This window comes from Geotrypetes seraphini, chromosome 10 (assembly GCF_902459505.1).
Source record: "Geotrypetes seraphini chromosome 10, aGeoSer1.1, whole genome shotgun sequence".
Taxonomy (NCBI): domain Eukaryota; kingdom Metazoa; phylum Chordata; class Amphibia; order Gymnophiona; family Dermophiidae; genus Geotrypetes; species Geotrypetes seraphini.
This window is the reverse complement of record NC_047093.1, coordinates 119,670,486-119,813,381: the sequence shown is the minus strand read 5'-3', so window position 1 is coordinate 119,813,381 and position 142,896 is coordinate 119,670,486. Positions and strand designations below refer to the sequence as shown.

Below are 142,896 nucleotides of genomic sequence, written 5' to 3'. Positions count from 1 at the left end.
GTTTTTCTGAACATGGCTTTGCAAGATAAATATTAATTTGAAAGAAGTGGTTTGTGAAGAGTATAATAATACCAGAAGGGGAATTGTGCACTTGATTTATGATACACAGAAAATAAATAAATTAGAAAATGCATTTCAATGATTAGAATATAACAGATAGTCAACCCCCTGAAGGCCATGACAGGACTCACTGTATATAGAATAATATTTTCTATCTTAGAGCTGAATTTATCAGTTGTTTCATTATGAAAATACTGAATTTTGAGGGCAATCTTGTGGATTTGTTCACAGGTGAATGGTTCTTTAGTCATATACAAATACGCATGGCAAAAAACCACTTTCCTATCTGTGTTATGGTCCTTGACACCAATAAAGCCTTTATGTTGAATGGACGTTATGTATTTGAGGCATTGCACTGGTATCATCTAGGCTCCAATTTTATTAATAAGGTCAATGTATTGCACTATTGCCCATTGGCCCACATTTTTCTTGATGGTTGTATCACAGAGGCCTTTGAGTTATCCAGGGGAACCAATCAAGGATGCCCAAATCAAGGATGCTCTTCAATTTAGATTTAGATCCATTATTGCACACAATTCAGTCACATCTCACAATCTTTGAAATTCCCATGAGTTATCAAGTTAAGGAAGAAGTCCAGCACATGGCCTTCATAGATGATGTTCTCTTCTACTTAATGCATCCAGAAAAGTCTATCCCAGCATTACTAGCCCTGCTTAAGCATTTTGGATCTCTATCTGGATATACTGTAAACTGGGAGAAAACTGAAGTTATGCCACTTAATATACACTATACAAAAACTATGCTAGCTTCCTTTCTGCTTCAATGGTGCTCCTCTGGGCTTAAGTATCTTGGTATAAAATTTTCACCCCCTACATACACAGTATCTCATGCTAATTCAGTAGGAGATATAGTAGTATATAAGCATTAGACAACAACGGGTCTACTCAAAAGAGCATCTTTTAGTCAGTTTTTCAAGATTTTTCCAATGAATATGCATGAGATTATTTGAATGTACTGCTTCCATTGTATGCAATAGATCTCACGCATGTTTATTGAGAGAAATCCTATAAATCTGACTTGGTGAGGGCTGAGGTTGGACACCTCTGGTTTAGGTTTTCTTCTATACCCCTTCTTTAAATGTCAACACATACCACTGGAAGCTAGGGTTCCTCAGCATGGAAGAGAGACGGATGAGGGGAAATATGATAGAGGTCTGTAAAATACCATGAGAAGTGGAACGGGTTGACATGAATCCTTTGTTTATTCTTTTCAAAATTAATAAGACTAGGAGACATGCAATGTAGTTACTAAATAGTAAATTTAAAACAAGCTGGATGAAAAATGTCTTCATTCAACATGTATTTAAACTTTGGAGTTCATTGCCAGATGGGGCAGGAGTGGAAAGAGACCATTCCTCCCCATTCCACTAGACTGCTAGGGATCACCTTTGCATAATTCCCATAGTAATGAAGAGCCTGGCCATGGGGGCAGGTCTGAGATTTGGGGGAGGGACTGGGGAGTTAGAATGGTGTGGGGTGGGGAAGGTAAGTGAAGGGGACTATAGATGGGAGATTAGAACCATGGAGGAATATGTGGAGAGATCAGACCAAAGGGGAGATTTGAGGGAGATAATATCCAAGGAATTAAAAATCTGCATGGTCTATGCAGTTTTCAATCTGTGCAGAGTGAACACTGGCATTACAATCACAGCTCCTAGCAATATGTTACCACGCCTATAACATATAGGCAGTTCTAGATGATGCACAAAATCATACCAGCAGATCACTAGAGAAACATAACAGCCACTCTAGGGTTGTTCAAAAATCTAAAGTGTGAATTGAAGTCTACAATGGTGTTCAACTCCTTGCAACTAGGCCTCAGTTTAACACCTCGCTCAGCTGTGTTATTTTAAGTTCAATATGTTTATTTATTTTCAATTTAATAGCAAATCAATACATGACCGATTCATATATAATGATAACAAGACAAAATAAAGAAAAGAAGAAAAGACAGTCAAAAGTGTAGAAACATCATTCGATAGTACAAGATGTTAATAGTACAAGTAATCAGACCTTGAGCAAGTGTAGCACAAAATACCAGTAACAACAATATCACACTTCAGTGTAGTTGAGTTAAAGAGTCGCAATAAGAAGACAATAAATGCCAAAAAGCATCATGAGAACGTGAAGTACCTCTTTTTTCACTGTGTTGAGAAACCATTCATCAGAATGCAAGTTTGGATCTTCAGACCATCTGTCCACTGGCTTTGCTAAACATTCATAGTAACAGTAAATGATGGCAGATAAAGAACTTAACGGTCCATCCAGTTTATCCATTAGTTATTCCCATTAAAAATACATGATTAAGTTGACTTGTTTCTTTTTTGATATTTCTGGGCCATAGACTAAAGCCCACCTGGTATTTTCCTAGGTTTCAACTGGCGAAGTTGCTGTCCAAGCTCACTCTAGCCTATCCAACCATACCATTGTTTCAAGTTAGTGGAGTTCTCATTGATGCCCTTCCCCATCCAATCCTACACCAAAACACCATATAAGGGATACAAGCCAGGCTTTGAGTGACCCCAGGATGGGTTTTATGTTTTTACAAATATTTTCTGATCAAGCACAATCAAATTCATGAAAAAACTTCAGTTTGAATGGTTTTTCCAAGTTTAAGTTTTTCTGGACAAACATACAGCCACACATATAGCAGATGATATAAATGCCATATAAAATATGCTTATTTAATCCTGACCTGTCTTTGCCAATTTTGGCACACAAAGAAAACAGAGACGATGACATGTGGTGCTTAATATATAAATTGAAGTCAAGACTCGACACGTATGTGTTTCGGCCGTAAGGTAATCAACCATATGGATTCTGCGTGTAGGCCTGTTAAAATGGTCTAGAAAAAAATGAGAGACCAGGTACTCAGGAGCCATACCAAATATTGATTTAAAACAGATACAGGTAGATTTAAACAAAACTCTTGCCTCCATCGGTAACCAATGTAGTTTTTGATAATAGGGAATAATATGTTCCCATTTTTTCAATCCAAAAATCAGCCGAACTGCTGAATTTTGAATAACTTGAAGCCTTATCAGTGTTTTCTTATATGTACCCAAATAAATAATATTGCCAAACAGTGCTTTATGTGGCAGGCAAATTAATCTCGTGAGTAAGATCTTGGTCCCCCTCCCTTCCTTAAATCAAGAATGTTACTTAAGCTAGGAGTTTGGCTTTACTTTGGATCAGTTCTTTTTAGTCAACAAGCCGTCAGACACTCCATGCATTTTTAAAATCATTGGTCTGGAGAGAAAGTTTCCAGTCCAGAACGCCTTTTAATTCAAATGTCCATTTTAAGCTGCCCTCCCAATACTTCATCAAAGTAAAGCAGAAAAGAGACTACAATTCTCTACACTCATTCCATTTTCTGTATAGCATTCGAGGGGATGCTGAAAAGTTCTCAGACCACTTGAAACTGCCACAATTTTCATTCACATATTTCAATCAAAGATCTGAAACAAGGTCAACATACTTCATTATAATTTGCAGAATCATAACAAAATGCATTGACATAGTTTCAGATCATTGATTGAATCTTGTCAGTGAAAACTGTGGAAGTTTCAAGTGGGCTGAGAAATTTTCAACACCAACTCATAGTTGTTTCTTGCAGTTTTAGTCCAACAAAATATAATTTTCTAAACAGAAAATCCATGTTACAAGTCTATACCATCATACTAATATGTGCTAAAATAAAATCTTAATTGTGTTTTCACATGGTATTTTCCGGTGCGCTATGTCATATTTAAGGGACAGTATTTTCTTTTATTGTTGTTGTTTCAAGACAAATGCTAATTTTAGATTTAGTGCTTAGGACTTGCAAAAATTAAGGTAGGAACACTTAACACCTCCTGTTTAGGAAGTCCTAAGTTCTTTGTTAAGTCCACATTATCCAGTTTTCATTTGATCATCTTAATGTGCAAGTAGGAGAACACTGGAATGCCCATGCCCTTTCTATGACCCACCACCTTCGATTAGTACATGCTGACTGGCAAATTAATACAAAAAGCTTTAATGCACTTTCTGATTAATCATTTTCCCGTATTAAGTGTGTGATAGCATTTAATGCAGTTTAGTAAAAGAGCACCTATATTTTTCTTAGGTCCTTCTTGTTGTTCCTTTCAGGCCTCAGCAGAATAATATAGCATTTAGGGATAAAGATACAGCACAACAGTCCAGCACTGGAGGCCAGAATAGCAAATATCTCCACTGCCACCATGTACTTGCCCTTGGAGGTCAGGTATGTTGGGATGAAGGAGATCCAGATGCTGCAGACAACCAGAAGACTGAAGGTGATATTCTTGGCCTCATTGAAACTGTCAGGTAGATTTCTTGCTAGGAAAGCTATAATGAAGCTTATACCAGCCAGAAATCCCAGATAACCCAGAACACAGTAAAATGCAATTACTGACCCTTCATTACATTCAATTAATATTGTTCCAATTTCTGATCTCCTATTAAGAAATGCAAATGGGGGAGCAGTGCACAACCAGACAAGGCATAAAACTGTTTGAATAAGTGAACAGGAAAAGACTATAGAATTAGAGACCCTGGAACCCATCCATTTATGGAGTTTGCTTCCTGGTTTGGTAGCTTGGAAGGCTGTGACCACAGTGATGGTTTTTGCCAGTATAGAGGAGAGAGCGATGGAGAAAGTGATCCCAAATGTAGTCTGTCTGAGAATGCAGGTGACATCCTCAGGATGCCCAATGAATAACAATGAACAGAGGAAGCAGAGTATGAGGGAAATGAGGAGAATATAGCTGATGTGTCGGTTGTTGGCTCTCACTATGGGAGTGTCTCTGTAATAAATAAAGATTCCCAAGATGACATTAGTGATGAGAAAGAAGAACATGCTGAAGAAAGTTAAAGCAATCCCTAGAGGCTCTTCAAAAGACAGGAAAGTTATCACTTTTGGGATGCAGGCATCTCTTTTCTGATTTGACCATTGATCATCCGGGCATGTTGTACAGGTGTCCATATCTGAGAAAGAAGATTATCATATCATTATCTCACATCTATCATGAGGTCTATTTACTAAAGTGCAATTAAATATCATGAGTCCTATAATCTTCACAGCTCAGCCAAGAAAGAGCAGTTTAATTCACATTAACTGCATGGAGAGTGAAGGACTGTGAACTGCATTTTGAGTTAGCACCTGGTACTTTAACTCTAATGTCTGCAAATGTCTGCATGTAAGAGCAGGTAGTATATGCACTCATGCTACTACAAGCAGATACCATAGACCATTGCACAAAAAAATGCAACCATTCCCCCCAATATGAATCCTGAACCCCTCCATTCTACTGGAGAAGACCTAACCCTTCTCTCGCTCATACGGATCACCCAGCCTTTAATGGTGGTGTCCCTGGGGTTTAGGCAGGGGGCATGAGCAATCCTCAGACATTTTTGTTGCTTTTCAAGCTCAAATTGAAAATAGTGGCTCTGATCCATAGTACTACAGTGTACCAAATAAGTAAGATACAACTTTGAGTTAGTTCTGAAAGGCTGATAAAGCAATATGAGGAAAGAGGAATCATTATTACCCCACTTGTAATGCATGAGAGATACCCATAAAAAGTGCTGGGGGTGTGATTTCAGGCTTGGGTCTCTGGCCCTATATCAAGGAGTTATGGGTCAAAGATATTAAGAGAAACAAATGTCACAAACTTTATTGGAATGGTAGGTAGGGTGGACAGGTGAGTAGTATGGAAATCTAGAATCCTGTCAGGGGTGTGAATTCAAAACAGCACATTGCACTCTTCATACAGCTATCTTCAGACATTCAGTTTTTCCTTGGAACTTATTCTCAATAGTTCATCACCTTAATCCAAGACAGGGCCAAACAACTTTAAGCTGTGCACAATTCAGTCTTGCAGCCATCCCTGTGGGTTTTAAATAATTATTTTTTCTTTTTTATATAGTTTCATAAGAACATAAGAATTGCCACCTGCTGGGTCAGACCTGTGGTCCATCGTTAAATAGTCTGTTTCCGCGGTGGCCCTTAGGTCAAAGACCAGTTTCCCAACCGAGAACAGCCCTACCTGCGTAAGCTCCAGTTCTCTTATTGTAAACCATTTAGATATCTTTGATGGATATAAATCAAGAAATTAATAAACCTGAAACTTATGGAAAGTGTATTCAAGCAGCCTGGTATAATTCTGCAAGCAGAGAATCAGTTTAGACAAGCCCACAACTCTCAGGAGGAGCCAAGTGATTAAAGAACAGCCTACACTTGTTGCAAGTTTCCACAAGCCTAGCAATGGAAGGCAAAGAGGTGGAACGGAGAGCAGCAGCACTGAGAAGACACAGGTAATGAAGCCAAAAGCCCAGCCACACTTGGAGTGGAGAAGCAGAGTCCCCCAATGAAACCAGGTCATACATCTACATCCCCACCCGCACCCTCCGCTCAGAAACGGAGATACGCCCATGCATTTCCCCCGGAAGGTCCCTCCTCTCAGAAACCGCCTGCAAACGCTCCTACAGCCACTTCATTCCCCAACTCAGGAACCAACTCCCCCCTCAACTCAGACTACAGAACTCACTAATGACATTCTGGAAAATGGTAAAGACCCTCCTCTTCAACTAAAGGTCACCCACAGTCTACACCCAACCCTCTTAAACCCCACCTCTACCCTTCTTTCTCCATTCTAATCTTCTGCCTAAATTTCTGTATAGTCCACTCTCAGCCTATACTCAAATAACTTGTATCTAAACTAAACTACTTATATTTAAACTACTATTCTTAATTTGCTGTATAGTCCCTATGTCTAAACTGCTGCACAGTCTCATATGTCCAAGTATTTAAATCTACTGTATAATCTTGTGTGTCCAATACACTCCATTGTGAATGTTTACTTGTAAACCGTTCTGAGCTACTGGGAGGACGGGATAAAAATCTAAATAAATAAATTAAATTAATTTTGTATTTGAATTCTGTGAAAATAAAATGAAGGAAGGGGTTCTCAGGGAAGACAAGGCCATAGTCAAAAGATTAAATTAATGTTTTGCATTTGTCTACAATGAGGAAGATAAGGGGCAGATACCAGTATCAGAAATGGTAGTCAATGCTGATAAATCATAGAAACTGAAACAGATCTCTGAAATACTGGAAGATATAGAGGTCCTTTTATCAAGCAGCGGTAGGGGTTTAACCACCTGCCACTCTAGCTGCTAATGCCTGCATTGAGCAGGTGTTAGTTTTTTAGCCGGCCGTGGGGGTTAGCCGCTAGCGCGGCTTGATATAAGGACCCCTTAATGTATTTTGAAGATTTAAATTACTTAATTATATTATTGTAATCACATCATATGTATTATTGTATTAATAATTGAGATGAGTATGGGAGAAAATATTTGTTTTATGTATTATTTGTGTAGTTTATAGTGCGTTTTATGCAGTATTTTATGTTCAATTAATTATATTGCACTATCAAAGATTGAAAATCAATAAAGATTAAAAAAAAGGCATGCTAATTTTAAGGCTTCAATGGCTGGGAGGGTTTAGATAGGCTAGAATAGGTAGTAACGGAGATTTCAGCAGTTGGAACCCAAGCACAGTACCGGGTAGAGCTTTGGATTCTTGCCCAGAAATAGCTAAGAAGAAAAAATTTAAAAAAATTTAAATTGAATCAGGTTAGGCAGACTGGATGGACCATTTAGGTTTTTAGCTGACGTCATCTACTATGTTATCTCACTTTTTTAAACAGCCACCTCACCTCAATAATTTTGTAATAATTCATCTTACTTTTATAAACATGTCCCCATCAGTTTTACAGCAATGGGAGAAAATCTTTAGATTATAAGCCCTTTTGGGACACTTCAAGTTTTATTTCATTTTATTAAAAATGAATAAACCACTCTGTTCCAAAGAGATATACAGTACCTACAATGTCTAAAAAATCTGAATGTAAGTCATCCTTCAGCTATAAATACAGAAGTTCACGTGTTTTACGCATTATCTTAAAAATTCTATAATATATATATTTTTTATATTTTGGTGATGGTGTGGTTCTATATAATTTTCATAAGACAAGATTGATGCATTTTTTTTTTAATTTCATGGTATCTCTGTGCTTAGGCTACGCTGAGGACCTGAGTTTTCATAGAAAGATAGAAACATGACAGCAGTTAAAGGTCTAATGGCCCATCCAGTTTGCCCTTCCCCACCATCCATTATCTTCTCTTCTCCATAAGAGATCCCACATGCCTGTTCCATGCTATATTAAATTCAGATACAGTCTTCATCTCCACCACTTCCACTGGGAGGCCATTTCACATTTCTACCTCCCTTTCTATAAAGAAGCATTTTCTTAAATTACTCCTGAGACTATCACCACTTAGCTTCATCCTATGCCTTCTTCGTCTGGTATCCTACCCTATGGTGTTTTGTTTTTAAAGAGACAAGGGCTAGTTCCTGAATTATCACCATGACTGCGTGGCCAGCTGGTAGGAAGAGAGGAATCTTAAAGAGTTTCCTTTTTAAAGATGCGTTTGATGTGTGAGCTTAATTAAGGATTATTATCAATTTTTTTCTTTTTTTACCTTTTTATTTCTCCGTTTTCTCCCCTACCTGTTGCATTTTTACCATTTATGTTTTCTTTAATATATACGATTGTAGTTCTACCCTTTCTTTCCTTATGTGTCTGTTAGTTGGAATGACTTTATTTATTAATTTGTATGATAATGTGTTAAATTTATGTATCCTTTTATAATTAATCTGATGTATCTATTTTTTATCTGTAAATCGCTTAGCAAATTAAATTAAGCGATTCAATAAGTCAAAAATAAACTTGAAACTTGAAACTTGAATCTTATCAAGTATTTTCCCCCTTCTGTAAAGGAAAAAAATAGTCCCAGCCAGCCTGTTTTCTCCCTTATTTGTATCTCTATCCTATCAATCATTGAATTTCCAGCACCTTATCATATGTATGAAATTAAATGTCTTTGTCTGATAAGCAGTATACAAATTTTTTAATAAACTTGAAACTTGAAAATGAATTACACTTTTTGGAGACCTACAGCCCTTCTTAATTTCAAGAACAGGGACCATAATAGATACCCTATATTTATTTGTATCCCATGTTTTCCATGATGTCACCCACCAGTTTGGTTGGAGATCTCTCCCTCTGCACACGGAATACAGTCATAGCAGCAGATGGGTTTTCCTTCCTTGGTTAATTTCCTGTAACCAGGATGGCAACTTGGACTGCATCTGAACTGCGGAGGTTTCTGAAGATTGAGAAAGCATGTTAGAAACATAGAAACATAGAAAGATGACGGCAGAAAAGGGCTACAGCCCACCAAGTCTGCCCACTCTACTGACCCACCTCATTAAGTCTGAGTGCTAATGACCTAGTTCCTTAACTCAACCCTCGTAGGGATCCCACATGAATGTCCCATTTATTCTTAAAGTCGAGCACGCTGGTGGCCTTGATCACCTGCACCGGAAGTTTGTTCCAGTGATCCACCACCCTTTCCGTGAAGAAATACTTCCTGGTGTCGCCACTAAATTTCCCTCCTTTGAGTTTGAGCGGGTGCCCCCTTGTGACCGAGGGTCCCTTGGGAAAGAATATGTCATTTTCCACCTCGACACGACCTGTGACGTACTTAAATGTCTCAATCATGTCACCCCTTTCCCTGTGCTCCTCTAGAGTATAGAGCTGCAGTTTGCCCAGTCTTTCTTCGTATGAGAGATCCTTATATGTAACTTCATTTGATACTGGATGGTTGTTTCTGAACTGGAATGTTTCTTTTATTTATTTTTAAATTGTCATCGTGTGTAACAGCATATTTCATGCTTAGGAAGGTACTTGTAAAAATACCCAAAAAGTGTTGATTCTTGTCAGTGCATAGACAGATTAGACCAGCCTCAGATCAGATGTGATCACTTTAATGAAAATAGATTTATATAGACTAATTAAGTTATATAATAATATATAGAGCTTACTAACCTAAGGATAGATTATAGTAATCAATAATTGAATATTCATAATACATCACATTAAAAACAATAACAGTGAAATGGAAAAAAAACCTGTTAAAAAAATGCAGAACAGCCAACAAATTTCAAAATAGAAAAAAACAGCATCATGCCTCCTCACATTCTATTTGCTTCCTGAAAAAGAACACCTTCTCCTTTCTAAGTGGGGGAGTGGCCAAGTGGTTCAAGCAGCTGCCTCAGCACCCTGAGGTTGTGAGTTCAATTCCCACAGCAGCTCCTTGTGACTCTGGGAAAGTTGTTTAATACTTTTGGAACTTTACCTGTTCTAGCAATTTTTAAAGACTCGTTATTTAACTTTGATAGAAACTGTAAATAAATGATTTGTGACTACAGGATGGATTTGACATCTCCAGTGTATCTTTTTGTTGATTTTGCTTTGCGTCGAGGCTTGGTACCTTCTTTCCCTTTCCCTATAATACTTTATTGTACCAGGTCTAAATTAAGTACCTGTCTAAAACATGTAAAACACTTTGTAATCACAGAAAAAAGCAATATATCAAACCCCATCCCCTTTCTTTCTGTTTCAAATGAGTCAGGAGTTTGTTCCAAGTAAGTAGGCAGACATGCCTGTAACAGTTAATTAGTGTCAATTAACTCCAATTGACTAATTACTATGGGCTAGATTCACTAACCTTCCGATCCGTGTCCAATCCATGGGCGATTGGAGGCAGGCCGACTGATTCACCAACCATCTTCTTGCAAATGGGGGTGATCATAGGCATGCCACCAACTGACCACAGATCATTAGAGCCCTGACAGTAGTGACAGGAGAAGCAGCCTCTTGTCACTGCTGTCAGGGCTTTTGCCGGCTTTTAACAGTTTTTTAATCGGGCAGATATTTTGCGTGTTTTATACACACAAAATAGCAGCTTGGGACTTCCTTAGGTACTCACTAAAGAAGTCCCTGATTGGTTGAGGCACCTCAGGCCCCTTCCAAGTGCTGAGCCCAAGGCACCTGAGCCAATCAGGCCCTTAGGCCCCATCCCTCCTGCTATAGGCTACAACAGCAGCGGGCAGAGGCAATGGTGGGATCATCGGGGGGCATCGTCATGGGGGGGGGGAATGGCATGCGGGTTAAAGATTTTTGCAGAATGTATAAAAAAGGGGAAGTGCAAGAGAGTCGGGGCTGAGAGCAGGAGATTGGGGCAGAGAGCAGGAGATTGGGGCAGAGAGCAGGAGATTGGGGTAGAGAGCAGGAGATTGGGGCAGAGAGCAGGGTTTTTGTACAAGTGACTAGTCCTCACCAGTCGCTTGTTTTTGGATTGGCCAGCAAGTCAGTGTGCCCTAAAAATGTTTAGTGAATCATGTCTTTCCCGTTTCCCCTCATTTGCATGCATGGATCAGAATCGGATCGGAAGAGAGGTTAGTGAATTGGGTCGGAGGAAAATCAGGTCGTAAAGGGGTCACAAACTGATCGGTACACGATCGGTTTGCTTAGTGAATCTAGCCCTATATGTACTCATCTGGGATCAGCACTCCAATTGAAGTGACCTTTACAGAATCTGGAAGCTAACGTTTTGCCCAGAAAGCCAAAATACAACATTCTATTGACCATTTTATGACAAGTTTCATGATACCTGTTTGGATCAGCACCTCTGATAGTTTAAATCTGACCTGAGTGAAAGAATTCTCCCAGATGATCGCCTTCTCATCAATGGTGAAATCCTGCCCTGGGGGAGCATGGGGGTTATAACGTCCAACAACTTTATATTCCAATGTTATATTAGGAAGAAAGTTCAAATTCAAAATATTGTATCCAGAGGTGAGGTCTCCATTCTCATCCAGGTACATCTCTTCCTCTAGGCCATTCTTAAAATGGAGGCGCCTCATATAACGATGGAGCTAAGTGAGGGGTGCATTTTAAGTAATGTCAGGTTAGAGAGATAATTTCAAGCATACATAAACATTTGTTTATAACTGTGAGAAGAAGTAATTTTAAAGCGCTCTTTATCTCCTCCTACTTACAGATAGACACAACCTTAAAGTACGGACCAAATCCCTGAAGAAGCTTAGGAAAATTATTTTATAACAGCCATATAAACTTCTCTGATTCCATTCTAGAAGTGCAGTAACCCCCTCAAATATAAATGATAATTTACATTTTCTAAGCGTAGTGTGCTTCGTAGTTTTTAAAAATTTTATGGTTACCATTATGAATTAATAAGATAGTATGTGTACATAAAAAATGAATGGAAGAAATTAGGGGCAGAATTGGGGGTGGGACTAGGGCGGGATTGGGGTAGGGCTATGGTGGGATTTGGGGCGGGACTGACAATTAATAGATGTTCCCTTTTGATGAAAAAATAAATGGTCACCTTAGTCATGCCTGCAGCAACAAGTTTCAGTTAGCGTTCATAAGAACATAAGAGCTGCTGCTGCTGCTGCTGGGTCAGACCACTGGTCCATCTTGCCCAGCAGCCCGCTTACACGGCGGCCTTCTGGTCAAACTGAGACTAGCCCTACCGGTGAGTGGCTTAACATGAAGAATTTTATTTATGGATTGATTTTTGGATTTATTTATGGATTTATTTATGGATTTATGGATTTATTTATGGATTGATTTTTATGATTGATATGCAACAAGTACAGGTTTTTTTTTCATATGTAAAGTTTTATACAAAATAGTTTTTTTGAGGACTGATAATAGTAGAGTCACTAATGCGATTTTCATTTTGGCTTTGCAGCATTCTACTCTAAAAGCTCACCCAAGCCCTGAAGAAAGGGTTGAAACGGATATTCCGTTGGAGAAGTGTTGCTGCTAAGCAAGCTAAGTACACGTTCGATAAATTAGAGTGCATTTAGTAGGTTTTTTAAACTTTATTTTATTCAAATTTTTCATCATAAAAAGTACAAAAACTTGAAAGGATTTGGAAATAATCCAATAAGGTAAATATAATTGAATTAACATCAAACAATAGATTAATTAATTATTTAGTCCACAATCTTTGGCTCCAAGAACAAAGAAAATTAAAATAAAGCAAAACAAATACTTAACCTATTAGACAGAATCAGGGACACAGGCCAGGATTCACTAAACCTCCAAACTGTGCATGATCCGTTTCCGTTTGCAAGCAGGCCGACTGATTCAGTAAAGGCCTACATGCAAATGGGGATGATCGTTAGCAAGCCCCCCTACCCACGTCCAGAGCAATCCCGACTCATGCGCACACAGGAGAAGCAGCCTCCTGTCATTGCTGTCAGAGCTCAGCCCATCTGAGATCTCTCTTGCCTGCTCCCGGACTCTCCTGCTCTCTGCCGCCATTCCTTGTAGTGCAAGCCCGTGGTTTTAAAGCGGGCTTGTACTGCATGGTTAAAGGCGGTAGAAAGCAGGAGATTCCGGGAGCAGGCAAGAGAGATCGGCCTGACACCCCCCCCAGGCCCCGATCTCTCCTGCCTGCCCTGCTCTGCCACACCTCCCCCCCCCCGAGAAATAAGCAGGAGGGATACCAACTCCCTTCTGCCATCAGCGGTAAAAAAAAAATGCTGCATGCATGCAGCACGGCCCTCCCTCACCCTCGCCCCCTCCCGGCACGGCCCCAACCCCCCAGCACCAAAAAGTTGGGAGCAGGAGGGGTGCTCAATCCCTCCTGCTCCTAGGCCAACCACCTCCGGCCCACCTCTGGTTGACCCATGCGGTTGGGCCCGGCCCACCTACCCGGTACCTGTAAAAGAGTTGGGAGGGGTGCCCGGTCCCTCCCAATCCTTGGACAAGGCTCCCCAACATCTTTGGAAACAGGAGGGGTGCCCGAACCCTCCTCCTGCTCCTTTGCACTGCCAAAATCTTCGGGAGCAGGAGGAAAGTCCTCCTGCTCCTACTCTTCAATTGGTCGTCATCTGATGCATGGGGAGAGGCCTAAGGCCCTGATTGGTTGAGGCGCCTCGGAATCCTCCCTATGGAGGGGCCTGGGGCACCTCAGCCAATCAGAGATTTCCTTAGGTAGGAGTCTAAGGAAGTCCCTGATTGGCCAAAACAGAGGAATACATAAAAAAGAGGAATACATTAAAAACAAACAAACAGAGGAATATAAAAAAACAGAGGAATACATAAATTTAAATTAGTATTCCTTTCCACTAGGGGTATAGAAACCTTAGATAAGCTTTCTCAATCTATGGCATTTGCTTTGGTAAAAATCTGGAAAGATCTTCCTTCAGAAATTAGACTCCTCTCTTCTTTGACATTTCATAGAAAGACTTTGAAGACGTATCTTTTTAAGAAATTCTTAAATGATAAATAAGGGATTGTAATAGATTAATTTTGTCGTATCATTGCCTCCTTTGCCTTTTTGGTTAATTTTGTAAACCGTATCGAGTCCCTTTCTGAGAATGACCCGGTATATAAGACAAAGGCCTGGATCGATTGGTATTGGTTATACACATTCAGTGAATATTTAATTACAGTGGAGCTCATTGCAATTCAAACAAAGGACTAGATCTGTTGGCTACTACTGCATGATCAAAGGGAGAGGAAGTATAAAATTTGATAATGGAAGAGCAGAGTCAGGAGCTGTTTAACCTGTGCTACTGGGGTTATTGCTGAGCATGTGACAAACCCTCCCCAAAAAACTTATATATACTGTATATACTCGAGTATAAGTTGATCTGAATATAAGTCGAGACCCTCATTTTCCCCCCCAAAAGGAAGAAAAATGGTTGACTCGAATATGTCGGGAGGCTTAATATTCAAGTATCCTGTCATGCCAGGTTCTGCATTCAGCCCCCCTCCCTGCCAAGTTGTGCACCCAGCCCCCTTCCCTCCCTGCCCTGCACTCAGTCCCATTCCTTACCAGGCTGTGAACCAAGCCCCCCTCCCTGCCAAGTTTTGAATATTGTCCCCCCTCCCTGCCAGGCAATGAACAATGTCCCACCTTCCTTCCTTGTACCCTCTTCCCCCTAAAAAGAGCCAACCTCATCAGTGATGTCACAATGGCTTGATTGTCCCATACTCTCCTTTAACCCAGCCAGTAGATTAACCCTTTCCCTTAACTTAAACCACCTAATGGTAGGCTGGGACAGAAGGGATCCCTCCTGTCTCCTGCCCTGGCTGACACTAATAATTACCATCCTCCCTCCTTCCCTCCCTTGTGTACCTGTTCCCTGGAAGTCCAGCATGTATCCCGAACTGAAATCCTCCTTTGTAAAGGTAGTAGCCAGCAGCGCACCCGGTCTGGCACGTAGGAGCGAGCTTTTCGTGCTGCCGGCCCGCCCTGTACCGCTCGTTGATAGGCTGCTGCGAGAACCGCAAATCCTGTGAGAACTTACGGCAGCTTATCATGGAGCAGTGCTGGGCCGGCCGGCAGCACGAAAAGCTTGCTCCTGCGTGCTGGCCCTGTTGTGCTGCTGGCTACTACATTTACAATCTTCGAGAGGATTTCAGGTGGGATACACGCTGGACCACTAATTTTGAAAAGGCGCTGAGGGGGGAGTCCCTGACCGAGTCTCAGCTCCTTTCACTCTCTCTCCTGCCTCTAATCTCAGAGCCCCCAGGGCCTGCAGCGTGTGAAGGAGCAGGGACCCTTTCTCTCTGGCTTCGGGGGGAGGAGATGGAGGACCATGCTATGGAGGTATTGGACTCCTCGCTGAAGGAGAGGGGTTTACAATTGCCAGGGGAGAGAGGCGAGGGCTCTCAGAGCATTGGTCTTCAGTGCTGGCTGCTTTTGCTGTAGGAGGAATCCTGATCAGCTCCTCAGTATGCAGGTCTCAGTGCAGCTCCTCACACCATCAATGGGTGGAGGGGAGGGATTAGGGGGAGGAGGGGGAAGGCCAGAGCAAACAGCATTAAGGTAAGTCCCAGAGAGAGAGGGCAGCGGAGGAAGAAAGGAGGGGGCGGTACAGAGAGAGAACGGGGTTAGGACTAGATAGAGATGGGGAGGGGAGGAGATGGAGGGAGAGAGAAGAAAGAAAGAGTATGTGGGTTGGGGATAGATTGAAAAAGGAAGAGGGAGAGGTGAGGGCCAGAGATGAACAGGGGGTGAGGCTGGTGAACAATTCCAAAATAAAGGGAGAGTAAAGAAAATGTGAGAGTGAAGGGGGTGACATGATAGAGAACAGAAAGAGGGGAAGGTCCATCCATTGATAGGAAAGAAGGGCAAGAACTGCAGCTTATATCCTGTTCCCAGAGGAAGACGCAAGAGTAAGTCCAAGTTCAGAAGGGAAGATAGCGGGGCCCCATACAGGCATTAGGGAGGGGGGAAGGAGGTGTAGACGGGCAGTGCCGCAAAGAGGGTGGCATGGAGCCTTTGGACTGCGTAAGCATAGAAGTGAGGAAAGAAAATGGACGGGGAGCTTTGTACGAGCACCAGAGCTGGAGGAAGTGGCAAAGTAGGATTCAAGCCCCGCTTTAACTTAGTGAGCACACGGCAGACAAAGGAATGAAATCAATGAAGCTTCCACTGAATGCAGGCACTGCTTCATCTTTCCAAGAAATTTAAGGATATTGGAGTCCCACTGGCTTGGCACTGTTGGATTGGCTACTTCTAGGAAACAGGATAGTAGGCTTGAGTCCTTTGGTCTGACCTAGTATGTGACCCAATTGGGGAGTGAGAGGGAAGAAGGGAGAAGGAAGACCAGAGAAGGGAGAGGAAAACAAAGAGAGATGCCAAGACCTTGGGGCACTCCTGGACAACAGACCCTCTTATTAGACAGATGTTTGCGGCTTCTGAGATAAGTCCTTGTAGATGGTAGTTTACGTTTGTTGTACATATGTAATTTCCTGCTTTCAAAAGGCTCATCAAGTAGTGATTTTTGCACTTTTCTTTGCTTTTTGAAATTCTGGAAAGTTGTCATTTTGCTCTTGACACTTTTGGCTTTTTATTATAACTATTACCAATTTTTGCACTTCTGAATTCATATTTATTAGATTTTTATATATATACAAAAAAAGCTTATTGAATTAGAGCTAGAGGATGGTGTTATATGATGTTTGTAGGTAACCTTGCAATTTTCACTCTAGAGTGCTGTATGCTTTTTGTCAGAGTGCCCAGTGGACCTGTGTGCCTAGGGGCCCTCGATGAATTAATTCTGTCCTGAATTCAGGTCCTTACCTTCCATGGCAAAGAGTCCAAAACGTCCATATTTTCTCTGGTCCATGTAATGCCATTTCTTGAGCCAGACATGATCATGTTATGCAGTGCGTGTGCCACGGCATACACAGCATTATACACACTGTAGCTGCTCCCAAGGAATGTGCCGAGACAGTGAGCTACGACAACTTTCTTAAGTGTAGAGTTGCAGTCTCTTCTGATCTTCTTTGGGCATCTGCTGTCACACAGGACCTTCCACCAATGTTTACTATTGACATCACTTGCCAGCCTGACAGGTATCATCTCACGGATAAATTTATAAAAATTTGGCATAGCTTTCTTATATGGTTTGAATATAAAAAACTTGTTCCTTATGTTAAAATGTTTTAGATTGTCTTTTTTTTCTACCTCAGCTATAGTGATGAAAACCAGGCCACTTTTCACATTTGCTTGAAGATTCCATAGATCATGTAGAAAAAATGCACCATTTTTTTTAAAGTAGTAAATGTTCACAGCAGATGATTGTTTAATTGCTCTAAAAAATTTCTGTAATTCTAAAACTGAGCAAATGCTCTGGTGAGGACAGCTTTGATGTAATGCGATGCAGCCACCATTCCGTTCAATCCCTTCTTTCATGATCTCGATAGCTCTCACACTGCTTTCGTCATCGGTTGATAAGATATTGACCCATTTCCAGCCAAAATACTTCAGTAGCTTGCCTATCGCAGCACAGAGATGCAACTCATTGGGGATAGTCCGGTAAAAATAAGGATACTTAACAGGGTCACTCATATAAAGATTCTGTGAGATATAACTGACCTATCAGGACAATATAAAATAATGAATATATAATCCTTTTTCATAACTCTGAGAGAACAGTTTATATCACATAGGACATAGGATTTAATAGCACATAGTTTGCAGGAGGGTGCTTGTGTCTAGGCTCCTGTTAGTCTCTCTTTTATAAAATTGCTCTCCATGAGTGTAATTTTATAAAGGAATATATAATATACCTGATATTGCATGCTCCCCCTTTGGGGATATTTAGTCATTGATACATAGACAGCCTCACATTAGGCCAACTCTCTTCCTCCCACCCTCCCTCACAAATCCAAGGAGGTACATAAATGTATTTGAATCTAGAATGATTTTAGTGCAGTATTGTTTTGCAAGTTAATCAAGGCAACATCGACGGCTTCTTTTACAAAGCCGTGTTAGCGGCTGCCCTGCACTAATGGCCACAAAGCCCATAGAGATTTAAAGGGATTTTGGGCTGTTGCCGCATGGCTTTGTAAAAGAGGCAGTAAATGGTATTGGGTTTTCTTTGGAGCCTCTGGAAGAATACAGACAAAGTGGGGAACAGTCAGTAAATTTTTCAAGCTGTAAATATTCTGCAATCCAGTCACTAAAAAGCATGTATATTTGTTTTAGAGCAGTGATCTCAAACTAGCGGCCTGGAGGTCATATACAGCCTACCAGGTACTATTTTTGCGGCCAGCGGTCTGTACTAGTGCAGACCGCTCTTTGCAGCATCCTCTGGTTTCCCCCCAGCCTCCTGCTCTTACCTTCAGATCCGCCTGAAGAGCGGATTGCCAGTGATGTAGTGATCCTTGCAGGCTTCCATTGATATCAGCAGCACGTTTCCTGTGCCGCGATCCTGCCATCACAGGAGGGGCAGGACCGCAGCAGAGGGAATGTGCTGTGGAGGCCGATGGCAGCCTGCAAGGAACGCTACAGCACCAGCGATCCTCTCTGCAGGCTGCAGTAATTAGCTGAAACTAAGACCGGGAGGCCAGGAGGAAGCTGGAGGATACTGCAAAGAAGGAGGAAACATGCAGGCCTTCAGGGGGAGGGAAGATTAATAAATTATAAAGAGCTTTACCTCATGCAAAATTGTCATTTCTTTAATAAGACATTAACGCATGTATTGTTTGGCCATTCCCCCCAATAAAGTGGTCTAAGAAGGGAATTAAGATGGATTGATATTGTAAGATTGATTTTCAATGCTTTGATTTGATTTTCCTCCCTGTGTTTAATGGAGCAAGATGTATTCTTGTAAAGTTTGATGTATAATTAAAAATAAATAAATTAAAAAAATAAGACATTAACTATTTTTTTCTGAGGCCCTCCAAGTACCTACAAATCCAAAATGCGGTCCTGCAAAAGGTTTGAATTTGAGACCACTGTTTTAGAGTGAATGCATATGAAGTAAAGGGAAATAGGGACATTTCAAGGGGAAACAGTAAGCAGGAAGATGGGCTATTTCTTCCTTCTGGTTGCAACTTTTGGTTTAATTTTCAAGGCTCCTTTCTCTTGAGAACACAGATTAGTGCACGGGTAGATGAGGTTAAATATGATCAAGTGCAGGGTTCCATGTTAGAAGTCACCACCCATGGAAAGGATCTAGATGTCATCACTGAGGATACATTGAAATCCAGAGCTCAGTGTGTGGTGGCAGCTAAGAAATCAAATCAGATTTTAGAAATGGGAAAAAAAGATGCAGAACCATCTGAGACTCATTCAACCAGATCACAGAGGAAGCTGTTGAAATAGAGTCATAGAATCATAGAGTATGACGACAGAAAAGGGCCATTGGCCCAACAAGTCTGCCCACTCCAAGAGCCCTCCCCTTAAAAGAACCTACCCCATAAAAGAACCCTCCCCCTAAGCATTTCCCCGGAGTGAACCCACATGTTTATCCCATTGTCTCTTGAAGTCGAGCACATTGCCGGCCTCATCTACCTGACGTGGATGACCATTCCAACAATCAACCACCCTTTCAGTGAAGAAGTACTTCCTGATGTCACCATGAAGTCTCCCACCCTTGAGTTTGAGTGGATGCCCTCTTGTTGCTGTGGGACCTGTAAGGAAAAAGATATCTTCCTCTACCTCAGTAAGGCCTGTAAGATGTTTGAACGTCTCCCCTCTCTCTGCGTTCTTCGAGAGAATATAACTGCAGTCTGCTTAGACGGTCTTCATATGGGAGATCCTTGAGTCCTTGAGGCCTACAACCTGCCCTTTCTCCAGCAAAAATAGTACAAGTGAGTATTGGCCTCGTTGAAGGGGGCCAATTAAATTGTTCACTCCTTGTTTGGAGAAGGGCAGCAGACAACAACACAAAAAAAGACCTGTGGTACACCTCCTGTTGATAAAGAGCTCCCTTGATGAGGACAAGCTCAAAAACTACCAACTAGTCCCTAACATGCGTTTCCTGACAAAACATAGAATGGACAGTTTGCATTCAACTCAATAACCAGTTAATTGAATGTAAATATCTAGACCAGGATGTCAATATGGCTTCAGACCTGGGTATAGAACAAAGATAGTTATTGTGTCCCTTCTTGATAATCTGCACAGGGATCATTACAGGACATTAGCCTTTAACACTGAATCATAATATCATTCTTACAAGACTGGCAAAAAAAGGTATTTGTAGCACAGTACTTACAGTACATGGCTCAAAACCTATTTGTCAAAGAGACAACAATGAGTTTTGTTCAGCAACAATACATCATTACCTTGGACAGTGAACTGTGGGGTACCACAGGGGTCCATACTCTCTTCCATCTGATTTAATATCCACCTTAAGCCTTTGGCTGAACTGCTTCAGTCAATGGACTCAAAATTCTATATCCATACCAATAACATGCAACTTCTCTTACCCATTGAATGAGATCTACCCATAGCTTTGAGTAAACTGACTGCCTGTTGTGACCGGGCATGGCCAAGCTGGGCTCAGCAAGTGACCTAACCCATGCACACAAACCTCGGCCGAGCGGTTTGCGAGGTTGTTTTGGTATCAAAATAAAAGAGTTCAAAACTTTGGGTGCAATTTTTTTGGGTACTATTTATTGTTTCACCAGCATAAACAAGTGTCAAATAAAATGCTCAGGTTTGTGTCATCTTGTGCTTAAGTCCAGCATTCACAAAACAAAACAAAACAATTGCTGTCCAAAAATATAACAGAATATAAAAGCCTTATTCCAACAAAATAAAAGCTTTTCTTCTGAGGAAGGGCACTTTGTCCCTCAAGGGCCCTCCGTCACATATGAAGTGGAACTCTTATTAACTAACTGATGTCAAGACTCTATATGCAGGTCTGCCCTACATTTCATTTTCAACCTTCTTAAATTTCATTTATTAAAAAAGCAAGCTGAAGCCCTGCAGGACACCAAGCTTTTCTGGAAGAACACAAACTTGTCATGTCTTTGAACATGAATCATGTGAGCAAGAAGTTAAGAACATAAGAAGTGCCTCTGCTGGGTCAGACCAGAGGTCCATTGTGCCCAGCAGTCCGCTCGTGTGGCGGCCTAACAGGTCCAGAACCTGTGTAGTAGTCCTCTATCTATACCCCTCTATCCCCTTTTTCTTCAGAAAATTGTCCAATCCCTTCTTGAACCCTAATACCGTACTCTGTCCTATCACGTCCTCTGGAAGCGCATTCCATGTGTCCACCACCCATTGGGGGAAGAAGAACTTCCTAGCATTGGTTTTGAATCTGTCCCCTTTCAGCTTTTCCGAATGCCCTCTCGTTCTTGTAGTTTTTGAAAGTTTGAAGAATCTGTCCCTCTCCACTTTCTCTATGCCCTTCATGATCTTGTAAGTCTCTATCTTATCCCCTCTAAATCTCCTCTTCTCCAGGGAAAAGAGCCCCAGTTTCTCCAGTCTCTCAGTGTTTGAAAGATATATGGTCCCTGTTCCAGAGAAGCACAAGCAAAACAACTGGTTGTAAAGATATAGTCGTCAGGCCTTAGGAATGTACTAAACTTTTTACCTATGCTGGACCTGACCCCAAATAACACAAAAAACAACAATTTTAAATTTCCGAATAAGGAAAAGACAGAACTATAGAAAAAACTGTGGACTTGTGTATGGATTAGTCATTTATAGATAAGCGCAACTATGGTTTCCAGGAAATTGAGCTATCACGATCAAATAAGTTCACTGTTTAGGAACTGCCTCTATAGGCTAAGGCTGATTAGATCACTATCCACATTCCTGGATGAAGCATCTCTAAACATCTTAATGCACTACCTAATCATATCAAAAATTGACTATTGTAATGCTTTGTATAAGGGAATAACTCTTAAAGAAATACGCAGACTACAAATCATACAAAATACGGCAATAAAAATAATCCCTAAAAGGAAAAAAATTTGACCACGTGACTCCCCTACTGAAGAAAAAACACTGGTTACCTGTTAACCATAGAATCACATACAAAATAGCATTACTTTCACATAAAATTTTAATGAACAAAGCTCCTGCTTTTTTAGAAAAATACTTAATCCCTTATACTCCGATAAGATCTTTAAGATCAGAAGAGAAATCACTCCTCCTAGTCCCCTCATTAAGAGTCATCTACTCTAGGAGTGACACGATCTTTTCCTTCACAGCTCCCCAAATCTGGACTTCTCTCCCAACTAATATAATGGAAGAAAAACTATTTGGCAAGTTTAAAAATCTCCTGAAAAGCTGGCTTTTTAAAGATGCTTTTAACTGAGTTATGTGTATTTTTATATATTGTTCTACTAAGGGTTCTGAGATTCTGGAACATTTGATATTGGACTTATGTTCCAACATTCTGATCCTAAACGCTCTAGTTGTCATTCCTACATACAATTTATTACAGGGGCAACAAATGACATACACTACAAAAGTGGATTTACAGTTCAAAAAACGAGTGATTTTATATTCCTTATTGTTATTAGGATTTTGCCACAACTTAGTTTGTACACACATCTTACAAATATTGCAAGAAAGGCATTTAAAGAAACCTACAGGGGCACACTTTTGTTTCTGCATACACTTATTTTCGCCTGTTTTTAGTATCTCTTTTAAATTTTTACCTCTAGAATATGCTATTCTGAGCTTAAGATTTTTCAATGCTGGGTGAATGGTAATAATATCCCAATATTTATGTAAAGAATTGGATATTGAACCACTCAATCTATTCTGTCTAATGACACAGGTTACTGTATCTTCTTCGATGGACTCTTTATTGGTTTTCAGTAATAACCAATCTCTATTGCAGTATCTAGCCCTTTTAAATGCCTTTCTTATAATTTTCTTTGGATAGCCCCTGACCAATAATTTCCTTTCTAAAATCTTACCCTGTGCTTTGAATTTATGAACATCTGAACAGTTTCTTCTCAATCTGATGAACTGAGAATATGGAAGACTATTCTTTAACTTGACTGAGTGATTGCTATCATAAGATAGCAACGTATTTCTGTCAGTCTCCTTGATGTAAACATCAGTATTGAACATTGACTGATCTTGTTGAATCTCTAGGTCTAGAAAGTTCAGTTTAGTTTCAGAATATGTCATGGTAAACACTAAATTCTCATCACATGAATTCAACTACAATACAAAGTTCTGTAAAGCATCCACTGAACCCTTCCACAGCATAATCACATCATCAATAAATCTACGCCATAAATAGATATATTGATAGATATATTTGTATATACCCAGGATACTCGTTAAAGTAATAGCAAGATCTATAAGCAAAAATTGAGCGGGTAATCTTTCCCCCATCCTTTTGTTTCACTACCTTGCCCTGTTTGATTTGATTTACAAATAGTATTTAATCCTTTTTTATTTCTCCCTATTGTGTTTGTCTGGTTCAAAGGTGTGTGAATTATCTTGATTGAGCTATGTGTTTTTTCATTTTGTTACCCCAATTTTACTAGTTCTTGTAAATCACATTAAATTAAGATTTTGCTATCAAAATCAAAACTTTATTAAACTTGAAACTTAAACTTGATAGGATATGATAGATAGGAGCAAATTTGCAATATGAGTTTTGATTGGCATAAGAGTAAAGGGTGTAGCCATGAGAGAAGGTTATAAAAATCGATGCATGCCTTTGTGTAAGCTAGGGATGATTACTTACAGCTAGATATTTTCTTGCCTTGACATCTACCTGTACCAATCCCTCCAATGTATACCAAATGAGACAATATCCTTTGTTAAATACATTTTGTGCTGTTACATTTTCATATTCTGCTTAAATAAAATATTGGGTAATATTGCTTTTGGGTAATACATTGCCCGGTTATGTCAATTATTGAGGAGCTTGGCAGTGGCTTCTCACTTCTTCCAGGCAAAACTCCCTTGGGGTTAGGCTTAATGCCCCAAGGATGGGATCCTCTCCAAATAATATTCCCTCTATGGATCAGCTTGGAAAGATCCCCTTCCCAGATCCCAACAAAATAGCTGCCTGTGGCTTGTATTTAAAGTTCAAAACAAAACCTCAACATTTTCAATAAACTTGGGCAGACTTTACTTTTCCCTCCAGCTCCTTTATTAGCAATGGCTCTCAGCCTATGTCCATACCTTCAAAGCTGAGCAAATCAGAACATTCTATTTCCATATCATAGGTAATATCATTATCTGCCATTTCACTATCCTGTACAAACCCAGAATTAACCTTATCATTAGCCTCTTCATCACAAATCTCTGCCTGAGTTTGTTGACATGAGGTGGACTGTTGCTTTCTGGTTCTCTGTGGCTGTAGTCTCCTGCTTTCTTTTTGCTGTGTGGCTCTGGCTTGCTGAGTCTGGAGCAGATGTGCGCTCTGAGGCTGGTCCTGAAACTGTCTGTGTGAAAACTAAACCCTTTTCTTTCATTGCAGGGAGCTGATTAGTCCTCCATGCAGGTGTGTTAGGGTAGCCTGCCCTCAGAGAATTTCTCACCAGGCCTAAACCAGTTTGAGCTTGTTTGGGTGTGGTGAGTATGCCATTCCTGCTCTTTTCTTTTTCTGGCCCTATGGCTGCTGGGAGATGTAGCCTTTCCCTCTGTTTTCCCACAACTGGCTTAGGTAAAGCTAATCCGGATCTGCCTGCTTTAGGCAGGGCTTTAGGAGGTTTCTTTACTGGAAGGCTTGGCTTGTGAGTATTCCTAGGGACTACTTTGGGACTCTCCTTAGCAGGCTTAGGAATACTTTCAAGGGATTTAACCTCATTTTCTTCTTCCAGCAAGGCTTCCTCACTAGGAACAGGGTCCGCCCTGTGACACTGTCTAACAGCAAATCAGGAATGAGAAAACAACAACAAACTCCATCTGAACCCCAACAAAACAGAGATTCCATGGGTTCCTAACACAATGGGACAAATACCTGACTTCAAAATTTATTTCAAGTTTCAAGTTTCAAGTTTATTTACATTTGATATATCGCTTATAAAAAATATCTAAGCGATGTACAATTAAAAACCAGCAGATTGTGGCAATACATGTAATTTCACTAAGTTAGACAATTGACAAAACAATGTGGACAAACATGATTGGGTAGGAAGGAAGGGGAAAGTTACAATTGCATTATTTGTTAGAATTTACATAGAATGGGTAATACAATAGGTATGATTAGAATGAAGCAAGAGAAAAAAAAAAATTTGGGTACGTATGAACACTGAAATGACCAAGTCCCAATTTGTATTAGCATCGTTCTGCTGTCCTCACTACAGATGCATCCAGGGACACCTCTGTAGAAAGAAAATCACACATACCCAAACACACATGCAAATAGGCAAAAAAATGTCTCTCTTTTATTCAGAGTACTGCATACACCTTTATAGCATTTCACATTGGTCAGTTTTTTTAGCATATGACTTTAGGAAAGACCATATATGGTAACAGGATACATAAAAGCAACTAGAAAAAGGTAGCAAACATAAGGAATGGGGGGTAACTATGGCATATAAGGTCTTGTCTAAGGTCCAGCAATGCTTCTTATCTAAGTCCTGATGCATAGCACAGCAAAGGGTGTGCACAAGATGTGGGGGTAAACTTGGCGAAACTAATCAGCTATAGAACAGAAAAAGAAAAGACCTTGTGGCCTCTTGACAAACAAGAACTGTTTCAGCAGTTTTTGTATATGTTACACAAGCAGGAATAGAATAGACTTACAAGAAGTATATGCGCCTTCAATCCCCTCTTACGTCATGAAAATGATGTCATAAGTGCACAGCATGAGCTTGGAGGGAGAGATATTCCGGATATGTCCTATGATATATATTTCAATAAGAAGGTGTTTAACCCCTCTTGGGACACCAAGAGCAGCAATATAGACATGGGGGTCAAAGCTTCTGGAAAGGTCGGGGGTCTGTGGTAGGGACCGGTAGGTACTAGTCAGGGCTGCAGTAGAGCAATGAACAGCAGAGTTGACTATATCATGGAATCACAGGGACCAGGCAAGGCAGGCAGCCAAGAGCGAAAGAGTCAGTCAGCAGAGAGGCCACGACAGGTTCGGAGAGGAACATGAGACAGTTTGGTGATGTGGTCCACATCTTCCTCGAGCACGGTACCATCATCATCAAGATCAAGGCAGCAGTTAGAGAGGTGGAACTTGCCACAGACGCCACCTTCCGCAGACAGCAAGTAGTCTAGGGACAGTCGATTCTGGTACATGGCACTGTAAAAGTTCAAGAAGAGCCTGCAAGTGAAGTATGCAGTTGAGCAGGTAGATTGGGGTCCAACAACCCCAGGAGCCATCTTTGGCCCATGTAGCAGGTCCATAAGCAGCAATGATCCATTCAACAGGCTAGTTGCCACCCTATTTTCCAATCTGTATGGGGTGGAGAATGCTAACCGCTTTTAGCGACCCCTAGTGTCGAACACAGGGGCTCCCAGGTGTTCGCTGTCGGCCAGCAGTAGCATAAAGGAGCTGGGACGGATCCAAGTACACATGTACCAGTCCGGTGAGTAGGCAGCCAAGGGTAAGCAAACAGGCCACAGAGCCAATATCAACCATCAGGAGCTGGCCATCGGGCATAGGAAGTTCCATGGAGCAGGTGCTGAAGAGGAGGTCCTGGTAAATTGATGATGCAATAATGGAAGTAAGCAAGGCCCACAGTGGAAATCATGGGGATGACGTGAAAGAGAGGTTCTGTGAAGGCAGGTCTAGCATATCCAGCTGTGCTCATGGCCACTGTTCTCCCATACCGGTCCCAACACAGAAAAAACAATTGCTGACATTAAGAGTCTGGTCTATAGATTCAGCAAACTGTCCTAGTTGTGACAGGAAAAACAAAATCTACTTTCATATGTGCAGAAAAATGGGGGAAACATAACAGAAAATAGCACACGAGACACATTCCCATAAAGGACAGGCTCCTCCATGAGTGAAGGTATCCTCATAGGGGCATTGCTTGAAATACATTTGAGATAATAATGCTGCCAATCGAGGAACAGTACCATGACCATAAGCAACATCAAATAACATGCATGTATCAAAATACAAAGGCACTGGGCGAGGAGGGTAATGAGGGGGCCCCCAACACCTACTAAAGGCACTAGGTGGGGGTTGCGATAAACCACAAGCTGCCAGTTACACTCAAACACTTGTAAACAGTTCCTGTCTAAGAAATTAAAAGGTCAGGATGTGGCGTTGCAGGGGTATAAGTTTCTTTAAACTGGTAAGGTCCATACTCGGAGAGAAAGGTGTCTGCACAGACAGGGAGGGATACACCAGCTTGAAAGGAGTTCAGGTATCATCCAGCAGCTAAAGCCCAGGGAGGTGAGTCAAAGGAGGACATTTACTTGGTATAAGTACGGAAATGAGAGACAATAGGCAGATACACAATGTTCATAAGGGTGATAAGTTGGTGTGGGTTGCGCACAACTAGTAAGGCATTCAAGAGAGACCATAAAGTGTTTGTTTTTCCTGTCACATCAAAATCTAATCTAAATAAAAACATACATTACGGTGCACAGTATTTCTGCCACATTAAATTGGTGCTAGCAAAAGTCACACACCCACAATTTTATAAAAGAATTCTAATGTCTCCTAAAGCCAAAAGATATCCTAAAACTATTAATTCATAAATTGTTTATGTAGATCAGAAAACTAGTTCTTGGCTCCTACAACCACAGGTCTACCTAGCTAAGTTATCACACAGTGTTGGGTTTTGTTTACTTTTATTATTATTAGTATTCAAACTCAGTTAACATTGATTCTCCATAATTACCCAAGCAGTGTTTGCTAATAATTCCCTGTTCCTTTCTGCTAAGCACAACACAAACAAAAAAATGACAATCTCCTTTCAAATATGCAAAAAGAGTCCTAAGCACTAGTAAAAATTATTGAATTCCAAAGCAAACACTTTCTTCCTTGCTTTAGGAAATTTTGTTCGTATTAGCTCAACTACTAAAGCTCTCTTTCTTCCTGAGTCTTATCTATTTCAGCTTACTGCTCCCCCTTCCTATTCTGAATTTGAGAAAGTTTAATAAGTTTCAACTCTAGTCAGAAGTTCAGTATAGATTCCGACTTTTAACATCCAAACGAGGAAATGTTTTCTCTCACCCTGACTCGTTCAGCTCCTCCCATCTCTGTTTAAGGCACCATCTGAAATTATTTTCTCCTAACATCCCCTCTCCTCCGAGGGTTTTACAGGGAGGAGATAAATAGTTTAAAGGGTATCATGGGCAGATTTTATACCTCTTTGCAATCCACTTTGTTTTTGTTGTTTTTTTTCAACAGGAAACATTTCTAGCTTCCTTAGTGTTGCTTGCAATTTTCCTACTAATGTAGAATTTGACATAGCCAATTTTTCCTCCGCACTAAACTTTGGCCAGAAGCTAGGTGGAATATCAATACTTAACATTTGCTTCTTATCTTGCCTCTTAATACTGGACACACTGTCATTATCACTGCAGGATCCTCTCTAAGGGCTTTTCCAGAGGATTGCTGGCTGGGGAGGTCTCTCACTTCGGCTTTACTCCCCATTCTGGCCCCTTGAGCCACCTCACATTCAACAGAAATCTTTTGCTTCATCCGTCTCTGGCCACGCCCTTCGCAGGACAATGGAAACGCAAATAAGGACTCCCTCTCGCTTCGTGCCCCTGGCATGTCTCACACAATTGCAGGGTGCTCACAGAAGAAACTCAAGCCAGATCTGGACTCAACCCTATTCTTTCCCCTAATATAGATATATACAGTATATATACAAATGTACAACGTCAACTTTCTTTCCCTATTACAAAACACAGCGTGGTAATACACAAATATTACTTACCTGACCTTATAAACAAGACACCGTAATATACAATGCGATAGAAATATAAAGCACATGCAAGAAAGTTTTCCCAGAACAGCAGAACAGGCGAGTCTGTACAGATTTGAATTAGGTAGGTCAGTCCTTCCCAAAAGGACAGGTAATCTATGGGGTTGCCAAAACCACAACTATGGACTTCACAAAAGCCCAATATAAACTCACAAAGGGTCAAAAGCCTCAAGAGACTTGCCAAAAGCCTCAATAATCAAATAAGGGCGTGGAAGAGGGCAGAGTCCAGTGAGCACTAGAAAACAGATACTCTCTAGACCGGCACCATTCTCCACTCCCGGGCAAGCAACCAGCTGAAACGACCAGGTCCCAATTTGTATTAGCTTCGTTCTGCTGTCCTCACTACAGATGCATCCGGGGACACCTCTGTAGAAAGAAAATCACACACACAAACGCACATGCAAATAGACAAAAAAAATGTCTCTCTTTTATTCAGAGTACTGCATACACCTTTATAGCATTTCACATGGGTCAGTTTTTTTAGCATATGACTAGGAAAGACCATATATGGTAACAGGATACATAAAAGCAACTAGAAAAAGGTAGCAAACATAAGGGGGGGGGGTAACTATGACATATAATACTGTCTTCTCTAAGGTCCAGCAATGCTTCTTATCTAAGTCCTGATGCACAGAACAGCACAGGATGTGCACAAGATGTGGGGGTAACCTTGGCAAAACTAATCAGCTATAGAACAGAAAAAGAAAAGACCTTGTGGCCTCTGTTTCAGCAGTTTTTGTATATGTTACACAAGCAGGAATAGAATAGACTTACAAGAAGTATATGCCCCTTCAAACACCCCCTAAAATGACAGAAAAGGAATCTTGGGATACTGTTAGACTCATCGTTTACTCTGATCCTGCAAATTCAAACAACCTTTAAAAATAGTCTGTATCATCTTTGGCAGCTATGAAATATCTTTCCATATATTGAAAATACAAGTCTAAACAGAGTTGTCTATATCATGATAGCATCATGACTAGACTACTGCAATGCTCCATGCATAGTCTAAACAAAAAGAGTTTGAATCAGATGCAATTAATTCAGAATTCAGAATGAAAGCAGCATGACCACATTTCTATCTTATTGAAAAAGCTACATTGTCTACCAGTACCTTACAAGGAGAAATTTAAAACTTTATTTTGATCTTCACTAGAACTTATGGATATACAATGAAGCTACTAAGTAGTACAATTAAAGCAAAGTGGCTAAAACATTTCCTTACTCAACATGTAATTAAAATTTGGAATTTGCTGCCTTTGCATGAGGTGAAGCAGTTATCTTAGCAGGGTTTTAAAAAGTTTGAATAATTTCATAAAATAAAAGTCCATTAGCCGTTATAAAGATGGACGGGGAATTACACTGGTTATTCCTAGGATTAGCAGCATAAAATCTATTTTACTCTTTTTGAATCTCTCCAAATACTTGTGACCTGGGTTGACTACTACAGGATACTAAGCTTGGTGGACCTCCACTCTCTCCCAGTGTTGCAACTGTTTTGTTCTTATGATGTTATGGTACTATAGCTCTGATGATTGAAAAATAAGATTGAAAGAATATGAGAGTGATAAAGCTTTCAAAAGAGGGTTCACCATACAATATAAGCAGTTTATATTGACTTGAGTACATGTGTACAAGGTCTGTTCAATTTGGGGATGTATTGTGTTGCAGCAAAATTTGTTCTACGGTTGATGACCGATGACTAGAAGAACAACTACAAATTGTGCACAAAAATCACAATGACAGCTCTTCCCAACGTACCTTAATTTCCTGACTTGGCGCCAGCTGACTTCTTGTCTTCTAAACTTAAATCCATATTGAAAGGAAAGTGATTTGACACCATTGAAGTCATAAAGCAAAATTTGATGAAGCAACTTTTGTCAATTCCTGAAGATCTATTTAATGACTGTTTCCAGAAGTGGAAATGACATTGGGAAAAGTGCATATGTAAGGAAGGGGAGAACCTTGAAGATGACCCAATGGAATAAGTTGTAGGATTGTTTAATATATTTTTATAAAATCGGTCCTGGAATTTTTAACAGACCTCTTATGTTACCATGAGCTTATCCTATATTATACTTTCTCTGGCCAAGAATCAAGATCCAGTCTCCATATGACCAGACCCTTCTCCTTATCTCACACTGTTCCTATAATGAGCAGTTGTTGGTCAGACTTACATACCTCTGTTTGGTTCATTTAGCATGTGAACATGTCTCTATCTTTTTGCTATATAACAACAGGGGACAGCTTTTGCCCAGACTCACAATACATTTGCTAATTCTTCTCCTTCCTCTCCTTCCATAGTTCATAGATATTCCAGTGAGCTCCTGGTGGGATTTCCCACTTGTGGCTGATCTACATATTTCTTGCTGGACCAGCTCCAAGAAGAAAAGGACATGGCTTCCCTAACTTGGAATATTTTACTTCCCTCCATAAAGTCCAAGCTCAAATCTAGTTGGGCCACTTCCTCAGCACAGACCTCTTTCTATTCATATTTGATTCACACATTTTGGGAGCAGGAGTCTCAAATGTTCTTACTGCAACTACAAAGGAAAGAGCATTTTGGCAGCTTGATACAGATGAATTCATTTGAAGAGGATTTATATATGCAAGAATGGACTATATAGGGTAAGGGGTACAATGTAAAGTAAGATTAAGAATCTCTCTGACCTGTGGGTAGTGATATATCTGGAACATGTTGTAGAATGCATATGTTTCCTCATTTGTAAAGCCTTCAATGATGGCAGCCACTGTGCGAAATGAATTACACTTGAAATTTACGATTGTGCTCTGTCCTGCCAAAATTTGCAAGGCTGATTCAATTATTTTCCTTGTATAACTATAAGAATCTTTAATATGGAGCCCCAGTGTGATGGTGGGTAAGAGCTCTGAGTTGTTGTTAATTTCCTCCACCGCAAAAACAAAGGCCAAGAAGTTATAATTAATATAATTAAAATATCTGTAATGACATTAAGATCATAATTTCATAACAGTGTACCTGAAATATTTGCAAAAATGCACATATTTATGCGTATTTATTGTTTTAATAAAATATCAGAATGCAAAACAAAACAAAACTATATCTCTTTTACCATGCAGTGTGAAAAAGAAACCTGGTGTGCTGAAGCCACTTGTAATGCTGCCAGGAACATGCAGCTTTTTCTATTTTTTTTATAGTGGCCATGAGCTAATTTCCCCACTAAAGCAAGGCCATTAGATTGTGAGCCTTCCAGCACCTCTTTTGCACATACTATGAGCTCACACACTATTCCTGAGCTAATCAGTTAGCAATGGATTTGCATAGCTTTGTCTACCCTCTATTCCCTACAAGTATATCTTATCTTCTATAATATAAACCTTAAATACGCATGTGCTGTTGAAACAGTGTGATCCCTGCCCCGTGATGTCTGCTTCTGTGCCGAATTCGATTTCAGGCGCGTGGGGAAGCTTGCGACGGCTTGCGGCGTGTGCAACGATTTGAGCAGCGGTGGTGGTTTGACACCTGGGCTGCCACTGCCTGGATGCCTCTTCTCACCCCCGGACCAGCAAATGCAGCAGCCGCGGGGCATTTGCTAGGCCGGCCCACTTCAATAATGCGAGCTGGGCAGGCCTAGCAAAAGCCCCAAGACTGCCCGGGCTAGCAGATGCTGGACAGTGGGAGCAGGGAAAGGAGAAGGCCCACTGCTGGACAGGGGGATCAGGCAAGAGGTGCTGCTGGGCAGGGGGAGGTACAACGAAGCGAGAAGGGCTGCTGCTAGACAGGGGGAGCAGGGAAGGGCTGCTGCTGGACAAGGGAGAGGTAAAAGGAAGGGAGAAGGGCTGCTGCTGGACAGGGATAGCATACAAGGGGTGGTGGACAGCCAAGGAAAGAGAGAGACAGAAAGAAAGAAAGACAGACAGACAGAAAGCGGCCAAGAAGAGAGAGAGAGAAAGAAAAAAAGAAAGACAGACACACACATCTATTCTAGCACCCATTAATGTAATGGGCTTAAAGACTAGTAGAACATAAGAACAACCATAATGGGTCAGACCAATGCTCTCCTGTTTCTAAAATTAGCCAATCCAGGTCACAAGTATGTTATGTTAGGATATGTTAATCAGGTTCTTTGTACCCTCTCTACCTATTCAGTTCAAGGTCAGATTACATTACAAGAGGTTGATTCAGTTACCCAGGAAGTTACAATGGACCATTTGACACAGACATTCAACAGAGTTGGATGTTCAGGTAGATCAGTACGACTATTAATACAATTATGTTGTAGTTACAAATATATAATTACAAGTTACAAGTCAAAAGGAGCCTGAGAAGTTTCACTTCATGTACACCATCGAGAGTACTTCATGTACTGTGGTGTCTTGCCCATTAATATAGGTGGGTAAAACATGAAGGCTTTTAAAAATGAGGCTTATTGAGCATTGAATTCACCTCCAAAAACAGGTCAAGAACTCACCTGTAGCTGCACATTGTTTGATTTCCACCATTCTTTTAATAACTTATGATTCACATTAGAATAGTCTGACGGGAAGTGGCTTTCATAGACTCTTGATACAGAAGGAGGGGCACTGGATTTTTTTTATTTAGCCAGTGTGTTTCCAAATGGCTAAAATCATGCGTGTGGCATTGGAGCCCCCATTTTGCATTCTAGGCATTAACTTCCAGCTTAGAGAGTATTTTGGAAACAAAGAGGAGAAGTGCATGCCATTCCTAGTGTTAGGCAAGTTGAGTGTTGTAAGGGTGTTTATAGTTCTTTAGAGTGATTTAGAGTGTATATGAAGGGGGTTTTGTGATCTTGCATGTTTCTGATGGTGTGTTTTTGTGGGGATGGAAGCAGCTTTAAAGTGGTTTTATTGATATTCAATGCTACTGATGTTTGGTGGAGTCATTATATAATGATCAAATTCTCTAATATATTCTTCCATTAAACCCTGGTTACTTAACATGCCATCACCAGATTACACACAAGCGGGTGCTGTAAATTATCAAGGGCTGTGGACTTTCCTTGAGTCAGGAATCTTCCTAAACCAGAAATTATTGTGAGCTAGCTGTAGTAGAGTAAGTTTTGATTGAAGTAATTTTATTCTTGTTAGATGTTGGTGTAGGTGGTTAGATATTTAATCATGTTATGTATTTCTCTAGGGCAGAGGTAGGCAATTCCAGTCTTCAAGAGCCGGAGCCAGGTCAGGTTTTCAGGATATCCACAATAAATATGCATAAGCTAGATTTGCATCTCAAGGAGGCAGTGCATGCAAATCCATCTCATACATATTCATTGTGGATATCCTGAAAACCTGACCTGGCTCCGGCTCTTGAAGACTGGAATTGCCTACCTCTGCCCTAGAGAAATACACAACATGATTAAATATCTAACCAGAATTGCCTACCCCTGCTCTAGTTTGTCAGCAGCATAAATGTCCTGAAACAAGTTGTCTTAAATTATGTACCAATGTCTGGAGGTGAAAAGGGCATATATTGTTTGAACTATTTTTGAATTTTCTGGGCTTTCTGCATTTACAAGTTGGTGGTGACTGCTAACAACAGAAGTAAATAGGAAAAGAGAGTCACTTGATTAAAGGCTTACATCATAAGATCAGGACCTGGAATAACTGCGTTATAGAAGGTCATATGATCCAGGTTTCATAAGCAACTCTGATACCTCTCTTCCAATTAATAGAAAGCAGTTTTTTCAACAATTTGTTTTGACGTTAATTTCAAATCTAGAGAGTGATAGTAATTTATCTATTCACCTATCCCCCTTTTTCTTTTGACTTGTTGAGGCCATGTGGGACAGTGTGTGAGAGACCCAAATAGAAGCAACATTTCATGCTACTGATCCCATGGCAAGCTGTGGCTTTCCTCAATGTCCATCTCAAAAAACAGGCTACGAGCTTTTCCTCCAGGAACTTGTCCAAACCTTTTTAAAACCCGGCTATGCTGACCACTGTTACCACATCCTCTGTCAATGAAATCCTGAGCATAAATATTCTATGAACTTTTCCTCTTTGAATAAAAAAAACTATTTCCTCCTATTTGATTAAAAAGTATCTCCTTGTAACTACATCGACTGTCCCCTAGTCTTTCTTTTCAAAGTATTCCCTGGTAATTTAATTTAAAGTCCCCTGGTTTTTGTTCTCTTTGAAAGTGTGAAAAATTGACTCTCTCTCTTACTCTTACAGGGTATAAATTTATCCTTCACTGATAAGTCTCTTACTGTAAAATTTGGTGAGTTCAGAAAAGCAAAATATAGTTTCACAAACTCTTCACTCTTTCTATCCAAAAGAACATTTTATTTGGGAATCAGTGTTTCCCATTCAATACAAGAACATAACACCTTTGAAATTAAAATGATGAAATATTTTGACTCCTACCAGACAGCACTTAAAGATCTGGGCTTTATTTCATACTCCAAAGAAATTTAAAACTTCTTAGCCACCTCTCTTTCTTCTGTCCAGCCACCCACTCCTCCCTCTTCCTGTGATACTATCACTGAAATGCTTATATGTTTCCCTTATATATACTATTTGTCACCATTTGCATCATAAAATGCTTTGAGTTACCTTTTTTCCTTTTTTGTTTTATTTCTTTTACCTTGAAAAGTGGGCCAACACAGCCACCAACCATTTCAACACATAAATAAAGTCTTACTCAGCAACTCAGTGGCATAGTCATGGTAAGAGGTATCCCCTCCCCTTCTGCACACCCACACTCCTCCCATGCCCCTATCAAACATTTGTCTACTTTTCTTCACATATCTCTTTAACTCTTTGCCAGCACAAACAGCTCCTACAACCTCCTGCCCACACTGGTATTGGTCACCGCATCTTAAGAAGGATATGGCAATACTTGAGAGGGTCCAGAGAAGAGCGACACGAATGATTAAGGGCATGGAAAACCTTTCATACACTGAAAGATTGGAGAAGCTGGAGCTCTTCTCCCTGGAAAAGCGGAGACTCAGAGGAGACATGATAGAGACCTACAAGATCATGAAGGGCATGGAGAAAGTGGAGAGAGACAGATTCTTCAAACTTTCAAAACATAAAAGAACAAGAGGGCATTCGGAAAAATTAGAAGGGGATAGATTCAAAACAAATGCTAGGAAGTTTTTCATTACTCAGCGGGTGGTGGACACCTGGAATGCGCTTCCAGAGGATGTAATAGGGCAGAGTACGGTACTGGGGTTTAAGAAAGGATTGGACAATTTCCTGTTGGAAAAGGGGATAGAGGGGTATAGATAGAGGATTATTACGCAGGTTCTGGACCTGTTGGGCCGCCGCGTGAGCGGACTGCTGGGCACGATGGACCTCAGGTCTGACCCGGCAGAGGCATTGCTTATGTGCTTATGTGCTCTGTTTATCAGCATTACCCCACACCATCTTACATCTGATCAGCTAGTGATGCTTCAGTTGCACTGCATTTTCAGTGGCATTAACCAGTCCAGTAGTGCTGAAAATCCAGGAGTAGCCAGCTCATCAGGAATTAACTAGGCAAGAGACTCTCATGATGTTTAATTTCTTATCTAGAATTCCCTCCTAAATGGTCTTCATTTTGTAATGTATATGCTTTAAATGTGACTGCACCTGCTATTTTGAGTGGTTGATTGAAAAGGGGAAATGCCCTGCCTTCTTGTGAAAATGTCATGTACATTCTCTGCTTTTCTCATCTTTTCAAAGCACCCCTCGGAGAAAACCTTCATACTGGCTGCCTAAAGGTGGAAGAAGAAATGTACTTTTCATTGGGCAGGGGACATTTTCAAACAGGACTATCAAGGCATGTTCATTTGTTTTAAGATTGACAAAAGTGCAAATATATTAAACTTCAGTTTAAAAAAATGATAACATATTAGCAGTGTATGGAAGATTATTGCTTGGCTAGTAAAAATTCACTTGCTACAGGTTATCATGAGTTTATGTGTTCAATGATAAATAAAAATATTCATAGACAGAATGAGGACACCAAAAACAGATGTACCGTATTTTCACGCATATAACGCGCATTCGTGTATAACATGCATACGCGTATAACGCGCGGGTCCAAACCATTTGTGTAAAAAGATTTTTATATAGCACGCACACGCGTATACTGCGCATGCTGCTATAACCTTCTCCCGCCACTCCCGCTTACCCCCTCTTCTGGCCTGCGAACCGGCATCCTCCCCCCCACTCGCGTCACCCCCCTCCCCCACGATCCTACATCCCCCCCAGCACCGCAAAGACATCGGTCGCTTACCCGATTGGGCACCGGCACCAGCACCAATGCACAGGACTTGCCAGTGCCAGTGCCCGAAGATCCTCCCTCGGGCTGGGCTGGGCTGGGCTTGGCAGTGCAAGGGAGATCCTCCCTCTTCCCTGTGCCGGGCTGGATTGGACTTTGAGCATTTGCGCATGCTCAAAGCCTTCTGGTCTCGCTCTCTGAGAATCTCGTAGAGAGCGAGACCAGAAGGCTTTGAGCATGCGCAAATGCTCAACGCCCAGTCCAGCCCGGCACAGGGAAGAGGGAGGATTTCCCTCGCACCGCCCAGCCCAGCCCAGCCCAGCCCAATGAGGGAGGATCTTCAGGCACTGGCACTGGCACGTCCTATGCATTGGTGCTGGTGCCGGTGCCCAATCGGGTAAGCGACCGATGTCTTTGCGGTGCTGGGGGGGATGTAGGATTGCGGGAGAGGGGGGGGTGACGCGAGCGGGGGGAGGAAGCCGGTTCGCAGGGGGGATGCCGGATCGCACTGAAAAAAAAATTTGTATAACGCGCTCACACATATAACGCGCATGGTTATACTCAGTTTGTAAAATCGTGTATAACGCACGCGTTATATGTGTGAAAATACGGTAATTATAAATGTAGTAATATCATATAAAAAAGAAGGAAAATGTAAACTCCTTATAAAACATAGACTACAAAACATCCTTCATACAAGTACAAGTTATATTTCCAACAGCTAGTCACAGAGCAACTCACAAACACTTCTGAAATGGGAGGTAATGCACAATGCTACTTACCCTGAGTAATTAAAAGATATGGTGTTGCTAAAGGATTTAGTTAACTTAACTGTATACTGTTGAACAAATCCCCCAATTATAATGTCCCCATCCATGTAGTAGCCATCTTCTGAAAAGTTCATGTACAGCTTTGGACATTGGCTCTCAATAGTCTTCCAGAGATCAGTGTAAAATATGAATAAAAACAACAGGGGATGAGCTGCCATATTTCAAGGTGAGGAACAACTGCTCTTCCTGCTCTGTCACTTTGGGAAATTTCTAGTAGTAGATTCTGCACATCATGGTAAACCCCTCCTTTTAAAATCTATGTATTATGCAAGAAGTTTGAAACTCACACTGAGAAGACCTTTTGATGGACACAGATCACATTATGACTGGACCAGAGAACTTCTCCTGATGTTGATGTGAACGCTGATCTGAGCGAGTATCCTGCAGCTGTGTGGGCATAGTGTGAACTTTATAGGTCTCTGCTCCTGAAAGGTTCAGCCTCAGGGGATTTCATCCACTGACTTGTGCATTTGATATTAAATATAGATTGTTTTTATAAACTTGTTTTTCTGAACATGCAAGATAAATATTAATTTGAAAGGAGTGCTTTGTGAAGAGTATAACAATACCAGCAGGGGAATTGTGCACTTGATTTATAATACAAAGAAAATAAATAAATTATAAAATGCATTTCGATGATTAGAATATAACAGATAGTCAACCCCCTGAAGACCATGACAGGACTCACTGTATATTGTGGCCACCATTACAGCCTAAATCAGGGCTCTGGAACCATCCTGAAAGTAGCCCCAAACAAAGTACTAGCGTGTGACCCGACAGAGAGTCACCCTGCAGGACTGAACTTTTAAAAACATTCACAATTATTTTCAAACAAAAATAAAGTCCCCACAACAGGTAGTAGATTAGAAAAATAAGTCAATTTTACTCATTCACTGAATCAGGTAAGTAAATCCTCAAACTTTGTCACATTAGTCAGGATGCCATACATCATTAAAGCAGAAAGAGGGAAAAAAAACCTGCCAAAAGGCCTGAACACAAAACAGTTCATAAACAAAATCAAACTTTCTTCTTCTGCTTATTAATTCCCAATTGTCCTTGATATCACAGTTAAATACAGAGCTTGTTCAGCCTGCTCCAAAGCAGGTATTTCTTTAACTCAGTAATAAAGTTCAGCATTCAGAATTCCTCAATTCTCAATCAAAACAAAATAAAAGAAAGCCTCTGGCAACAATCCAGGTCTGCCAGGATCAGGAGAGTGTAATAGGTTTTGCAAAAATAAAGGCCCTAAAATAGGCTTTCATAAATTCCCTCCCAAGGTGGAAGCAAGACCTCTCCCCACATACACTCCTAGCTTTCACAAAACCCACATTCCATGAAAAGAAAAAAAAACACACAGCACACAAACAGTCCAAAAGAAAACACACTCACTGTTTGTGGCTGGAAGCCATGTCTACCTGCATAAGCTCAGGAAAATTTGATTCACTGCCAGAACAGGCTTCTTGAAAATCCATAGGTTCTTCCCCCAGGAGGGACAAGTGTTCAGCTTGTTCAGCCTCGATCAGCTCCATGGGTTGTGGCCTGTTGTTCCTGTTTGGCTCAGGAGGATCCCTAGGGAGGCAAGGCTTAAACTTCCTCCCTAACCGGCTTCCTTGCTTGAATGCCACTGCTGGCTTATGTACTCTAGGGGCGTGCCTTATTCTGGGAGTGTCAGCAGAAGTCCAGGGCCTCTAGAGCTTCCCTGGTGGTCAGTGGCATTATTTCTCAAACTAACATCCTGAAAAATCCTGAAATTTTCATTCCTGGGTTTTACTTTTACTTTTTTTCTTGGTTTGATTGGGACCTTGGCAGGCCTTGCGTCTGACTGGTCACAATATAGAATCATGTTTTCTATCTTAGAGCTGAATTTATCAGTTGTTTAATTATGAAAATACTGAATTTTGAGGGCAATCTTGTGGATTAGTTCACAGGTGAATGGTTCTTTAGTCATATACAAATACGGATGGCAAAAAACCACTCTCCTATCTGTTTTATGGTCCTTGACACCAATAAAGCCTTTATTTTGAATGGACGTTATTTATTTGAGGCATTGCACTAGTATCATCTAGGCTCCAATTTTATTAATAAGGTCAATGTATTGTACTATCGCCCATTGGCCTGCATTTTTCTTGATGGTTGTGTCACAGAGGTCTTTGAGTTATCCAGGGGAGCCAATCAAGGATGCCCCTGATCACCGTTGCACTTCAATTTAGCTTTAGATCCATTATTGCACAAAATTCAGTCGCATCTCACAATCTTTGGAATTCCCATGAGTAATCAAGTTAAGGAAGAAGTCCAGCATATGGCCTTCATAGATGATGTTCTCTTCTACTTAATGCATCCAGAAAATTATTTCCCAGCATTATTAGCCCTGCTTAAGCATTTTGGATCTCTATCTGGATATACTGTAAACTGGGAGAAAACTGAAGTTATGCTAGCTTCCTTTCCGCTTCAGTAGTGCTCATCTGGGCCTAAGTATCATGGTATAAAATTTTCATCCCCTACATACTCAGTATCTCATGCTAATCCAGTAGGAGATATAGTAGTATATAAGCATTAGACAACAACGGGTCTACTCAAATGAGCATCTTTTAGTCAGTTTTTCAAGATTTTTCCAATGAATATGCATGAGATTATTTGAATGTATTGCTTCCATTGTATGCAATAGATCTCACACATATTTATTGAGAGAAATCCTGAAAATATGATTTGGTGAGGGCTGAGGTTGGTTACCTCTGGTTTAGGTTTTCTACTGTACCCCTTCTGTAAATGTCAACACATGCCACTGGAAGCTAGTGTTCCTTAGCTTGGAAGAGAGATGGCTGAGGGGAGATATGATAGAGGTCTATAAAATACTGAGAGAAGTGGAACGGGTTGACATGAATCCTTTGTTATTCTTTTCAAAAATACTAAGACTGGGAGACATGCAATCTAGTTATTACATAGTAAATTTAAAAAAGCTGGATGAAAAATGTCTTCACTCAACATGCATTTAAACTTTGGAGTTCATTGCCAGATGGGGCAGGAGTAGAAAGAGACAGCGCTAGCAGATGGTAGGGTGATTGCTGAACTCCTCACATACAAGGCTATATTTAAGATTTATTTCAGTTCATCGCTAAAAATATTATTCAAACTTGGACTTTTTTCACTCATTAATGTCATTAATGTCGTCTAGTAAACAAATTACTATGGAAATGGCATTTTCAGTGGGAGGAAAATCAAAAAAGGCAAAAGCAGGAACCACAGACACCTTCTAAAGCTCCTCTGCCTCCTGATTTAATGGAAAAATTGGATATTGGGAATGCATTAAAGCAAATTAGACTATTGCTCCAAGGAAATGCTGATAAATTGGAGGAACTGAGTAATATGTTGTGCAACTTGACTTCTCAGCTGGAGATTTCTAACTGCAGATTGGAAAATGTTGAAACCCGAGTGGGAAGAACTGAAGCAGTTCAAGTTCAATGCCAGCAGGACCATGTGGTAATTCAAAATCTATCTAAGCAAATTGAAGATTTTGAGAACAGAAATAGAAGATGTAACGTGAGAATTTTGGGTTTGGGGAGGGGGCTGAAGGATCTGACATGCCTTTTTAGAACAGCTGTTACCAAGCCTGCTTCCTCTTTCAAAAAAATACCCTTTAGAAATTGAAAGGGCACACCGTATACCTGCAAAAAGAGTAAATAATCAGTCTTACCCAAGACCTGTCTTTTTAAAATTCTTACGATTCCAGCACGCAATTGAAATTTTGCATTTAGCAAAAGAAAGGAAGAGGTTGAAATATAGATATTCTAGGCTAGTGTTCATCCCTGACTTCGCAAAGAAGACGGCTGAAGTATGGAAGCAATTCCAAGCTTTACGAGCAAAGCTCAGGGAACTTGGAGCACAATATGGGCTTTTATACCCAGCGATCATGCGTATAACACATGCAAACAAGACTTCACAACTTGATGACCCAGAGAAATTGCGAAACTATATTGCCTTGCAATCAGAACCAATAGTTTAAAGAAGAGAGGTGAAATTCAAGGGGAAAGGAGACATATCGCTGAGTTTGGGATTGTTATTTTATTGTTTTAAATCTGATTTATTTGATGACAATATCAAAAGTGATTCAAATAGAAGATTCAATATTACAACAATTTGAATACATAAGGACAAGAGGAGTCTCGTGATTATTTATAACGTCAGTTTAACTGTCAACTTTAAAAGAGTCATCTGAACTGTGATTGGAGGAATACAACTGACAGAGGTAATGTGTCTACAAATTAAAATGGCCTTTCACAAAAGAGATAAAGAAGGCAGGACATATGAAGAATTGATGACGTTTCCTCAATCAGGAACCAGAGGGTATGCAATGCGTTCAACATTTTCGGTTGAAAGGTCAGCGGAGTTAATTATTCATCAACATCGCTTGTTTAAAAAAATCCCAAAACAGGAGATCATTGAAATTAGAACGAACAGAAAAGGATGAGAGCATATGACATGGTAATATATTGTGAAATCCTGAAAAGGTATCACCCGCTTGCAGAGGATTATATATATCTTTAAACAAAGAAAGTGTTTTAAGATCAAGGTTGTTGCAATTGCTTGCGTGGAAAGGCCTAATTAGTACTATATCTGTAACTATGCCTTCATCGTGTGCAAGAATACGAGAAAGAGGAAAATGGAATGAAAAGGAAGGTGTAATCAGATTTTCTACTAAAGACTGCTGTTGGATAAAAAAAAAAAAAAGGATGGACTATTCTAAACAGGAAACGGGGGCTAAGATATATGAAGATGACCCTTGTTGGACTTATAAGTATTTATTAGAATATTAGAATATTGAAAGAATCACGATCTGATATTAAGTGCTAACTAACTTAATTTGATAGAGTTAACTAGCTATAATAGATGGATTTGTTTTGAAGGATAAAAATTATTAAATTGTGAACATAAGAATAGATTGATTTGATAAATTATAGCTTCAGTGTTTCATGTAAGGTTCTGTGAATTAAATGAATCTTACAAAGAAATGAAATGTTATGATTTTTAACAAAATAGTTATTTGCTCCAGTAATATATATCTAGATTTTCTAGAATAAAAAGATTACATATATTATTTGATACATAAATGTTATGAAATTTTAAATAACAGTTCTATTAGAATATATATATACTAGTCTTTTAGCCCGTTACATTAACGGGTGCTAGAATATATGTCTGTCTGTCTGTCTTTCTTTCTTTCTGTCTATCTCTCTCTCTGGCCCCCTTTCTTTGTCTGTCTTTCTGTGTCTTTCCCTGCCCCCTGTGCAGCAGCATTTCCCCCACCCCCTCTTCTCTTCCCACGGTCTGGCCTTCAGCCCCCCTTCCCTTCTCGCGGTCTGGCCTGCTCCATTATTGCCTTGTTCCTCCCCTTCCTCCTGCCTCCTCCTGACCCCCCACCCATCTTTTGTAGTCTACACATCTATCTCTTATCCTCTCCACTGGATCAGCATTTCTCCCTCTCTTCACTCTCCCCTTATGCTCCAGGTTTCTCTCTCTTTCCCTTTCCTCAGCTCCTCCAACCTTAGGCCTAGCATTTCTCCCCCACTCCTGGGTCCAGTGTGTCTCTCCATCCTCCCCCTCCGTCTCCCTGTGCTTGGGTCCAGTATTTGTTGTGCACCCTTCCCCAGGTCCAAACGCTGTGGTGGATCTCAGTAGAGACAGAGCTGAAAGCTGCTCTATCCATCAGAGTCTTTCCTCTGCTGTGAGCAGATAGACAGATGGTCGCTAGGGGTCTACCGTCCACCTACCGGCCTCCCGCGCTCGGCCCTGCCCAAACAGAGAAAATCCCCCGAACTTCGCCGCAGTCTCTGTCTCTGCGTTCCGATTGGCGGGTCCGCAATCGGCCCTTGACCTCTGTCTTTATTTTTGATTGGCTGTCTCAGCATTTTACGGCTCTTCTATTGGCTAGTCGGTCCGCGGGACTCAAAACCGAAACGAATTATGGCAGAGACAGGAGGGCTCAAAATCTGACCTGGCTAGCGGCGAACTTCGACCGCGTCTGGAAAAAAGGGCCTGGGGAGACTGGAGGAGCGGCGCGGGCTTGTGGAGGTGACTGGCGCCGCCTCTGTCCTGGCGGCCTCCGAGCGGCAGCGCTGGGTGCGTGAGAGGAGCTTGCTGCCCGAAGAGGAGGAGCGGCGGGGTCTGAAGAGGCTGAGCTGCGGCTCCCTGAGCTGAGATTTCTGCCATTGGCTTCTTCGGTCCCAGCTGTCTCTTTCACCATGTTCCGCCTGTTGTGTGGTGACGTATTAAGCGCGCATGCACAGCGCGGGCACAGCGCAACATATCAGATCTCAGGAAACACGCGGCGAGTGTGCACATGCGCGGCTAGCATATTATTATTATAGATATATATTATTTACTAATTATACAAAATAAAATAAAAAAAGAAAAAGGGAAGTAGAAAATATAAGGGATGGAAGGAATTATTTTAAGATAATTAAATAAATAAATGAGAGTTTATTAGTAAAATAGCATAGGACGAAATAATTTATTGTTAGCTAGTAATTCAGAATGAATGAACACATAAGGATAGAATACATAAATTTCATAATAAGGGTATTTGTTTGTTCAAGGAATAAAAGTTATAAATGATTTAATTAGAAGATATAAATATATGTTAAATTTGAGTTTCAATTTTTTAATATATATGTACAACAATAATTATTATTATTAATGAGTGTTATAGGATGAAACATATTTAATAAATAAAATTTCTTAGGGGTCAAGGACCAATTTATAGATAAGCCTTGGGGGTGCTTACAGTTACTTTCTCTATGTGGGCGTTTTCAAGCTTGCATATGATTTTAATGGTGGGGGGTTATAAAGAGGTGGGTAATGGATGTGTAGGGATAGAGATAATTTAAAAAATCAGATATTTAAAGGTTTTTATTATAAAGTTCAAGATAATTATGATTAATAATGTCTGTTAAAATTTTATCTTTAAATGTCAATGGGTTAAATCATCCAATTAAAAGAAAAAAGACTCTTAATTATCTAAAACAACAAAATGCAGATATTTGTTTTATTCAAGAGACACACCTGATGGAATTAGAATAAAAAAAACCTGGAAATAGATTAGGTAAAGCAATGTTTTTATGCTCCGGCTGTGGGGATAAATGCAGGGGTAGCGATTTTAGTTCATAGGAAATGTATGGCGGTTTTCAAGTTCATGGCTGCAGATTCTGCAGCAAAATGGGTACATGTGGAAATGAGATTGGGGAATAATTCTGTGGCACTTTTGAATAACTATGCCCCTAATTCTAATCAGGTGGAATTTTTTAAGTCTGTGCAGAAAATAATACTCCCACTGCTGCTTCTAAAATAGTAGTGATGGGGGATTTTAATGCTGTCATGGACCCATTGATGAATAAAAGACCTAGCAGAATAATAAAATCAATGGGGTTAGATAATATGAATCAATCTTGTGGCTTAAAGGATATTTGGAGGATCCTGCATTTTGATGCTCGGGCATTTTCATTTTGCTCTCATGTACATAAATCTTTTTCAAGAATTTATTATATTTTTGTTTCTGATTTATTAGTGCAAAGTGAGAAGCTGCTTGAGTTTTCACGGCTGCAACAAGCATTTGGTATTTTAAATTCTCAACATTATAGATCGTTGCAGTTGAAGCAGGCTATTCAGAGTGAGTTCCCTGAATGGAAAAATTTAAAAACTTATTATAGCTTAAAGATCCTTTGCTATCAGACAGATTTAGTAGGATATCAAGCCGCTCAGTGGTATAAATTAATTTTGGAATTTTTAAATAAAAAGCCAAAAAATAGTCTTAGAGACATTTGGAGTATTGAGATAAAACAGTATATTTCTGCATCTCGATGGCCACAAATTTGGTCTTGGAGATTAAGATGTACAGTGTCAGCATCTATGAGACAAACATGGTTATTTTTGTTGCACAGGATTTTTTGGACCCCAGTTCGATTACAAAACATTGCTAATTCAAAATCTAATAGATGCTGGCATTGTCATATTAATATTGGGACATTAGATCATGTGTTATATTTTTGTACAATGATACTTAGTTTCTGGAGGTCAATATAGGGACAGATCAATCTTATATTAGAATCATCAATTCCTTTATCGTATGAAGTCATAATTTGTGGCTCATTGTTGCAGGTAAAGCCAGGGTTAGATAAATATAAAAGCCGTCTTTTATTCATTTTGACAGCAATAGCCATTCAAATGATCACAATAAATTGGAAATGTCATGACAGACTTAATTACTCATTCTGGTGGGCAAGTGTGTGCAATACATATAAATATGAAAGAATGAACGCGGAATGCTTAGGTTTGAGTAATGCATTTAATAAAATATGGAGCCCATTGACTGCATTTGTTAACAAACAATAAGGATAATGTAATTTTGTGTTTTTTTCACAGGTTTCCGTACACATTCAGGGTGGGGGGGAGGGGGGAGAGGAGGGAGGGATATTTTGAGGGGTTAAAATATATGAGTATATTATCATAATAAAAATATGATTTAATGTATTAATAATTGGATGATGGGGGGGAATGGTTGTTTCATTTATATTTTGTGTATTAAGGTGCTTTTTATGCAAGCTTTTAATGTTATATCATCTGTAATACACTGCCAATGTCTGAAAATTCAATAAAGTTAAAAAAAGTAGTAGAAAGAGACCATTCCTCCCCATTCCACTATACTGCTAGAGATCAACTTTGCATAATTCCCAAGGTAGTGAAGAGCCCGGCCATGGTGGCAGGTGTGAGATTTGGGGGAGGGACAGGGAAGTCAGAATGGTGAAGGGGGGGAAGGTAAGTGAAGGGGACTATAGATGGGAGATTAGAACTATGGAGGAATATGTGGAGAGATCAGACCAAAGGTGAGATTTGAGGGGGATAAGATACAGGGAGTTTAAAATCTGCATGGTCTATGCAGTCTTCCAGTATGTGCATATTGAACACTGGTATCACAATCAGGGTTACTGGCAATATGTTACCACGCCTATAACATATAGACAGTTCTAAATGGTGCACAAAATCACACCAGCAGATCACTAGAGAAACATAACAGCCACACTAAGGTTGTCCAAAAAACTAAAGTGTGAATTGAAATCTGCAATGGTGTTCAATTCCTTGCAACAAGGCATCACACTGCACTGAGTCTGTGGTAAAATGAATAGCAAAGTCAGTTATCAGTTTAACACCTCGCTCAGCTGTGTTATTAACCACTTTCACTGGGTCCTAAGTTCTTTGTTAAGTCTACATTATCCAGTTTTCATTTGATCATCTTAATGTGCTAGCAGGAGAACACTGCAATGCCCATGCCCTTTCTATGACCCACCACCTTCGATTAGACCATGCTGACTGGCAAATTACTACAATAAACTTTAATGCACTTTCTGATTACTCACTTTCCCCATATTAAGTGTGTGATAGCATTTAATGCAGCTTAATAAAAGGGCACCTATATTTTTCTTAGGTCCTTCTTGTTGTTCCTTTCAGGCCTCAGCAGAATAATATAGCATTTAGGGATAAAGATACATCCCAAAAGTCCAGCTGTGGAGGCCAGAATAGCAAATATCTCCACTGCCACCATGCACTTGCCCTTGGAGCTCAGGTATGTCGGGATGAAGGAGATCCAGACGCTGCAGACAATCAGCAGGCTGAAGGTGATATTCTTGGCCTCATTGAAACTGTCAGGTAGATTTCTTGCTAGGAAAGCTATGATGAAGCTGATGCCAGCCAGAAATCCCAGATAACCCAGAACACAGTAAAATGCAATTACTGACCCTTCATTACATTCAATTAGTATTGTTCCAATTTCTGATCTCATATTAAGATATGCAAATGGGGGAGCAGTGCACAACCAGATAAGACACAAAACTGTTTGAATAAGTGAACAGGAAAGGACTATAAAATTAGAAACCCTTGAACCCATCCATTTATGGAGTTTGCTTCCAGGTTTGGTAGCTTGGAAGGCTGTGACCACAGTGATGGTTTTTGCCAGTATAGAGGAGAGAGCGATGGAGAAAGTGATCCCAAATGTAGTCTGTCTGAGAATGCAGGTGACATCCTCAGGATGCCCAATGAATAACAATGAACAGAGGAAGCAGAGTATGAGGGAAATGAGGAGAATATAGCTGATGTGTCGGTTGTTGGCTCTCACTATGGGAGTGTCTCTGTAATAAATAAAGATTCCCAAGATGGCAGTAGTGATGAGAAAGAAGAACATGCTGATGGAAGTTAAAGCAATCCCTAGAGGCTCTTCAAAAGACAGAAAAGTTATCACTTTTGGGATGCAGGCATCTCTTTTCTGGTTTGACCATTGATCATCCGGGCATGTTGTACAGGTGTCCATATCTGAGAAAGAAGATTATCATATCATTATCTCACATCTATCATGAGGTCTATTTACTAAAGTGCATTTAAATATCATGAGTCCTATAATCTTCACAGCTCAGCCAAGAAAGAGCAGTTTAATTCACATTAACTGCATGGAGAGTGAAGGACTGTGAACTGCATTTTGAGTTAGCACCTGGTACTTTAACTCTAATGTCTGCAAATTACACGGCTGCATGTAAGAGCAGGCAGTACATCCCTCCTTAATTTCAAGAACAGAGACCATAATAGATACCCTATATTTATTTGTATCCCATGTTTTCCATGATGTCACCCACCAGTTTGGTTGGAGATCTCTCCCTCTGCACACGGAATACAGTCATAGCAGCAGATGAGTTTTCCTTCCTTGGTTAATTTCCTGTAACCAGGATGGCAACTTGGACTGCATCTGAACTGCGGAGGTTTCTGAAGATTGAGAAAGCATGTTAGAAACATAGAAACATAGAAAGATGACGGCAGAAAAGGGCTACAGCCCACCAAGTCTGCCCACTCTACTGACCCACCTCATTAAGTCTGAGTGCTAATGACCTAGTTCCTTAACTCGACCCTCGTAGGGATCCCACGTGAATGTCCCATTTATTCATTTGATATTGAATGGTTGTTTCTAAACTGGAATGTTTCTTTTATTTATTTTTAAATTGTCATCGTGTGTAACAGCATATTTCATGCTTAGGAAGGTACTTGTAAAAATACCCAAAAAGTGTTGATTCTTGTCAGTGCATAGCCAGATTAGACCAGCCTCAGATCAGATGTGATCACTTTAATGGAAATAGATTTATAAAGACTAATTAAGTTATATAATAATATTTAGAGCTTACTAACCTAAGGATAGGTTATAGTAATCAATAATTGAACATTCATAATACTTCACATTAAAAATAAAAACTGAAATGAAAAAAAATCTATTAAAAAAATGCAGAACAGCCAACAAATTTCAAAATAGAAAAAAACGTGCCTCCTCACATCCCATTTGCTTCCTGAAAAAGAACACCTTCTCCTTTCTAAGTGGGGAAATGGCCAAATGGTTCATGCAGCTGCCTCAGCACCCTGAGGTTGTGAGTTCAATTCCCACAGCAGCTCCTTGTGACTCTGGGAAAGTTGTTTAATACTTTTTCTTTTGGAACTTTGCCTGTTCTAGCAATTTTTAAAGACTCGTTATTAAACTTTAATACAAACTGTAAATAAAGGATTTGTGACTACAGGATGGACTTGACATCTCCAGTGCTTCTCTTTGTTGCCTCAAGGCTTGGTACCTTCTTTCCCTTTCCTTATAATACTTTATTTTACCAGGTCCAAATTAAGTACCTGTCTAAAACATGTAAAACACTTTGTATTCACTGAAAAAAGCAAAATATCAAGCCCCATCCCCTTTCCTTTCCATTTCAAATGAGTCAGGGGTAAGTAGGCAGAAGTGCCTGTAACAGTTAATTAGTGTCAATTAACCCCAATTGACTAATTACTATGGGCTAGATTCACTAACCTTCCAATCCGTGTCTGATCCATGGGCGATTGGAGGCAGGCTGACCGATTCACCAACCATCTTCATACATAGTAACATAGTAGATGACGGGAGATAAAGACCCCAATGGTCCATCCAGTCTGCCCAACCTGATTCAATTTAAATTTTTTTAAATTTTTGCTTCTTAGCTATTTCTGGGCAAGAATCCAAAACTCTATCTGGTACTGTGCTTGGGTTCCAACTGCCGAAATCTCCGTTAAAACCTACTCTTGCCCATCTAAACCCTCCCAGCCATTGAAGCCCTCTCCAGCCCATCCTCCCCCAAAACGGCCATATACAGACACAGACCGTGCAAGTCTACCCAGTACTGGCCTTAGTTCAATATTTAATATTATTTTCTGGTTCTAGATCTGTGTTCATCCCGCACTTTTTTGAACTCAGTCACCGTTTTGCTCTCCACCACGTCTCTCGGGAGCGCATTCCAGGCATCTACCACCCTCTCCGTAAAGTAGAATTTCCTAACATTGCTCTTGAATCTACCACCCCTCATCCTCAAATTATGTTCTCTGGTTTTACAATTTTACTTTCTCTGGAAAAGATTTTGTTCTATGTTAATACCCTTCAAGTATTTGAACGTCTGAATCATATCTCCCCTGTCCTTCCTTTCCTCTAGGGCACGGATCTCAAAGTCCCTCCTTGAGGACCGCAATCCATTCAGGTTTTCAGGATTTAACAATATATATGTATTGAAAGCAGTGCATGCACATAGATCTCATGCATATTCATTGGGGAAATCCTGAAAACCCGACTGGATTGCGGCCCTCCAGGAGGGACTTTGAGACCCCTGCTCTAGGGTATACATATTCACGGCATCCAGTCTCTCCTCATACGTCTTCTGGCGCAAGCCTCCTATCATTTTCGTCGCCGTCCTCTGGACCGCTTCAAGTCTTCTTATGTCCTTTGCCAGATAGGGTGTCCAAAACTGAACACAATACTCCAAGTGGGGCCTTACCAATGACCTGTACAGGGGCATCAACACCTTTTTCCTTCTACTGGCTATGCCTCTCTTTGTACAGCCCAGCATCCTTCTGGTTGCAGCCACCGCCTTGTCACTCTGTTTTTTCGCCTTTAGATCTTCGGACACTATCACCCCAAGGTCCCTCTCCCCGTCCCTGCATATCAGCTTCTCAGCTTTTCACTCATATACCGCGCACCCGTGTAAAACGTGCACACGGGTATACCGCGCGGGGAACACAAATTTATGTAATAAAATGTTAATATAGCGTGCACACGCGTATACCGCGCATGCTAAAACCTCCTCCTGCCTACTCCGAACCGGCATCCTCCCCCCCGCTCGCATCACCCCCCCTCCCCCTCTGATCTGAGATAATCTGATCCGGCATTCCCCCTGCGAACCGGCATCCTCCCCCCCCCCCCGCTCGTCACCCCCACTCCCCCGCGATCCTACATCCACCCCCAGCATCGCTAATACAACTCTTACCCGATTGGGCACCGGCACCAGCACCAGCACTAACGCACAGCATGTGCCAGTGCCCGAAGATCCTCCCTCGTTGGTTTGGGCTGGGCTGGGCTAGGCTGGGCGGTGCGAGAGAGATCCTCCTTCTTCCTCTGCCGCAAATGCTCAAAGCCTAGTCCAGCCCAGCAGAAGAAGAAGGAGGATCTCTCTCGCACCGCCCGGCCCAGCCCAGCCCAGCCCAAACCAAGGAGGGAGGATCTTCGGGCACTGGCACTGGCACATGCTGTGCATTGGTGCTGGTGCCGGTGCCCAATCGGGTAAGAGTTGTATTTGCGGTGCTGGGGGGGATGTAGGATAGCGGGGGAGGGGGGTGACGCGAGCGGGGGGGAGGATGCCGGTTCGCAGGGGGAATGCCGGATCAGAATGTAAAAAAAAATTGTAAAACGCGCTCACACGTATAACGCGCATGGTTATGCACGGTTTGTAAAATCGTGTATAATGCGCGCGTTATATGTGTGAAAATACGGTGAAAAGGATAAGGCCCGATTATGGCCGTACACACTCTGTCATTTAACAAGCAGATGCATCCGGGGACAATATCTAAGAGAAAACAGACGCCTATTATCTCCTAAACATGTCCGCTTTATTGAATATTCTGTACCTCTTTTTATATCATTTTACATGGGTAAGGGTCGTCAGCATATGACGTAAATGCAAACCATATATGGACACAGATCACATGCAACTTTAAAAGAAATAACAAACCCTTTACTACCTAAGACCAAGGTCTAGAAGTGCTTTGGTCAGAGCCTCTTATCTAAATTTTCTTACAAATACAGCTAAGAAAACAATTGAATTCGCTTCACAACAGAATAAGAAAACACATCTCTCAAACATACAATGGCCTTGTAATATATCAGCAAGAGAAGGCAAACAGTCTGGGTTTACAACTTCAAACATAACTTAAGGAAAACTACATAATAAAATAGCCTTGCAGGATTTCAGCAAGAGAAGGCAAACAATGTCTGGATTAAACATAGCATAAGAACACACATCTTTTCAAACATAAAATAGCCTTGTAATATTTCAGCAAGAGAAGGTAAACAATGTCTGGATTTACAACTTCAAACAAAGTTGGAAGAAAACTGCAAGACACATGAAAAGTATCCCTTCATACGGTACTCCATTTTATCGTGTAACTTTGCCAGAAAATCTCGGTCCTTCTCCAGGATTTTCTTCTGTGAACACAGAACAGAAGTATTTGTTTAGCACATTTGCTTTTTCCTCATCACACACCACATATCGGTTCCTAGCATCTTTTAGTTTAGAAATTCCATTTTTCATTTCCTCCTTTCACTAATATATCAGAAAAAATTTTTGTTTCCCTTATTTACATCTTTAGCCATTTGTCCTTCCGCCTCTGCTTTTGCCACAGAAGGCATGCCACCAACCGACTACACGGATCGCTAGAGCCCTGACAGTAGTAACAGGAGAACCAGCCTCTTGTCACTGCTGTCAGGGCTTCTGCCCGCTTTTAATTTTTCTTTTTTATTGGGCAAATATTTTGCGTGTTTTCCACACACAAAATATTAGTTTATTAAAAAAAAAAATGATCCCCCTCCCTCTCTTGAGAAGTGCCCCATCCCCCCTTCCCCGAATCCTCCCTAAAATGTGCCCAGCCACTGCCGCCCTTTAAAATTACGGCAGGAGGGTTCTCACTCCCTCCTGCCATTGGTCCCACCCCTGACTTCACCCCCACAAAAAAACATATGGCAGGAGGGAGGCTGACTCCCTCCTGCCACCCACCGGATGCCCCCTTCCCATTCCCAGTCCCCTCCCCGTACCTTTAACAGATAAGGAGGGATGCTCAATCCCTCCTGCTCTAATGCCTCTCTTGATGAGTTTGATGTAGAGAATGACCCGCGGCTACTGTGTTTAGCCGCGGTTAACCCGCCAAAACGGGGAATGAAAAATATCAGCCTATGCGGGGACGGGGACAAGACCATTCACCGCCCCGTGGAGCGGTGAATGGTCTTGTCACCGCAATGAGGCATCAAGGATCGCGCGGTCCCCGTATCACCCACCTGCACACCAGCTCGATCGTTTAACCAGCTTCCTCTCTCTACCTCACCTTAGTTTGCTGGCTTTCTTTTTCGGTGACCGGCACGCTTTCAAAGAGCCGTGCATGCGCGGCTGCTCAGTATTCAATCTTCTGCTCTGACCCAACTGGAAACAGGAAGTTGCAGCAGAGCAGAAGATTGAACTTTGAGCAGCCACGCATGCGCAGCTCTTTGAAAGTGTGCCGGTCGCCGAAAAAGAAAGCCGGCAAACTAAGGTGAGGTGGAGAGAGGAAGCTGGTTAAATGATCGAGCTGGCGTGCGGGTGGGCCGGTGGGGGCTGCGGGGACCGCGTGTTCCCGGCTCACACAATGAAGGAGGGAGTGAAAGGGAAAAAGTTTCTCTTCCTTGGAAATAGATTCTGAAGTGACCTCATCAAAGAAGACCAGCACCAAATGTGCAAGAAATCCCTTAAACAATGTCTAAAGAGCCCAAAAGAGAAAACTGCTACTGCCGTGAGACTCCATTATTGAAGGAATCAACTTGAAATCACAGTTCAAGAGACAGGAAAAGGTTAAATGCCTCAAGGAATCCTCAGCCACAACACAAACCAAATTGTGAATGAAATCAGAGCAGACAGTAAGAATTACAAAATCGATGTCATTATCCATCTGGAAAAAAAGGCGTACTAGAAATAATGCCTCAGCAATACAATTTTCAGAAGTTCTATTTGCTCATGGTAAGGGAGAAGAGAGACTGCTAGTGATGGTGGGGGGACTGATAGAAGATATGAAAGAAGGGTGGTAGAAAGGAACAGATAGTAAAGGAGGGAGGGAAGGGTGGTGGAAAGGAATAGAACAGACATTGAAAGAGGGTAGAGAGGAACAGACCCTGAAGGGAAATGTGGAAGGCAGAGTGGGGAGAAGACGCTGGAAGGGAAGAAGACAGATGCCAGACTATGGGGGAGCGGAGGGAAGAAGATGGGTGCTAGACCAATTGTGGGAGAGGGTGAAGGGAGAGGCACAGTAACAGCAAATGGAAGACGCAGAGAGAAGACACACAGTGGATGGAAGGAATTGAATGAGAAGTTGTGGAAAGCAGAAACCAGACAACAAATGTAGAAAAAAAAAATTCTATTTATTTATTTATTTTTTGCTTTAGGATAAAGTAGTATATTAGTTGTGTTGATAAAAAGTTATAAACAAAGCCCTGCCAGCTGAACATCTCTTTCTCTAGTTCAGCAGCCAGAACTTTGATTTATAAGAAAGGAATAAGCTAAATATTGCAGTAATAAGGCTTATATGGATGCTGCGGGGACGGTGATGGGGCTGTGAATGGGATGGCAGTGGCGGTGACGGGGCGGTGAAAGGGATGGCGGTGACGGTGACGGGACGGTGAAGGGAACGGCGGTGACGGGGTGGTGCAGAGGATGGTGGGCCGGGGACGATGCAGTGACGGGGACAGATTTTTTTCCCCATGTCATTCTCTAGTCTGATGCATGGGGTGGGGCCTTAAGCTCTGATTGCATCAAGCGCCTTGGGCTCCTCTCTTGGAAAGGTCCTGAAAGTGCCTCAGCCAATCAGGGACTTCCTTAGTGAGTACTTAGGTACTTAGGTAATCACTAAGGAGGGCCCTGATTGGCTGAGGTGCCTCAGGCCCCTTCCAAGGGAGGAGCCTGAGGTGCCTGATGCATGGGGTGCATGCATGAGCCCATGCATGCACGGCCCATGAGCCCATGAGCCCATGCATGAGCCAACAAGGGCCGTGCATCAGACTCATCGAGAGAGGCATTACTTACTAAGGAAGTCCCTGATTAGCTGAGGTGCCACAGGCCCCTCCCAAGGGTGGAGACTGAGGAACCTGAGCCAATCAGGGCCTTAGGCCCTGCCCTTGCTGCCATAGGCTGTGACAGCAGTGGACAAAGGCACACGGGGGTATCATTGGGGGGCATCGTCATGGGGGGGGGGAAGGCATGCGGGTTTTTGCAGAATATATAAAAAAGGAAGATTTTTTATATATTCTGCATAAGTGCATTGCCGGCCCATGGTTTTAAAGGCACGTTAAAATAATGGGCTTGCACTGCAGGGAAGGGTAGGAGAGTTGGGGCTAAGAGCAGGAGATTGGGGCTGAGAGCAGGAGATCAGGGCAGAGAGCAGGAGATTGGGGCAGAGAGCAGGGTTTTAGTACAAGTGACTGGTCCTCACCAGTCACTTGTTTTTGGATTGGTCAGTCAGTTGGTGTGCCTGAAAAATGTTTAGTGAATTGTGTCCGTCCTACTTTGCATGCTGTTTCCCTTCATTTGCATGCATGGATCAGAATCGGAATGGAGGAGAGGTTAGTGAATCGGATCAGAGGAAAATCAGGTCGCAAAGGGTTCACAAACTGATCGGTACATGATCTGTTTGCTTAGTGAATCTAGCCCTATAGGTACACACATAGGATAAGCACTCCAATTTAAGTGATCTATACAGAATCTGGAAGCTAACGTTTTGCCCAGAAAGCCAAAATACACCATTCTATTGACCATTTTATGACAAGTTTCATGATACCTGTTTGGATCAGCACCTCTGATCGCTTAAATCTGACCTGAGTGAAAGAACTCTCCCAGACGATCGCCTTCTCATCAATGGTGAAATCCTGCCCTGGGGGAGCATGGGGGTTATAACGTCCAACAGCTTTATATTCCAATGTTGTATTAGGAAGATAGTTCAAATTAAAAATATCGTATCCAATGGCGAGTTCTCCATTTTCATCCAGGTTCATCTCTTCCCCTAGACCATTCTTAAAATGGAGGTTCCTCAGATAACGATGAAGCTAAGAAATGTAATTGGAAAAATGGGAATAGATTGAACTACAGTTTTTGGTGGAATTCAGTATGTCATATTTATAAAATAGAAAGATCATTAGCTATTCAGAAAGGGAATTTTAATAAATTTCAAGATGTGTGGAGGCCATTAACAAATTATTGTAATGAAGAGTTATCATTTTCCCTGATTTGTACAAATGAAAAAATTGGGTGGGGGGAGGGGGACAGTATTATATGATATGAGATATTAAAGGGATGGGAGGGAAAGGGATAAATTTTATTTAATATGAAAAATTGTAGAATTCAGGTGATATATTAAGTTAAAATGTGGATATTTTTTGATGCACTTGATGTAAGTTATTAAAATGAATAAAGAATTTAAAAAAAAAGAAATGAGGTTTGCATTTTAAGTAATATCAGGTTAGACAGGTAATTTCAAGCATACAAAAAGATTTGTTTATAACTATAAGAACTACACTTCTCCCTCCCCATTCGCGGTTTCGACACTTGCGATTTCACAAATTCGCAATTTTTTTGTTTAGCACATTTCTGCCTCTCTCCAGCCTTCCTCCCGGCATCCCGGCCTTACCTGGTAGTCTAGCGGGCTTTTGGAGAAGGAGCGATCTTCCTACGCTCCTATTGGTGATCTGCATGGGGCAGGAGCGTAGGAAGATCGCTCCTGCCCCGAAAGCCTGCTAGACCACCACATAAGGCCAAGATTCTGGGGAAGGCGGGAAGGAGGCGGGGGTGGGTCAGAACCAGATGAGAAGATATTTGCGGTTTTTCTCAATTCACTGTCTCAATTCAATTCTCTGCCTTTATCCCCCGTGAATACCGAGGGAGAAGTGTAATTTTAAAGCCATTTCTGGAGGTAAATCACTCTCTATCTCCTCTCACTTACAAATGGACACAGCCTTAAAGTATGGACCAACTCCCTAAAGAAGCTTAGGAAAATTATTTTATAACAGCCATATAAACTTCTCTGATTCCATTCTAGAAGTGCAGTATACAGTAAGAAAAATCCAGTAAATAATGTAACTAGCCAGTGAATGGGGAGAAGGAAGGCACAAAGAAAAGAAATATACATTATCTTTTCAATTCATTCTTCCATCTTCAATGACAGATCTATAGGAAGTTGGGACTGTAAGAGCAAAGACCATTGCACTCATCTTTAAAACAGAAAAATGATTTGAAAGTGGCACCAAATGGCAGATATTTTTTCTTGCATAAACATCAAAGTCTTGATTTTTGAATCTGAAACTTGAGTTGTTTTATGATACAGATTGTATAAATGGGCTGAAAATGGCTTAGAAGCAGGCCGGAGCAACTTGTGAGGCCTGCCATAAAAGGGGGGCCTCACGAGTCAAAGCACGCAGGGAGGAAGCTTAGGAGCCAATGGGAGGGAGAAAGGAGTGGAGCAAGACAAGCGGCAGGCATTTTAAATTAGGTCCTTCCTGGGACAGCCATCTTTTCAGCGGCACACAAGGAGGAAGAGAATACTCCGCTGCCCAGTGGCCCTGCCTTTGTGAGGGGAAGCCTCCGTTCAGGAGTGAAGCTCCAGTTTTGGGACACAGGGCAGCATGAGATAGTGCCATGGGGGCAGCAGGGAAAAGAGTGTGTTGCTCTATGAATGTGGAGGACCAATTGTGCTTTTTTTTTAAAAGGGTTGCAGGGCTGTGTTTTTGTTTTTAAGCCTTGGGTTGAAAAAAATTCATTCTTTGTAGCACTGTAAACACTATCCCCTTGTCTACCTGCTTGCCTCGGGATGGGTGGCCCTGCCTGCCTGTCACTAGGCCGGCCTGTCTAACACTAGGCCTGCCTGCCCTGTGCCCTGTCCCTACCTGCCCTGTCCTGGCCTACCACTAGACTGCCAGAGGGGGCACAGGGTACAGGGCTTAGCAGGGAGAATTTGGTTTAGAATGTTTTTTTCTTGTTTTCCTCCTCTAAATCTATGGAGCGTCTTATGGAGCGAAAAATATGCTAATCCAAACTGTTTTTCTTCCTTGATTATGCAAAGGCAACAGCTGCTATGAGGAAGAAATTTTTGGCACTTCGCCCAAATCTGAAGCAAATGGACCCCTGTTCATTTGTAGAAATAAAGATAGTTCTAAGTCAAATAGATGCTGGCTCTGTCATCTCGATATAGGGACACTGGATCATCAATTGTTCTATTGTCCTTTGATACTCAGTTTTTGGAGATCTATATGGGGATATATTACTCTAATTCTAGAGACTGTGGTTCCGATGTCATATGAAGCGGTATTATGTGGGAAGCTGATATATTCTATCTCCAGCAGATAGGCATAAAAACAGGTTATTGGGTATAATGATTGGGGTAGCCATACAAATGAGTATGAAAACCTGGAAGAATTGTGACCGCTTAAATTTCACTTTTTGGTAGAATTCGATATGCTTGTGTTATCGTTACGAGAAAATGATGTCTGAACAAAGGGGTAAGTGGTTTAATCTGACGTGGGGTTCATAGACCAATTTTATTGATTCTAATTGGTTGGTTTTTCCCTTTACTTTTGGTTATATATTTTACATCCAGGGAAAGGGGGTGGGTGTGAGGGAGAAGAATAATGTATAGGGACTGATTTATTTATGAGTTGTTAGTACTATTGTATGAATATCTTGAATATATTGAAATCAGGGGGAGGGGGCTGAAAATTATTCTTATGTATTTCACTGATAGATAAGTGGTGTTTTTTCAGGTAACTTGTTATGCAATGTTTGTATGTACTGTTTTTAGAATGAAAATGAATAGATAGATTACTTGCAGTCAGATAATTAAGATGGATTTTTGAAGCAAATACAATAGCCCCTGCAGGCCGGTAAATCCGGAAAAAAATAAAAGACATACTTCTAACTAAAAGTCAAAATTAACAGCACAGGAACTTGCAGATTTTTTCTGCAAAAAGATAACTTTAATAAAACAAAAACTTTCAAATAATAATTCAACCTCATCAGGATTAGAAAACTCAACCACAAACAATTTAATTCCAACAGCCAAATGCACATTCTTTAAAACCCCAACTTTAAATGATATCGAAAGACATCTCAAGTCAATTAATTTAAAAGGTTCCCCTACAGAAATTATCCCGCCGTTATATCTAAAAAAATTCCTTCCTTACTTTGGCCCTTTCATTCTATCACTTATACATCATAGTTTTTCCTCAGCTACCGTCCCTACTGCCTGGAAAACTTCTATAGTCACACCAATAATTAAAAATTTCAAATACAGCCATGATGATCCAATCAATTATCGTCCGATTTCTAATCTACCATTCTTAATGAAACTAACTGAAAAATTTGTTTTTGAACAATTGTCGGAATTCATCGAATCATCGAATGCGTTACACCCGAATCAAACCGGTTTCCGAAAATATCATAGCACTGAATATTCTATGATAGGTCTCGTTACGAACATACATTACTTTCTCGACCATCACAAATCGGTAGCACTCTTTTCTTTAGACCTTTCTGCAGCTTTCGATACGGTAGATCATGAACTACTTCTTAATCGACTGCACTCATTAGGAATAGAAGGCCAAGTCCTAAAATGGCTAACATCTTACTTAACAGACCGTACTTCAAGAGTAAAATTTAACGAAACCTATTCTGAAAACTTTTCTACAGCACTAGGCGTCCCACAAGGTTCTATACTATCTCCTCTTCTATTTAACATTTTCCTATCCCCGCTTATCACAATTTCACAGTCATTAGGTTTCACATCATTTTCATACGCTGATGATATTCAACTCATGCATCCTCTTAACCCAGAAAATACAGAAGAAATAAAAATAATTAATGATAAATTAGAACTAATAAAAAACTGGTTAAATAATAACAAATTGGTTTTAAACGCCCAAAAAACCAAAACAATGCTTTTCACTTGGAAAGGAGACATAGTACAAAAACTTCCATTCATTCTCGACAATACACCTATAGAAACGGTTTCTAAGCTTAAAATTCTGGGTGTAACAATTGATGCTGATCTCTCATTTCATAATCATATTAGCGAATTAGTTAAAACATGTTTTTATAGACTACGGCTTTTACGTTCCATTTCAACTTTTCTAGACTCTAAATCTCTCAATATATTAGTTCATTCTCTTATAATTTCTAAATTGGATTACTGCAATTCTCTTCTAATTAACATAACACAAAAAGAAAATAGACGTCTCCAAATCATCCAAAACACATCAATCAAGTTAATTCATAACGCAAAAAAATTCGACCATGTCACTCCTTTACTTATTAAATCACACTGGCTTCCCATAACTCATAGAATAACCTTTAAAATTCTGTTTTTGGTGTACAAAACATTATGCTTCAATGAACCCCAATTTATAGCAAAAATGATCATCCCTCACAGACCTTCTCGATCCTTAAGATCCTCTTCTTCACAACTGCTTTCAATCCCTTCGCTTAGAATAATAGGCACACGACGCAATGATATGTTCTCTGTTAAAGCCCCTGCATTATGGAACTCTCTTCCAAATTTTATTAAAAATGAAAAAGACCTTGCCTCTTTTAAGAAAATTTTAAAGACTTATTTATTTCAAGATGCTTTCGATGCATAAAAATTAATACTTCAGGTTTCCATATTCTTCTTCTTTTTAAAACCCGTTACTACCCAATGTTTTTTCCCATTGATGTTAAATTCTTAACTTAAAATTGTAACTTTCCACCTTCTATCCCACCTCTCATGTTTGTCCAATGTTATGTATAATTTGTTGAAAATTTTTTGTTACTTTAATTGTATAACCACACTCTGATGGTTTTTATATTGTTAATCGCTTAGATATTGTTATAAGCGATCCATCAAATGAATATTAAACTTGAAACTTGAAACTTGAAACAATGGTTGACAGTAGCAGATTAGCGCAGTGCACCACTACGTTTGTGAACTCTATCAGCTGTGAGTACGCGGTCATGTACAAAGTGGGTGGAGCCTCTCATAAGACATGCAGGAGATATGCCGTGGCCATCTTTATTAATCAGTCATGCCTGCAGCAACAAGTTTCAGTTAGCGTTCATCCAGTGAGTGGTGTAACATGAAGAATTTGATTTTTATGGATTGATTTTTATGATTGATATGCAACAAGTACAGGGTTTTTTTTCATATGTAAAGTTGTATACAAAATAATTTTTTTGAGGGCTGTTAATAGTAAGGTCAGTAATGCGATTTTCATTTTGGCTTTGCAGCATTCTACTCTAAAAGCTCACCTACGCCCTGAAGAAAGGGTTGAAATGGATATTCCGTCAGAGAGGTGTTGCTGCTAAGCAAGCTAAGTACACGTTCGATAAATTAGAGTGTATTTAGTATGTTTTTTTTAAACTTTATTTTTATTCAAATATTTCATCATAATAACAAGTACAAAAACTTGAAAGGATTTGGAAATAATCCAATAAGGTAAATATAATTGAATTAACATCAAATAGATTAATTATTTAGTCCACAATCTTTGGATCCAAGAATAAAGAAAATTAAAATAAAGCAAAACAAATACTTAACCTATTAGACAGAATCAGGGACATAGTTAACCCCCAGACAGCTGGTTCGCTACACTGTGGGTGGTTTAATTGAACCAATAGTGACTGTAATAAACTCACATAATTGTTTTGGATCAAAAATTAAGAAATTCTACCCTTCTAAAAAAATACAACATTTTGCAGGAATTTTTATAAGAAACTGAGCATCCAGAGCCAAAACTCTGGTTCTATAACTAAGAAAATCTTTTCTTCTCTTTTGTGTTTCTTTAGACAAATCAGGAAAAACATGTATAGTGGAAACAAAAAACTTATCATTCAAGTGCCTAAAGTATGTCCATAGAATTAAGTCCCTATCAAACTCTAGGGCAAAAGTCAAAATGAGAGTGGTTCTCTTCATTATTATTTCAAGTGAGTCCTCAAATGAATTGAATAAGGTATATTTATAAAAGAAAGAATCATGAGAAAAAAATAAGCACAAAGAAGAAAGGATAAATGAATTGAAATAGTATTTAAACACTTATAAGGGCAAGAAAATACACCGGGACTAATGAGGAACCCATCCAGTTATAGTCCTTTGACCCAATTGGCCTTCTGACGTCCCTGAGGTTGAACACTAGCAAGTCTTAGATTCTTTATTTTTGATATACTGTCTACAAAAATACATGTCTAGACGGTGTACATTATAAAAAAATTATAAAAACAATTAAAGGAAGCAAATAAAAACAGTAGTTTATGAAATGTTAAAAATACTGGACAAGTTTAAATTAACATACATGAGACGAAAGGATAGTAGGGGAGGGAGAGGTAGTTTAAAATACACCGAAGTAAAGTTAATAAAAAAGGACAATAAATGGGGAGTGGTAAAAACAATATAAGAACATAAGAACATAAGCATCGCCTCTGCCGAGACAGACCACAGGTCCATCGTGCCCAGCAGTCCGCTCTCGCGGTGGCCCCCCAGGTCAGTGACCTGTAAGTGATCCTCTACTGAAGACATTTTGTCCTGTATAGTATCCCCTCTATCTATATCCCTCAATCCCCTTTTCCTTCAGGAACCTGTCCAACCTCTTCTTGAAACCCAAAATCGTACTCTGCTCTACCACCTCCTCTGGAAGTGCATTCCAGGCATCCACCACCCTCTGAGTGAAGAAGAACTTCCTAGCATTCGTTCTGAATCTGTCTCCCTTCAATTTTCTTGAGTGCCCTCTTGTTCTTGTTTCCCCGGCCAGTCTAAAGAATCTGTCCCTCTCTACCCTCTCTATACCTTTTATGATCTTGTAAGTTTCTATCATGTCCCCTCTAAGTCTTCGTTTTTCCAGGGAAAAGAGCCCCAGTTCCTCCAGCCTCTTGGCATATGGAAGGTTTTCCTTTATCATTTTCGTTGCTCTTCTTTGGACTCTCTCGAGTGTCGCCATATCCTTCTTAAGGTACGGCGACCAGTATTGAACACAGTATTCCAGATGCGGGCGCACCATCACCCGATATAGCGGCAAGATAACCTCTTTGGTTCTGGTAGTGATTCCTTTTTCGATAATGCCCAGCATTCTGTTCGCCTTCTTTGAGGCCGCTGCGCATTGTGCCCCCGGCTTCATTGTTTGGTCCACCAGAACCCCCAAGTCCTTTTCTAGGTTGCTTTTCCCCCAATACCATCCCCCTTATGCTATAGTTGTACATCGGGTTTCCTTTCCCTATGTGCAAGACTTTGCATTTCTCTACATTGAAGCACATTTGCCATTTTTTCGCCCATTCACTCAGTTTGTTCAGGTCCCTGTGTAGCTCTTCACATTCCTCAACAGTTCTAACCCTGCTGGAGAATTTTGTGTCGTCCGCAAATTTTATAACCTCGCACTTCGTCCCTGCTTCTAGGTCATTAATGAATATATTGAACAGCAGTGGTCCCAGCACTGACCCCTGCAGGACACCACTCGTAACTGCTTCCCATTCCGAGTAGTGTCCCTTTACTCTCACTCTCTGCCTCCTGTCCTCCAGCCAATTACAGATCCATCTGTTCACGTCTCCTTCCACTCCGTGGTTTCACAGTTTTCTTAGCAGGCGCTCATGGGGTACTTTGTTGAAGGCTTTTTGGAAGTCCAGATATATGATGTCTATGGGGTCACCATGGTCCAATTGTTTGTTTATCCCCTCGAAGAAGTACAGTAGGTTTGTTTGGCAAGATCTTCCTTTACAGAAACCATGCTGGCTGGTTCTCATCAGATTATTTCTCTCTATATGCTCATTGATGCTGTCTTTGATTAATGATTCAGCCATCTTCCCCGGAACTGAGGTTAAGCTCACTGGTCTGTAGTTCCCCGAGTCACTTCAGAGGAAGTGTTAGATATTTCAAAACTATATATGAATCAGGAAGTTAGAAAGTGAAGGCTGATGTTAGAGAATGTAAGCATCTTTAAAGAGGAAAGTTTTAAGTTTAGTTTTAAACTTTTCGAGGGAGTTCTCTAATCGAATGTCGAGTGGATGGGCATTCCACAAAGAGGGGGAGGTAACTGAGAAGATGGATTTGCGAGTGGTGTCATGAAACAATTCCCGTATTGACGGTATAGAAAGTAAATTTTGATTATTTGATTGGAGGACCCTTGATGATGAGTATGGGATCAAAAGTTTATCTATAAATGCCAGTTGATTAGAATTTTTTGTTTTGAAGGTGAGGAGAAGTATTTTAAAGGAAAGAGGATGAGAAAAGGGCAGCCAATGTGCTTTACAGAGAAGAGGGGTGACATAATCAACCCTTTTAGTATGATAGATTAATTTAACAGCAGTATTTTGTAATAATTGTAAACGATGGATTTCTTTCTGGGTTATGCCTTCATAGAGGGCATTATAATAATCAATGGTTGAAATTACTAGGGAGTGAATCAAGATATTAGTAGAAGAATGGTCGAGAAAAGAGGAAATAGAATAGATGAACCTGAGCTTATGAAAACATTTCTGCATGACTGCAGTGGCGTACCTAGCATATGTAACACCCGGGGCCCATCATTTTTTTGGCACCCTCCCATCTATATGAAAAACATGATTTTTAGTAACAAGCCACATGTCACACATGTGTACCTAGGAAAAGGCAGCATCCTACATACTGCAATACAACATTGTAAAACTAAACAAGCCAGACTAGTACAGATTAATCCTACACCGTCAATCCTAACAGAAAACCATGTCTTTCGAAAACACAGAACACAGAAAACACCTTCGCTTAGTATGAAATGTCATCACAAACTAACCCCTTCCCCTTTTACAAAATTTAAGTGTAGATTTTAGCCACGGTGGTAACAGCTCTGACGTTCATGGAATTCTGAGCATCAGAGCTGCTACCACCACGGCTGGCGCTAAAAAACGCTCCACAGTTTTATAAAAGGGGGGATAAAATAGAAATACATAGACAAAGGTTAAATCGAACCAGCAAGAAGCTGGACTTTGCAAACAATGCAACACCACAGAAGCAGTGACACATGTCTCCTAAAGCAATAAATAAATAGAAAATTTTTGTTCTACCTTTGTCTTCTCTGGTTTCTGCTTTCCTCATCTTCTTGTTAATCTCTTCCTTCCATCCACTGTCTGTCATCTCTCTGCCCCTATATGGCATCTTCTCTCCTTCTATGCCCCTTCCAGAAACTGTATGCCTTCCCCTTCCATTTCTCCTTTCACCCCATTGGTCTGGCATCTCTCTCCTCTCCCACTCTTCTCTTCTGAGATCCCTTTCTTCCCTCATTTTCCTTTTCAATTTATTTTCTGCATCCATCTAGATTACGTTCTTACTACCCTTTCATCAATTTCCTTTTTTACTGTCTACCTAAAGCTCGCCACCTCTTTCCCTCAACTCTTCCAGTATCTAACTCTATCCTCTTCCCTCAATCCAGCATGTACCTTTTTTTCTTTCTCCTCCCCACTTCCTTCCAGCGTCTGCTACCCCTCTCCCTCCACTTCCATTCAGTCTGCCCCCTTCTCACCCACACTTTCATTCAGTGTCTGTCCCTCCTCTCCCCCCACTTCCATTCAGTGTTTGTCCCTCCTCTCCTCCATACTTCCATTCAGCATCTGTCCCCCTATTCCCCACACTTCCATTCAGCGTCTGTCCCTCCTCTCCCCCACACTTCCATTCAGTGTCTGTCCCCCTCTCTCTACCCCTTCCATCTACTGTTCACCTTCTGTCTCACCCCTTCCATTCTCTGCCCTTTCTGCCCTTTCCATCCAGTGTCCCTGCCCACTCTCTCTTCCATATGGTAACTACCCTCTTTCTATGCTCCTTCCATAAACTGTCTCCTTTGTACATGATTCATTTCAGCTTCACCCCCTCTCCATTTTTCTGTCTCCTTATGCTCTGGAATCTCTCTCTTCTCCTTTCCTTCCTTCCCACTCCACCCCATGGTCTGGCATCTCTATCTCCTTCCCTCCCCCATGCCCTGGCATCTCTTCCTCTCCATGCTCTGGTACCTCTTCTCCCTCTGGTCTGGCATTTGTTTCCTGTCTCTCCCCCATGCCCTGGCATATTTCTCCTCTCCTTCCAACTCCCCCTCCCCCTCATTATCTGGCATCTCCTCTCCTTCTTTTCTCTCCCTCCCTCCTTCCTTCCTTTCCCATGGTTTGGCATCTGTCTCCTTCCCCACTCCCCATGCCCTGGCATCTCTCCCTCCCCCTCCATGGTCTGGTATCTCCTTTCCTTTCCTTCCCTCCCATGGACTTGGCATCTCTTGTTCCTCTCCCTTTTCCTTCTCCCTCCTTCTGTGTCAGCATTCCCCCCTATCTACCTACTACTCTAATATCCAGAACCTCCTTTTCTTCTTATTGCATCCACCCTGTGTCTAGCATCTCCCACCTGTCTTGCTACTCAAATCATGTCTGTTTTTTCCCTTCACTCTACAACCTCCATGTCCAGCATCTTCCTGTGTTCCTTTTTTTCTTCCTTATCTGATTTAGCAGATTTCTTCACTTTCCTGTGCCAGCCAACCCACCATCTTCACACATCTCATTTCAGTACCTCCTCTCTTTTCCCCAACTTAATAGGCCTGAATGGTATAGAAGTCCTTCAGAGTGTTCCAGTGCTGCTGCAAGACTGGAGGCGATTCTTAGCTGCCATCAGCCCTGCCTTTGGCTGTGCCGGTAATCGGCGATTGCTTCCCCTCCCGTGCTAAAGCCTGCCTCCCTCCTTCCTTCCCTACACCACTGAAATGGTCAGGGGGGCTGCCAGGTCCGGAATCACCCTCCTTATTCTCAGGGCCGGCATTAGGGGATGGCACGGAGGCCCCGCGATCCAGGCTTCTCTCTTAGCTGCCATCAGCCCTGCCTTCGGCTGCGCCGGTAAAGCTAAACTGGACGGTAAAAGCAAAGAGAGATGCCACGGGATTTTCCCACTTGCCTGCATCCCTCGAAGTTCTGCCACTCTCGATCCCGCCCCTCAAAAACAGGAAGTCACTTCAGAGAAGGCGGGATCGAGAGCGATGCAGACAAGTGGAAAAGTCCCGCGGTGTCTCTCTTTGCTTTTACCGTCCAATTTAGCTTTACCGGTGCAGCCGAAGGCAGGTCTGATGGCAGCTAAGAGAGCTGCCTGGATTGCAGGGCTCCCTTGCCATCCCCTAATGCCGGCCCTGAGAATAGGGAGGGTGATTCCGGACCTGATGGCCCCCCCTGACCATTTCAGCGCTATAGGGAGGGAAGGAGGGAGGCAGGTTTTGCATGGGAGGGGAAGCAATTGCCGATCCCTTGTCAGGGATGCTGTCCCTGACAACAGGACATTTTGGTATCCCGAAGCGGTGGGTAGGGACAACGGGACAGTCGGTCACCTTAAGTAAGAAGGGCGGCAGTAAGGAGGGAGGGAGCGCGATAGGGACTGGGCCGGCTGTGCACCCCCCTAAGGCTGCACCCGGGGCGGACCGCCTCCCCACCCTTGGTATGCCACTGCATGTCTGCTCTAATTTGTTGATGGAAAGTAAGATCCCTGTCTAGAATGACTTTGTTATCCATTTGAATTGGGGAGGAGTCAATACTGACATAGATGGTCAACTGGGGAAATTGAGAAAAGAACACTAGTAGTTTTAAGAATGTTCAATGATAGTTTGTTATGCCGAAGCCAAAGGCTGATTTTATTGAGTTTTTGATTAATTTCTGTTATGACTTCAGGGGATGTAGGATTTATGGGATGAAGTAATTGAATATCATCAGCATAAGTATATACATTAAAACCTATAGATTGGGCTAGGGTGAGTAGTGGAGCTAGGAATATATTAAAGAGAAGGGGAGAAAGAATTGAACCTTGGGGCACTCATAGTTTTGGTAGATAATGGATCTTTCTTTGAATTCTCAACAACCCCTTTCATCTAGAGCAGGGTTCTCAAAGTCCCTCCTCAAGGGCTGCAATCTAGTTGGGTTTTCAGGATTTCCCCAATGAATATGCATGAGATCTATGTGCATGCACTGCTTTCAATGCATATTCATAGGGGAAATCCTGAAAACCCGACTGGATTGCGGCCCTCAAGAAGGGACATTGAGATCCCTGATCTAGATGAAAGGGGTTGTTGAGAATTCAAAGAAAGATCCACTATCTACCAAAACTATGAGTGCCCCAAGGTTCAATTCTTTCTCCCCTTCTCTTTAATATATTCCTAGCTCCACTACTCACCCTTGCCCAATCTAATACATAAATTTAAATTAGTATTCCCTTCCACTAGGGTATACAAACCTTAGGTAGGCTCACACTCTATGGCATTTGATTTGGTAAAAATCTGGAATGATCTTCCTTCAGAAATTAGACTTCTCTCTTCTTTGACACTTTTTAGAATGAGTTTGAAGATGTATCTTTTTAAGAAATTCTTAAATGATAAATAAGGGATTGTAATAGATTAATTTTGTCCTATCATTGTCTCCTTTACCTCTTTGGTTAATTTTGTGAACCGGATCGAGTCCCTTTCTGGGAATGACCCGGTATATAAGACAAAGAATTGGATCGATTGGTATTAGTTAAACACATTCAATGAATATCTAATTACAGTGGTGCTCATTGCATTCAAACAAATAACTAAAGGGATAGATCTGTTGGCTACTACTGCATGATCAAAGGGTGAGGAAGTATATAATTTGATAGGGCAAGAGCAGAGTCAGGAGCTGTTTAACCTGTGCTACTGGGGTTATTGCTGGGCATGTGACAAAAAAAGAAACAAAACCTATATATCGTAAATACTGAAATATAAGTTGATCCGAATATAAGTTGAGATACCCATTTTCCCCCCAAAAAGGAGGAAAAATGGTTGACTCGAATATAAGTCAGGTGGCTTAATATTCAAGTGTCCTGCCCTGCTAGGTTCTGCACTCAGCCCCCCTCCCTCCCTGCCGTGCACTCAGTCCCATTCCCTACCAGGCTGTGAACCAAGCCCCCCTACCTGCAAGGCTCTGAACACTGTCCCACCTTCCTCCTTTGTACCCTCTTCCCCCTAAAAAGAGCCAACTCATCAGTGATGTCACAATGGCTTGATTGTCCCTTCTTACCCAGCCAGCAGATTAACCCTTCCCCTTAACTTAAACTACCTAATGGTAGGCCGGGACAGGAGAGATCCCTCCCGTCTCCTGCCCCAGCCAACACTAATAATTACTACCCTCCCTCCTTCCCTCCCTCGTGTACCTGTTCCCTGGTGGTCCAGGGAAATCCTCCTTTGTAAAGGTAGTAGCCAGCAGCACACCCAGGCCGGCATGCAGGAGCGAGCTTTCGTGCTGCCAGCCTGCTCTGCACCACTCCTTGATAGGCTGCCGCGAGAACTGCAAATCCTGTGAGAACTTGCGGCAGCCTATCAAGGAACAGTGGAGGGCTGGCTGGCAGCAATAAAAACTCATTCCTGCATGCCGGCCCGGGTGTGCCGCTGGCTACAACATTTACAATCTTCAGGAGGATTTCAGCGCGGGATACACGCTGGACCACTAATTTTGAAAAGGCGATGAGGGGGGCCCCGATAGAGTCTTAGCTCCTTTCACTCTCTTTCCTGCCTCTAATCTCAGAGATGGGGGCCCTGGGCTCAGAGAGCCTGTAGCATGTGAATGAGGAGGGACCCTTTGGGGGGAGGAGAGGAAGGGCCATGCTAGGAAGGTGTTGGATTCCTCGCTGAAGGAGAGGAGCTTCCAATTGCCAGGGGAGAGAGGATGTTTGCAGCTTCTGAGATAAGTCCTTGTAGATGGTAGTTTATGTTTGTTGACTAAGTCACACTGAATTTAGTAGTGGGTGTGTGTTGTCGTAGCTTAAAGGGCAAAGAAGTGAAAGTAATACTGTGTAACTGGATAAGACTTCTCAGAATACAAATAAGCAAAATATATGTCTGGCTTATAAAGTAAGTAAAGTGTTCACATACACTCAGAATTGTGAAATTTGACCAAGAGCGTTAGCTCCTATAGCCAAACCCACCACCCCATCACTGTGTATGACTTATTTTGGAAAAGAGCTTGAAAAAGATTATACTGTTCAAATGCTCAACTAATTTTCAATGGCAAAGAAGAGAAAGAAGTTCCCACTTAGCTTTCAACTGTGTCAGCAGGTCCCACTTAGCTTTCAACTGTGTCAGCTGACACAGTTGAGAGCTAAGTGGGAACGTCTTTCTCGCTTTTGCCATTGAATATTAGTTGAGCATTTGAACAGTATGTTCTTTTCAAGTTCTTTTTCAAAATAAGTCATACACAGTGATGGGGCATTGGGTTTGGCTATAGGAGCTAACGCTCTTGGTCAAATTTCACAATTCTGAGTATATGTGAACACTTTACTTACTTTATAAGCCAGACATATCTTTTGCTTATTTGTATTCTGAGAAGTCTTATCCAGTTACACAATATAAGTTTGTTGGACATATGTGACTTCTTGCTTTCACAAGACTCATCAGTAATGATTTTTGCACTTTTCTTTGCTTTTTGAAATTCTGGAATGTTGTGATTTTGCACTTGACACTTTGGGCATTTTATTATAGCTATTACCAATTTTTGCACTTCTGAATTCATATTTATTAGAGTTTTATATATACAGTACTTCCCGATATTGGAACCCCCATGAAACTTGAAAAACCGCAAATATGGTTTTTCATGGGGGAGAATGGAGAGGGCAGAGGGAGAGCAGGAAAGAGCAGCCAGAGCACCGGTGAGTGAAGGAAATCATTCGCTGTATGCTCCGACTGCTTCTTCCTGTACTAAAGTCGGGCCTTACCAATCAGGAGGTGCCTGTCAAAGCAGCTCCTGATTGGTGAGGCCCGACTTTAGTACAGGAAGAGGCAGTCAGCACACAGCGAATGATTTCCTTCATTCGCTGGCGCTCCGGCTGCCCTATCCTCTCCAGCTGTCCTCTTCTGGTAGGCGGTTCATGGTCGGAAAATACTGCAAATGACCAGAACCGCGAACCACCGACCGTGAATTCATGGGGGAGGACTGTATACAAAAAAAGCTTATTGAGCTAGAGCTAGAGGATGGCGTTATATTTTTGTAGGTAACCTTGCAGGCACTTTAGGGTGCTGTATGTTTGACCAACCCTGGTGAACTTCTGACTTTTTGTCAAAAAGTTCCCATAAACCGATTGCCACCCTCTGCTATCTATTAAATTTTCTGAAAACATTGGTACTTCTAACCAGTATTAATTAAGTGGTGCAAACTTGAAAGCCCATAGATTCAAGACAGTTCCATGAAATGAGAGTACGTCTCTTTCTTCCAGTTTATATGTTATGACCCTTCTTTTATAGAGTAGGCTATTTATTACGAAGGAAAAGAGATACCAGACCATGGAGAGAGAAGTGAAGGAGAAAGATACCAGACCTGGGAGGAGGAAAGGAGGAAGGAGACAGATACCATATCTGAGGAAAGGAAAGGAGGGGAGAGAGAGAGAGAGATGCTAAAATCTTGTTAGTGGGAGGGAGAGATGGAAGGGAGAGGCAGACAGTTTTAGGAAGAGGCATACAAAAAGATCAGATGGCATATAGAAGAGGCAGAGAGAGGGCAGATAGTGGATGGAAGGAAGAAAATGATGAGGAATGCAGAAAGATGACAAAGGTAGAAAAAAAATTATATTTGTTTTATATATTTATTTTTGCTTTAGGATAAAGTATTATTGTAGCTGTGTTGATAATAGTTTATTAATAGAAAATGGAAATAAGGTGATCCTGTTTATTGGACTAATTTTAATACATATTTTACTAATTCAAAGACCATAACTCCTTTCCTGGGTCAGAGCAGGGATACTGTAAAAGCAGTATAGTTTATTGACCTGAAGAAAAAGGTTTTAATCTCTGAAAGCTAATTGAGAAATGTATTAGTCCAATAAAATGACAGGCACCAAATTTTCTTTCCGCCATGCCCCTTGCCTCCTACCCAAATGCAAAATATAAATTGGTGGGCTTCCCAAAGCCCTGCCAGCTGCAGATCTCTTCCTCTAGGAAGGAAGGGGGGATTTGGTCAGAGATCTTTGGAGGTTGCATAGAAGAAAAACTGTACACTGGTTATGGTAATCTTTGTTGTTTGTTTTGAATTTTAAAATAAAAGAAATAAAGTGGAAATAAAGAAGTAAATAAGAAAATGGGGCAGGGGGCATGATAGGGAGGCAGAGGGCCCAGTGGACCTGTGTGCCTAGGGGCCCTCAATGAACTAATCTTGTCTTGAATTCAGGTCCTTACCTTCCATGGCAAAGAGTACAAAATGTCCATATTTTCTCTAGTCCATGTAGTGCCATTTCTTGAGCCAGACATGATCATGTTATGCAGTGCGTGTGCCACGGCATAAACAGCATTATACACACTATAGCTGCTCCCATAGAATGTGCCAAGACAGTGAGCTACGATACTTTTCTTAAGTGTAGAGTTGCAGTCTCTTCTGATCTTCTTTGGGCATCTGCTGTCACACAGGACCTTCCACCAATCTTTACTGAAGACATCACTTGCCAGCCTGACAGGTATCATCTCACGGATAAATTTATAAAAATTTGGCATAGCTTTCTTATATGGTTTGAATATAAAGAACTTGTTCCTTATGTTAAAATGTTTTAGATTTATTTTTTTTTCTACCTCAGCTATAGTGATGAAAACCAGGCCACTTTTCACATTTGCTTGAAGATTCCATAGATCAAATAGAGAAAATGCAGAATTTTTATTAAAGTAGTAAATGTTCACAGCAGATGATTGTTTAATTGCTCTATAAAATTTCTGTAATTCTACACTTGAGCAAATGCTCTGGTGAGGACAGCTTTGATGTAATGCGATGCAGCCACCATTCCGTTCAATCCCTTCTTTCATGATCTCGATAGCTCTCACACTGCTTTCGTCATCGGTTGATATGATATTGACCCATTTCCAGCCAAAATACTTCAGTAGCTTGTCTATTGCAGCACAGAGATGCAACTCATTGGGGATAGTCCGGTAAAAATAAGGATACTTAACAGGGTCACTCATATAAAGATTCTGTGAGATATAACTGACCTAACAGGACAATATAAAATAATGAATATATAATCCTTTTTCATCTCTCTGAGAGAACAGCTTATATCACATAGGTCATAGGATTTAACAGCACATAGTTTGCAGGAGGGTGCTTGTGTCTAGGCTCCTGTTAGTCTCTCTTTTATAAAATTGCTCTTTATGAAGATCATTTTATAAAGGAATGTATAATATACCTGATATTGCATTCTCCCCCTTTGGGGATATTTAGTCATTTACACATAGACAGCCTCACATTAGGCCAACTCTCTTCCTCCCACCCTCCCTCACAAATCCAGGGAGGTACTTAAATGTATTTGAATGTAGAATGATTTTATTGTAGTATTGCTTTGCAAGTTAATCATGACAACATTATATGGTATTGGCTTTTCTTTGGAGCCTCTGGAAGAATACAAAGTGGGAACAGTCAGTAAATTTTTCAAGCTGTAAATATTCTTCAATCCAGTCATTAAAAAGTATGTATATTTGTTTTAGAGAAGTGGTCTGAAAATGGCGGCCCGGGGGCCACATGCGGCCTGCCAGGTACTATTTTGTGGCACGTAGTCTGTACTAGTGCTGACTGCTCTTTGCAGCGTCCTCTGGTTTGCCCCTGGCCTCCCGCTCTTACCTTCAGATTATTACTGCAGCCTGCAGAGAGGATTTCCAGTGCTGCAGTGATCCTTGCAGGCTGCCGTTGTCCTCAGCAGCACATTCCCTCTGCTGCGATCTTGCACCTGACGTCAGAGGAGGGGTAGGATCCCAGCAGAGGGAACGTGCTGTGGAGGCCGATGGCGGTAATTAGCTGAAAATAAGATCAGGAGGCCAGGGGGGAAGCTGGAGGATACTGCAAAGAAGGGGAGAACATGCAGGCCTTTGGGTGAGAGGAAGGTTTCTAAACTATACAGAGTTCTACCTCATGCAAAATTGTTATTTCTTTAATAAGACATTAACTATTTTTTCTGAGGCCTTCCAAGTACCTACAAATCCAAAATGTGGTCCTGCAAAGGGTTTGAGTTGGAGACCACTGTTTTAGAGTGAATGCATTTTAAGTAAAGGGAAATAGGGACAATTCAAGGGGAAACAGTAGGTAGAAAGATGGGCTGATATTTCTTCCTACCGATTGCACCACTTGGTCTAATTTTCAAGGTTCCTTTCTCCTGAAAGCAGAGATAAGTACACGGGTAGATGAGGTTAAATGTGATCAAGTGCAGGGTTCCAAGTTATGAGCCACCACCCATGGAAAGGATCCAGATGTCATCACTGAGGATACATTGAAATCCAGAGCTCAGTGTGTGGTGGCAACTAAGAAATCAAATCAGATTTTAGAAATGGAAAAGAAAGAAGCAGAACCATCTGAGATTCATTCAACCAGGTCACAGAGGAAGCTGTTGAAATCCCCCTGAAAGGCCTATGGCCTACAACCTGCCCGCTGTCCAGCAAAAATAATACAAGTCAGTATTGGCCTCGTTGAAGGGGCCAATTAAATTGTTCACTCCTTGTTTGGAGAAGGGCAGCAGCCAACAACACAAAAAAAGACCTGTGGTACACCTCCTGATGATAAAGAGCTCCCTTGATGAGGACAAGCTCAAAAACTACCAACCAGTCCCTAACATGTGTTTCCTGACAAAACATAGAATGGACAGTTTGCATTCAACTCAATAACCGGTTAATTGAATGTAAATATCTAGACCAGGATGTCATTCTGGCTTCAGACCTGGGTATAGAACAGAGATAGTTATTGTGTCCCTTCTTGATAATCTGCACAGGGATCATTACAGGACATTAACCTTTAACACTGTGAATCATAATATCATTCTTATAAGAATGACAAAAAAAGGTATTAGTAGCACAGTATTTACAGTACATGGCTCAAAACCTATTTGTCAAAGAGACAACAATGAGTTTTGTTCAGCAACAACACATCATTACCTTGGGCAGTGAACTGTGGGGTGCCACAGGGGTCCATACTCTCTTCCATCTGATTTAATATCCACCTTAAGCCTTTGACTGAACTGCTTTAGTTAATGGACTCAAAATTCTATATCCATGCCTATGACACACAACTTATCATACCCATTAAATGAGATCTACCCACAGCTTTGAGTAAACTGACTGCCTGTTGAAACTGGGCATGGCCAAGCTGGGCTCAGCAACTGACCTAACCCAGTGTACACAATCTCGGCTGAGCAGTTTGCAAGGTTCTTTTGGTAGCTTGGTATTGGTATCAAAATAAGTGTTCAAAACTTTGGGTGCAGTTTTCTTAGATACTGTTTATTGTTTTACCAGCATAAACAAGTGTCAAATAAAATGCTCAGGTTTGTATCATCTTTTGCTTATGTCCAGCATTCACAAACAAAAAAACATGCCAGAATATAAAAGCCTTATTCCAACAAAATAAAAGCTTTTCTTCTGAGGACTCATATGAAGTGGAACTCTTATAAACTAACTGATATCAAGACTCTATATACAGGCTGCCCTGAACTTTTTAGCTAGGCTGGACCTGACACCAGCTAACACAAAAACAACAACTTTAAATTGCCAAATAAGGAAATGACAGAACTATAGAAAAAAAACAGTGGACTTGTGTATGGATTGGTCATTTATATATAAGAGCAGCTATGGTTACCAGGAAATGATAGGATATGGTAGATATGAGCAAATTTGCAATATGAGTTCTGATTGGCATAAGAGTAAAGGGTGTAGCCATGAGAGAAGGTTATAAAAATTGATACATGCCTTTGTGTAAGCTAGGGATGATTACTTACAGCTAGATTTTTTTTTTGACTTGGTATCTACCTGTACCAATCCCTCCAATGGGAGGGATACCAATTGAGACAATATCCTTTGTTAAATACATTTTTTTGCTGTTACATTTTCATATTGTGCTTAAAAACATTGCCCGTTTGCATGGTACTTGGCGTCAATTATTGAGGAGCTTGGCAGCGGCTTCTCACTTCTGCCAGGCAAAACTCCCTTGGTGTTATGCTTAATGCCCCAAGGGTTGGATCCTCTCCAAATAATCTTCCCTCTATGGATCAGCTTGGAAAGATACCCACCCCAGATCCCAAGAAAATGGCTGCCTGTGGCTTGTATTTAAAGTTCAAAACAAAACCTCAACATTTTCAATAAACTTAGACAGACTTTACTTTTCCCTCTAGCTCCCTTATTAGCAATGGCTCTCAGCCTATGCTCATACCTTCAGAGCTGAGCAAATCAGAACATTTTATTTCCATATCATAGGTAATATTATCTGCTATTTCACTATCCTGCACAAACCCAAAATTAACCTTATCATTAGCCTCTCATTACAAACCTCTGCCTGAGTTTGTTGCCATGAGGTGGACTGTTGCTTTCTGGTTCTCTGTGGCTGTAGTCTGCTGCTTTCTTCTTTCTGTGTGGCTCTGGCTGCTGAGTCCGGAGTAGAGGTCTGCATGGGAATGGGGATCATGGGAATCCCGCGGGTCCCGTGGGATTCCCCCCCTAACCCACGGGACTCCCATGGGGACCCCCTCTAGCCAACGGGACTCCCACGGGGATGGAAGGCTTTGGAAGCAGGGTTCATCCATATAATATAATGGACACATCAGTAAAAGAGGGGGTTTATAAGTTAATTACCTGAACAGAAAACAAAAAAAGGGTTCCACCAAAGAGATTCCACAAGGAAAACAGCAGCACAAACACAAAAGAAACTGTGGAATTGATGATCCTGTCAGAAGTAATTGCTGCTTTTATGGGGATAGGCAGGGATGGAGGTAATTCCTTGCGGGGACAGGTGGGGATGGAGAGGATTCTAACGGGGACGGGTGGGGACGGAGAGGATCTTGGCGGGGACGGGCGGGGATAGGTGGGATTTCTGTCCCCGTGCCACTCTCTAGTCTGGAGCAGGTGTGCACTATGAGGATGGCCCTGGAACTGTCTGTGTGAAAACTAAACCCTTTTCTTTCATTGCAGGGAGCTGATTAGTCCTCCCTTCAGGTGTGTTAGGGTAGCCTGCCCTCAGAGAACTTCTCACTGGCCTAAACTAGTTTGAGCTTGTTTGGGTAAGGTGAGTATTTCATTCCTGCTCTTTCCTTTTTCTGGCCCTATTGCTTCTGGGAGATGTAGTCTTTCCCTCTTTTTTCCCACAACTGGCTTAGGTAAAGCTAAATATATCGAGGGATACAATCGTATATATCCAAAAGCAATCAAATCCAAAACATATTGTATATTGAGTTTAGTAGAAGGGTTTCATTCATACCACATCAAAAAGACCACGGATATAAAAAATATATATATCTAATATAATAAAATGGTAGGACGCGCATGCGCACTAAAAAAAACGTGTTCCCTGATCCGTCGCGTTTTTTTTAGTGCGCATGCGCGGGTTTACGTCACCAAACTCGGCAACTTGGACAACAATTGCGCTTATGCTCAAGCCGCCACCACGAATCCTCTCCCGAACCGCACCAGGATCGAGAGAGGAGCTGCGGCGGGGGCTTGAGCATAAGCGCCATTGTTGTCCCCCTACCTAGCTGCGAGGCTGCGGTGGCGGCCTTCCTCACGGTTTCACAGTGCTTGGTCCACCAAACAATTCCTGCCGTTGACCTAATTTGCCCCACCGTTCCTTCCCTTCCTCCATCAGGTACAGTTCAGCTCCGCCTATGTTAAAAGCAGCTGCTTTGAAATTGGAGCCCTGCCACCACCGTAACACGTTCCCTCTGCCGCGGTCCCATATGTCAGAGAAGGGGCGGGACCAAGGCAGAGGGGAAAGTGCTACGGCAGTGGCAGGGCTCCGATTTTGACGCGGCTGCTTTTAACATTGGTTGAGCTGCACTGCACCTGATGGAGGGAGGGAAGGAAAGGTGGTTGTGCGCTGTTGAGCCCCTCTGCACGGGCCCAAACCAAAAAAGGAGCCAGGACTCTTCCCAACCCGGCGCCGCCAGACCTGACAAAACGGCCCTACACTCACAGACCCGCGAGCAGGGTTGCCATGGAAACCTAACCGGAATTACATGCAGTCGCGCAAGGGTCAGTGAGAGGGGATCAGGAGCTAAAGAGAGATTGAAAAAAACAAACAAACAACAGTGCACAAGTAGAGAGAGACACACAGACAGTCATAGAAGGACAGGGGGCTAAAGACACAGATTGAAAAAATAACAAAACACAGAGGACAAGGAGAGAGAGAGACACAGACACTCACAGAAGGACAGGGGGCTAAAGAGACAGATTGAAAAAATAACAAAACATAGATGACAAGGAGAGAGAGACACAGGAAAAAAAAATGACAAACAGACATACAGCAGCCAAGGAGACAGACATACTTACATACAGCGTCCAAGTAGACAGACAGAGAGACAGCAAAAAAATACAAACAGCCAAGGAGACAAACAGAAAAAAATAAAAATTACAATGCCCAAGGATAAATTCAGGAAAAAAAACCTTCCAGACATACAGTGGCCAAGGAGTTAGACTGAAAAAAAGGCATACAGACATACAGCAGCCAATGAGACAGACAGACTGACAGCGACCAAGTAGACAATCAGCAAAAAAACACAAACAAACACACAAAGCAAAAAATTAGAAACATACAGCAGCCAAGGAGACAGGCATGCAACAAATAGGAAAAATAAAAAACTTTTGATAAATCAACCATACATGAAGAAGGAATAAAATAAAAAAAAAGGGAAAAGACACCTACAGGGAAACACAGGATCAAGAGCATACAGAGAAAACAGAAGTTTGCAGGAATCAGGAACATATAGAGAAAGGAGAGCAGAGACCCCTGCAAGAAGAGAAAAATAGCAAAGAGACTGGGGATGAGAAAGAGAGCAGAGATGCTTGCAGGGAGAAAAAGCTAAGCAGTAATGTTACAGCTTGAGAGTGCAGACTGAGGAAGAAAGCAGAGACAGCGCTACACAGGGAAATGGAGGGAGGAAAGAGACAGAAAGAAAAATACGGACAGACATAAATTCTAGCACCCGTTAATGTAACGGGCTTAACGACTAGTATAATAATAAATACATAAACGGAGAAAAACAAACCTGATCCACAAGCAGCCGGGACTACACAAGTGCCCAAAGCCGCTTGTTTCATCACTGGTTTAGAAAAAAACTCCGTACAAATATATATACTTTCATTTCATTCATATCAAAGGAATTTCTTATTTGTAACGTTCGATTAGTCTCGTGTATCAAAAAGTGTGAATAGAAGTCCAATCTATCTAAAACAGTAATAGAGGCAACAGCTCAGTCTCATAGAGTTCTTAATGACGTGGACCAAAAAGCAAAAAAAGTCAGATATAGAAAAAAATGACTTACCTTAGGGTGCTTTAGCAAACATCTTCTTATCTAATTTCTGGCTTCTCTTCTCGACAGAAAAGTCTTTCTGTTTCGCCTCTGCAGGCTACTTCAGGGGATCCATCTTTAGTATTCAATCATCTCCACGCTCTTATGTAGCATAAACAGTGGAACTAACTCCTCTCAAGATGGCCCAGAACCCAGAGCCCAGAGCCCAGAGCCATCTTGAGAGGAGTTAGTTCCACTGTTTATGCTACATAAGAGCGTGGAGATGATTGAATACTAAAAATGGATCCCCTGAAGTAGCCTGCAGAGGCGAAACAGAAAGACTTTTCTGTCAGGAAGAGAATCCAGATATTAGATGAGAAGATGTTTGCTAAAGCACCCTAAGATAAGTCATTTTTTCAATATCTGACATTTTTTGCTTTTTGGTCCACGTCATTAAGAACTCTATGAGACTGAGCTGTTGCCTCTATTACTGTTTTAGATAGACTGGACTTCTATTCACACTTTTTGATACACAAGACTAATCGAACATTACAAATAAGAAATTCCATTGATATGAATGAAATGAAAGTATATATATTTGTACGGAGTTTTTTTCCAAACCAGTGATGAAACAAGCGGCTTTGGGCACTTGTGTAGTCTCGGCCTTGTGGATGAGGTTTGTTTATCTCCATTTATGTATTTATTATTACTATTATATATATATTTTTTTTATGTCTGTAGTCTTTTTGATGTGGTATGAATGAAACCCTTCTACTAAACTCAATATACAATACGTTTTGGATTTGATTGTTTTTAGGTAAAGCTAAACCAGATCTGCCTGCTTTAGGCAGGGCTTTAGGAGGTTTCTTTGCTGGAAGGCTTGGCTTGTGAGTATTCCTAGGGGTTGCTTTGGGACTCTCCTTAGCAGGCTTAGGAATACTTTCAAGGGATTTAACCTCATTTCCTTCTTCTAGCAAGACTTTCTCACTAGAAACTGGGTCCGCCCTGTGACACTGTCTAACAGCAAATCAGGAATAGGAAAACAACAACAAACTCCATCTGAACCCAAACGAAACAGAGATTCTTTGGGTTCCTAACACAATGGGACAAATACCCGACTTTAAAATTTATTTGGATACATATGAACTCCCCCTAAAATGACAGGAAAGGAATCTTGGGATACTGTTAGACTCACCGCTCACTCTGATCCTACAAATTCAAACAACCTTTAAAAATAGTCTGTATCATCTTTGGCAACTATGAAATATCTCTCCATATATTGAAAATACAAGTCTAAACAGAGTTGTCCATACCATGATATCATCACGACTAGACTACTGCAATGCTCCGTGCATTGGTCTAAACAAAAAGAGTTTGAATCATCTGCAACTAATTCAGAAATCAGAGTGAAAGCAGCATGACCACATTGCAATCTTCTAGAAAAATCTACATTGGCTACCACTACCTTACAGGGATAAATTTAAAGCTCTATTTTTATCTTCATTAGGTCTAGTGGACATACAATGAAGCTACTAAGTGGTAGATTTAAAGCAAAATGGCTAAAACAGCTCCTAGCTTAACATGTAATTAAACTCAAATTTTCTGCCAGAGAATGAGGTGAAAGCAGTTATCTTAGCAGGGTTTTTAAAAAAAGTTTAAATAATTTCCTAAAATAAAAGTCCATTAGCCATTATTAAGATGGACTTGTGGAATTCCACTGGTTATGCCTAGGATTAGCAACATAAAATCTATTTCACTCTTTTGGAATCTCTCCAAATACTTGTGACCTGGGTTGACCACTGCTGGAAACAGGATACTAGGCTTGGTGGACCTCCAGTCTCTCCCAGTGTTGCAACTGTTTTGCCCTTATGATGTTATGGTACTGTAGCTCTGATGATTGATAACTAAGATTGAAAGAATATGAGAGTGATAAAGCTTTCAAATGAGGGTTCACCATACATTATAAGCAGTTTATAGTGACATGTGTACCTTGGACTGTACAAGGTCTGTTCAATTTGGGGATGTATTGTGTTGCAGCAAAATTTGTTCCACTGTTGATGACCGATGACTAGAAGAACAACCACAAATTGTGCACAAAAATCACAATGACAGCTCTTCTCAATCTACCTTAATTTCCTGACTTGGCCCAGCTGACATCTTGTTTCCTAAACTTAAATCCATACTAAAAGGAAAGTGATTTGACACCATTGAAGTTATAAAGCAAAATTTGATGAAGCAACTTTTGTCGATTCCTGAACATCTGTTTTCTAATGACTGTTTCAGAAGTGGAAATGAAATTGGGAAAAGTGTATATTTAGGGAAGGGGAGAACTTTGAAGATGACCGGAAGTTCTTATGTTCTTATTGTTTAATATATTTTTATAAAATCAGTCCTGGAATTTTTAACAGACCTCTTATGTTTCCAGCAGCTTCTCCTATGTTATACTTTCTCTGGCAAAGAATCAAGATCCAGTCCCCACATGACCAGACTCTTCTCCTTAGGTCACATTGTTCCTGTAATGAGCAGTTGTTGGTCAGACTTATATACCTCTGTTCAGTTCAATTAGCATGTGAACAAGTCTCTATCTTTCTTCTATATAACAACAGGGGACAGCTGTTGCCCAGACTCACAATACATTTGCTAATTCTTCTCCTTCCTCTCCTTCCATAGTTCATAGATATTCCAGTGAGCTTCTGGTGGGATTTCCCACTTGTGGCTGTTCTACATATTTCTTGCTGGAAGCTCCAGGAAGCTCCAGGAAGAAAAGGACATGCAACTTCCCTAACTTGGAATATTATACTTCCCTCCATAAAGCTCAAGCTCAAATCTAGTTGGGCCACTTCCTCAGCACAGACCTCTTTCTATTCAGATTTGATTCACACATTTTGGGAGCAGGCGTCTCAAATGTTCTTCCTGAAACTGCTAAGGAAAGAGCATTTTGGCAGCATAATATAGATGAATTCATTTGAAGAGGATTTATATATGCAAGGTTGGACTATATAGAGTAAGGGGTAGAATATAAAGTAATATTAAGAATCTCTCTGACCTGTGGGTAGTGATATATCTGGAATATGTTGTAGAATGCATATGTTTCCTCATTTGTAAAGCCTTCAATGATGGCAGCCACTGTGCGAAATGAATTACACTTGAAATTTACGATTGTGTTCTGTCCTGCCAAAATTTGCAAGGCTGATTCAATTATTTTCCTTGTATACGTAAAAGAATCTTTAATATGGAGCCCCAGTGTGATGTTGGGTAAGAGGTCTGAGTTGTTGTTAATTTCCTCCACCGCAAAAACAAAGGCCAAGAAGTTATAGTTAATATAATTAAAATATCTGTAATGACATTAAGATCATAATTTCATAACAGTTTACCTGAAATATTTGCAAAAATACACATATTTATGCGTCTTTATTTTTTAATAAAATATCAGAATGCAAAGCAAATCAAAACAAAACTATGTCCTCTTTTACGATGCAATATGCAAAAGAAACCTGGTGTGCTGAAGCCACTTGTAATGCTGCTAGGAACATGCAGCTTTCTATTTTTTTATAATGGCCATGAGCTAATTTCCCCACTAAAGGAAGTAGATTTTAAGCCCTTCCAGCACCTCTTTTGCATATAGTATGAGCTAATCAGTTAGCAATGCACAAGTGCTGATGGATTTGCATTGCTTTGTCCACCCTCTATTTCCTACAAGTATATCTTATCCTCTATAATAAAACCCTTACCCATGCATGTGCGGTTGAAACGGCATGATGCCTGCTGGCGTGATTTATGCTTCCATGCTAAATTCGATTTCAGACATGTGGGACGGCGTGCGGCATATGGGGCAGCTTGCGTGGGGCGCGTGCAACAATTTCAGCGGTGTTGGCGGTTTGACTCCTGCACTGCCACTGTCGGGACACCTCTTTTCACCCCCGGACCAGCAAACACAGCAGCCGTGGGGCATTTGCTAGGCTGGCCCACTTCGATAATGTGAGGTGGGCTGGCCTAGCAAAAGCCCCGAGGCTGCCCGAGCTAGCGGATGCTAGACAGGGGGATCAGGGAAAGGAGAAGGCCTACTGCTAGACAGCGGGATCAGGTAAGAGGTGCTGCTGGATAGGGGTGAGGTAAAAGGAAGGGAGAAGGCCTACTGCTGGACAGGGGGAGCAGTGAAGAAGTGCTGCTGGACAGGGGGGGAGGTAAAATGAAGGGAGAAGGGCTGCTGCTGAACAGGGGGAGCAGTGAAGAAGTGCTGCTGGACAGGGGGAGGTAAAATGGAGGGAGAAGGGCTGCTGCTGGACAGGGGGAGCAGGGAAGAGGTGGTGCTGGACAAGGGGGAGGTAAAAGGAAGGGAGAAGGGGGAGCAGCCAAGGGATGGTGGTGGACAGCCGAGGAAAGAGAGAGGCAGAAAGAAAGACAGGCAAACAGCAGCCAAGGAGAGAGAGAGAAAGAAAGACAGACACACTCATCTATTCTAACACCCGTTAATGTAACGGGCTTAAAGACTAGTAGAATATAAGAACAACCATACTGGGTCAGACCTGTGCTCTCCTGTTTCTAAAATTAGTCAATTCAGGTCACAAGTATGTTATGTTAGGATATGTTAATCAGGTTCTTTGTACCCTCTCTACCTATTCAGTTCAAGGTCAGATTACATTACAAGAGGTTGGTTCAGTTACCCAGGAAGTTACAATGGACCGTTTGACACAGACATTCAATAGAGTTGGAAGTTCAGGTAGATCAGTACGACTGTTAATACAATTATGTTGTAGTTACAAGTACATAATTACAAGTTACAAGTCAAAAGAAGCCTGAGAAGTTTCACTTCATGTACACCATCGAGAGTACTTCATGTGTCTTGCCCATTAATATAGGTGGGTAAAACATGAAGGCTTTTAAAAATGAGGCTTATTGAGCATTGAATTCACCTCCAAAAACAGGTCAAGAACTCACCTGTAGCTGCACATTGTTTGATTTCCACCATTCTTTTAATAACTTATGATTCACAGTTTTGGAGACAACTCAGAATAGTCCGAGGGGAAGTGGCTTTCATAGACTCTTGATACAAAAGGAGGGGCATTGGATTGTTTTTATTTAGCCAGTGTGTTTCCAAATGGCTAGAATCATGAGTGTGGCATTGGAGTCCCCGTTTTGTATTCTAGGCATTAACTTCCAGCTTAGGGAGTATTTTGGAAACAAAGAGGAGAAGTGCATGCCATTCCAAGTTGAGTGTTGTAAGGGTGTGTATAGTTCTTTATTTAAGTGATTTAGAGTGTACATGAAGGGGTTTTGTGATCTTGCATGTTTCTGATGGTTTGTTTTTGTAGGGGTGGGAGCCGCTTTAAAGTGGTTTTCTAGATATTCAATGCTACTGATGTTTGGTGGAGTCATTATATAATGATCAAATTCTCTAATATATTCTTCCATTAAACCCTGGTTACTTAATATGTCATCATCAGATTACACACAAGCGGGTGCTGTAAATTATCAAGGGTTGTGTACTTTCCTTGAGTCAGGAATCTTCTTAAACCAGGAATTATTGTGAGCTAGCTGTAGTAGAGTAAGTTTTGATTGAGGTAATTTTATTCTTGTTAGATGTTGGTATAGGTGGTTAGATATTTAATCATGTTATATATTTCTCTAGGGCAGAGGTAGGCAATTCCAGTCTTCAAGAGCCGGAGCCAGGTCAGGTTTTCAGGATATCCACAATAAATATGCATGAGCTAGATTTGCATCTCAAGATATACATGCAAATCCATCTCATACATATTTATTGTGGATATCCTGAAAACCTGACCTGGCTCCGGCTCTCAAGGACCAGAAATGCCTACCCCTGCTCTAGGGTGTCAGCAGCATAAATGCCCTGAAACAAGTTGCCTTAAATCATGTATCAATGTTTGGAGTTGAAAAGGGCATATATTGTTTGGACTATTTTTGAATTTTCTGGGCTCTCTGCATTTACAAGTTGGTGGTGACTCCTAACAATAGAAGTACAGTGGTGCCTCACACAACGAACTTAATTGGTTCCAGGAGCAAGTTTGTTATGTGAAACGTTCGTTATGTGAAACGCGTTTTCCCATAGGAATACATGTAAAAAAAAATAATTCGTTCTGCAGCATAAAATATGCTAAGATGACATAAAAAAGATAAATTTTTGGTTATTATTTTTATTTAGATACATCTAAAAACATAATTGTTTTTTAAAACAACACACATTTTTTAAATTTAAAGACAGACTAAGTAGAGTCTAATTTTACAGTGAGAGGGCAGAGTCTCAGCGGCAAAAACTGGGACTTAACTGTTCATTTTTTTTTTTTTCTACCGTGTTTCCCCGATGATAAGGCAGGGCCATCAAATAAGACAGCCCCCCCCTTTTTAGAAAAAAATGTAAAATAAGGCACCCCCCCGCAAATAAGCCACCCACCGATACCTGCGCTTACCCGAATCGGGTGGTACGGTGGGTGACTCCGTGTAGTCCCTGGCACCCCCGACACGATCGGGGCAAGAGGGAGCTCAAGCCCTCTTGCCCCCCCGACTCCCCGACACGATCGGGGCAAGAGGGAGCTCAAGCCCTCTTGCCCCCCCCCCCCCGACTCCCCGACACGATCGGGGCAAGAGGGAGCTCAAGCCCTCTTGCCCCCCCCCGACTCCCCGACACGATCGGGGCAAGAGGGAGCTCAAGCCCTCTTGCCCCCCCCCGACTCCCCGACACGATCGGGGCAAGAGGGAGCTCAAGCCCTCTTGCCCCCCCGACTCCCCGACACGATCGGGGCAAGAGGGAGCTCAAGCCCTCTTGCCCCCCCGACTCCCCGACACGATCGAGGCAAAAGGGAGCCCAAGCCCTCTTGCCCCGCCGATTCCCCAACTCCCCGACAATATCGGGCCAGGAGGGAGCCCAAGTCCTCCTGGCCACGGCGACCCCCTAACCCCACCCTGCACTACATTACGGGCAGGAGGGATCCCAGGCCCTCCTGCCCTCGACGCAAACCCCCTCTCCCCCCAACGACCGCCCTCCCCCAAGAACCTCCGACCGACCCCCAGCCGACCCGCGACCCCCCTGGCCGACCCCCACGACACCCCCAACCCCCTTCCCCGTACCTTTCTGTAGTTGGCCGGACAGACGGGAGCCAAACCCGCCTGTCCGGCAGGCAGCCATCGACGGAATGAGGCCGGATTGGCCCATCCGTCCCAAAGCTCCGCCTACTGGTGGGGCCTAAGGCGCCTGGGCCAATCAGAATAGGCCCGGGAGCCTTAGGTCCCTCCTGGGGGCAGGGCCTGAGGCACATGGTCGGGTTGGGCCCATGTGCCTCAGGCCCCGCCCCCAGGAGGGACCTAAGGCTCCCGGGCCTATTCTGATTGGCCCAGGCGCCTTAGGCCCCACCAGTAGGCGGAGCTTTGGGACGGATGGGCCAATCCGGCCTCATTCCGTCGATGGCTGCCTGCCGGACAGGCGGGTTTGGCTCCCGTCTGTCCGGCCAACTACAGAAAGGTACGGGGAAGGGGGTTGGGGGTGTCGTGGGGGTCGGCCAGGGGGGTCGCGGGTCGGCTGGGGGTCGGTCGGAGGTTCTTGGGGGGGTCGGTCGTTGGGGGGAGGGGGGGTTTGCGTCGAGGGCAGGAGGGCCTGGGATCCCTCCTGCCCGTAATGTAGTGCAGGGTGGGGTTAGGGGGTCGCCGTGGCCAGGAGGACTTGGGCTCCCTCCTGGCCCGATATTGTCGGGGAGTTGGGGAATCGGCGGGGCAAGAGGGCTTGGGCTCCCTTTTGCCCCGATCGTGTCGGGGAATCGGCGGGGCAAGAGGGCTTGGGCTCCCTTTTGCCCCGATCGTGTCGGGGAGTCGGGGGGGCAAGAGGGCTTGAGCTCCCTCTTGCCCCGATCGTGTCGGGGAGTCGGGGGAGCAAGAGGGAACCAGGCGGAGAGAGGGCAGTTAAGCGCAGTGCCTGCGCGGAAGGATGCAGCTCGGGCGACTTCGTTGTGTGAAACGAAGTTCGTTGTACGGATCAAGACATAAAGTTCGTTGTGCGCAGCGTTCGCTGTGCGAGGCGTCCGTTATGCGAGGCACCACTGTAAATAGGAAAATAGAGTCACTTGATTAAAGGCTTACATCATAAGATCAGGACCTGAAATACCTGCGTTATAGAAGGTCATATGATCCAGGTTTCATAAGCAACTCTGATACCTCTCTTTCAATTAATAGAAGCAGTTTTTTCAACAATTTGTTTTGACGTTCATTGCAACTCTAGGGAGTGATAGTAATTTATCTATTCACCTGTACCCCTTTTTCTTTTGACTTGTTGAGGCCGTGTGGGACAGTGTGTGAGAGACCCAAATAGAAGCATCATTTCATGCTACGTATCCCATGGCAAGCTGTGGCTTTCCTCAATGTCCATCTCAAAAAACAGACTATGAGCTTTTCTTCCAGGAACTTGCCCAAACCTTTTTAAAACCCGGCTATGCTGACCACTGTTACCACATCCTCTGTCAATGAAATCCTGAGCATAAATATTCTTTGAATAAAAAAACTATTTCCTCCTATTTGATTAAAAAGTATCTCCTTGTAACTTCATCGACTGTCCCCTAGTCTTTCTTTTCAAAGTATTCCCTGGTAATTTAATTTAAAATCCCCTGGTTTTTGTTCTCTTTGAAAGTGTGAAAAATTGACTCTCTCTCTTACTCTTACAGGGTATATATTTATCCTTCACTGATAAGTCTCTTACTGTAAAATTTGGTGAGTTCACAAAAGCAAAATATAGTTTCACAAACTGTTCACTCTTTCTGTCCAAAAGAACATTTTATTTGGGAATCAGTGTTTCCCATTCAATCCAAGAACATAACACCTTTGAAATTAAAATGATGAAATATTTTGACTCCTACCAGACAGCACTTAAAGATCTGGGCTTTATTTCATACTCCAAAGAAATTTAAAACTTCTTAGCCACCTCTCTATCTCCTGTCCACCCACCCACCACTCCCTCTTCCTGTGATACTATCAATGAAATGTTTACATGTTTCCCTTATATATACTATTTGTCACAATTTGCATCATAAAATGCATTGAGTTACCGTATTTGCCGGCGTATAAGACGACTTTTCAGTACCTTAAAATCCTCCCCAAAGTCGGGGGTCGTCTTATACGCCGGGTGCTGTTTACATGCCCTTACTTTACAAGCCCTAACACGGGGGTCGGCAACCCGCGGCTCCAGAGCCGCATGCGGCTCTTTTCCACCTTTGCCGTGGCTCCGGTAGTGTGTCACGCAGGCATGCAACTTACAAGTCCGGCGTCGCGGCGGGAAATAGCCATGCTGAGCAGTGAGCTCAGCACGTACACAGATGAAAGCTTTGCTTGCTGATTGGTCCGGCGGCCCCGCCCCGCCGTGCCGCCGGACCAATCAGCAAGCAAGGCTTTCATCTGTGTAGTGCTGAGCTCACTGCTCAGCATGGCTATTTCCCGCCGCGACGCCGGACTTGTAAGGTGCACGCCTGAAAAAGAAATCATCCTGGCTGGGGTCGGTGTCATGCTCCGGAGATCTACAGCCTTCCTATCTCCCTCTCCCTTCTACCTGCTTCCGGCCACATCCCCTGCTCCGCGGCTCTCTTCGGCAACTCAGCAGCAGCGATCGACACAAGCTTCTGACGTCGGGGCCTACCCTCTGCGAGTCCCGCTTGTTTCAACTTCCTTTTTCCACAAAGGCAGGACTTGTAGAGGGAAGGCCTCGATGTCGGTAGCTTGTCTTGATCACCGCTGCTGACGAGTTGCTGAAGAGAGCTGCGGAGCATGGGGGTGTTGCCAGGTGCAGGTAGAAGGGAGAGGGCCAGATGCAAGACTCGTGGTGAGGGAGCAGAAGAGAGAGAGAAAGAGAGAGGGGAGGGAAACAAAAGGAAATATTTCATACTGGGCTGGGCCGGAGTGGAGGGAGGGTGGAAAGATTCTGGCTACAGGGTGCAGTAACAAAGGAAAAGGGGGGGAAAGCTGAAAATGGAGATAGTGACACAAAGAAGAGAAAGGGTAAGCAGGACCTACTGAATAAAGATAGAGATACAGAGGGGACATGAAGAGGAGGTGAAATAGAGACATAGAAGTAATGCTGAAAAAGTGGGGGGGGGATAAAGACATTGAAAGGGCAAATGGTGAACATGGGGTAAAGACAAGGACAGAGACAAATGAAGATTCTGAAAAAGTGGTGAGATAGGGATATAGGTGAGATGGACACAAAGAAGGGTGATGCTGGAAAATAGGTGGAATGGTAATTCTGACAAACATAGAAGGGAAATGCTGGATCAAGGAGAGATGGGGCTCAGGCTGGATGGAACGAGGAGAAATGCCTTGTTGGCCCGGAACTTCCTCTCCTACATCAGAATTGACGTCAGGGAGCGGAATGCTGGTCAGCGCGATGCTTCTGCAGGGAAAGCTTGGGACGGCGGTGGCTTGGGGGCTATTCCCCGATGGCGGTGGTAGCAAACCGAGTGGCTTGGGGGAGGGCACGGAGAAAGAAAGAAAGGGGGCAGACAGAGACAGAAAGAAGGGGGAACAGGGAGACAAAGAAAAAGTTGGGGGAGAGAATGAGGTCTGGAGAAGAGGAAACATACAGGAGGCTGAAAGAAAGGAAGAAAGATTGGATGCACAGTCAGAAGAAGAAAGTGCAACCAGAGACTCATGAAATCACCAAACAGCAAAGGTAGGAAAAATGATTTTATTTTCAATTTAGTGATCCTGTATATAGCATTAAGATAAGAAACAATATATGCAGTGTTAGATTTGTTTTATAATGGTTTTGCGGCTCCAAGTTTTTTTTTCTTTTCGAAAACGGGTCCAAGTGGCTCTTTATGTCTTAAAAGTTGCAGACCCCTGCCCTAACATCTCCTTCCTTACCTCCTTACGGTGCTTACGGTACTAGTAAACCTGCCGGGACATCAGCGGGGCCATGGCGGGACATCAGTGTGACAAGGGTGCCAGCTCCTTCATCCTGCGCAGCGGGAAGCAGCGGCGCTCTGGCCCCACCCCTTTTCTCTTTACTACGTCTCTCGCACATGCAGCCGTGTGTGGAGTCTAGCCCTTAAGGAAGTTGCGGGGGCGAGCAGGAGGCTTTTGAAGGCTTTTAAAGGGAAACTGTCATGCCAGCAAACTTGCTAGGGACTTGCCCGGCACTTGCTCTCTCCCTCTATGTGTTATCTTCCTTCTATCATTGACAGTTTCAGTTTGGTTAACAGTTTAGAAAACAAATAGCATGGCAGCTACCATGGGTTTATTGTTCTATTCAGCTTTAGTGAATTAATTAAAATTGTTGAAATAAATTCTGATGTTCTTTTAAGTTTTATTTGTTGTGCAGAAGGTGTGCGGAAGAAGGGGTAGTCTTATATGGCGAGTATATAACAAACTCTATATTTTAACTGTAAAAGTTGGGGGGTCGTCTTATACGCCCAGTCGTCTTATACGCCGGCAAATACGGTACCTTTTTTCCTTTGTTTTTGTTTTATTTCTGTTACCTTGAAAAGTGGGCCAACACAGCCACCAACCATTTCAACACATACACAAAGTCTTACTCAGCAGCTCAGTGGCATAGTCACGGTAGGAGGTACCCCCTCTCTCCTTCTGCACCCCCACACTCCTCCTGTGTCCCTATCAAACATTTATCTACTTTTCTTCCCATATCTCTTTAACTCTATGCCAGCATAAGCAGCACCTGCAACCTCCTGTCCACACTGGTCTTGGCTCTGTTTATCAGCATTACCCCACACCATCTTACATCTGATCAGCTAGTGATGCTTAAGTTGCACTTCATTTTCAGTGGCATTAACCAGTCAGGTAGTGCTGAAAATCCAGGAGTAGCCAGCTCATCAGGAATTAACTAGGCAAGAGTCTCTCATGATGTTTAATTTCTTATCTAGAATTCCCTCCTAAATGGTCTTCATTTTGTAAAGTATGTGCTTTAAATGTGACTGCACCTGCTATTTTGGGTGGTTGATTGAAAAAGGGAAATGCCCTGCCTTCTTGTGAAAATGTCATGTACATTCTCTGCTTTTCTCATCTTTTCAAAGCACCCCTCTGGGAAAACCTTCATACTGGCTGCCTAAAGGTGGAAGAAGAAATGTACTTTTCACTGGACAGAGGACATTTTCAAACAGGACTATCAAGGAATGTTCATCTGTTTTAAGATTGACAAAAGTGCAAATATATTAAATTTCAATTTTAAAAAATGATAATATATTAGCAGTGTATGGAAGATTATTGCTTCGCTAGTAAAAATTCACTTGCTACAGGTTATCATGAGTTTATGTGTTCAATGATAAATACAAATATTCATAGACAGAATGAGGACACCAAAAACAGATGTACCGTATTTTCACACATATAACGCGCATACGTGTATAACACGCATACGCTTATAGCGCGCGGGTCCAAACCATTTGTGTAAAAATGTTTTTATATAGCACGCCCACGCGTATACCGCGCATGCTGCTATAACCTCCTCCCGCCACTCCCGCTTACTCCCTCTTCTGGCCTGCGAACCGGCATCCTCCCCCCCGCTCGTGTCACCCCCCTCCCCCACGATCCTACATCCCCCCCAGCACCGCAAAGACATCGGTCGCTTACCCGATTGGGCACCGGCACCAGCACCAATGCACAGGATGTGCCGGTGCCAGTGCCCGAAGATCCTCCCTCATTGGGCTGGGCTGGGCTGGGCGGTGCGAGGGAGATCCTCCCTCTTCCTTGTGCCGGGCTGGACTGGGCTTTGAGCATTTGCACATGCTCAAAGCCTTCTGGTCTCGCTCTCACCGAGATTCTGAATCACAAACACTTCTGAAATGGGAGGTAATACACAATGCTACTTACCCTGAGTATTTAAAAGATATGGTGTTGCTAAAGGATTTAGTTAACTTAACTTCATACTGTTGAACAAATCCCCCAATTATAATGTCCCCATCCATGTAGTAGCCATCTTCTGAAAAGTCCATGTACAGCTTTGGACATTGGCTCTCAATTGGTTTCCAGAGATCAGTGTAAAATATGAATAAAAACAACAGGTGATGAGCAGCCATATTTCAAGGTGAGGAACAACTGCTCTTCCTGCTCTGTCACTTTGGGAAATTTCTAGTGGAAGATTCTGCACATCATGGTAAACCCCACCTTTTAAAATCTATGTATTATGCAAGAAGTTTCAAACTGACCCTGAGAAGACCCTTTGATGGACACAGATCACATTATGAATGGACCAGAGAACTTCATCCAGATGTTGATGTGAACGCTGATCCGAGCGAGTATCCTGCAGCTGTGTAGGCATCGTGTAATCTTTATAGGTCTCTGCTCCTGAAAGGTTCAGCCTCAGGGGATTTCATCCACTGACTTGTGCATTTGATATTAAATATAGATTGTTTTTATAAACTTGTTTTTCTGAACATGCAAGATAAATATTAATTTCAAAGGAGTGCTTTGTGAAGAGTATAATAATACCAGCAGGGGAATTGTGAACTTGATTTATAAAACACAGAAAATAAATAAATTAGAAAATGCATTTCGATGGTTAAAATATAACAGATAATCAACCCCCTGAAGACCATGACAGGACTCACTGTATATAGAATAATATTTTCTGTCTTATAGCTGAATTTATCAGTTGTTTAATTATGAAAATACTAAATTTTGAGGGCAATCTTGTGGATTTGTTCACAGGTGCAAGGGTCTTTAGTTATATACAAATACGCATGGCAAAAAAACCACTTTCCTATCTGTGTTATGGTCCTTGACACCAATAAAGCTTTTATATTGAATGGACGTTATTTATTTGAGGCATTGCACTGGTATCATCTAGGCTCTAATTGTATTAATAAGGTCAATATATTGCACTATTGCCCATTGCCCATTTTTCTTGATGGTTGTATCACAGAGGCCTTTGAGTTATCCAGGGGAACCAATCAAGGATGCCCCTGATCACCGTGGCTCTTCAATTTAGATTTAGATCCATTATTTCACACAATTCAGTCACATCTCATAATCTTTGGAATTCCCATCAGTAATTAAGTTAAGGAAGAAGTCCAGCACGTGGCCTTCATAGATGGTGTTCTCCTCTACTTAATGCATCCAGAAAAGTCTATCCCAACATTACTACCTCTGCTTAAGCATTTTGGCCCTGATTCTACATAGTGCGTCCCGATTTTAGGCAGCTGTAGGCGTCCTACAGCTGTCTAATCAGCCAATCGGGATGCACGTTTTTTAAAAAATGCTCCCCAGGCAGGCTTTCTATATTCAAGGCGAGGCCCGCAAGACACCTAAGCTCGCCTAAGGGCCTTAGTAGAGGAAGAGACGCTTACAATGTAGGCCAACAAAATGCTAATCTACATTGTAAGTAGATGCGGCCGCTATACTTATTGCGGCAAGGGATCTCTCTGCTGCTATAAGTATACCGACTGCCCCCCGCCCGACACTACCGATCGCTGGCAGGAGGGTGCCCAATCCCTCCTGCCAGAAGATGCCCCCCCGACACTACCGACCGCCACCCCCCGATACTACCAACCGCCCCCCCCCGACACTACCGATCGCTGGCAGGAGGGTGCCCAATCCCTCCTGCTGGAAGACGCACCCCTTCCGCACCCCCCCCCCGCTAACAGCCCTCAAACCTCCCCCCAACCAAACTAACCTTTCCTTGTTGGCCAGACGGGACTTGCCCATCCAGCCGGCAAGCCCGTCTCGACGAAATGAGGCGGGCCCGCCCCTTCCAGGCTCATCCTTCCAAAGCCTAAGGCCTGATTGGCCCAGGCTCTAGAAGCCTGGGCCAATCAGGCCTTAGGCATAGCGGGTCCGCCCATCCCCACTTAATCTAAGGTCTGATTGGCCCAGGCTCTATATAATGATAACAAGACAAAATAAAGAAAAGAAGAAAAGACAGTCAAAAGTGTAGAAACATCATTCGATAGTACAAGATGTTAATAGTACAAGTAATCAGACCTTGAGCAAGTGTAGCACAAAATACAACAATATCACACTTCAGTGTAGTTGAGTTAAAGAGTCGCAATAAGAAGACAATAAATGCCAAAAAGCATCATGAGAACGTGAAGTACCTATTTTTTCACTGTGTTGAGAAACCATTCATCAGAATGCAAGTTTGGATCTTCAGACCATCTGTCCACTGGCTTTGCTAAACATTCATAGCAACAGTAAATGATGGCAGATAAAGAACTTAACGGTCCATCCAGTTTATCCATTAGTTATTCCCATTAAAAATACATGATTAAGTTGACTTGTTTCTTCTTTGATATTTCTGGGCCATAGACTAAAGCCCACCTGGTATTTTCCTAGGTTCCAACTGGTGAAGTTGCTGTCCAAGCTCACTCCAGCCTATCCAACCATCCTGTTGTTTCAAGTTAGTGGAGTTCTCATTGATGCCCTTCCCCATCCAATCCTACACCAAAACACCATATAAGGGATACAAGCCAGGCTTTGAGTGACCCCAGGATGGGTTTTATGTTTTTACAAATATTTTCTGATCAAGCACAATCAAATTCATGAAAAAACTTCAGTTTGAATGGTTTTTCCAACTTTAGGTTTTTCTGGACAAACACAGCCACATACATAGCAGATGATATAAATGCCATATAAAATATGCTTATTTAATCCTGACCTGTCTTCGCCAGTTTTGGCACACAAAGAAAACAGAGACGGTGACATGTGGTGCTTAATATCTAAATTGAAGTCAAGACTCGACACGTATGAGTTTCGGCCGTAAGGTAATCAACCATATGGATTCTGCGTGTAGGCCTGTTAAAATGGTCTAGAAAAAAATGAGAGACCAGGTACTCAGGAACCATACCAAATATTGATTTAAAACAGATACAGGGAAATTTAAACAAAACTCTTGCCTCCATCGGTAACCAATGTAGTTTTTGATAATAGGGAATAATATGTTCCCATTTTTTCAATCCAAAAATCAGCCGAACTGCTGAATTTTGAATAACTTGAAGCCTTTTCAGTGTTTTCTTATATGAACCCAAATAAATAATATTGCCAAACAGTGGCAGGCAAATTAATCTCGTGAGTAAGATTTTGGTCCCCCTCCCTTCCTTAAATCAAGAATGTTACTTAAGCCAGGAGTTTGGCTTTACTTTGGATCAGTTCTTTTTAGGCAACCAGACGTCAGTCACTCCATCTATTTTGAAAATCATTGGTCTAGAGCAGGGGTGTCCAACCTGCGGCCCCATGAAGTACTTTGTGCGGCCCCGGTCAGTGCGATGCAGTGTTTTCCTCTGCTGCCCCCAGGGTGTTTACCATCTTACCTCCTCTGTCTTGCTGCAACGTTTCCGCATTTATGCGGCCCCAGAAACATTTTTTTCAGCCAATGCAGCCTAGGAAAGCCGAAAGGTTGGAGAGAAAGTTTCCAGTCCAGAACATCTTTTAATTCAAATGCCCATTTTAAGCTGCTCTCCCAATAAAGCAGAAAAGAGACTACAATTCTTTACACTCATTCCCTTTTCTATATAACATACAAGGGGATGCTGAAAAGTTTCCAGTTGAAACTTCCACAATTTTCATTCACATGCTTCAATCAAAGATCTGAAACAAGGTCAACATACTTCATTATAATTTGCAGAATCATAATAAAATGCATTGACACAGGGGTCCTTTTCTCAAGCTGCGGTAGGGGTTTAATGCGCGTAATATCGCACGTTAAACCACCTGCCGTGCTAGCCGCTAATGCCTGCATTGAGTAGGGCCGCGGGGATTAGCACACGATTAAATGTCCGACGCGCTAACCCCAATAGCACGGCTTTATAAAAGGACCCCATAGTTTCAGATCATTGATTGAACCTTGTCAGTGAAAACTGTGGAAGTTTCAAGTGGGCTGAAAACTTTTCAACACCAACTCATCGTTGTTTCTTGCAGAAAATCCAAGTTACAAGTCTATACCATCGTACTATGTGCTAAAATAAAGTCAAAATTGTTTTCACATGGTATTTTCCGGTGCGCTATGTCATATTTAAGGGACTGTATTTTCTTTTGTTGCTGTTTTAGAAAAATGCTAATTTTATATTTAGTGCTTGGGACTTGTAAAAATTAAGGTAGGAACACTTAACACCTCCTGTTTAGGAAGTCCTAAGTTCTTTGTTAAGTCCACATTATCCAGTTTTCATTTGATCATCTTAATGTGCTAGAGGGAGAATACTGGAATGCCCATGCCATTTCTATGACCCACCACCTTCGATTAGACCATGCTGACTGGCAAATTACTAAAAAAAAGCTTTAATGCACTTTGTGATTAATCATTTTCTCCATATTAAGTGTGTGATCGCATTTAAGGCAGCTTAGTAAAAGGGCACCTATATTTTTCTCAGGTCCTTCTTGTTGTTTCTTTCAGGCCTCAGCAGAATAATATAGCATTTAGGGATAAAGATACAGTACAACAGTCCAGCACTGGAGGCCAGAATAGCAAATATCTCCACTGCCAGCATGTACTTGCCCTTGGAGCTCAGGTATGTTGGGATGAAGGAGATCCAGACGCTGCAGACAACCAGCAGACTGAAGGTGATATTCTTGGCCTCATTGAAACTGTCAGGTAGATTTCTTGCTAGGAAAGCTATGATGAAGCTGATGCCAGCCAGAAATCCCAGATAACCCAGAACACAGTAAAATGCAATTACTGACCCTTCATTACATTCAATTAGTATTGTTCCAATTTCTGATCTCCTATTAAGAAATGCAAATGGGGGAGCAATGAACAACCAGGCAAGACACAGAACTGTTTGAATAAGGGAACAGGAAAGGACTATAGAGTTAGAAACCCTGGAACCCATCCATTTATGGAGTTTGCTTCCAGGTTTGGTAGCTTGGAAGGCTGTGACCACAGTGATGGTTTTTGCCAGTATAGAGGAGAGAGCGATGGAGAAAGTGATTCCAAATGTAGTCTGTCTGAGAATGCAGGTGACATCCTCAGGATGCCCAATGAATAACAATGAACAGAGGAAGCAGAGTATGAGGGAAATGAGGAGAATATAGCTGATGTGTCGGTTGTTGGCTCTCACTATGGGAGTGTCTCTGTAATAAATAAAGATTCCCAAGATGGCAGTAGTGATGAGAAAGAAGAACATGCTGATGGAAGTTAAAGCAATCCCTAGAGGCTCTTCAAAAGACAGGAAAGTTATCATTTTTGGGATGCAGGCATCTCTTTTCAGGTTTGACCATTGATCATCCGGGCATGTTGTACAGGTGTCCATATCTGAGAAAGAATATTATCATATTATTATCTCACATATATCATGAGGTCTATTTACTAAAGTGCACTTAAATATCATGAGTCCTATAATCTTCACAGCTCTGCCAAGAAAGAGCAGTTTAATTCACATTAACTGCATGGAGAGTGAAGGACTGTGAACTGCATATTGAGTTAGCACCTGGTACTTTAACTCTAATGTCTGCAAATAACACGGCTGCATGTAAGAGCAGGTAGTATATGCACTCATGCTACTACAAGTAGATACCATAGACCATTGCACATAAAAATGCAACCATTCCCCCTAATATGAATCCTGAAAACCCTCCATTCTACTGGGCTGTATAAAGAGAGGCATAGCCAATAGAAGGAAGAAGGTGTTGATTCCCCTGTACAGGTCATTGGTAAGGCCCCACTTGGAGTACTGTGTTCAGATTTGGAGACCCTATCTAGCGAAGGACGTAAGAAGACTTGAAATAGTCCAGAGGAGGGCGACAAAAATGATAGGAGGCTTGTGCCAGAAGAGGTATGAGGAGAGACTGGAAGCCCTGAATATGTATACCCTGGAAGAAAGGAGAGACAGGGGAGATATGATTCAGACATTCAAATACTTAAAGGGTATTAATGTAGAACATAATCTTTTCCAGAGAAAGGAAAATGGTAAAATCAGAAGACATAATTTGAGGTTGAGGAGTGGTAAATTCAAAGGCAATGTTAGGAAATTCTGCTTTATGGAGAGGGTGTTGGATGCCTGGAATGTGCTCCCTAGAGAAGTGGTGGAGAGTAAAACTGTGACTGAGTTCAAAGAAACGTGGGATGAACACAGAGGATCTAGAATCATAAAATAATATTAAAAATAGAATTAAGGCCCGTACTGGGCAGACTTGCACAGTCTGTGTCTGTATATGACCATTTGGTGGAGGATGGGCTGGGGAGAGCTTCAATGGTAGGAGGGTGTAGATGGGCTGGAGTAGGTTTTAACAGATATTTTGGCAGTAGGAACCCAAGCACAGACTTTATCTGCCGTCATATATTATGTTACTATATTACTACTTCCACTGGGAGGCATTTCATATTTCTATTACCCTTTCTATAAAGAAGCATTTTCTTAAATTACTCCTGAGACTATCACCACTTAGCTTCATCCTATGCCTTCTCCGTCTGGTATCCTATGGTGTTTTGTTTTTAAAGAGACAAGGGCTAGTTCCTGAATTATCACCATGACTGCTTGGCCAGCTGGTAGGAAGAGAGGAATCTTATTAAGTATTTTTCCCATTCTGTAAAGGAAAAAATAGACCCACCTAGCCTGTGTTCTCCCTTTTTTGTATCTCTAACCTATCAATCATTGCATTTCCCACACCTTATCATATGTATGAAATTAAATGTCTTTGTTGGTTTGTACTTGACACCCCGTATTTATTTAAATTTGTATTATGTGCACAGCTTAGATATCTGATAAGCAGTATACAAATTTTTTAATAAATTTGAAAATGAATTACACTTTTTGGAGACCTACATCCCTCCTTAATTTCAAGAACAGGGATCATAATAGATACCCTATATTTATTTGTATCCCATGTTTTCCATGATGTCACCCACCAGTTTGGTTGGAGATCTCTCCCTCTGCACACGGAATACAGTCATAGCAGCAGATGGGTTTTCCTTCCTTGGTTAATTTCCTGTAACCAGGATGGCAACTTGGACTGCATCTGAACTGCGGAGGTTTCTGAATATTGAGAAAGCATGTTATGTAACTTTTTTTGATACTGGACAGTTGTTTTTGAAATGGAATGCTATTTTATTTACTTTTAAATTATCATCATGTGTAATAGCATATTTCATGCATAGGAAGGTACTTGTAAAAATATCCTAAAAGTGTTGATTCTTGTCAGTGCATAACCAGATTAGACCAGCCTCAGATCAGATGTGACCACTTTAATGGAAATAGATTTATAAAGACTAATTAAGTTATATAATAATATTTAGAGCTTACTAACCTAAGGATAGGTTATAGTAATCAGTAAATGAACATTCATAATACATTACATTAAAAATAAAAACTGAAATGAAAAAAAATTGTTAAAAAAATGCAGAACAACCAACAATTTTCAAAATAGAAAAAAACAGCATCATGCCCCCTCACATCCCACTTGCTTGCTGAAAAAGAACACCTTCTCCTTTCTAAGTGGGGAAATGGCCAAATGGTTCAAGCAGCTGCCTCAGCACCCTGAGGTTGTGAGTTCAATTCCCACAGCAGCTCCTTGTGACTCTGGGAAAATTGTTTAATACTTTGTCTTTTGGAACTTTGCCTGTTCTAGCAATTTTTAAAGACTCGTTATTAAACTTTGATACAAACTGTAAATAAAGGATTTGTGACTACAGGATGGACTTGACATCTCCAGTGCTTCTCTTTGTTGCCTCAAGGCTTGGTACCTTTTTCCCTTTCCCTATAATACTTTATTGTACCAGGTCCAAATTAAGTACCTGTCTAAAACATGTAAAACACTTTGTATTCACTGAAAAAAGCAAAATATCAAGCCCCATCCCCTTTCCTTTCCATTTCAAATGAGTCAGGGGTAAGTAGGCAGAAGTGTCTGTAACAGTTAATTAGTGTCAATTAACCCCAATTGACTAATTACTATGGGCTAGATTCACTAACCTTCCAAGTGTCTGATCCATGGGCGATTGGAGGCAGGCTGACCGATTCACCAACCATCTTCATACGTAGTAACATAGTAGATGACGGGAGATAAAGACCCCAATGGTCCATCCAGTCTGCCCAATTCTGTCTGATTCAATTTAAATTTTTTTAAATTTTTGCTTCTTAGCTATTTCTGGGCAAGAATCCAAAACTCTATCTGGTACTGTGCTTGGGTTCCAACTGCCGAAATCTCTGTTAAAACCTACTCTTGCCCATCTAAACCCTCCCAGCCATTGAAGCCCTCTCCAGCCCATCCTCCCCCAAAACGGCCATATACAGACACAGACCGTGCAAGTCTACCCAGTACTGGCCTTAGTTCAATATTTAATATTATTTTCTGATTCTAAATCTTCTGTGTTCATCCCACGCTTCTTTGAACTCAGTCACCGTTTTGCTCTCCACCACGTCTCTCGGGAGCGCATTCCAGGCATCTACCACCCTCTCCGTAAAGTAGAATTTCCTAACATTGCTCTTGAATCTACCACCCCTCATCCTCAAATTATGTTCTCTGGTTTTACAATTTTACTTTCTCTGGAAAAGATTTTGTTCTATGTTAATACCCTTCAAGTATTTGAACGTCTGAATCATATCTCCCCTGTCCTTCCTTTCCTCTAGGGCACGGATCTCAAAGTCCCTCCTTGAGGACCGCAATCCATTCAGGTTTTCAGGATTTAACAATATACAGTGGTGCCTCGCATAACGGACGCCTCGTACAGCGAACGCTGCGCATAACGAACTTTTTGTCTTGCTCCCTATAACGAACTTCGTTTCACACAACGAAGTCGCCCGAGGGGCCCGGGGGGGGGGGGGGGCGGAACTACTCTCGCCGCTTTCTAATGTGAGCCGGGAACAGCAGCACCCTCCTGTCTGAATGCAGTGTTCCATCATCTCCCTCCACCTTACCTTAAAAACCGAGTTTTCCGGCTTTCTTTTTCGGCCAGCCACACACTTTCAAAGAGCAGCACATGCGTGCATGCTCTGTTGTTCAATCTTCTCCTCTGACGCAACCGGAAACCGGAAGTTGCAGGAGAGAGAACATTGATCAACTCCAGCAGCTGCGCGTGCACAGCTTTTTGAGATCGTGCGGCTGGGTGAGGGAGAAGGCTGGCAGGCTCTGCATGTGAGGTGAGGTGGAGGGAGGGAAATGTAGGGCTGCAGAACGAATTATTTTGTTTTACAGGTATTCTTATGGGAAAACGCGTTTCACACAACGAACGTTTCACATAACAAACTTGCTCCTGGAACGGATTAAGTTCGTTGTGTGAGGCACCACTGTATATGCATTGAAAGCAGTGCATGCACATAGATCTCATGCATATTCATTGGGGAAATCCTGAAAACCCGACTGGATTGCGGCCCTCCAGGAGGGACTTTGAGACCCCTGCTCTAGGGTATACATATTCACGGCATCCAGTCTCTCCTCATACGTCTTCTGGCGCAAGCCTCCTATCATTTTCGTCGCCGTCCTCTGGACCGCTTCAAGTCTTCTTATGTCCTTTGCCAGATAGGGTGTCCAAAACTGAACACAATACTCCAAGTGGGGCCTTACCAATGACCTGTACAGGGGCATCAACACCTTTTTCCTTCTACTGGCTATGCCTCTCTTTGTACAGCCCAGCATCCTTCTGGCTGCAGCCACCGCCTTGTCACTCTGTTTTTTCGCCTTTAGATCTTCGGACACTATCACCCCAAGGTCCCTCTCCCCGTCCCTGCATATCAGCTTCTCACCTCCCAGCATATACGGTTCCTTCCAATTATTAATCCCCAAATGCATTACTCTGCATTTCTTTGCACTGAATTTTAGTTGCCAGGCATTGGACCATTCCTCTAACTTTTGCAGATCCTTTTTCATATTTTCCACTCCCTCTTGTGACATTTCCTTCCCTAAGAATGATAATGTCAGAGTTAAAACCTATAGCAAATCCATTGTCCAGGGCAGAAAACTAGCTGTGCATGATGAGGCAGAAGATCTTGAGAGCAGAGCTGCCTACCTTGAACCTGACCAGGAGCTGGAATCCAATCCAGTTCCTCAGCCTAGTAAGAGAGCTAGCTCCCTGAGGAGATTTAATCAGTTTCCTAGTAGCAATCTGACCTAGAGGGGGGAGCCAGAGAGTACGCAAGTCAGCCTCCCAAACACCTAAGGTAGGGAGTGGTTATAACTCTCTTAAACAGCTCTCCAAGTCAGTAAGGCAGACAGCCCATGAGGACCTGGCAGAAAGGACTTTCCAGGCCAGGTAAAGGGCAGACTTCACTCAGGAACCCATGGAGCAACAGAGCAAATGTGTGCTCAAGAAAGCATGGACACTACTGAATGGGAAATGCCTGTCGAAGGTGTGGAAGCCATGGATGTGAGCTTGGCAGTCTCCCGCTAATGAATGAAGGTACTGTTTCCAGGGAGAATATTTTGTTGGGACAATTTTCTTAAGAACTTTGAAGAAGTTTTGTTTTGACAAATACTGGGCTGTAAGCAATGCTGCAGCTGTTTCCAGCATTAATTAAGCTGCTGCACTCCAGCTGTGTTAAAGCCAGGAAACGCTGGTGAAAGTTTCTTTTTGTGTGCTTGGGGGTTTTTCTTTCTACATTACAAACCCAAGGGACTTACAGAATTGGGGAGGATCCCTGAAGAGCTAGGGTTGGGACTTTGTGGGGGCTTGTAAAAGCTATTTACAAAAGGGGACCTGGCAATTCTGTTGCCCAGCCGTGGAAAAGGCTGGAGAGTTGCTATTGCTGAAAGAAACCACAATCTTCAATACTGCGTGTTTTTCCAAGTTTGTTTTTGTGATACATTGCTCAAAAGCCTGGTGAAGAAACAGGTTCGCAGGGGGAATGCCGGATCAGAATGTAAAAAAAAATTGTAAAACGCGCTCACACGTATAACGCGCATGGTTATGCACGGTTTGTTAAATCGTGTATAATGCGCGCGTTACATGTGTGAAAATATGGTGAAAAGGATAAGGCCCGATTATGGCCGTACACACTCTGTCATTTAACAAGCAGATGCATCCGGAGACAATATCTAAGAGAAAACAGACGCCTATTATCTCCTAAACATGTCCGCTTTATTGAATATTCTGTACCTCTTTTTATATCATTTTACATGGGTAAGGGTCGTCAGCATATGACGTAAATGCAAACCATATATGGACACAGATCACATGCAACTTTAAAAGAAATAACAAATCCTTTACTACCTAAGACCAAGGTCTAGAAGTGCTTTGGTCAGAGCCTCTTATCTAAATTTTCTTACAAATACAGCTAAGAAAACAATTGAATTTGCTTCACAACAGAATAAGAAAACACATCTCTCAAACATACAATGACCTTGTAATATATCAGCAAGAGAAGGCAAACAGTCTGAGTTTACAACTTCAAACATAACTTAAGGAAAACTACATAATAAAATAGCCTTGCAGGATTTCAGCAAGAGAAGGCAAACAATGTCTGGATTAAACATAGCATAAGAACACACATCTTTTCAAACATAAAATAGCCTTGTAATATTTCAGCAAGAGAAGGCAAACAATGTCTGGATTTACAACTTCAAACACAGTTGGAAGAAAACTGCAAGACACATGAAAAGTATCCCTTCATTCGGTACTCCATTTTATCGTGTAACTTTGCCAGAAAATCTCGGTCCTTCTCCAGGATTTTCTTCTGTGAACACAGAATTGAAGTATTTGTTTAGCACATTTGCTTTTTCCTCATCACACACCACATATCGGTTCCTAGCATCCTTTAGTTTAGAAATTCCATTTTTCATTTCCTCCTTTCACTAATATATCAGAAAAAATTTTTGTCTCCCTTATTTACATCTTTAGCCATTTGTCCTTCCGCCTCTGCTTTTGCCACAGGAGGCATGCCACCAACCAACTACACGGATCGCTAGAGCCCTGACAGTAGTAACAGGAGAACCAGCCTCTTGTCACTGCTGTCAGGGCTTCTGCCCGCTTTTAATTTTTCTTTTTAATCGGCAGATATTTTGCTTGTTTTCCACACACAAAATATTAGTTTATTAAAAAAAAAAATGAACCCCCCTCCCTCTCTTGAGAAGTGCTCCATCCCCCCTTCCCCGAATCCTCCCAAAAATGTGCCCAGCCACTGCCGCCCTTTAAAATTACGGCAGGAGGGTTCTCACTCCCTCCTGCCATTGGTCCCACCCCTGACTTCACCCCTACAAAAAAAAACATATGGCAGGAGGGAGGCTGACTCCCTCCTGCCACCCACCGGATGCCCCCTTCCCATTCCCAGTCCCCTCCCCGTACCTTTAACAGATAAGGAGGGATGCTCAATCCCTCCTGCTCTAATGCCTCTCTTGATGAGTTTGATGTAGAGAATGACCCGCGGCTACTGTGTTTAGCCGCGGGTAACCCGCCAAAACGGGGAATGAAAAATAGCAGCCTCTGCGGGGACAGGGACAAGGCCATTCACCGCCCCGCGGAGCGGTGAATGGTCTTGTCACCGCAATGAGGCATCAAGGATCGCGCGGTCCCCGCATCACCCACCTGCACGCCGGCTAGATCGTTTAACCAGCTTCCTCTCTCTACCTCACCTTAGTTTGCTGGCTTTCTTTTTCGGTGACCGGCACGCTTTCAAAGAGCCGCGCATGCGCGGCTGCTCAGTATTCAATCTTCTGCTCTGACCCAACTGGAAACAGGAAGTTGCAGAAGATTGAACTTTGAGCAGCAACGCATGTGCAGCTCTTTGAAAGTGTGCCGGTCGCCGAAAAAGAAAGCCGGCAAACTAAGGTGAGGTGGAGAGAGGAAGCTGGTTAAATGATCGAGCTGGCGTGCGGGTGGGCGGGTGGGGGCTGCGGGGACCGCGTGTTCCCGGCTCACACAATGAAGGAGGGAGTGAAAGGGAAAAAGTTTCTCTTCCTTGGAAATAGATTCTGAAGTGACCTCATCAAAGAAGACCAGCACCAAATGTGCAAGAAATCCCTTAAACAATGTCAAAAGAGCCCAAAAGAGAAAACTGCTACTGCCGTGAGACTCCATTATTGAAGGAATCAACTTGAAATCACAGTTCAAGAGACAGGAAAAGGTTAAATGCGTCACGGAATCCTCAGCCACAACACAAACCAAATTGTGAATGAAATCAGAGCAGACAGTAAGAATTATAAAATCGATGTCATTATCCATCTGGAAAAAAAGGCGTATTAGAAATAATGCCTCAGCAATACAATTTTCAGAAGTTCTATTTGCTCATGGTAAGGGAGAAGAGAGACTGCTAGTGATGGTGGGGGGACTGATAGAAGATATGAAAGAAGGGTGGTAGAAAGGAACAGATGGTAAAGGAGGGAGGGAAGGGTGGTGGAAAGGAATAGAACAGACATTGAACATACCCTGACATACCCAGACAGGAACATACCCTGAAGGGAAATGTGGAAGGCAGAGTGGGGAGAAGACGCTGGAAGGGAAGAAGACAGATGCCAGACTATGGGGGAACGAAGGGAAGAAGATGGGTGCTAGACCAATTGTGGGAGAGGGTGAAGGGAGAGGCACAGTAACAGCAAATGGAAGACGCAGAGAGAAGACACACAGTGGATGGAAGGAATTGAATGAGAAGTTGTGGAAAGCAGAAACCAGACAACAAATGTAGAAAAAAAAAATTCTATTTATTTATTTATTTTTTGCTTTAGGATAAAGTAGTATATTAGTTGTGTTGATAAAAAGTTATAAACAAAGCCCTGCCAGCTGAACATCTCTTTCTCTAGTTCAGCAGCCAGAACTTTGATTTATAAGAAAGGAATAAGCTAAATATTGCAGTACTAAGGCTTATATGGATGCTGCGGGGACGGTGATGGGGCGGTGAATGGGATGGCAGTGGCGGTGACAGGGCGGTGAAAGGGATGGCGGTGACGGTGACGGGACGGTGAAGGGAACGGCGGTGACGGGGTGGTGCAGAGGATGGTGGGCCGGGGACGATGCAGTGAAGGGGACAGATTTTTTTCCCCATGTCATTCTCTAGTCTGATGCATGGGGTGGGGCCTTAAGCTCTGATTGCATCAAGCGCCTTGGGCTCCTCTCTTGGAAAGGGCCTGAAAGTGCCTCAGCCAATCAGAGACTTCCTTAGTGAGTACTTAGGTACTTAGGTAATCACTAAGGAGGGCCCTGATTGGCTGAGGTGCCTCAGGCCCCTTCCAAGGGAGGAGCCCGAGGTGCCTGATGCATGGGGTGCATGCATGAGCCCATGCATGAGCCAACAAGGGCCATGCATCAGACTCATTGAGAGAGGCATTACTTACTAAGGAAGTCCCTGATTAGCTGAGGTGCCACAGGCCCCTCCCAAGGGTGGAGCCTGAGGAACCTGAGCCAATCAGGGCCTTAGGCCCTGCCCTTGCTGCCATAGGCTGTGACAGCAGTGGACAAAGGCACACGGGGGTATCATTGGGGGGCATCGTCATGGGGGGGGGGAAGGCATGCGGGTTTTTGCAGAATATATAAAAAAGGAAGATTTTTTATATATTCTGCATAAGTGCATTGCCGGCCCATGGTTTTAAAGGCACGTTAAAATAATGGGCTTGAACTGCAGGGAAGGGTAGGAGAGTTGGGGCTAAGAGCAGGAGATCAGGGCAGAGAGCAGGAGATTGGGCCTGAGAGCAGGGTTTTAGTACAAGTGACTGGTCCTCACCAGTCACTTGTTTTTGGATTGGTCAGTCAGTTGGTGTGCCTGAAAAATGTTTAGTGAATTGTGTCCGTCCTACTTTGCATGCTGTTTCCCTTCATTTGCATGCATGGATCAGAATCGGAACGGAGGAGAGGTTAGTGAATCGGATCAGAGGAAAATCAGGTCGCAAAGGGGTCACAAACCGATCGGTACATGATCTGTTTGCTTAGTGAATCTAGCCCTATAGGTACACACATGGGATCAGCACTCCAATTTAAGTGATCTATACAGAATCTGGAAGCTAACGTTTTGCCCAGAAAGCCAAAATACACCATTCTATTGACCATTTTATGACAAGTTTCATGATACCTGTTTGGATCAGCACCTCTGATCGCTTAAATCTGACCTGAGTGAAAGAACTCTCCCAGACGATCGCCTTCTCATCAATGGTGAAATCCTGCCCTGGGGGAGCATGGGGGTTATAACGTCCAACAACTTTATATTCCAATGTTGTATTAGGAAGAAAGTTCAAATTCAAAATATCGTATCCAATGACGAGTTCTCCATTTTCATCCAGGTTCATCTCTTCCCCTAGACCATTCTTAAAATGGAGGTTCCTCAGATAACGATGAAGCTAAGAAATGTAATTGGAAAAATGGGAATAGATTGAACTACAGTTTTTGGTGGAATTCAGTATTTCATATTTATAAAATGTAAAGATCATTAGCTATTCAGAAAGGGAATTTTAATAAATTTCAAGATGTGTGGAGGCCATTAACAAATTATTGTAATGAAGAGTTACCATTTTCCCTGATTTGTACAAATGAAAAAATTGGGTGGGGGGAGGGGGACTGTATTATATGATATGAGATATTAAAGGGATGGGAGGGAAAGGGATAAATTTTATTTAATATGAAAAATTGTAGAATTCAGGTGATATATTAAGTTAAAATGTGGATATTTTTTGATGCACTTGATGTAAGTTATTAAAATGAATAAAGAATTTTAAAAAAAAGAAATGAGGTTTGCATTTTAAGTAATATCAGGTTAGACAGGTAATTTCAAGCATACAAAAAGATTTGTTTATAACTATAAGAACTACACTTCTCCCTCCCCATTCGCGGTTTCGACACTTGCGATTTCACAAATTCGCAATTTTTTTGTTTAGCACATTTCTGCCTCTCTCCAGCCTTCCTCCCAGCATCCCGGCCTTACCTGGTAGTCTAGCGGGCTTTTGGAGAAGGAGCGATCTTCCTACGCTCCTATTGGTGATCTGCATGGGGCAGGAGCGTAGGAAGATCGCTCCTGCCCCGAAAGCCTGCTAGACCACCACATAAGGCCAAGATTCTGGGGAAGGCGGGAAGGAGGCGGGGGTGGGTCAGAACCAGATGAGAAGATATTTGCGGTTTTTCTCAATTCACTGTCTCAATTCAATTCTCTGCCTTTATCCCCCGTGAATACCGAGGGAGAAGTGTAATTTTAAAGCCATTTCTGGAGGTAAATCACTCTCTATCTCCTCTCACTTACAAATGGACACAGCCTTAAAGTATGGACCAACTCCCTAAAGAAGCTTAGGAAAATTATTTTATAACAGCCATATAAACTTCTCTGATTCCATTCTAGAAGTGCAGAATACAGTAAGAAAAATCCAGTAAATAATGTAACTAGCCAGTGAATGGGGAGAAGGAAGGCACAAAGAAAAGAAATATACATTATCTTTTCAATTCATTCTTCCATCTTCAATGACAGATCTATAGGAAGTTGGGACTGTAAGAGCAAAGACCATTGCACTCATCTTTAAAACAGAAAAATGATTTGAAAGTTTCACCAAATGGCAGATATTTTTTCTTGCATAAACATCAAAGTCTTGATTTTTGAATCTGAAACTTGAGTTGTTTTATGATACAGATTGTATAAATGGGCTGAAAATGGCTTAGAAGCAGGCCGGAGCAACTTGTGAGGCCTGCCATAAAAGGGGGGCCTCACGAGTCAAAGCACGCAGGGAGGAAGCTTAGGAGCCAATGGGAGGGAGAAAGGAGTGGAGCAAGACAAGCGGCAGGCATTTTAAATTAGGTCCTTCCTGGGACAGCCATCTTTTCAGCGGCACACAAGGAGGAAGAGAATACCCCGCTGCCCAGTGGCCCTGCCTTTGTGAGGGGAAGCCTCCGTTCAGAAGTGAAGCTCCAGTTTTGGGACACAGGGCAGCATGAGATAGTGCCATGGGGGCAGCAGGGAAAAGAGTGTGTTGCTCTATGAATGTGGAGGACCAATTGTGCTTTTTTTTTAAAAGGGTTGCAGGGCTGTGTTTTTGTTTTTAAGCCTTGGGTTGAAAAAAATTCATGCTTTGTAGCACTGTAAACACTATCCCCTTGCCTACCTGCTTGCCTCGGAATGGGTGGCCCTGCCTGCCTGTCACTAGGCCGGCCTGTCTACCACTAGGCCTGCCTGCCCTGTGCCCTGTCCCTACCTGCCCTGTCCTGGCCTACCACTAGACTGCCAGAGGGGGCACAGGGTACAGGGCTTAGCAGGGAGAATTTGGTTTAGAATGTTTTTTTCTTGTTTTCCTCCTCTAAATCTAGGGAGCGTCTTATGGAGCGAAAAATATGCTAATCCAAACTGTTTTTCTTCCTTGATTTTGCAAAGGCAACAGCTGCTATGAGGAAGAAATTTTTGGCACTTCGCCCAAATCTGAAGCAAATGGACCCCTGTTCATTTGTAGAAATAAAGATAGTTCTAAGTCAAATAGATGCTGGCTCTGTCATCTCGATATAGGGACACTGGATCATCAATTGTTCTATTGTCCTTTGATACTCAGTTTTTGGAGATCTATATGGGGATATATTACTCTAATTCTAGAGACTGTGGTTCCGATGTCATATGAAGCGGTATTATGTGGGAAGCTGATATATTCTATCTCCAGCAGATAGGCATAAAAACAGGTTATTGGGTATAATGATTGGGGTAGCCATACAAATGAGTATGAAAACCTGGAAGAATTGTGACCGCTTAAATTTCACTTTTTGGTAGAATTCGATATGCTTGTGTTATCGTTACGAGAAAATGATGTCTGAACAAAGGGGTAAGTGGTTTAATCTGACGTGGGGTTCATAGACCAATTTTATTGATTCTAATTGGTTGGTTTTTCCCTTTACTTTTGGTTATATATTTTACATCCAGGGAAGGGGGGTGGGTGTGAGGGAGAAGAATAATGTATAGGGACTGATTTATTTATGAGTTGTTAGTACTATTGTATGGATATCTTGAATATATTGAAATCAGGGGGAGGGGGCTGAAAATTATTCTTATGTATTTCACTGATAGATAAGTGGTGTTTTTTCAGGTAACTTGTTATGCAATTTTTGTATGCACTGTTTTTAGAATGAAAATGAATAGATAGATTACTTGCACTCAGTTAATTAAGATGGATTTTTGAAGCAAATACAATAGCCCCTGCAGGCCTGAATGAGGATGCACAATGGTTGACAGTAGCAGATTAGCGCAGTGCACCACTACGTTTGTGAACTCTATCAGCTGTGAGTACGCGGTCATGTACAAAGTGGGTGGAGCCTCTCATAAGACATGCAGGAGATATGCCGTGGCCATCTTTATTAATCAGTCATGCCTGCAGCAACAAGTTTCAGTTAGCGTTCATCCAGTGAGTGGTGTAACATGAAGAATTTGATTTTTATGGATTGATTTTTATGATTGATATGCAACAAGTACAGGGGTTTTTTTCATATGTAAAGTTGTATACAAAATAATTTTTTTGAGGGCTGTTAATAGTAAGGTCACTAATGTGATTTTCATTTTGGCTTTGCAGCATTCTACTCTAAAAGCTCACCTACGCCCTGAAGAAAGGGTTGAAATGGATATTCCGTCAGAGGTGTTGCTGCTAAGCAAGCTAAGTACACGTTCGATAAATTAGAGTGTATTTAGTATGTTTTTTTTAAACTTTATTTTTATTCAAATATTTCATCATAATAACAAGTACAAAAACTTGAAAGGATTTGGAAATAATCCAATAAGGTAAATATAATTGAATTAACATCAAATAGATTAATTATTTAGTCCACAATCTTTGGATCCAAGAATAAAGAAAATTAAAATAAAGCAAAACAAATACTTAACCTATTAGACAGAATCAGGGACATAGTTAACCCCCAGACAGCTGGTTCGCTACACTGTGGGTGGTTTAATTGAACCAATAGTGACTGTAATAAACTCACATAATTGTTTTGGATCAAAAATTAAGAAATTCTACCCTTCTAAAAAAATACAACATTTTGCAGGAATTTTTATAAGAAACTGAGCATCCAGAGCCAAAACTCTGGTTCTATAACTAAGAAAATCTTTTCTTCTCTTTTGTGTTTCTTTAGACAAATCAGGAAAAACATGTATAGTGGAAACAAAAAACTTATCATTCAAGTGCCTAAAGTATGTCCATAGAATTAAGTCCCTATCAAACTCTAGGGCAAAAGTCAAAATGAGAGTGGTTCTCTTCATTATTATTTCAAGTGAGTCCTCAAATGAATTGAATAAGGTATATTTATAAAAGAAAGAATCATGAGAAAAAAATAAGCACAAAGAAGAAAGGATAAATTAATTGAAATAGTATTTAAACACTTATAAGGGCAAGAAAATACACCGGGACTAATGAGGAATCCATCCAGTTATAGTCCTTTGACCCAACTGGCCTTCTGACGTCCCTGAGGTTGAACACTAGCAAGTCTTAGATTCTTTATTTTTGATATTCTGTCTACAAAAATACATGTCTAGACGGTGTACATTATAAAAAAATTATAAAAACAATTAAAGGAAGCAAATAAAAACAGTAGTTTATGAAATGTTAAAAATACTGGACAAGTTTAAATTAACATACATGAGACGAAAGGATAGTAGGGGAGGGAGAGGTAGTTTAAAATACACCGAAGTAAAGTTAATAAAAAAGGACAGTAAATGGGGAGTGGTAAAAACAATATAAGAATATAAGAACATAAGCATCGCCTCTGCCGAGACAGACCACAGTCCGCTCTCGCGGTGGCCCCCCAGGTCAGTGACCTGTAAGTGATCCTCTACTGAAGACATTTTGTCCTGTATAGTATCCCCTCTATCTATATCCCTCAATCCCCTTTTCCTTCAGGAACCTGTCCAACCTCTTCTTGAAACCCAAAATCGTACTCTGCTCTACCACCTCCTCTGGAAGTGCATTCCAGGCATCCACCACCCTCTGAGTGAAGAAGAACTTCCTAGCATTCGTTCTGAATCTGTCTCCCTTCAATTTTCTTGAGTGCCCTCTTGTTCTTGTTTCCCCGGCCAGTCTAAAGAATCTGTCCCTCTCTACCCTCTCTATACCTTTTATGATCTTGTAAGTTTCTATCATGTCCTCTCTAAGTCTTCGTTTTTCCAGGGAAAAGAGCTCCAGTTCCTCCAGCCTCTTGGCATATGGAAGGTTTTCCTTTATCATTTTCGTTGCTCTTCTTTGGACTCTCTCGAGTGTCGCCATATCCTTCTTAAGGTACGGCGACCAGTATTGAACACAGTATTCCAGATGCGGGCGCACCATCACCCGATATAGCGGCAAGATAACCTCTTTGGTTCTGGTAGTGATTCCTTTTTCGATAATGCCCAGCATTCTGTTCGCCTTCTTTGAGGCCGCTGCGCATTGTGCCCCCGGCTTCATTGTTTGGTCCACCAGAACCCCCAAGTCCTTTTCTAGGTTGCTTTTCCCCCAATACCATCCCCCTCATGCTATAGTTGTACATCGGGTTTCCTTTCCCTATGTGCAAGACTTTGCATTTCTCTACATTGAAGCACATTTGCCATTTATTCGCCCATTCACTCAGTTTGTTCAGGTCCCTTTGTAGCTCTTCACATTCCTCAACAGTTCTAACCCTGCTGGAGAATTTTGTGTCGTCCGCAAATTTTATAACCTCGCACTTCGTCCCTCCTTCTAGGTCATTAATGGATATATTGAACAGCAGTGGTCCCAGCACTGCTGTTTCCTGCAGGACACCACTCGTAACTGCTTCCCATTCCGAGTAGTGTCCCTTTACTCCCACTCTCTGCTTCCTGTCCTCCAGCCAATTACAGATCCATCTGTTCACGTCTCCTTCCACTCCGTGGTTTCACAGTTTTCTTAGCAGGCGCTCATGGGGTACTTTGTTGAAGGCTTTTTGGAAGTCCAGATATATGATGTCTATGGGGTCACCATGGTCCAATTGTTTGTTTATCCCCTTGAAGAAGTACAGTAGGTTTGTTTGGCAAGATCTTCCTTTACAGAAACCATGCTGGCTGGTTCTCATCAGATTATTTCTCTCTATATGCTCATTGATGCTGTCTTTGATTAATGATTCAGCCATCTTCCCCGGAACTGAGGTTAACTCACTGGTCTGTAGTTCCCTGAGTCACTTCAGAGGAAGTGTTAGATATTTCAAAACTATATATGAATCAGGAAGTTAGAAAGTGAAGGCTGATGCTAGAGAATGTAAGCATCTTTAAAGAGGAAAGTTTTAAGTTTAGTTTTAAACTTTTCGAGGGAGTTCTCTAATCGAATGTCGAGTGGATGGGCATTCCACAAAGAGGGGGAGGTAACTGAGAAGATGGATTTGCGAGTGGTGTCATGAAACAATTCCCATATTGACGGTATAGAAAGTAAATTTTGATTATTTGATCGGAGGACCCTTGATGATGAGTATGGGATCAAAAGTTTACCTATAAATGCCAGTTGATTAGAATTTTTTGTTTTGAAGGTGAGGAGAAGTATTTTAAAGGAAAGAGGATGAGAAAAGGGCAGCCAGTGTGCTTTACAGAGAAGAGGGGTGACATGATCAACCCTTTTAGTATGATAGATTAATTTAACAGCAGTATTTTGTAATAATTGTAAACGATGGATTTCTTTCTGGGTTATGCCTTGATAGAGGGCATTATAATAATCAATGGTTGAAATTACTAGGGAGTGAATCAAGATATTAGTAGAAGAATGGTCGAGAAAAGAGGAAATAGAATAGATGAGCCTGAGCTTATGAAAACATTTCTGCATGACTGCAGTGGCGTACCTAGCATATGTAAACCAACACTTTCAATTGGCGACTGCTGTGATAATAGGACATAAGAAAATATCGTGTCACCTCACATTTCACTCAAAAAGAAGGAAAAAAGCCTCAGAAAAGGCCCTCCCACTGCCACAAAAGTGGATATCAAGGTGGTTAGACGGTAACCTCACAGGCAAAACCTTCAAAAATGAGTTAATACGAGCAAAGAAACTTATGCTTCACATGTATGTAATTGTAGATAGAGGAATAAAGCCACTTATCTTCAACTGATCGGCACACCGACGGAGGCCAGCGTTTCACTGACTAGCTGCATCAGGGTGTGACCCGACCGATCAGTCCGCAAAACAGAAAGGAAAAACAAAAGGAACTTAGACAGTCTCTCATTATGTTTTAACTTCTTAGTGTTCAAATACTAACTTGTACCTTAAAAGAGCGGAAACAACCGCTTCAGCTGAGTCCAAACAGATGGCTTACATGGGGCGGCTCTGAACTTCTAAAATTTAAATACCCCCGGTAGGAGCGTCACTACCGGAACGATTGAGTTTACTGATAGTTTTAAACATCCAGGCACAAAGAAACTGTACAAACTCAAACATCTGACCACCTGCTCTTCTATGTTCGTGGTATATGTTATTTTCTGCCCATGTTTTAAAATTTACGTGGGGCAGACCACACGGACTCTGAGGAGACGCATCACTGAACATAAGAGTTGTCTTCATAACAACAAGCTGCAAGCTCCCCTTGTTGCACACTGTCTCGAACACAGTCATAACTTTGAAGATCTATGTTGCTTTGCCATTGATCACGTCAAGGAAGGCACTACAAATCGATCGACCCAGTTGTTACGTGCTGAACAGTTCTGGATCCACCTTTTAAACAGCGAAGAACCAATTGGGTTAAATCAGAGACTGGATATTTTCTTATGTCCTATTATCACAGCAGTCGCCAATTGAAAGTGTTGGTTTACATACATTGGTTTTTCAATACATCTGTGTTTTTAAGTACCTAGCATATGTAACACCCGGGGCCCATCATTTTTTGGCACCCTCCCATCTGTATGAAAAACATGATGTTTAGTAACAAGCCACATGTCACACATGAGTACCTAGGAAAAGGCAGCATCCTACATACTGCAATACAACATTGTAAAACTAAACAAGCCAGACTAGTACAGATTAATCCTACACCGTCAATCCTAACAGAAAACCATGTCTTTCGAAAACACAGAACACAGAAAACACTTTCTCTTAGTATGAAATGTCATCACAAACTAACCCCTTCCCCTTTTACAAAACTTAAGTGTAGATTTTAGCCACGGTGGTAACAGCTCTGACGTTCATGGAATTCTGAGCATCAGAGCTGCTACCACCACGGCTGGCGCTAAAAAACGCTCCACAGTTTTATAAAAGGGGGGATAAAATAGAAATACATAGACAAAGGTTAAATTGAACCAGCAAGAAGCTGGACTTCAAACAATGCAACACCATAGAAGCAGTGACACATGTCTCCTAAAGCAATAAATAAATAGAAAATTTTTGTTCTACCTTTGTCTTCTCTGGTTTCTGCTTTCCTCATCTTCTTGTTAATCTCTTCCTTCCATCCACTGTCTGTCATCTCTCTGCCCCTATATGGCATCTTCTCTCCTTCTATGCCCCTTCCAGAAACTGTATGCCTTCCCCTTCCATTTCTCCTTTCACCCCCATTGGTCTGGCATCTCTCTCCTCTCCCAATCTTCTCTTCTGAGATCCCTTTCTTCCCTCATTTTCCTTTTCAATTTATTTTCTGCATCCATCTAGATTACGTTCTTACTACCCTTTCATCAATTTCCTTTTTTACTGTCTACCTAAAGCTCGCCACCTCTTTCCCTCAACTCTTCCAGTATCTAACTCTATCCTCTTTCCTCAATCCAGCATGTACCTTTTTTTATTTCTCCTCCCCACTTCCTTCCAGCATCTGCTCCCCCTCTCCCTCCACTTCCATTCAGTCTGCCCCCTTCTCTCCCATACTTTCATTCAGTGTCTGTCCCCCTCTCTCTACCCCTTCCATCTACTGTTCACCTTCTGTCTCACCCCTTCCATTCTCTACCCTTTCTGCCCTTTCCATCCAGTGTCCCTGCCCACTCTCTCTTCCATATGGTAACTACCCTCTTTCTATGCTCCTTCCATAAACTGTCTCCTTTGTACATGATTCATTTCAGCTTCACCCCCTCTCCATTTTTCTGTCTCTTTATGCTCTGGAATCTCTCTCTTCTCCTTTCCTTCCTTCCCACTCCACCCCATGGTCTGGCATCTCTATCTCCTTCCCTCCCCCATGCCCTGGCATCTCTTCCTCTCCATGCTCTGGTACCTCTTCTCCCTCTGGTCTGGCATTTGTTTCCTGTCTCTCCCCCATGCCCTGGCATATTTCTCCTCTCCTTCCAACTCCCCCTCTCCCTCCATTATCTGGCATCTCCTCTCCTTCCTTTCTCTCCCTCCCTCCCTCCTTCCTTCCTTTCCCATGGTCTGGCATCTGTCTCCTTCCCCACCCCCCATGCCCTGACATCTCTCCCTCCCCCTCCATGGTCTGGTATCTCCTTTCCTTTCCTTCCCTCCCATGGACTTGGCATCTCTTGTTCCTCTCCCTTTTCCTTCTCCCTCCTTCTGTGTCAGCATTCCCCCTATCTACCTACTACTCTAATATCCAGAACCTCCTTTTCTTCTTATTACATCCACCCTGTGTCCAGTATCTCCCACCTGTCTTGCTACTCAAATCATGTCTGTTTTTTCCCTTCACTCTACAACCTCCATGTCCAGCATCTTCCTGTGTTCCTTTTTTTCTTCCTTATCTGATTTAGCAGCTTTCTTCCCTTTCCTGAGCCAGCCAACCCACCATCTTCCCACATCTCATTTCAGTACCTCCTCTCTTTTCCCCAACTTAATAGGCCTGAATGGTATAGAAGTCCTTCAGAGTGTTCCAGTGCTGCTGCAAGACTGGAGGCGATTCTTAGCTGCCATCAGCCCTGCCTTCGGCTGTGCCGGTAATCGGCGATCGCTTCCCCTCCCGTGCTAAAGCCTGCCTCCCTCCTTCCTTCCCTATACCACCGAAATGGTCAGGGGGGCTGCCAGGTCCGGAATCACCCTCCCTATTCTCAGGGCCGGCATTAGGGGATGGCACGGAGGCCCCGCGATCCAGGCTGCTCTCTTAGCTGCCATCAACCCTGCCATCGGCTGCGCCGGTAAAGCTAAACTGGACGGTAAAAGCAAAGAGAGATGCCGCGGGATTTTTCCACTTGCCTGCATCGCTCGAAGTTCTGCCGCTCTCGATCCCGCCCCTCAAAAACAGGAAGTCACTTCAGAGAAGGCGGGATCGAGAGCGGCAGAACTTCGAGCGATGCAGACAAGTGGAAAAGTCCCGCGGTGTCTCTCTTTGCTTTTACCGTCCAATTTAGCTTTACCGGCACAGCCGAAGGCAGGGATGATGGCAGCTAAGAGAGCTGCCTGGATCGCAGGGCTCCCTTGCCATCCCCTAATGCCGGCCCTGAGAATAGGGAGGGTGATTCTGGACCTGATGGCCCCCCCTGACCATTTCAGCGCTATAGGGAGGGAAGGAGGGAGGCAGGTTTTGCGTGGGAGGGGAGGCAAACGCCGATCCCTTGTGCCCTCGCACAGCTTCGGGATGCTGTCCCTGACAACAGGACATTTTGGCATCCCGAAGCGGTGGGTAGGGACAACGGGACAGTCGGTCACCTTAAGTAAGAAGGGCGGCAGTAAGGAGGGAGGGAGCGCGATAGGGACTGGGCCGGCTGTGCACCTCCCTAAGGCTGCACCCGGGGCGGACCGCCTCCCCACCCTTGGTATGCCACTGCATGTCTGCACTAATTTGTTGATGGAAAGTAAGATCCCTGTCTAGAATGACTTTGTTATCCATTTGAATTGGGGAGGAGTCAATACTGACATAGATGGTCAACTGGGGAAATTGAGAAAAGAACACTAGTAGTTTTAAGAATGTTCAATGATAGTTTGTTATGCCGAAGCCAAAGGCTGATTTTATTGAGTTTTTGATTAATTTCTGTTATGACTTCAGGGGATGTAGGATTTATGGGATGAAGTAATTGAATATCATCAGCATAAGTATATACATTAAAACCTATAGATTGGGCTAGGGTGAGTAGTGGAGCTAGGAATATATTAAAGAGAAGGGGAGAAAGAATTGAACCTTGGGGCACTCATAGTTTTGGTAGATAGTGGATCTTTCTTTGAATTCTCAACAACCCCTTTCATCTAGATCAGGGATCTCAATGTCCCTTCTTGAGGGCCGCAATCCAGTCGGGTTTTCAGGATTTCCCCTATGAATATGCATTGAAAGCAGTGCATGCACATAGATCTCATGCATATTCATTGGGGAAATCCTGAAAACCCAACTAGATTGCAGCCCTTGAGGAGGGACTTTGAGAACCCTGCTCTAGATGAAAGGGGTTGTTGAGAATTCAAAGAAAGATCCACTATCTACCAAAACTATGAGTGCCCCAAGGTTCAATTCTTTCTCCCCTTCTCTTTAATATATTCCTAGCTCCACTACTCACCCTTGCCCAATCTAATACATAAATTTAAATTAGTATTCCCTTCCACTAGGGGTATATAAACCTTAGGTAGGCTCACACTCTATGGCATTTGATTTGGTAAAAATCTGGAATGATCTTCCTTCAGAAATTAGACTTCTCTCTTCTTTGACACTTTTTAGAATGAGTTTGAAGACGTATCTTTTTAAGAAATTCTTAAATGATAAATAAGGGATTGTAATAGATTAATTTTGTCCTATCATTGTCTCCTTTACCTCTTTGGTTAATTTTGTGAACCGGATCGAGTCCCTTTCTGGGAATGACCCGGTATATAAGACAAAGAATTGGATCGATTGGTATTAGTTAAACACATTCAATGAATATCTAATTACAGTGGTGCTCATTGCAGTTCAAACAAATAACTAAAGTGATAGATCTGTTGGCTACTACTGCATGATCAAAGGGTGAGGAAGTATATAATTTGATAGGGCAAGAGCAGAGTCAGGAGCTGTTTAACCTGTGCTACTGGGGTTATTGCTGGGCATGTGACAAAAAAAGAAACAAAACCTATATATCGTATATACTGAAATATAAGTTGATCCGAATATAAGTTGAGATCCCCATTTTCCCCCCAAAAAGGAGGAAAAATGGTTGACTCGAATATAAGTCAGGTGGCTTAATATTCAAGTGTCCTGCCCTGCTAGGTTCTGCACTCAGCCCCCCTCCCTCCCTGCCCTGCACTCAGTCCCATTCCCTACCAGGCTGTGAACCAAGCCCCCCTACCTGCCAGGCTCTGAACACTGTCCCACCTTCCTCCTTTGTACCCTCTTCCCCCTAAAAAGAGCCAACTCATCAGTGATGTCACAATGGCTTGATTGTCCCTTCTTACCCAGCCAGCAGATTAACCCTTCCCCTTAACTTAAACTACCTAATGGTAGGCCGGGACAGGAGGGATCCCTACCGTCTCCTGCCCCAGCCAACACTAATAATTACTACCCTCCCTCCTTCCCTCCCTCGTGTACCTGTTCCCTGGTGGTCCAGGGAAATCCTCCTTTGTAAAGGTAGTAGCCAGCAGCACACCCAGGCCGGCATGCAGGAGCGAGCTTTCGTGCTGCCAGCCTGCTCTGCACCACTCCTTGATAGGCTGCCGCGAGAACTGCAAATCCTGTGAGAACTTGCGGCAGCCTATCAAGGAGCAGTGGAGGGCTGGCCGGCAGCAATAAAAACTCATTCCTGCATGCCGACCCGGGTGTGCCGCTGGCTACAACATTTACAATCTTCAGGAGGATTTCAGCGTGGGATACACACTGGACCACTAATTCTGAAAAGGCGATGAGGGGGGCCCCGATAGAGTCTTAGCTCCTTTCACTCTCTTTCCTGCCTCTAATCTCAGAGATGGGGGCCCTGGGCTCAGAGGGTCTGTAGCATGTGAATGAGGAGGGACCCTTTCTCTCTGACTTTGGGGGGAGGAGAGGAAGGGCCATGCTAGGGAGGTGTTGGATTCCTCGCTGAAGGAGAGGAGCTTCCAATTGCCAGGGGAGAGAGGATGTTTGCAGCTTCTGAGATAAGTCCTTGTAGATGGTAGTTTAAGTTTGTTGACTAAGTCACACTGAATTTAGTAGTGGGTGTGTGTTGTCGTAGCTTAAAGGGCAAAGAAGTGAAAGTAATACTGTGTAACTGGATAAGACTTCTCAGAATACAAATAAGCAAAATATATGTCTGGCTTATAAAGTAAGTAAAGTGTTCACATACACTCAGAATTGTGAAATTTGACCAAGAGCGTTAGCTCCTATAGCCAAACCCACCACCCCATCACTGTGTATGACTTATTTTGGAAAAGAGCTTGAAAAAGATTATACTGTTCAAATGCTCAACTAATTTTCAATGGCAAAGAAGAGAAAGAAGTTCCCACTTAGCTTTCAACTGTGTCAGCAGGTCCCACTTAGCTTTCAACTGTGTCAGCCGACACAGTTGAAAGCTAAGTGGGAACGTCTTTCTCGCTTTTGCCATTGAATATTAGTTGAGCATTTGAACAGTATGTTCTTTCAAGTTCTTTTTCAAAATAAGTCATACACAGTGATGGGGCATTGGGTTTGGCTATAGGAGCTAACGCTCTTGGTCAAATTTCACAATTCTGAGTGTATGTGAACACTTTACTTACTTTATAAGCCAGACATATATTTTGATTATTTGTATTCTGAGAAGTCTTATCCAGTTACACAATATAAGTTTGTTGGACATATGTGACTTCTTGCTTTCACAAGACTCATCAGTAATGATTTTTGCACTTTTCTTTGCTTTTTGAAATTCTGGAATGTTGTGATTTTGCACTTGACACTTTGGGCATTTTATTATAGCTATTACCAATTTTTGCACTTCTGAATTCATATTTATTAGAGTTTTATATATACAGTACTTCCTGATATTGGAACCCCCATGAAACTTGAAAAACCGCAAATATGGTTTTTCATGGGGGAGAATGGAGAGGGCAGAGGGAGAGCAGGAAAGAGCAGCCAGAGCACCGGTGAGTGAAGGAAATCATTCGCTGTATGCTCCGACTGCTTCTTCCTGTACTAAAGTCGGGCCTTACCAATCAGGAGGTGCGTGTCAAAGCAGCTCCTGATTGGTGAGGCCCGACTTTAGTACAGGAAGAGGCAGTCAGCACACAGCGAATGATTTCCTTCATTCGCTGGCGCTCCGGCTGCCCTATCCTGCCTCTCCAGCTGTCCTCTTCTGGTAGGCGGTACATGGTCGGAAAATACTGCAAATGATCGGGACCGCGAACCACCGACCGTGAATTCATGGGGGAGGACTGTATACAAAAAAAGCTTATTGAGCTAGAGCTAGAGGATGGCGTTATATTTTTGTGGGTAACCTTGCAGGCACTTTAGGGTGCTGTATGTTTGACCAACCCTGGTGAACTTCTGACTTTTTGTCAAAAAGTTCCCATAAACCGATTGCCACCCTCTGCTATCTATTAAATTTTCTGAAAACATTGGTACTTCTAACCAGTATTAATTAAGTGGTGCAAACTTGAAAGCCCATAGATTCAAGACAGTTCCATGAAATGAGAGTACGTCTCTTTCTTCCAGTTTATATGTTATGACCCTTCTTTTATAGAGTAGGCTATTTATTACGAAGGAAAAGAGATACCAGACCATGGAGAGAGAAGTGAAGGAGAAAGATACCAGACCTGGGAGGAGGAAAGGAGGAAAGAGACAGATACCATATCTGAGGAAAGGAAAGGAGGGGAGAGAGAGAGAGAGAGATGCTAAAATCTTGTTAGTGGGAGGGAGAGATGGAAGGGAGAGGCAGACAGTTTTAGGAAGAGGCATACAAAAAGATCAGATGGCATATGGAAGAGGCAGAGAGAGGGCAGATAGTGGATGGAAGGAAGAAAATGATGAGGAATGCAGAAAGATGACAAAGGTAGAAAAAAAAATTATATTTGTTTTATATATTTATTTTTGCTTTAGGATAAAGTATTATTGTAGCTGTGTTGATAATAGTTTATTAATAGAAAATGGAAATAAGGTGATCCTGTTTATTGGACTAATTTTAATACATATTTTACTAATTCAAAGACCATAACTCCTTTCCTGGGTCAGAACAGGGATACTGTAAAAGCAGTATAGTTTATTGACCTGAAGAAAAAGGTTTTAATCTCTGAAAGCTAATTGAGAAATGTATTAGTCCAATAAAATGACAGGCACCAAATTTTCTTTCCGCCATGCCCCTTGCCTCCTACCCAAATGCAAAATATAAATTGGTGGGCTTCCCAAAGCCCTGCCAGCTGCAGATCTCTTCCTCTAGGAAGGAAGGGGGGATTTGGTCAGAGATCTTTGGAGGTTGCATAGAAGAAAAACTGTACACTGGTTATGGTAATCTTTGTTGTTTGTTTTGAATTTTAAAATAAAAGAAATAAAGTGGAAATAAAGAAGTAAATAAGAAAATGGGGCAGGGGGCATGATAGGGAGGCAGAGGGCCCAGTGGACCTGTGTGCCTAGGGGCCCTCAATGAACTAATCTTGTCCTGAATTCAGGTCCTTACCTTCCATGGCAAAGAGTCCAAAACGTCCATATTTTCTCTGGTCCATGTAATGCCATTTCTTGAGCCAGACATGATCATGTTATGCAGTGCGTGTGCCACGGCATACACAGCATTATACACACTGTAGCTGCTCCCAAGGAATGTGCCGAGACAGTGAGCTATGACAACTTTCTTAAATGTAGCGTTGCAGTCTCTTCTGATCTTCTTTGGGCATCGGCTGTCACACAGGACCTTCCACCAAAATTTACTATTGACATCATTTGCCAGCCTGACAGGTGTCATCTCACGGATAAATTTATAAAAATGTGGCATAGCTTTCTTATATGGTTTGAATATAAAGAACTTGTTGCTTATGTTAAAGTGTTTTAGATTGTCTTTTTTTTCTACCTCAGCTATAGTGATAAAAACCACGCCACTTTTCACATTTGCTTGAAGATTCCATAGATCATGTAGAGAAAATGCACCATTTTTATTAAAGTAGTAAATGTTCACAGCAGATGATTGTTTAATTGCTCTAAAAAATTTCTGTAATTCTAAAACTGAGCAAATGCTCTGGTGAGGACAGCTTTGATGTAATGCGATGCAGCCACCATTCCGTTCAATCCCTTCTTTCATGATCTCGATAGCTCTCACACTGCTTTCGTCATTGGTTGATATGATATTGACCCATTTCCAGCCAAAATACTTCAGTAGCTTGCCTATCGCAGCACAGAGATGCAACTCACTGGGGATAGTCCGGTAAAAATAAGGATACTGAACAGGGTCACTCATATAAAGATTCTGTGAGATATAACTGACCTATCAGGACAATATAAAATAATTAATATATAATCATTTTTCATCTCTCTGAAGAACAATTTATATCACATAGGTCATAGGATTTAATAGCACATAGTTTGCAGGAGGGTGCTTGTGTCTAGGCTCCTGTTAGTCTCTCCTTTATAAAATTGCTCTTTATGAAGATCATTTTATAAAGGAATGTATAATATACCTGATATTGCATGCCCCCCTTTTGGAATATTTAGTCACTTACACATAGACAGCCTCACATTAGGCCAACTCTCTTCCTCCCACCCTCCCTCACAAATCCAGGGAGGTACTTAAATGTATTTGAATGTAGAATGATTTTATTGTAGTATTGCTTTGCAAGTTAATCAAGACAACATTATATGGTATTGGCTTTTCTTTGGAGCCTCTGGAAGAATACAAAGTGGGAACAGTCAGTAAATTTTTCAAGCTGTAAATATTCTTCAATCCAGTCATTAAAAAGTATGTATATTTATTTTAGATCAGTAATCTGAAAGTGTTGGCCTGTGGGCTAAATGCGGCCCGCCAGGTACTATTTTGCGGCCCATGGTCTGTACTAGTGCTGACCACTCTTTGCAGCTTCTTCTGGATTCCCCCCCGGTCTCCCACTCTTATCTTCAGATTATTACCACAGCCTGCAGAGAGGATTGCTAGTGCTGTAGCAATCTTTGCAGACTGCCGTTGTCCTCAGGAGCACGTTCCCGCTGCCGCGATTCTGCCCCTGACATCAGAGGAGGGGCAGGACCACAACAGAGAGAACATGCTGTGGAGGCCGATGGAAGTCTGCAAGGAACACTACAACACCAGCGATCCTCTCTGCAGGCTCCGGTAATTAGCTGAAACTAAGACTGGGAGCCCAAGGAGGAAGCTGGAGGATACTGCAAAGAAGAGGGGAACATGCAGGCCTTCGTTGGGGGGGGGGAAGATTTATAAACTATATAGAGTTTTACCTCATTCAAAATTGTCATTTCTTTAATAAGACGTTAACTATTTTTTCTGCGGCCCTCCAAGTACCTACAAATCCAAAATGTGGTCCTGCAAAAGGTTTGAGTTTGAGACAACTTTTTGAGAGTGATTGCATTTGAAGTAAAGGGAAATAGGGACATTTCAAGTGGAAACAGTAGGCAGGAAGATGGGCTGATATTTCTTCCTACTGGTTGCACCACTTGGTTTCATTTTCAAGGCTCCTTTCTCTTGAAAACAGAGATTAGTGTTCGGGTAGATGAGGTTAAATATAATCAAGTGCAGGGTTCCATGTTAGAAGTCACCACCCATAAGAACATAAGAAGTTGCCTCCGCTGGGTCAGACCAGAGGTCCATCGCGCCCAACAGTCCGCACCCGCGGCGGCCCATCAGGTCCATGATCTGTCAGGTTTTCTTGATTTAGCCCTATAGCCCCCTTATTTTTCTATCTATACTCTTTCTATACCCTATCTACCTCTCTCTGTACCTCTCAATCCCCCTATCCTTCAGGAATCTATCCAACCCCTCTATGAATCCCCGTAGTGTACTCTGCCCGATCACCTCCTCCGGGAGCTCGTTCCATGTGTACACAACCCTCTGAGTGAAGAAAAACCTCCTGGCATTGGTTCTAAACCTGTCCCCTTCCAGTTTCTTCGAGTGCCCTCTCGTACTTGTTGTTCCCCGTGGTCTTAAGAACCTATCCTTGTCTACCTTCTCTATGCCCTTCATGATCTTGAAAGTTTCTATCATGTCTCCTCTAAGTCTCCTCTTCTCCAGGGAGAAGAGCCCCAGCTTGTCCAGCCTGTCAGCATATGAACAGTCTTCCATACCTTTTATCATTTTCGTCGCTCTTCTCTGGACCCTTTCAAGTATCGCCATGTCTTTCTTGAGGTACGGTGACCAATATTGGACACAGTATTCCAGATGTGGGCGCACCATCGCACGATACATCGGCATGATGACTTCCTTCGTCCTGGTTGTGATACCCTTCTTAATGATGCCCAGCATTCTGTTTGCTTTCTTTGAGGTCGCTGCACATTGTGCCGATGATTTCATTGTTGTATCCACCAGCACACCCAAGTCTTTTTCAAGATTACTTTCCCCCAGCAATGCTCCCCCCATTTTGTAGCTGAACATCGGGTTCCTTTTCCCTATATGCATGACCTTGAATTTCTCTATGTTAAAGCGCATTTGCCATTTATTTGCCCACTCTTCCAGTTTGCTTAGGTCCCTTTGCACGTCTTTGCACTCCTCTGTGGTCCTAACTCTGCTGCAGAGTTTGGTGTCATCTGCAAATTTTATAACTTCACACTTCGTCCCATGGAAAGGACCTAGATATCATCACTGAGGATACATTGAAATCCAGAGCTCAGTGTGTGGTGGCAGCTAAAAAATCAAATCAGATTTTAGAAATGGAAAAGAAAGATGCAGAACCATCTGAGACTCATTCAACCAGTTCACAGAGGAAGCTTTTGAAATCCCCCTGAAAGGCCTATGGCCTACAACCTGCCCGCTGTCCAGCAAAAATAGTACAAGTCAGTATTGGCCTCGTTGAAGGGGCCAATTAAATTGTTCACTCCTTGTTTGGAGAAGGGCAGCAGCCAACAACACAAAAAAAGACCTGTGGTACACCTCCTGATGATAAAGAGCTTCCTTGTTGAGGACAAGCTCAAAAACTACTAACCAGTCCCTAACATGTGTTTCCTGACAAAACATAGAATGGACAGTTTGCATTCAACTCAATAACCGGTTAATTGAATGTAAATATCTAGACCAGGATGTCATTCTGGCTTCAGACCTGGGTATAGAACAGAGATAGTTCTTCTGTCTCTTCTTGATAATCTGCACAGGGATCATTACAGGACATTAACCTTTAACACTGTGAATCATAATATCATTCTTACCTTTTTTTGCCAGTCTTGTATTTGTAGCACAGTACTTACAGTACATAGCTCAAAACCTATTTGTCAAAGAGACAACAATGAGTTTTGTTCAGCAACAACACATCATTACCTTGGACAGTGAACTGAGGGGTACCACAGGGGTCCATACTCTCTTCCATCTGATTTAATATCCACCTTAAGCCTTTGGCTGAACTGCTTCATTCAATGGACTCAAAATTCTATATCCATACCAATAACATACAACTTCTCATACCCATTGAATGAGATCTACCCATAGCTTTGGGTAAACTGACTGCCTGTTGTGACCGGGCATGGCCAAGCTGGGCTCAGCAAGTGACCTAACCCATGCACACAAACCTCGGCCGAGCGGTTTGCGAGGTTGTTTTGGTATCAAAATAAAAGAGTTCAAAACTTTGGGTGCAATTTTCATGGGTACTGTTTATTGTTTCACCAGTATAAACAAGTGTCAAATAAAATGCTAAGGTTTGTATCACTTTGAGCTTAAGTCCAGCATTCACAATCCAAAACAAAACAATTGCTGTCCAAATATATGACAAAATATAAAAGCCTTTTTCCAACAAAACAAAAGTTTTTCTTCTGAGGAAAGGCGCTTTGGCCACCCCAAGGTCCCTCCGTCCCACATGAAGTGGAACTATAATTAACTTACTGATATCAAGACTCTATATGCAAGTCTGCCCTGCATTTCATTTTCAATCTGCTTAAGTTTCATGTATTAAAGAAGCAAGCTGAGGCCTGCATGACACCAAACTTTTCTGGAAGAACAAAGGCTTGTCATGGATTTGAACATGAATCATGTGAGCAAGAAGATATATGGTCCCGTTACAGAGAGGCACAAGCAAAACAACTGGATGTAAAGATATAGGCATCAGGCCTTATGAATGTACTGAACTTTTTAGCTAGGCTGGACCTGACACCAGCTAACACAAAAAACAACAACTTTAAATTGCCAAACAAAGAAAAGACAGACCTACAGAAAAAACTGTGGACTTGTGTACGGATTGGTCATTTATACATAAACACAGCTATGGTTACCAGGAAATGATAGGATATGGTAGATAGGAGCAAATTTGCAATATGAGGTTTGATTGGCATAAGAGTAAAGGGTGTAGCCATGAGAGAAGGTTATAAAAATTGATGAATGCCTTTGTGTAAGGTAGGGATGATTACTTACAGCTAGATATTCTTTTGCCTTGGCACTAACCTGTACCAATCCCTCCAATGTATATCAAATGAACACTACCCTTTGTTAAATACATTTTGTGCTATTACATTGTCATATTCTGCTTAAATAAAATATTGTCAGCTTTTGGGTAATACATTGTTCGTTTGCATTGTCCTTGATGTCAATTATTTAGGAGCTTGTCAGAGGCTTCTCACTTCTGCCAGGCAAAACTCCCTTGGGGTTAGGCTTAATGCCCCAAGGGTGGGATCCTCTCCAAATAATTTTCCCTCTATGAATCAGCTTGGAAAGATCCCCTCCCCAGATCCCAACAAAATGACTACCTGTAGCTTGTATTTAAAGTTCAAAACAAAACCTCAACATTTTCAATAAACTTGGGCAGACTTTACTTTTCCTTCCAGCTCCTTTATTAGCAATGGCTCTCAGCCTATGTCCATACCTTCAGAGCTGGGCAAATCAGAACATTCTATTACCATATCATAGATAATGTCATTATCCGCCATTTCACTATCCTGCACAAACCCAGAATTAACCTTATCATTAGCCTCTTCATCAAAAATCTCTGCCTGGGGGGAGCGTGGCTTGACTGCGCTAGAAGATGGCTGGGTGATTAACTAGCTCCACTCCTCCAGGCATAACTTTAATTTCTTATCGGTTCAAAAATTCAAGTCTACTGCCAGATTGGTCATTCATGATCTATTATGGCCTCAACTAAGCAAATTAATTTAGAAACAGCGTTCGCTGGGAACAAATCAAAGAGAAGTAAGTAAGAACAGCTGACGCCGTGTAAAGTTCCCTTGCCAGTTGAGCCGACAGAAAAAGATGAATTCATGGAGGAATTTTGTTGTATTAAACTGCTACCGCATGGAATTCAGAGAAGCTGGAGACAGTGATAGAAAAAGTTGCTAATTTAGCCAAAAAGATCGAGGTAACAAATGCTCGTTTAGAAAATCTAGATGGAAGAATGGGAAAAGCAGAATCGGCTATGATTCAGTGCAAACAGAATCACAAGGAAATGCAAGAACTATCAAATCTTGAAGAAAATTCTCTAAATGAGCTGGATCTACAAAAACATATCTAACATTTTGATAAGTCACCAAACATTTGCATGGGAATTTAAGGAAAAAAGAAGCTCCTACACCCAAGACACGAGTTTTGAGTTGTAGAAATTGTTTCCTCCTATATTGTGTTTGTTTGGAGACATCTGGAAAGATGTTTATCTGTTGACCACAAAACAAGGCACTCTTATTTATAAAATATAATTTAAAAATGTCCTGTTTTTCTATGTCAGTTTTGAAAGTGACCAACAATGTTGCTCTTTTGGCTATAAAATCCTTCGATGATTCCAAGAATTGAGAAATATTTAAACTGTCAGGAGACACTAATTGATCCTTATCCCCCTCTTCTGAAGTCACTTTTACTCCACTAGGAATATAATAAAGATTATCTTGTATGAAGGATTCTATCTTAGTATAGTAAATATTTTGCCTGAAACTATTTCAGAGATTGAGGTTGAGTGAAATATAGAAGTTTTTCTCCTGCCTGATCTGAAGATTATTGAATAATTTCCTGTTAAATTTTTACTTATGATTTGGTGATGCCAGTAGAACAAGCAGCCCTCATATAATGTGGACTTGAATTAGATTTTCTTTTATTTTGATGTATTTTCCTTGATTATTTATTTTCATGGAATTGTTATAAGTTGTAAGAAATGAATAAATTTATAAAAAAAAAAAAAAAAAAAGAACTATCAAATCAGCTTTTAGGTCTTGAAAACAGATCTAGGAGAAGGAACATTAGACTTTTAGGATTACCGGAAAATTCAGAAGGGAAAGATATACAGTAATTGCCTTTTTACAACATTTTATTCCCAAATTGGTCCCACTCTCCTCTAAGCTTTCATTTGAAATAGAGAGGGTCCACAGAATTCCAAGTAAACGGTTCAACTGTTCTTCTGCCCCTAGACCATTGTTTTACGTTTTCAACAGGCCAAGGAGATATTACAATTTGCAAAGCAAAACAAAAATATAACATATAAAGAGTCAAAAATCCTATTAGTTCCTGATTTTGCAAAAAAGACAGCGAATTTGAGGAAGGAATTTTTAAATCTAAGACCTCAACAAAAACTGCTTGGAATACAATATGGGCTTTTCTACCCTGCAATCATGAAGATAACATATAAAACCAAAACATCTCAATATGATGATCCTAAAAAATTAAAGGAATTCATCTCTCAGCAACAATCAGAACCCATGGAATAAATAGTAATTGGTAATTTGCTGATGCGGTTTGCATTTTTATAAACTATATAAAATGCTTTAATAATACAATTCTACAACTTCTAGTGTGGGGAAAAAGGAAAAGAAAAGAAAAAGGATAAAGAGGTTTTTGAAGAATGGGAAAAAAGAAGATCAATGTGATATTCTATGAAAAGTTGAAGTCTACCACTGTCAGATATTGGAATGACAGTTGGTCACTTGGTTCCATGTTTACTCTTTAAACCTGGCATTATTGGTTGAAAATGGTTAGTGCCACCCCTCTTCACCATTTCCTGTGGGGGAAGATAAGTTTTTTGTCTGCTTCGTTTGTTAATGGCGGCAGCTCCTGAGGAAGAAGATTGGTTTTGAACTTATTCAATGGAATTCTCTCTGCCTCAACCTATATATGCTCATTCAGATAACTGGTTGGATTCACCAAATTTGCTTATAACTTGGATGGATTCGCTACTTTGCAACAATTCTTATGTGGGAAAATGGAAACTGATTGCCTGTGTTTGAAGGGGCATGGCTGGACTATCGGAGGGAAACCTTGTAAAGTTTTCATTTGAATCCTCGGGAAACTGCCTGGATTTTAGAGATATGAGAAGAATGAGAGCAGAATAGATGTGACTCTGGCTTCGGGTGAAGGTTCGGATGGAAGAGGATCTTGTGTTTATTGTACATTATTAAAAACTTGTCTAATATTTGAGAGGGAAGATCTATGAGATAATAGCAATGGAATGAATTGTTGGCTGCTCTGGTTTAATTTTTATGAAAATGTGTTAAAGTGAATTATCCCCAGATACAGGATGAGATAGGAGTGAAAGGGAATAGTTTCACTGCCTTTGGTGGGAAGGAGAAGGAAGAATGGAAGAAAAAGGGGGAAAAAAAAGAAAAAGTCAGAAGTTGGTTAGGGTGAGTGTTAGTTTTCTGGCATGGATTGACAGAAAGCGGGAGTTTTGGGGGTTTTTTTGGTTGGTGTCTGCTTCTTTTACGAGTCAGCGTCCATGAGGCCCTTTAATTTTGTATGGGGTTCGGGGCCGTTGAAGCGGAGTGGCCGCTGACGTGACTATGTATACAAAGCCCTAATTTTTTGTTATTGACTGATAAGATTTTCCGCCCTTTAAAATGCTTTCGGTATGAGAAATTAATTTTCATCCTTCAAATAAAGTATGTAGGAGTCGAATGGTATGTATCCTAATGAAAAATATTTGAACTTATATAAATTCACTTTGTCTTCCTTTGATTTTCTTCCTCTGATTTATGATTTTATCTTAACACTTAGTAAACAGGTTGGAATCCATATAAGTATTCTTTCTGCTTGAACGCTTATGATATGTCTTTAATAACTCTATGAGGAGTTTGCAGAAGGATGTTAAATATTTAAGTCAAATATGGGATGGAGGTTTTTGTTATGAGACTTAAACATATATTGTGAAGTTATAAAATATTTTTATTTTAATTTCTTGCTATTTTTTTTAATGAAATACCAGATCTATAGTATTCTTTTCCTGGAATTACTAGTTGATTTGAATTTTATGGTAATTAATGAAATAGTTCATGATTTGTTTTTAACATTTGAAATTTTCTATATAGAATACATTTGATTTATATGAGAGAACAAATGAGCATGAGATTTGATATATTCTCTTACTGATACTTTAATATTCCATTTTTTTAGATTTATGACCAATTTTACTTATTTATAGAATATATGAATCTTTCAAATTAGTTAATGATTATATACTATTATATTTATATTATATATATACTATTGATGATTTAATTAATCACTTAGTTTATTTAAATATGCTTTGTCTGATTATTTATACAATTAATTTAATGTATGCTTTAAAGATATTAATGGAGTGCATTTGCCTGGAGGGAGCTGTCGATTGCTTGTCTATTTGAGTGCTTTCAAGCAATCGTATTATTTATGGTGAGGGAGATGGGAGAGAGAGGGGGGTGCCATTGGATGAGTTATGGATGTGCATTGGATATACTAAAATCTTTAATTTAAATAATTTGGGTTTACTTATTTGGGCTATATTAACAAAAAATTCACAATGGTTTTGAAAATATTCTCATTAAGCGTCAATGGGCTCAACCATCCTATAAAAAGGAAAAAAAACACTTAATTTTCTTAAAAAAACAAAATGCAGATATTTATTATATTCAAGAGACCCATTTATCTGATATAGAATCTAAAAAGTTAGAAGGTGATTGTGTCAAACATTGTTTTTATGCTCCTGCTGTAGGAAAGAAGGCGGGGGTTACTATACTAATAAATAAAAATTGTATGGCATCACTTAGTTTGATTTCAGCTGACAATATGGGAAGATGGGTACATGTGAACATGAGTTTAGGCAATGATACTTTGATGCTTTTTAATATTTATGCTCCTAATTCGAATCAAATAGAATTTTTCAAAACACTCCAACATATTTTTCTACCTCAAGCTGAGACTAATTTAGTGGTGGTGGGGGATTTTAATGATGTTATGGATCCATTATTGGATTTAAAAAACCTAGTAGAATGATAAAATCATTAGGATTGGATAATCTGATTCAAGTTTGTGCACTGAAAGATATATGGAGAATTCTAAACTTTAATGCTCGGGAGTTTTCTTTTTGTTCACATGTTCACAAATCATTTTCTAGGATTGATTATATTTTTGTTTCAGATAATCTAGTACAACAGGTAAGGAAAGCTTCCATAGATCCAATTATTTTATCAGATCATGGTCGAGTATGGATAGAGTTTGAATTGGTGGAACAAGATGGAAACAGAGCTATTTGGAGGTTCAATAATACATTGTTTGGGGACACAAAATTTACTGAAAAATTTCAGACAATAATGGAAGAATATTTTCAACTTAACTCATCAGATGAGAACTCATTGGAAACTATATGGGATGCTTTTAAAGCTACCATGAGAGGGCATATAATTTCATATTCGGCTTATGTTAATACTCAGTCCCTCTTAAAAGCTAAATATAAATATAATGAGATAACTTCTAAATGGGCTAGGAAAGAATTATTTACTCAACAGGCGTTGTATTATGGAAACTCGAATAAAGCGGGAAGATTACTAGCAAATTATTTAAAAGCAAAAAAAAAAGGAAAGTAAAGATTGTGGCTATTGCAGATGAAAATGGGGTTACTCATTCTCAAATTGATAATATATTAAAACAGTTTTTGGAATATTATAAGACTTTGTATTCTTCTGAGTTTTATTCAAATAAAAAACTTGATGGTTTAAAGTTTTTGAATTTAATAGAGATCCTAAAATTCCCAAGCATATAAAAGGATCTCTTGATGCACCTATTACATTGAAGGACATTTAGACAGCATTGAAGTCCCTTAGAGTTGGGTCCATTCCAAGAGGGGATGGATACACTGTGGAGTTTTATAAATCATTTCAAAATATATTACTGCCTTTTTTATTAAATTTATATCAGGTTCAACTGAATAAAGGCTGCATTTCAGGTACTATGGCAGAATCTTTGACTATAGTTTTGCCAAAGCCAAATAAAGATCCTTTATTGGTTTCAAATTACAGGCCAATATCTTTGATAAATGTTGATGGAAAACTGTTAGCTAAGTTATTGGCTCTACGCTTGGTTAATGCTCTCCCTTATATTATAGGTATGCACCAAACCCGATTTGTTGCTCATAGACATTCCTCACATAATACTAGATTGGCTCTTCATATGTTGACTTTAACAAAATCTATGTAGGATCCAGCCTTCTCTGTATCTTTGGATGCGGAGAAGGCATTTGATCATGTAGAATGGACTTTTATGTACCAAGCCATGGACTGGTTTGGGGTGGGTTCTGGATTTATTCAAATGACCAAAGCTTTGTATAACTCCCCTTTGGCTAGATTGTATATAAATAATTCTTTTTCAGACAGTTTTTGTCTGGAGAGGGGAGTTAGGCAGGGATGTCCCTTATTGATATTGTATTGGAACCCTTACTATTGGCTATTCAACAAACAGCGGAGATTCAAGGTATTCCTTATGCTGATAGGGAATACAAAGTCTCTGCATATGCAGATGATATTTTGCTTCATTTGAGGAATCCTGAATCTACTATTACACATTTATTGGATTTGATCAAAATATTTGGAAAATTTTCAGGATATAAAATAAATTGGAATAAATCAGAAATCCTTCCACTTAATATACATTCTCAAAAAGGATTGTTTGATCAGTTCCCTTTTCTTTGGAAAGAAGAGGGTATAAAATATTTAGGAATATGGATTTATAAGACACTGGATGATACAATAAAAATAAATGAAAAAACTTTATTGTTAAAGGTTACAGATATGTGTGAGAAATGGAATTCGTTACATTTATCTTGGTGGGGAAGAGTACAAACAGTGAAAATGATGATTTTGCCTGTGGTGTATTACCAAATGGGAATGTTACCAATTTACTTTCAAGGTTCTTTTTATAAGAAATTGAATAGTATTCTTATCAAATTTGTTTGGATGGGCAAAACTGCTAGAATAGCTTTAGTATCTCTACAAAAATCAATGGTGGAGGGAGGGGTACATTTTCCAAATTTCTATAGGTATCATAAAACCTATATTATGCTTCAGGGTATGTACTGGATCCTGCCTGACCTCATGGAACATTATCCAGAGTGGTTAATTTTGGAATGGAAAATTATGTCCCCAATGCGTCTGTCTCATGTATTACCTAGTTATGCTAAGGATAATAACATTATTTTGGATACTTGGAAGTTAACTGAAATTCCATTAGAACAGTCTTTGTGTCAATCCCTAGGGCTGAACTCCAAGATACAAATAGGTGGGTCCAAAATTGCCTGGAGGATTGGATGCAAGTAGGCATAAGAACATTAGAAGATGTCATTTTAAATGTTTTAAGTTTTTTATTGATTTTTTCACATATCAACAAGTGATATAAATTTTCCATACATTTATCTTAACAATACACTTGATATCTCTATAATGTATTTTATATAAACCATATTTTATATTATTTTCTAATGAATTTATATAACATATATATTGTAATGATTTTATCAATTATTATTTAATTATGAACCTTTTTCCCTCCCTTTATCACATTAATTTCTCATAAGACTATCATTCATTCATTATGATATATTTTTTATAATGTATAATAAAGAGAATAAATTATTTACCCCTTCCCTCCTTCCCTTCTTTAACCATTATCTTATTATGGGAAAAAATTAAAATCAGTCATTGCATCTGTCAATGGTCAAAATCTGTTAATGGTCCCCAAATCTTCTTGAACTTATCCATATATCCTTTTTGTGTTGCAAATGTACGCTCCATCTTATATATATGGCAAACTGAGTTCCACCAAAAATTATAGTTCAATCTGTCATAATTTTTCCAATTATGTGTAATTTGCTGTACTGCTACTCCAGTCAATATAAATAAAAGTTTATTGTTATTTGATGAAATTTGACTTCGAGCTCTCATTGCAGTACCAAACAAAATCATATCATATGTCAAGGCTACCGGATTTTCTAACATCCTATTAATTTGAGGCCAAATTGATTTCCAAAATATTAATATGAATGGACAATAGAATAAAAGATGATCTAATGTCCCTGCTTCAAGATGACAATGCCAGCATCTATTAGACTTAGAGCTATCTATTCTATGTAAACGTGTAGGGGTCCATAAAGCTCTATGTAAAATAAAAAACCAAGTTTGTCTCATAGAGGCTGACAATGTGCATTTTAACCTCCAAGACCAAAGTCGTGGCCATTGAGATGCATTAATCTGATGCTTAATCTCAATGCTCCAAATATCTCTAAGACCATTTTTTTTCTTTTTATGTACGAATCCAGATATTAATTTATACCACATTGCGGCCTGGTGACCCATGGAATCTATCTGAAAACATAAGAATTCCATACTATGATAGTTATTAAGATTTTTCCATTCAGGGAACCCTACCTGAATGGCCTGCTTCAATTGCATCCATCTGAAATATTGTGATTTATTCAAACCGAATTTATTTTGCAATTGTGAAAATTCAAGCAGTTTACCTTTATTTATTACATCTTCTAAAATCCAAATTCCAGCAATCATCCAATGTTTCCAGATAATTTTAAAACCGCCAACTTTGATCTTTGGATTGAGCCATATTGTTTGAGTCGTTGATTTAGTTATTGGAATAGGAGTTAGATTACTTATATATCTTATAGTTTTCCAAGTATCAACAAATATTTTGTGATCCTTATATAACCTTGGCATTTGAATACTGATAACATGACTATGACGTAAAGGAAACATTAGTCTCCATTCTAACCAGAACCAATCTGGTATATGTTCAATGGGCTCTGGGAGGATCCAATACATACCCTGACGCATAATATAGGCTTGATGGTACCTATAAAAATTTGGAAAATTTACCCCTCCTTCCGCAATTGGTCTTTGTAAAGATACTAGAGCAATTCTGGGGTTTTTTCCAAGCCAAATAAATTTTGTTAACATCTTATCCAATTTTTTGTAAAATGACCCCTGAAAAAAAATTGGTATCATACCCATTTGGTAACAAACTACTGGTAATATCATCATTTTTACAGTTTGTATTCTCCCCCACCAAGATATGCATAAAGGATTCCATTGTTCACACATTTCTGACACTTTTTGTAATAAATTTTTTTCATTAATTTTCATAGTCTCATCCACAGTTTTTGTAATCCAAATTCCTAAGTATTTTAATCCTTCTTCTTTCCAAATAAAAGAAAATGAGTCAAATAAACTTTTTGTACAATGTACATTGAGTGGAAGCACTTCTGATTTATTCCAGTTTATTTTATAACCTGAAAATTTTCCAAATTTTTCAATTAATTCAAGCAAATTTGGAATAGTTGTTTCCGGATTTCTCAAATAAAGTAAAATATCATTCGCATATGCTGATAACTTATATTCTCTATCTGAATGCGGAATACCCTGTATCTCCCTTACCTGTTTTATAGCTAATAATAAGGGTTCTAAAACGATATCAAAAAGTAAAGGAGATAGTGGGCATCATTGTCTAACCCCCCTTTGTAGAATAAATCTTTCTGAAAAATTGTTATTGATATATAATCTAGCAGCAGGGGAGCTATACAATGCTTTTATTATTTGTATAAATCCGGATCCTATTCCAAACCATTCCATTGCCTGAAACATGAAGATCCATTCCACTCTATCAAAAGCTTTTTCAGCATCTAATGAAATAGAGAATGCTGGGTCATTAATGGATTTTGTCAAATATAACATGTGATGTGCCAGTCTAGTATTATGAGATGAGTGTCTTTGAGCAACGAAACCTGTCTGATGCATATCTATAATGAAAGGGAGAGCTTTAGCCAATCTTAATGTTAATGCCTTAGTTAGAATTTTTCCATCCACATTTATTAAAGAAATTGGTCTATAATTTGAAACCAAAGTGGGATCTTTATTTGGCTTAGGTAAAACTATAGTTATTGATTCAGCCATAGTACCTGTAATACAACCTTTATTTAGTTGTGTCTGATATAGTTTTAATAAATAGGGCATTATAATGTTTTGAAATGATTTATAAAACTCCACTGTATAACCATCTTCACCTGGAGCGGATCCAACCCTAAGGGATTTCAAAGCTGTATCTAATTCTTTTAAGGATATTGGTTCTTCTAAACTTCGTTTTATATGTTCAGGAATTTTTGGTCCTTTTATTAACTTTAAAAAATCTAAACCATCCTTTTCCTTTTTCAAATAAGGCTCAGAAGAATACAAATCTTTATAATATTTTAAAAATTGTTTTATAATGGGATCAATTTGAGATAAAATTTTACCATTCTCATTTTGAATAGCAATTATTTTTGTTTTTCTTTTTTTCGCTTTAAGATAATTTGCTAGCATTCTTCCTGCCTTATTCGAATTTCCATAATACAAAGCTTGCTGTACAAATAAATCTTTTCTAATAATTTTTGAAGAAATTTCATTATATTTACCTTTAGCTTTTAAAAGTTCTTGTTGTGTCAAATAATCCCATTTTTCAATTAATTTTGATTCTAGAGACTTCACCACTTTTTCCAATTCTGTAAATTGTTTTTTTTATTTTTTTATTTGCAATGCTGAATAAGAAATAATTTGTCCTCTAATATATGCTTTAAAAGCATCCCACAAAGTCTCTATTGAAATTTCTTCTGTATCATTAATTTGAAAATAATCTTTTATTTTTTCTAAAAGATTTTCACAAAAATCAGTATCTGTGAGCAATGTATTATTTAATCTCCACATAGGTCTATTTCCATTCTGATCTATTATTTTAATTTCAATCCACACTCCGGCATGATCAGATAGTATAATTGGATCAATGACAGCCTGTGTGACTTGATGTACTAATTGATTAGAAACAAAAATGTAATCTATTCTAGAAAAAGAATTATGAACCTGTGAGCAAAACGAAAATTCCCGACCATCAAAATGAAGAATACGCCAAATATCTTTTAAATCACAAGATTGTACCAAATTATCAAGGCCTAATGATTTTATAAATCTTCTCGGACTTTTATCCATCAGTGGATCCATAACAGCATTGAAATCCCCTGCTACTACTAGATTTGAAGTAGCAAGTGGAAGAATTAATTGTTGCAGAGTTTTAAAAAATTCATTCTGGTTCGAATTAGGGGCATATATATATTGAAGAGCGTCATGGTGGTATTTCCCATGTCCATTTCCACATATATCCATCTTCCAAGAGGATCAGCTGCCTTAAATTTAAATGAAGCAGAACATTTTTTATTTATTAATATAGCAACACCTTTTTTTTTTTTCCTATTGCTGAAGAAAAGTAACATTGTTTGACCCAATCACCTTTTAGCTTTATAGATTCGTTATTTGAAAGATGGGTCTCTTGTATGCAGCATATATCAGCGTTCTTTCTTTTTAAAAATAATAATGCTTTTTTTTTCTTTTAATCGGGTGATTGAGACCATTAACGTTTAAAGATATTATCTTAAGACCCATTATGCATTAATATAATTTGTAATGTAACATCCCAATCTTCAATATTTTTTTTAATCTTTTTTTTTTTCCCACATATAAGATAAAATAAAGAATTACCTATTGTACACAGACCCTTGAAATTTAATACCCCCCCTATTTCCTCCCTCCCCACCCCATACATATACAAATACTTGGAAATGCAAAATTAGATCAGGTTTAACATCACTCCTTACAAGCTATAAAATATTTTAATATCACAAGCTCCATAGTAATAATATAAATACTACTATTAAAATTCAACAATTGACTTGATCCAAGATGGCCGCATGAGCAGTCGCATGAGTTTCATGCTCCCGTCTATTCCTTGACATAATTTGTCCACTTAAACCTTTACCTGTTTCACGATGCCGAAGAGGAGGGGACGTAGCGCTGCTGGAGCCTCGCAGCGCTCCAGAACAGCCGTCTTCGGGAACATCGAGGACTTGATGAGGAGAATGCAGGGCACGCCGATAGCTTCGGGGAGTTCCCCGCAGGAGACACACGGCGGAGGCGCATCAGTGGCGTTCACCATGGGGCTGGAGACATCGTTGAGCCCCGAAGTGAGAGCACCACCCCCACGCCCTCAGTCGACCAGTTCCCCGCGAGAGGAGGAACTTCCTGAGGTTGGAGTTCACTTCCTCTCGGAGGCTAAGGAGGAGAACACGGGGACTGTGCCACGGGACTCCCTGCTGGAGCAGAGGAGTCTTAACGAGGAGACTGTGGAAGAAGCAGTGGGGGATAAGAAAATCCAACAGAAAATCCAACAGATTGCAGGAGGAGACATGTTGCCAGAGGGTGAGCTAATTAACTTAAAATTACAACCATTGCAAATTTTGAAGCCCCGAGAGGTTACATTAGACTCTCTGTGGGACCTGGTAGCCAATTTGGCAAAATCTATTAATCCACAATTACAAGAAGTAGAAAAGAAATTAGAAAATCATGGAACTGAGATTAAAAATTTAAAGACTGGACTTGAGGACTCAAAAATTTCAATACAAAATATTCATCAAGAACTTAAAGTATCACAACAAATTACTGAGGTATTAATTAAAGATAATACTAATTTAAGAAGGAAGATGGAAGCAATGGAAAACTTTTCTCGTAACAATAATCTCAGATTGATAAACTTCCCTAGGGTCTCTGTGATAGCCCCAAGGGAAATGTTGAAACGTTATATGACGGAAATATTGGAACTCACTGATGAATCATTACCACCATTTACGCAGGTTTATTATCTTCCAAGTAAGCCTCAAGACCAACAACAACAGCAATTACAACAGAAGTCGGGACCTGATTTAATGAATATATCCAATATATTGGAAATGTCTGATAGAGAATTAGTCAACAATTTATATATCTTTGTTTTCTTATTTATATGAATACTTTTATTTATTTATCCAAATTTTGTTATGTTCAGCTAAATTAAATATATATAAGATATTTTGAATTTATAAAAAGGATAAGATTATTAGAATACTTTAAGCAAACATTTTATCTTTTATAACTTCAATCATTCATCTCATTCATTATAATTTCTATTCTATGAGATACATTCATCTAAAATTAAAAGGTAAAAATTGTGAAAAAAAAAAAAAATTAAATTAAAATCTATCATAACCCATTCTCTTACTCATTCTTATTCCTATTTTAATAGGTCAATTGAAAACTTTAATGATTCCTATCCATAAACCTTTTTCTCTATATCCGGTAAAGAACTGTATCTTATAGAGAATGGATTCAGCTTATATCTGAATCATAAAACATATTCTTACTATGAAGTTATTATTATTTTCTTTGTAAATACAGTTTATTTCATTCTATATTTTATATCTAATATTAAATATATTTTCATTCCGTATAGTTCCGTTGGTATGAATGCCTTTTTTTTTTTTCCTTCAAGTTTCCTCTTCTTCCTCCGTAGATGTGATAACGTGAAAACAACCTTTTTTTTTTTTCATTTCCGGTGTAGTTCATTTTAAATGGAAAATTGCTTGATTTTTCACGGTTGCAACAATTTTTTGGTATTTCAAAATTTCAGTTTTATAAATGGTTGCAACTGAAGCAGGCTATTCAGAAAGGGTTCCCTGAGTGGCGTAATTTTAAAATTTTTTATAGTCTGCATTTCCTCTATTTTCAGGCAGACATGCTAGGACATCAAGCCGCCAAGTGGTATAAATTAATATCTGAACTTATGAATAAGAAATCCAAAAACGCTTTTAGAGATATTTGGAGCATTGAGATTAAGAAGTATATTTCTGTATCTCGATGGCCACGTATTTGGTCTTGGAGGATGAGGTGTACAGCTTCAGCATCTATGAAACAAACTTGGTTCTTTTTGTTACATCGTTCTTTTTGGACCCCAGTTAGATTGAATAAAGTTAGATAATTCTAGATCTAACAGATGCTGGCACTAGCACCTAGACATAGGAACATTAGTTCAAAAAAATGGAAAAAGGACCAAACAAAGGACAACCAAAAGGAGCACAAAGAACACCAAAGGGAGTGTCACCGTGTGGTTAGGAAAGCTAAAAGAGAATATGAGGAGAGACTGGCGGGGGAAACGACAATCTTCAAATCGTTCTTCAGATATGTGAAGGGGAAGCAACCTGCAAGGGAGGAAGTGGGGCCTTTGAATGATGGAGACAAAAAGGGAGTGGTAAAGGAGGAAAAAGAGATAGCTGACAGGTTAAGTAAGTTCTTCACGTCAGTCTTCACGAGGGAGGACACATCCAATATTCCGGAACCGGAGAACATCGTACATGGGGATCGGGATGAAAAGCTGGCCCAACTAGAGGTAAGCCAAGAGGATGTCCTCAAGCAGATAGACAGACTAAAGAGTGACAAATCACCAGGTCCGGACGGCATTCACCCAAGGGTACTCAAGGAACTAAAGAACGAAATAGCGGAGCCACTTCGCCAAATATGTAACCTGTCCTTAAAAACTGGAGAGATCCCGGAGGACTGGAAAATTGCAAATGTCACGCCCATCTTCAAGAAGGGTTCAAGGGGGGACCCGGGAAACTACAGGCCGGTGAGCTTGACCTCGGTCCCGGGAAAGATGATGGAAGCGCTGATTAAGGACAGCATCTGTGAACACATAGAAAACAATGGACAGCTAAAGCCGAGTCAGCACGGCTTCTGCAAGGGTAGGTCATGCCTCACAAACTTATTGTACTTCTTCGAGGGGGTAAACAGTCAGGTGGATAAAGGGGAATCCATCGACATCATTTACCTTGACTTTCAAAAAGCCTTCGACAAGGTACCACACGAAAGGCTGCTTAAAAAGCTGTGGAAACATGGAGTGCAAGGGGAGGTCCACCGATGGATCAAAAACTGGCTGGCAGGCAGGAAACAAAGGGTTAGAGTAAAGGGCCATTACTCAGACTGGCAATGGGTCATGAGCGGAGTTCCGCAGGGGTCGGTGCTGGGACCGCTCCTGTTCAATATATTTATTAATGACCTGGAGGCGGGAACAAATTGCGAAGTTATTAAATTTGCGGATGACACCAAACTCTACCGCAGGGTAGAAACCATGGAAGACTGCGAAGATCTACAAAGGGACCTAACGACACTAGAAGAATGGGCCAAAAAGTGGCAAATGAGCTTTAACGTAGGGAAATGCAAGGTCATGCATGTAGGGAAAAAGAACCCGATGTTCAGCTACAAAATGGGGGGATCACTGCTAGGGGTAAGTAACCTTGAAAGAGACCTGGGAGTGATGGTAGACACAACCTTGAAGGCGTCGGCACAGTGCGCCACAGCCTCAAGAAAAGCAAACAAAATGTTGGGTATCATTAAGAAGGGTATCACGACCAGGACGAAGGAGGTCATCCTGCCACTGTATCGTGCAATGGTGCGCCCGCATCTGGAATATTGTGTCCAGTCCTGGTCGCCTTACCTCAAGAAGGACATGGCGGTACTTGAGGGAGTCCAGAGAAGAGCAACTAAACTGATAAAGGGTATGGAAAACCTCCCATATACTGACAGACTGAAAAAGCTGGGGCTGTTCTCCCTGGAAAAGCGG

General features: G+C 41.3%; 3 protein-coding genes across 3 annotated transcripts; all 3 read right to left on the bottom strand.

Annotated features, from left to right (window-relative positions):
• Positions 1-4,170: 4,170 nt before the first annotated feature.
• On the bottom strand, positions 4,171-24,507 carry LOC117368562 (vomeronasal type-2 receptor 116-like). Its single transcript, XM_033962293.1, has 7 exons — positions 24,444-24,507; positions 23,216-23,398; positions 20,551-20,567; positions 17,124-17,921; positions 11,698-11,925; positions 9,185-9,311; positions 4,171-5,066 (listed from the first exon to the last, which is right to left on the bottom strand). Exons 1-7 carry the CDS (start codon positions 24,505-24,507, stop codon positions 4,171-4,173), a joined length of 2,313 nt encoding a protein of 770 aa, XP_033818184.1.
• Positions 24,508-47,663: 23,156 nt separating this feature from the next.
• Positions 47,664-92,523, bottom strand: LOC117368561 (vomeronasal type-2 receptor 26-like). The gene is made up of 6 exons (XM_033962292.1): positions 92,402-92,523; positions 82,635-82,923; positions 72,531-73,328; positions 56,178-56,405; positions 48,877-49,003; positions 47,664-48,559 (listed from the first exon to the last, which is right to left on the bottom strand). The coding sequence occupies exons 1-6, from the start codon at positions 92,521-92,523 to the stop codon at positions 47,664-47,666; spliced, it is 2,460 nt and encodes an 819-aa protein (XP_033818183.1).
• Positions 92,524-96,876: 4,353 nt separating this feature from the next.
• LOC117368559 (vomeronasal type-2 receptor 116-like) lies at positions 96,877-128,090 on the bottom strand. Its single transcript, XM_033962291.1, has 5 exons — positions 128,027-128,090; positions 126,387-126,442; positions 122,713-123,510; positions 107,443-107,707; positions 96,877-97,772 (listed from the first exon to the last, which is right to left on the bottom strand). Exons 1-5 carry the CDS (start codon positions 128,088-128,090, stop codon positions 96,877-96,879), a joined length of 2,079 nt encoding a protein of 692 aa, XP_033818182.1.
• Positions 128,091-142,896: the final 14,806 nt, after the last annotated feature.

What these genes read in the sequence shown, in the direction of transcription:
- LOC117368562 (XM_033962293.1), bottom strand. Translation starts at nt 24,507, where the DNA reads ATGGCAGATAATGATATTACCTATGATATGGAAATAGAATGTTCTGAT. An exon ending in TGATTTGCTCAGCTTTGAAG is followed by an intron (nt 23,399 to 24,443) that starts GTATGGACATAG and finishes TGAACTTTCTAG; the next exon opens with ACCTAGAGATTCAACAAGAT. An exon ending in TGGACTCTTTGCCATGGAAG is followed by an intron (nt 11,926 to 17,123) that starts GTAAGGACCTGA and finishes CCCCTCACTTAG; the next exon opens with CTCCATCGTTATATGAGGCG.
- LOC117368561 (XM_033962292.1), bottom strand. Translation starts at nt 92,523, where the DNA reads ATGGACTTTTCAGAAGATGGCTACTACATGGATGGGGACATTATAATT. An exon ending in AGATATATCACTACCCACAG is followed by an intron (nt 73,329 to 82,634) that starts GTCAGAGAGATT and finishes TTGTCCTGTTAG; the next exon opens with GTCAGTTATATCTCACAGAA. An exon ending in GGGAGAGTTCTTTCACTCAG is followed by an intron (nt 49,004 to 56,177) that starts GTCAGATTTAAG and finishes CTCAATCTTCAG; the next exon opens with AAACCTCCGCAGTTCAGATG.
- LOC117368559 (XM_033962291.1), bottom strand. Translation starts at nt 128,090, where the DNA reads ATGGCGGATAATGACATTATCTATGATATGGTAATAGAATGTTCTGAT. An exon ending in TGATTTGCCCAGCTCTGAAG is followed by an intron (nt 126,443 to 128,026) that starts GTATGGACATAG and finishes TTTGACAAATAG; the next exon opens with GTTTTGAGCTATGTACTGTA. An exon ending in TACAAGACTGGCAAAAAAAG is followed by an intron (nt 123,511 to 126,386) that starts GTAAGAATGATA and finishes TTGTCCTGATAG; the next exon opens with GTCAGTTATATCTCACAGAA.